Source organism: Coregonus clupeaformis, chromosome 16, assembly GCF_020615455.1.
Source record: "Coregonus clupeaformis isolate EN_2021a chromosome 16, ASM2061545v1, whole genome shotgun sequence".
Classification (NCBI taxonomy): domain Eukaryota; kingdom Metazoa; phylum Chordata; class Actinopteri; order Salmoniformes; family Salmonidae; genus Coregonus; species Coregonus clupeaformis.
Window position 1 is genome coordinate 26,778,252 of NC_059207.1, and position 144,179 is coordinate 26,922,430.

Consider the following 144,179-nt stretch of genomic DNA (forward strand, 5'->3'; position numbering starts at 1 on the left):
ACTGCTGTGTTATGGAATAAACCAGTTATTCTGTGATTTACCCTCCTGCGCCTGACTACTTCTAAATCACGCATCACACTCTCTCTCTCTCTCTCGCCCTCCCTCCCTCTCTGTCTTCCCATCCCATCTTTATTTTTGTGTGCTTTGTTACCATATAATGTTATTTGGTGCTGGATGTTTGTCGACTGCTGTCAGAGGCTTTTGCTGTTGAATTAGATTAGGTCAAGTTCTTCTGAGCATGGCTGTGTAAGCCTTTTTCCTCCTTCAAAAAAGCATTGAAGAACAAATACAGTTATCCATGTATAGAGCGAGAGATTGCAAAATAACAAAACTTGCATAATAATGTGCATCTGCCTGTGTGTGTGTGTGTGTGTGTGTGTGTGTGTGTATGTGCATGCGTGTCTGTGCATGCTTGTCTGTGTCAGTCTGTTTGTGTGTGTGTATGTGTATGACTCATGCTTGCCTGCAACCACTTAAATATCCATTGGTTCCTAATAAAACTTGTTTCCGAGTCCACACACATGCTGTAAATGTAAAGTAAATATCTCATTATCTCTGCTTTGTTTACATAAGACCACATTGCCACTTTGGAGCCAAAATTGAAGAAGATTTTCCAGGTTTACCAAGCCTACTGTTCTCAGGGACTGCTGAGGGGGAATGAGCAGGTCCCTCTTGTCAGGGAGTGTGTGATGGCTGAGGGCTATTCTAGTGAATGGAACGGCTCCCTCCTGCGCCATAGTGTTCTAATGACACAACAAGTGCTCTGAAGGGGGATTAGAGATACTTACAGTACATGTGCACTCAATAGACCTCCACTTTGCACTTTCTCCCCCTCCATCGTTATCTGCCTGTATGTATAGCAGGTGAAGAGATAGGGGGAGGAGGGAAGCTTACAGGCCCCACGCTGATCAGACAGATTGCAGAGTGACAGGTCTGTGTAGTTTGAGACCATTGAAAAGACGACAACATGAAATCAACATAGTCCTATGCATTTCTCTGTGGACAATGTCTTTTGGCAGTTTGTTTTCTTTCTTCAAATCAAATCAAATCAAATTGTATTTGTCACATTCACGTGTTTAGCAGATGTTATAGTGGGTGTAGCGAAATGCTTGTGCTTCTAGCTCTGACAGTGCAGTAATATCTAATAAGTAATATCTAACAATTTCACAACCTATACCCAATACACACAAAACTAGTAAGGAATGGGATTTAAGAAAATATACATATATGGACAAGCAATGACAGAGCGGCATGGACTAAGATACAGTATAATATTATAGAATAGAATGCAGTATATACATATGAGATGAGTAGTGCAAGATATGTAAACATTATTAAAGTGACTAGTGTTCCATTTCTTAAAGTGGCCAGTGATTTCAATAGGCAGCAGCAGCCTCTAATGTGCTAGTGATGGCTGTTTAACAGTCTGATGGCCTTGAGATAGAAGCTGTTTTTCAGTCTCTCGGTCCCAGCTTTGAGTCACCTGTACTGACCTCGCCTTCTGGATGATAGCAGGGTGAACAGGCAGTGGCTCGGGTGGTTGATGTCCTTGATGATCTTTTTGGCCTTCCTGTGACATCGGGTGCTGTATGTGTCTTGGAGGGCGGGTAGTTTTCCCCGGTAATGCGTTCGGCAGACCGCACCACCCTATAGAGAGCCCTGCGGTTGTGGGCGGTGCAGTTGCCGTACCACGCGGTGATACAGCCCGACAGGATGCTCTCAACTGTGCATCTGTAAAAGTTTGTGAGGGTTTTAGGTGCTAAGCCGAATTTCTTCAGCCTCCTGAGGTTAAAGAGGCTCTGTTGCGCCTTCTTCACCACACTGTCTGTCGGTGATGTGTACGCCAAGGAACTTGAAGTTTTCCACCTTCTCCACTGCGGTCCCGTCGAAGTGGATAGGGGGGTGCACCCTCTGTTGTTTCCTGAAGTCCATGATCATCTCCTTTGTTTTGTTGATGTTGAGTGAGAGGTTATTTTCCTGGCACCACACTCCCAGAGCCCTCACCTCATCCCTGTAGGCGGTCTCGTCATTGTTCGTAATCAAGCCTACTACTGTTGTGTCGTTCTGCAAACTTGATGATTGAGTTGGAGACGTGCTTGGCCATGCAGTCATGGGTGAACAGGGAGTACAGGAGGGGGCTGAGCACGCACCCTTGTGGGGCCCCAGTGTTGAGGATCAGCGAAGTGGAGATGTTGTTTCCTACCTTCACCACCTGGGGGCAGCCCGTCAGGAAGTCCAGGACCCAGTTTCACAGGGCGAGGTTCAGACCCAGGGCCTCGAGCTTAATGATGAGCTTGGAGGGTACTATGGTGTTGAATGCTGAGCTATAGTCAATGAACAGCATTCTTACATAGGTATTCCTCTTGTCCAGATGGGATAGGGCAGTGTGCAGTGTGATGGCGATTGCATCGTCTGTGGATCTATTGGGGCGGTATGCAAATTGAAGTGGGTCTAGGGTGACAGGTAAGGTAGAGGTGATATGATCCTTGACTAGTCTCTCAAAGCACTTCATGATGACAGGGCGATAGTCATTTAGTTCAGTTACCTTTGCTTTCTTGGGTACAGGAACAATGGTGGCCATCTTGAAACATGTGGGAACAGCAGACTGGGAAAGGGAGAGATTGAATATGTCCATAAACACACCAGCCAGCTGGTCTGCGCATACTCTGAGGACGCGGCTAGGGATGCCGTCTGGGCCGGCAGCCTTGCGGGGGTTAACATGCTTAAATGTCTTAATCACGTCGGCCATGGAGAAGGAGAGGCCACAGTCCTTGGTGTGGGCCTCGTCAGTGGCACTGTGTTATCCTCAAAGCGGGCGAAGAAGGTGTTTAGCTTGTCTGGAAGCGAGACATCGGTGTCGACGACGTGGCTGGTTTTCCTTTTGTAGTCCGTGATTGTCTGTAGACCCTGCCACATAAGTCTCGTGTCTGAGCCGTTGAATTGCGACTCCACTTTGTCTCTATACTGATGTTTTGCCAGTTTAATTGCCTTGCGGAGTGAGTAGCTACAATGTTTTGTATTCTGCCATATTCCCAGTCACCTTGCCATGGTTGAATGCGGTGGTTCGCGCTTTCAGATTTGCGCAAATGCTGCCATCTATCCACGGTTTCTGGTTAGGGTAGGTTTTAATAGTCACAGTGGGTACAACATCACCTATACACTTCCTGATAAACTCAGTCACCGTTTCAGTGTATTTGTCTAAATTATTTTCGGAAGCTACCCGGAACATATCCCAGTCCGCGTGATCAAAACAATCATGAAGCGTGGATTCCGATTGGTCAGACAAGCGTTGTATAGTCCTTAGCATGGGTACCTCCTGTTTGAGTTTCTGCCTATAGGAAGGGAGAAGCAAAATGGAGTCGTGGTCAGATTTGCCGAAAGGAGGGCAGGGGAGGGCCTTATAACCATCCCGGAAGGTCGAATAGCAATGGTCGAGGATTTTGGCAGCGCGTGTACAACAGTCGATATGTTGATAGAACTTCAGCAGCCTAGTCCTCAAATTTGCTTTGTTAAAATCCCTGGCTACAATAAATGCAGCCTCAGGATATGTGGTTTCCAGTTTGCATAAGGTCCAGTGAAGTTATTTGAGGGCCGTCGTGGTATCGGCTTGAGGGGGGATATACACGGCCGTGACTATAACTGAAGAAAATTCTCTTGGGAGATAATACGGTCGGCTTGTGAGATATTCTAGGTCGGGTGAACAGAAGGACTTGAGTTCCTGTATGTTACTACAATTACACCATGAGTCGTTAATCATGAAACACACACCTCCGCCCTTCTGCTTCCCAGAGAGATATTTATTCCTGTCTGCGCGATGAACTGAGAACCCATCTGGCTGGACCGATTTCGACAGAATATCCCAAGAGAGCCATGTTTCCGTGAAACAGAGTATGTTACAGGCCTTGATGTCTCTCTGGAAAGAAACCCTTGCCCGTAGTTCGTCGACCTTGTTAACCAAAGACTGAACATTAGCAGGTAGTATACTTGGAAGCGGTGGGTGGTGTGCGCGCCTCCTAAGTCGAACCAGCAGGCCGCTCCGAGTGCCTCTACTCCACCAGCGATGTTTTGGGTCAGCCGCTGGAATCAGTTCAGTTGCCCTGGGGAGAGCAAACAAAGGATCTGCTTCGGGAAAGTCGTATTCCTGGTCGTAATGCTGGTGAGTTACCGCCACTCTGATATCCAATAGTTTTTCCCGGCTGTATGTAATGATGCAAAACTTTCTGAGCTAATTATGTAAAAAATAATACATAAAAAAACAAAATACTGCAAAATTTCCTAAGAGCTAGTCTTACTGTGTTGTCGTTGAACTCACATGAGTTGTATCCAAGAAGACCCAACTTACTTTTTAATCAGGCAGAACACGGCAGAGTTTTGATTTTCAGCGAGGTGAGAGGGAGGGAATGTGGTGAGAGAAGCAGAGGAGGGAAGGAGAGAAAGACGAGTGGTCTGCACCGACCAGTGCTGATAAGAGAGAGACCTCCCACTGCAGGTGCCAGATTGGCAGGATATCCCCTGCAGACAGGAGACCCTCCTGCCACAGTTACCATTGTTGTGACTGATGCATGGATCTATGGAAAGATCTCACTAGCATACTCCTCGTGTCCTCTCTCCTCCCTCCTCGTCTCCTTCTCAAAACCCATTGTAGGAGAAGGTCAAAGGGGAGGGACCTCTGGCTTTCTCATCTAATGGGTTTTGAGAAAGAGATGAGGAGAGAGAACACGATGAGTATCCAATTGAGATCTTCCCTATGTTGTCCTGACACATTTAGTCACACGGTTATAGACTGACAGTTATAGTCAGTTATTTACTTTTAGGATAGAACAACTGTCTGATTATGGAATAAATCAGGACAATTTCGTTTGACAGAAACCTGTATTGCAGTATTGCAATATATAGAAAACAGTATTGCTATATTGCAATATATAGAAACCAGTATTGCAGTATATAGAAGCCAGTATTGCAGTATTGCAGTATATAGAAACCAGTATTGCAGTATATAGAAACCAGTATTGCTAGTAGATGGCAATTCAACTGTTTTGTGTCTTTCTGTGAATTCCTTGACTGGCATCATCCAGAGTAGGTTCAGGAGGAAGTGATGCCCGTTTCTTTTGTATCTTGAAGCTATTTCATTTCACACAGTAACAATGAAGACGGGACACAGAGGTGGTCAATAACAACAACCTTATATGCGTATCACATAGAAGTGCAGGGAAAGGACAGGCCCCATTCAGGCCCCATTCAGCCTGTGCCAAACTATAAGCTATACAACAACACCCCAAAACAATAGTAAACAGACCAAATAAAAAACATTTATTTAAAACGCAGGAACAGAACGAGAGAGAGAGGGTTCTCTGGCTGTTGCATCTTCTACCATCGGGGAAGGAACAGGGAGGTAGAGATTGCGACATGTTTTAATCTCAGCAAACAAAAGTGTTGTTTCGTCTCTTTTGTCGCCTCGGAGCGCCCCAAGGGGGAAGAGGTGTCGCCTTTTTGCGTGGCTATTGTCCCGCGGACGGCAGAATGGCCTGCTGGGTAACCTGAGCTGGGAGGTAATGGGTGAGCTGGAGCATCAGATGTAGGATAATAAGAGACATGGACACCTCTCCAGGTCTGGTCCTATCCCAGCACACTCCCACTTCCCTCCCCTTCTCCTCTTCATCATCCTCACCATCTTCATCTCCTTCCTCCCCAAGTGTTTATCAATCCAACGCTTAAATGTATTCTTCTGATGAATAAAAAAACATTCACAATGGGACCAGACTATCTTTAGATTTCCCTGTATGAACTACGAAAGGTGTTACGACATCCACGTCAATGGCGATCCATGTCCTTTATATTAAAAGGAGTTACTCTGCTTTGGATTGCGTTGTCGATTCATGTTTTTATTATTTATGCAACAGGCTGGGGTAAGGTTATGTCATGGAGGTGCAGCTATGATGGCGGGGGACTATTTAATAACTCTTAGCAGGAGATGGTGATGACTTGAGAAAGTCAATGAGGTGGAGATCATGTGACTCTGGGTGATCCAGTGTGTGTGTGCATGTGCGTGTGTGTGCGCACATGCGTGCGTGTGTGTGCGTGTGTGTGTGTGTGTGTGCAGGCTCAGGGTGACCTGGAGGCCAAGATGCCCTTCTCTCTTTGAAACAGCAGCAAAATAGAATACAGTATGTGTTGTATTATTATTAGTTTTACAGATCCACTCACTCAGAATAGGTCTATCTATCTGATATACACATACACATTGTCTGTAGAATGTAGAGAGAAGCGTTATTTTTTTATTTTACTTTTACATGTATTAGATGCAGCATCAGCGGGTTGGGAGATGGAAAGCTCAGGAGAAAGGGTGCAGCAGCCGAATCCAGAGCCACTACAGTACTATTAAATCACACCAGTCTCCTCTGGGTTGACTTGCCCTGACTGAGTATGCTACAGATTCTACATTGACAGATTCAAACACCCAGAGGCAGTGACTTATTTGCATGTTTAACCTAACTAGCAGTCCTATTGGTTAATTGACAGATCATGTGACTTTAAATCAGTGTATTTAAACCCCCCTGTTTTTGTCTTCCAGGTGTCTGCACACAGGAAGTGAATGCAGTATGGAGGAACCGAGGTTGTGGTTGGGTTCCCCTGCTCAGATGTTGCGTGCATCAACCAATAGTTGCTTGCCACATCATCGACTGTTCTGTCAGGCACCAGATTGCTATAACATAAGATGTGGTTTACCTGATACATAAAATACCTATCCAGGCGTTGTAAGATCTGACATGCGTCAGCAACACCTGAGCTGAGGAATGCACCCTTTGTCTCAGAATGTAGTGCAGGGTTTCCAAAACTTGGTCCTCAGGACCCTAAGGGGTGCACGTTTTGGTTTTTGCCCTAGCACTACACAGCTGATTCAAATAATCAACTAATCATCAAGTTTTTATAATTTGAATCAGCTGTGTAGTGTTTGGGCATAAAAAGCGGGGGGAAACGCTTCTAAGTGGATAAGGTGATATGCCTCCGCCTGTAATATTTGATTTAAAATGGCGAGGTCAAGTAGGGCCCTGGTGAGGACGTTGTGTTGGAGGCTGAACAGTCTCCTTCCTATACCTCTGCTGTTCCTATGGGGGGCACTCTGCAGGAGTGTCTGCCCTATGACGGGGTGTGTGAAGTTTTCATCCCGACATTTGTACCCCCGCATCAAAAGGTTAGTGGACAGTGTTTAGGGCCTGGGCAAGGTGTTCATCAGATTCAGAAAACTTTAATGTCCTCAGAGAGGCAATTTATTTTGCAGCAGTCATAAAACATATCACATATATAAAATAAATAGCAAAGGATATTTACAAGCAAATAAGCAGTGTAAGTGCAGTTTCATAGTGCAAGTGCTAATTGCAATTAGTCCAACATTTTGTTAAGTTGCAGAATTGCATTCGGAATAAAAGACTTGGCCCTATTATTATTAGTTTTTTGAATTTTCTTTTTTTTACCTTAGGTAGTCTGTACCTGTGGCCAGAGGGAAGGAGCTGGAATTCGGGGTGGAGTGGAAGGGAAGAGTCAGCCGCTATTTTATTCACCTTCTGGAGGGCTCTGCCCAGGTAGAGGGATGACAGTTCTTGCTGTTGCTGCCCCATGTTTTTCCCACAAGTCCTGACTATCTTGCCCAACCTATTTTCTGTAGGTCAAGCAGTAGGACAGAATGCTCTCAATGAATGATTTTATAAAAGAGAACCATGATGGTTAGATCAACATTAAAAAAGTGCAGTTTTCGTAGGAAATACATTCTCTGTCGGCCTTTCTTAAAAATAGCGTCAGTACACTGATCCCAGGACAGCTTGTTGTCAATGACTAGCCCAAGGTATTTGTCATCCTCCACTATTTCAATGGGCTCACCTTTCATCAGTGATGGTGTGTGCATGGTAGTGTTCCTTCCAAAGTCAATCACCATGTCCTTTGTTTTTTATGTGTTTAATTTTAGATGGGATGACTCACACCAGATCATAAAATCATTCAGAGCCGGTCCGTGCTCCGTCTCGTCCCCTTCGAGAAGACTGACCAAAGCAGTGTCGTCAGCATATTTGATCAGGTGGCGCCCTGGGAACCGGCTCCAGCAACTGTCTGTATACAGTATGTATAGTACTGGTGAAAGAACACTGCCCTGTGGGGTTCCAACTGAAGTAGTGCGCACCTCAGAGAATGTATTGCCAACTAGTACCTACTGAGACCTATCAGTTAGGAAGTTGGTGATCCATATGATAAGCATAGCATCAAGTCCGAAGTCTCCTCTGTCTGTCCGTGAGGACCAACGGATTGATTGTGTTAAATGCCTAGGAGAAATCTGCGAACATGATACGCACATGGGTTTTACTGCCCTCCAAATGCATGTACACCAGATGTAAGAGTGAGAGGATGTTATCATCTGTTCCTCTCTCCGACCAGTATGCAAATTGAGGGGGGTCAAGAAGGCGTTTGGTGGTGTTGATTATGTATGCCTTGATGATCTTTTCAAGTGAGAGGAAAGAGCGACAGGTCTGTAGTCATTTGATGCAGATGGATGAGAGGTTTTTGGGACAGGTACAACAATTTATTTTTTTCCATAGAGATGGAAACGTCTCTCTCCACTATTGCGGGCTGACTCCCGCCAATTCGTGCACACTATTTGTTTCACTGTGTCAATTGTTTGTCAATGCCCTGTGAAATATATATATTCATCAGTGAAGTTACTGTTAACATATTCACCCATTAATTTAGAATGTTTGGTTACGGAGATTAAATATAATATACATTCATACCATTCTCATTTTCCAAGTGTACATGTTGTTTGAAGAGCACACAAACTGCGCAACACTTGTGATAAATAACTTTTGGTTTATTTCATTGCGTTTACCTGTCAATTTCTTTGTTTGGAGAGCATGTGTTCCGTTTCTCCATGTTGAATGTTGTGTGAACACGCACCCTTTAGTGTGCATAGATATACCTGGCCTGTGCGCCAAGAATAGGTGGCCAAATGTATTTAAGTGCCCATTTAGGGATGTTCTAGTTAGTTCACTTTTGGGTAACTCAAGGGGGAGGCTGTATCTGAGCCTGCTAGACCCCCCCTGTGCTAAACTTCTTGGCTTTTGTTGACCCGCAGCAGAGGGAAGTGTACTCGTGCACATGCGCAAATACTCTGTGTGAGTGCAGCATCTTGCATGGCGCTGATCTGCAATATCTTCAGTTCATCCTGCTGCTCGTGACAACATCATATCGCGGATTTTCAGTTTAATCTTCAGTTGCACGAATTGGAATTTGCCCATTTGTTTCAATGAGGAACCACCCATTTTCATAAAGAATCTGTACTCCCTGCCAACATAATCAGTGTCAGTTTGGCACCGATGTGGATGTGATGAGGAGTCAGGCGCAGGACACAGAGGTTTAGTCCAACAAACTTTACTATAGTAAAGTGAACAATAATCAATACACGACCTCGAAAATACAGAGGCGAGAACAGTACGCAACATGCGTAAAACAAAACATGTAGAGCGCAAAACACGCAGCTCAAACGACACGCGGACAACAACACACAATATAACTAACACAAAACAGGGAACTTATAGGACACGTAATTAGGACACAAACAGACACAGGTGTACCAGACAGACCAAAGCAATCAACACACGAAACATACAACGGTGGCAGCTAGTATTCCGGGGACGGCGAACGCCGAAGCCTGCCCGAACCAGGAGGAGGAGCAGCCTCGGCCGAAACCGTGACAGTACCCCCCCCCGGTCTCGGGGACGGCCAGGAGGACACGGACCCGGGCGCGTGGGATGCCCACGGTGGAACTCTGTCAGGAGGGATGGGTCGAGGATGTCCCTCCTAGGCACCCAGCACCGTTCCTCCGGACCGTACCCCTCCCACTCCACGAGATACTGGAGACCACTCCTCCGGCGCCTCGAGTCCAATATAGTCCGGACCCTGTACGCCGGTGCCCCCTCGATGTCCAAAGGGGGTGGAGGGGTCTCTCCTATCTCCTCCTCTTGGAGTGGACCAGCTACCACCGGCCTGAGAAGAGACACATGGAACGAGGGGTTAATATTTTTGTACTCAATAGGCAGTTGTAATCTGTAACACACCTCGTTCAATCTTCTCAGGACTTTGAAGGGCCCCACAAACCGCCGACCCAGCTTCCGGCAGGGCAGGCGGAGGGGCAGGTTTCGAGTCGAGAGCCAGACTCGATCTCCCGGTGCGTACACCGGGCCCTCACTGCGGTGGCGATCGGCGCTCGCCTTGTGTTGACGGATGGCACGCTGCAGATGGACATGGGCAGCGTCCCACGTCTCCTCCGAGCGCCGAATCCACTCGTCCACCGCAGGGGCCTCGGTCTGGCTCTCGTGCCACGGTGCCAGGACCGGCTGATACCCTAAAATACACTGGAAAGGTGTTAATCCGGTGGAGGAGTGGCGGAGAGAGTTCTGGGCCATCTCTGCCCAGGGGATATACCTCGACCACTCCTCCGGCCGGTCCCGGCAATAGGACCTCAAAAACCTACCCACATCCTGGTTCACACGTTCAACCTGCCCATTGCTCTCTGGGTGGTACCCCGAGGTAAGGCTAACCGAGACCCCCAGGCGTTCCATGAAAGCCCCCCAGACTCTGGAGGTGAACTGGGGACCTCGGTCGGACACAATATCCTCGGGGACCCCATAGTGCCGGAACACGTGGGTAAAGAGGGCCTCGGCGGTCTGTAGGGCAGTAGGGAGACCCGGCAGTGGGAGGAGACGACAGGCCTTAGAAAACCGATCCACAACGACCAAAATGGTGGTATTACCCTGGGAAGGGGGTAGATCGGTCACAAAATCCACCGAGAGGTGGGACCATGGTCGTTGTGGAACGGGCAGAGGATGTAACTTACCCCTGGGCAAATGTCTAGGTGCCTTACACTGGGCACACACCGAGCAGGAGGAGACATAAACCCTCACATCCCTGGCTAACGTTGGCCACCAGTATTTTACGCTAAGGCAGTGCACCGTCCGACCAATACCAGGATGTCCAGAGGAGGGTGATGTATGAGCCCAAGAAATAAGCCGATCACGAACCTCGAGCGGAACGTACGTCCGCCCCACAGGACACTCGGGGGAGTAGGGTCGGCACGCAGCGCCCGCTCGATTTCGTTACGACCTCCCATACTACCGGAGCCACCAGACAAGACTCCGGCAGTATGGAAGTAGGCTCAATGGACCTCTCCTCTGTGTCATACTGCCGGGACAGGGCGTCTGCCTTACCGTTCTGGGACCCAGGGATGTATGTGATCTTAAAAACAAACCGGGTCAGGAACATGTTCCACCTAGCCTGACGAGGGTTCAATCTCCTAGCTGCCCGGATGTACTCCAGGTTACGGTGATCAGTCAGAATGAGGAAAGGGTGTTGAGCCCCCTCAAGCCAATGCCTCCACACCTTTAGGGCCTGGACTACAGCTAACAGCTCCCTGTCCCCAACGTCATAATTGCGCTCCGCCGAGCTGAGCTTCTTAGAGTAGAACGCACAGGGGCGGAGCTTAGGTGGCGTGCCGGACCGTTGTGACAGGACTGCCCCAATACCGGTCTCGGACGCGTCCACCTCTACTTGGAAAGGCAAAGAGGGATCCGGATGCGCCAGCACCGGGGCCGAGACGAACAGGTTCTTCAGCTTGACAAATGCCCTGTCCGCCTCAGCTGACCACCGCAAGCGCACCGGACCCCCCTTTAGCAGGGACGTAATGGGAGCTGCAACCTGTCCAAAGCCCTGGATAAACCTCCGGTAGTAATTAGCAAAACCCAAGAACCGCTGCACCTCTTTTACGGTGGTTGGAGTTTGCCAATTACGCACAGCCGCTACCCGATCTACCTCTATCTCCACGCCAGACGCGGACAACCGATAACCCAAAAAGGAGACGGACTCCTGGAAGAACAGGCATTTCTCTGCCTTGACATACAAGTCATGCTCCAACAGTCGTCTCAATACTCGGCGCACCTGGGCTACATGCTCGGCTCGTGTAGAAGAATACACTAGAATGTCGTCAATGTACACCACTACACCCTGCCCATGCATGTCCCAGAAAATCTCGTCAACAAAGGATTGGAAGACTGAAGGAGCATTCATTAAACCGTATGGCATGACGAGATACTCGTAATGACCCGAGGTGGTGCTAAATGCTGTTTTCCATTCATCCCCCTCCCTAATGCGCACCAAATTGTACGCGCTCCTGAGATCCAACTTTGTGAAGAACCCGCGCTCGCGTAATGACTCCGTCATCGTCGCAATCAGTGGAAGTGGGTAACTGTATTTTACTGTGATCTGATTGAGACTACGGTAATCAATACACGGGCGCAATCCCCCGTCCTTCTTCTTCACAAAGAAGAAACTCGAGGAGACCGGAGAAGTAGAGGACCGTATGTATCCCTGTGCCAAGGACTCGGCTATGTAAGTCTCCATAGCCGCAGTTTCCTCTTGAGACAGGGGATACACATGACTCCTGGGAAGAGCTGCTCCGGTCTGGAGATTTATCGCACAGTCCCCCTGTCTATGAGGAGGTAGCCGTGCTGCCCTCGATTTGCTAAACGCTAGTGCTAAATCCTCATACTCGGGGGGAATGCGCAGTGCGGGCACTTGGTTCGGACTCTCTACCGAGGTCGCCCCTATGGAAACACCTAGACATCTCCCTACACACTGGGCAGACCACTCCATAAGAGCCCTCTGTTGCCACGCTATGGTAGGATCATGGGTGCTTAACCAGGGAAGCCCCAACACCACTGGGTACGCAGGAGAGTCAATCAGATAGAACTGAATGATCTCCTCATGACCCCCCTGCGTCGTCATCGTCAGCGGTGCTGTGACATCCCTGATCAGACCCGACCCCAACGGCCGGCTGTCTAATGCGTGGACAGGGAATGGAACTTCTACCGGCCGAAGGGGAATTCCTAACCTAGCACAAAATGCCCGATCAATAAAGTTCCCAGCTGCGCCTGAATCTACTAGCGCCTTATGCTGGGAATGAGGTGCCACCTGTGGAAAACGCACAGGAATACTCATGTGACCAACAGAGAGCTCTGGGTAAGTGGGGCGCCTACTCACATGAAATGACTCCCCAGTGCGTGACCTGTTGTCCCCTCTCTCAGAAGACCCTCCCCAGCACCTGGCCGCGGTGTGTCCTCCACGGCCACCGTTGGTGCAGGGGGTGGCCCCCCTCGGGTTCTCCCTCCTCCTCTCTCTAGCGCCAGCACCCCCGAGCTCCATAGGAATTGGCTCGGAGGTGCTGGAGGATGGAATGGACGACCCCCACTCGGGACGTCCCGCGGGTGGCCAGCAGGGTGTCAAGCCGGATGGAGATGTCCACCAGCTGGTCGAAGCATAGGTTGGTGTCCCTGCAGGCCAGCTCACGACGAACGTCCTCTCGCAGGCTACACCGGTACTGGTCGATGAGGGCCCTCTCATTCCATCCTGCATCCGCAGCTAACGTCCGGAACTCCAGTGCGAACTCCTGTGCGCTCCTCTTCTCCTGTCGGAGGTAGAACAGACGCTCCCCCGCCGCCATCCCTTCAGGTGGGTGATCGAAGACTGCCCGGAAGCGGCGGGAGAACTCAGCGTAGGTGATGGTAGCTGCGTCTATTCTCCTCCATTCGGCGTTGGCCCACTCCAACGCCTTTCCGGATAGACAGGAGATGAGGGCGGAGACGCTCTCGTATCCCGAGGGCGCTGGGTGTATAGTAGCCAGGTATAGTTCTACCTGCAGGAGGAACCCCTGACACCCGGCTGCAGAACCGTCATATGCCCTCGGGAGCGAGAGCCGAATACCACTGGGTTCCGGCGCTGAGAGAGGAGGACTGACCGGTGGTGATGGGATGGTGTATGAGGACGTGGGCACCTCTCCATTAGCCAACCGGTGCAGAGTGTTGGACACCTCGCCCAGAACGGCCTCCAGTTGCCGGATCATGGAGTCCTGCTGACTGAGCCGTTCTTCTAGCGACCAGGTTGTCGTCGCTGATCCTGCTGACTCCATAGATGGTGTGTTGTTCTGTCAGTTTGGCACCGATGTGGATGTGATGAGGAGTCAGGCGCAGGACACAGAGGTTTAGTCCAACAAACTTTACTATAGTAAAGTGAACAATAATCAATACACGACCTCGAAAATACAGAGGCGAGAACAGTACGCAACATGCGTAAAACAAAACATGTAGAGCGCAAAACACGCAGCTCAAACGACACGCGGACAACAACACACAATATAACTAACACAAAACAGGAAACTTATAGGACACGTAATTAGGACACAAACAGACACAGGTGTACCAGACAGACCAAAGCAATCAACACACGAAACATACAACGGTGGCAGCTAGTATTCCGGGGACGGCGAACGCCGAAGCCTGCCCGAACCAGGAGGAGGAGCAGCCTCGGCCGAAACCGTGACAATCAGTCAGCTATTTTTAGAGGTGTACTCTAATCTGCATGAATATACAGTATGTCTAGAATCTGTTTATAAGTGCCTGGATTTTTTCAACTTTGGAGAATCTCTCAAGATGGGTAAAAGTCATGTACAACAATCATTTATATAAAAAAATATAAAATGGTTACTTCTGAGAACTTTGAATTGTCAAGAGGCATAAAACAAGGTTGCCCTCTGTCACCATACCTGCAGTATTTATTATGGCCATTGAATTGTTAGCTTTAAAAATCAGATCTAATGATAACATTATTAAGGGGATAAAAATGAAGGAATTAGAGTACCAATGTATGCCGACGATTCACGTTTTCTCTTGACTCCTTAATCTTCAATATTGAAGGGCCTAATTGAGGACTTTGATAATTTCTCCTGTTTCTCTGGACTAAAACCCAACTATGATAAGTGTACTACATTTACATTTTAGTCATTTAGCAGACGCTCTTATCCAGAGCGACTTACAGTTAGTGAGTGCATACATTATTTTTTAATTTTTCATACTGGCCCCCCGTGGGAAACGAACCCACAACCCTGGCGTTGCAAACGCCATGCTCTACCAACTGAGCTACATCCCTGCCGGCCATTCCCTCCCCTACCCTAGACGACGCTGGGCCAATTGTGCGCCGCCCCATGGGTCTCCCGGTCGCGGCCGGCTACGACAGAGCCTGGATTCGAACCAGGATCTCTAGTGGCACAGCTAGCACTTCGATGCAGTGCCTTAGACCACTGCGCCACTCGGGAGGCCTATACTATATTACGGATGACTTTCAATTGCTATGTGGTCTCTCGATTTAAATGGGTGGATGGTGAAGCTGATGTGCTTGGTGTACATATCCCGGAAAAGTTGAGCGATTTTGCGACTATTAACTTCTATCTAAAATGTAGCAAAATATATAGTGTCATGACTTGCCCTCATGGGCTGAGGATCAAAGATGCCAGCTAGGCAAAGGTTTGAACACCCACTTTCCTGGGGGCCAGTTTTATGACTGGTCGTAAATTCCTTGCAGAAACGTTATTTTCCGTGCCATGCAATATTGGGAGAGGGAATTTCCCTGTGAGACAAAGGAAGTCTTCCTGCCAAGACTCCAACATCCAAAAGTGGATAATGAAACAATATTCCTACTTAAAAGAATGTGGGAAATGGTTGGTGAGGACTTAAAGGACAATCTTGTCAAATTTGTTACTATGTTGTGATGTCATTAAAGATGGTGGAACAACATAACTGTATCTCTGGGGGTGTACACTTCCCAGTTATGAGGGTTGCATCTAATTGTTGTATAAAACAAATGATTAAGTATAATAATACTTTTGTGAAGATAACAATGTGATTTTAGCATTCTAGATGAGATTACTCAGTCAGTGGCCACGCCCAGATGAGCACAAACATGATGGAACGCCCCTTTTACCCCGAATACATAAAAAGCCTTGTGATGAAATTCACCTCAGACCAGGAAGCCCCACGGCTTAAAATGGTTGAAACTCTACAGACCAGCAGACGTGAAGCGTGAGCTAAACATTACAAAATGGTTTAAAACTACAACTCCATTACCAAAGGAAGACCAAGCATACTATGGTATTAGCCAGATGTTGCAAATGGTTGAATTTCTACAAGACCCTGAAGCTACACGTTACAAAATGGTAAGACCAGAAAACGTGAGATGTTAGTCCACACGTTTAAAATGGAGGAACTCTGAAACTCTCAACCTCTACACGTGGTGAAGACGAAGACCATGCACTAGACATTATCATCTCAGTCTGCAGCTGGCATGTTTAGTCGTCTAGAGAACTGTCACTAAAGACACGAGTTGGGAAAGACAATCCCTCTCAGACAACTGCTGCTACATCTGAAGTATCCATTCTAACCACCACTACGACCAGAAACTCTACCAAGGACATTGGGATCTCTGGTGGGCAAACCAGAGTCCTACAACATCAACTCAACTATCGAGGACAGCTACACGTAAATACATGTTGCATTTCTAATCCGAATGAGCGTTTAGTGGAGTTTTAAGCATTTGTATTTCCGTGAGCGTAGTTTCCAAAGTAACCACGATAGTTTGAATCTCTTTCTCTCCCTTCCACTCTGACCCTCCTCTACCCAAGCATTCATGCTATTATTAGTCCAGTCCACTAGGGACCTGTCTTCATTGTTTTACGTTAGTAATCAATAACCTGTGTTTGTGTGTGTGTTTGTATTGTAAATAAGTAATTAAGCCAATTTGTGTATTGCTGATTCATCAATAAGGTTAGGGTTCTTGCAGGTTCAAGGATTATGCGACGGTCAGAATGAGACTGATAAGAGGTAATTATTTGATAAGTGACTGTTATATATATATATATATATAAATATTTATGAAGGACATTGTAAACAAGAACGGTAAAATTATGTCACAACTAACAACAGTGTATGGAGGTGTATGCGCAATACAAAATGATAACCAACTCATCATGGCTCTGCTACAAAATTGGAAGAGACAATTACTTAAAAAATTTATGAAAGAATTTGTCTGTCCCCCATAAAAAAAATATAAATGGCTTAAAATAATTAGTATAAATTGAGAAATGTTTCAGTTTCACTTCAAGCCAAAACATTTCACTGCAATACCGTATACATTTCAAATCAGTTGGGAACAGGTTTTAGATGTCCCAATACCTTGGCTTCGGGTCTATGAACTGATATATAAAACAATTGACACAACAATCCGTTCATTTCAATTTAAGCTATAATATAAAATAATTACTACAAAAATAATGCTCAATATACAGTGCATTCGGAAAGTATTCAGACCCCTTCCCTTTTTCCACATTTTGTTACGTTACAGCCTTATTCTAAAATGGATTTAATTAACATTTTCCTCATCAATCTACACAGTGAAAACAGATTGCTAATTTGTTAATTTATTAAGAATAAAAAACTGAAATACCTTATTTACATAAGTATTCAGACCCTTTGCTATGAGACTCGAAATTGAGCTCTGGTGCATCCTGTTTCCATTGATCATCCTTGAAATGTTTCTACAACTTGATTGGAGTCCACCTGTGGTAAATTAAATTGATTGGACATGATTTGGAAAGGCACACACCTGTCTATATAAGGTCCCACAGTTGACAGTGCATGTCAGAGCAAAACCCAAGCCATGAGGTAGAAGGAATTGTCCGTAGAGCTCCGAGACAGAATTGTGTTGAGGCACAGATCTGGGGAAGGGTACCAACAAATTTCTGCAGCATTGAAGGTCCCCAAAATCATAGTGGCCTCCATCATTCTTAAATGGAAGAAGTTTGGAACCACCAAGACTCTTCCTAGAGCTGGCCGCCTGCCCAAACTGAGCAATCGGGTGAGACCAAGAACCTGATGGTCACTCTGACAGAGCTCCAGAGTTTGTCTGTGGAGATGGGAGAACCTTCCAGAAGGACAACCATCTCTGCAGCACTCCACCAATCAGGCCTTTATGGTAGAGTGGCCAGACGGAAGCCACTCCTCAGTAAAAGGCACATGACAGCCCGCTTGGAGTTAGCCAAAAGGCACCTAAAGGACTCTCAGACCATGAGAAACAAGATTCTCGGGTCTGATGAAACCAAGATTGAACTCTTAGGCCTGAATGCCAAGCATCACATCTGGAGGAAACCTGGCACCATCCCTACGGTGAAGCATGGTGGTGGCAGCATCATACTGTGGGGATGTTTTTCAACGGCAGGGAGACTAGTCAGGATTGAGGCAAAGCTGAACGGAGCAAAGTACAGTGAGATCCTTGATGAAAACCTGCTCCATTTGCAAACAAATTCAAAAAACATGTTTTTGCTTTGTCATTATGGGGTATTGTGTGTAGACTCAATTTTAGAATAAGGCTTTAACGTAACAACATTTGGAAAAACTCAAGGGGTCTGAATACTTTCCGAATGCACTGTAGTCTACCTATTTCATTATCAAAATAACTCGGTCACTTGTGTCATGGCTTAATCGACTCCATGTAAACCAAATCTATTAATAACCTATGAAAGAATATGCCGCTTGAGTGTTGTAAAAATCATTACTGATCAATGATCACTTGTAATGATCATTTATCTCAGCAGGGTTGTTGTGAGAAGCTCTGTCGCTCTGAGTAACAAGACTGCATCAGAGATAAAGTGAAATAACTTTCACTGGCAGTTACAATCAAAGAGGATATGACTGAGATTGCAGAGGCAGTCAGGCCGATGATGGCTCGCCAAATGCAACATTCCACAGGTGTGGATGGTCAGTCCTTGCATCCATTGCGCTGTCTATGAATTGGAAAGTGGATACATTTCTCCACCCCCTCAGCTGTTTACCAAAAAGTGGTGGGGTAACCGCTTTGTTGTTGTTTGAATCCCAGATTGACCCTTTAATGGACAGATATATTTTCTGAAAACACCTCATTGGACAGAATAAGGGGCACACAGTCCCACGCCCAGAAGCAGAAGCTCAATTAACATTTTATAATCACTACATCCTCACTTTTGTAACTGCAGTTGTGCAGTCATTTTGTTGTTCAACTGCAGTTCAACTGTAGTTATTTTGCAGTTACAGTGCAGTACATACTGCAATTACTGCGTCCAAATTAACACCGTTTATTTTAGTAAAAGTAGGTATCCAGGTAACGAGGATTGCCTGTGTCAATGTTTTTTTAAGAGTTACCTACATATTTGTTTGTTTTGATCAATCTCCTTACGTTAGTGAGAGGAAACCATTTTTCACTGCTCTTTGCGGACACTGCTTTGCCTCATTGAAAACACCTCACATTCCTGCACATGATGAATGACTGTCCATCCACACCTGTAGCAGGCAATCAGCAGACACTGTCCACTGATCTGCTCGAGCCTACCTGGCCAAGAGGGTTATGTCATCTCAGGTCTATGGTGTACATAAAACCAAATGCCTAGTTATCTTTGCTGTCTATGGTGATGTGTTTGGTAATGGGAGCCAGTTCGTATAGTGATGTACTACTGTATAAAGAAGCTGGTCTGTAGGGAAACGTCCAATAAAGAGGGGCCTATAGAGTCCTTTCTGATGGGTGGAGATGTGACAAGCTGCCAGCTCATGTGGTGTTTGTGGTTGAGTCACTTCACAGTGGGTCGCGGGCCCCTCTCGCCCCCATCCCTGGCCTCAACCCCATTCTCTCACAACCTCGTTTGAGCCATTAGGGCCATAGCAGAAGACGCCCCATGTTTCAACCCCCCCCCATCCCTTCATTCCTCTGCCCTCTACTACAACTCCATCCCATCACCCCCTCTGTGTCTCATAGACAACCTGTCATGACACGTTGGCTGAGGGTTAACTGCACTGCGTCACAGTGTTTAGGGTGTGTTATGAAAAGCCCTCTCTAACGATGCCATGATTACATGTCTGTCCATCAGCCAGTGCTGTAGCAAATCCACAACTCTGAGAAGACAAGGGGCCAGGGATTTGAAGGGGTTAACTGCCTTTGTAATAGTGATTGAACTGAAGTGATTCATCAGGATACTCTGTCTCACATTGATAAAGCTCAAGGGAGTCGAATGAATATGTATCTTTGTCATGTATCTTTTGTTGTATCTGTATCATTTTCAATTCTTCCCAGATAATGTAATATTTGATTGTGTTAAGCCATGCCCTTTTCACTGGCAAGGAAACCATTTTTGGGGGGCTGGTATGGGTCTTCTGTCTGGATTTTCTGCCAGGTTACCTATTGTACAGAGGCAGACGAGTGTTGGGTTTTCCCTAATCTGGTAAATAACACCTGTAGGAAATACAAGGATTACAACTGACTTGAAACAGACAAATTAGGCAATGTAATACTCAACAGTGCTGTACTGCAGGAAAGCTGAACACTGCATGTGTAGTGATATCATCGCTCAATGTTATGTTAGAATTTAAATGGGTCTATTGATTACATGGTCATTCATGTAGTCATTCTTCCAAACACCTTTGTTTTGATTCTCCGACAGAGAGCCAAACATGATCAATGTGTGTTGAAAATGCCTATACCACATGTGATTTCTGAGAAATACCAATGCTGTAGCTAGAATGTGATGGGTGTGTTGCATGGAGGAAGGGGAAGGGTATAGGAGAGAAACTGAGTCTCTTTTTCTCTCACACACACACACACACACACACACACACACACACACACACACACACACACACACACACACACACACACACACACACACACACACACACACACACACACACACACACACAGAGCTATGGTTATCAGGAGGACCCTGATGTAATGAGATCTTGATCCAGAGTAATATAGGGTGTGGATATATGAGAGGCGTGTGTGAGGGATTCATAATTGTGTCCCAAGATTTGGCATGGTGGAATGTCCCCAACAATGGCTAGACTAAATCTTCTTCAGTCCGCTGGATATAATGGGTATGATATATTAACTTTATGCTTCTATCTCTTTCAAATGTACAGGTGTTTACTATTATTCTTTTTTAGACTGATGCCAAAGTGACGGTATTAAAAATGGGTAAGTTCAGGTAGAGGATTATTACAGGATATGACATTACTGCAGTAACATGCATGGCACATAGACATTTGGATAACAGCTTTATTTTGTGACAATCTCTCAGCACGTGTCAGAGACAGGGGTGTGCTTTGCAACAGGTGCTTTACATTAGCATGGACTTGGTCACAGTGACCCCGCTGATCATGACAATTCATAACATGGCTGCTCTGGTTCTATCTCCCCATGGCTGTCCCTATCTGAAACTGTCTAGGCCCTGTGTCACTATGTCACCTCCGTGAACTGTCATCCCTGTGACTATCTGTTATATTGTCATTCAGTCATCACAATGAGTGATACGGTAAACAAAAGACAGATGGTATTCAATCGGTGTGAGACATTGGTTGAATATTTCAGTCATTTTGCCAGTAGACGCCTCTTGCCGGTGTCACGGTTTCGGCCGAGGCTGCCTCTCTCCCTTGTTCGGGCAGGCTTCGGCGTTCGTCGTCTCCGGAATTCTAGCTGCCACCGTTCTATGTTCTGTGTTTCCTGTTTGATTAGTTTTGTCTGTTAGCCACACCTGTTTTGTGTTAGGTCTCATTATGCACCCTATTTAGTTCCCTGTTTGTGTGTATAGTGTTGTGTGTAATTGTCGCTTGTCAGATGGTTGCGTAGCTGTGTTATTTTTCCAGTACGCCAGTATTAGTAGTGTCCTCCTCTGTTTTAGGAGAGTTTTGCGCACTGTGTTTTCGTGCGATCGTGTGTTGACGCCTGTGCGCGTCTGTTTGGCCTCCTGCCGCTTGTGGATTATTTTGCATAGTAAAGTCTTGTTGGACTGTACCTCTGCTTCTGCGCCTGATTCCCCACCACACCATCACTACAGCGTTGACAGAATTACACACCTCTAACATGGAATCAGCGGGAGCCGAAGCAGCGCCGACGAGACTGGAGGTCCAGGTTCGGGAGCAACAGGAACAGATCCTCCAGATGGGAACCGCCCTGCAGGAGGTAATCACCACGCTCCGAGGCTGGGGCGCACCTCCAACACCTTCCTCACCGCCAGCCCAGCCAGCACCATCGGCCAGCCTGCCCATTCCAGCGCCAGAACACCGAGGGATCCGACTCGCTCTCCCGAGGGCCTACGACGGAACCGCGGCTGGGTGTCAGGGATTCCTCCTCCAGGTGGAGTTGTACCTGGCCACCGTACACCCGGCACCCTCGGGGCATGAGAGCGTGTCTGCCCTGATATCCTGCCTGTCCGGGAAGGCGTTGGAATGGGCCAACGCGGAGTGGAGGAAGATCGACGCCGCGAGTATCACCTACGACGAGTTCTCCCGCCGCTTTAGGGCGGTGTTCGACCATCCCCCGGAGGGGAAAGCGGCGGGGGAGCGTCTGGTCTTCCTCCGGCAGGGGAGGAGGAGTGCTCAGGAATTCGCGCTTGAATTCCGTACTCTAGCGGCTGATGCAGGGTGGAATGAGCGGGCCCTCGTAGATATATATCGATGTAGCCTAAGAGAGGACGTCCGTAGGGAGCTGGCCTGTAGGGACACCAGTCTCTCTTTCGACCAGCTGGTCGACATGTCTATCAGGTTAGATAACCTATTGGCCTCCCGCGGACGTCCTGAGGGGGGTCCGTCCATTTCACCCTCCAGCGCATCCGAGCCGTGTCCTATGGAGCTCGGGGGCGCTGGCGCTAGAGGTAGGAGGAGTCGGCAGGTGAGGGGTCCATCCACTGCACCAACTGTGGTCGGGGGAGGACACACCGCGGCTAGGTGCTGGGGATGGCCTCCTCGGGAGATGACGACAGGTCCCGCACTGGGGATTCCCTCCAGGTGAGTAGGCGCCCCATTCACCCAGAGCTCACTGTTGCCCATTTTTGTATGCCTGTGCGTTTTCCGCAGGTGGCACCTCATTCCCAGTATAAGGCGCTGGTAGATTCAGGCGCGGCTGGGAATTTTATTGATAAGAAGTTTTGTTTAGAGTTAGGGTTTCCCCTTCTCCCTGTTGATGTTCCTTTTCCCGTTCACGCCCTAGATAGTCGTCCGTTGGGTACGGGCTTAATCAGGGAGGTCACGGCGCCACTTAGGATGTGTGCGCAGGGGAGTCATCAGGAGATAATTCAACTGTTTCTGATTGATTCTCCTGCGTATCCGGTGGTGCTGGGCATGCCCTGGTTAAGTACCCATAACCCCGTTATTTCGTGGCAGGAGAGGGCTCTGATGGAGTGGTCTGCTCAGTGTGTGGGTAGATGTTTGGGCGTTTCCATAGGGGCTACCTCGGTGGAGAGTCCAAACCAGGTGCCCGCATTGCACATTCCACCTGAGTATGGGGATTTGGCTATTGCGTTTAGTAAGGCGAGGGCGACGCGGTTGCCACCCCATAGGCAGGGGGATTGTGCGATAGACCTTCAGGCAGGGAGCTGCGCTCCCACGGAGTCATGTGTATCCTCTGTCTCAGGAGGAGAAGAAAGCTATGGAGGTTTACATAGACGAATCACTGAGACAAGGATACATACGGCCGTCCACTTCCCCGCGTCCTCGAGTTTCTTTTTCGTGAAGAAGAAGGATGGTGGTTTGCGTCCGTGCATCGATTACCGTGGTCTCAATCAGATTACGGTGAAGTATAGTTATCCACTCCCGCTGATTGCGACCATGACTGAGTCGTTGCATGGGGCGCGTTTCTTCACGAAATTAGATCTCAGGAGCGCGTACAACTTGGTGCGCATCAGGAAGGATGATGAATGGAAAACAGCCTTTAGTACCACCTCGGGCCATTACGAGTATCTAGTCATGCCATACGGGTTGATGAATGCTCCGTCAGTTTTCCAATCATTCGTGGATGAGATCTTCAGGGACATGCAGGGACAGGGAGTCGTGGTGTACATAGATGACATTCTCGTGTACTCACCTACCCGTGTCGAGCATGTGGCCCTGGTGCGCAGGGTGTTGCGGAGGCTGGTGGAGCACGACCTGTATGTGAAGGCAGAGAAGTGTCTGTTTTTCCAGGAGTCGATTTCCTTTTTGGGGTATCAGTTGTCTGCGTCAGGGGTGAAGATGGAGGTAGACCGAGTGTCAGCCGTGCGTAATTGGCAAACACCAACCACTGTGAAAGAGGTGCAGCAGTTTTTGGGGTTTGCGAATTACTACCGGAGGTTTATCCGGGGTTTTGGGCAAGTGGCAGCTCCCATCACGTCTCTCTTAAAGGGGGGCCCGGTGCGTCTGCAGTGGTCAGTCGAGGCGGACAGGGCGTTTGAGAAGCTGAAGGACCTGTTCACCTCGGCTCCGGTGCTGGCGCATCCGGATCCCTCTTTACCATTTCAGGTAGAGGTGGACGCGTCTGAGGCCGGTATTGGCGCCGTGCTTTCACAACGGTCAGGCGCGCCACCTAAACTCCGCCCCTGTGCCTTCTATTCCAGCGGAGCGAAATTATGACGTAGGGGACAGGGAGCTGTTAGCTGTGGTACAGGCCCTTAAGGTGTGGAGGCACTGGCTTGAGGGGGCTCAACACCCTTTCCTCATTTTGACGGACCACCGTAACCTGGAGTACATCCGGGCAGCGAGGAGGCTGAACCCTCGACAGGCTAGATGGAGTATGTTTTTGACCCGTTTCTCTTTTAAGATCACCTACATCCCTGGGTCACAAAACGGTAAGGCAGATGCGCTGTCTCGGCGGTATGACGGGGAGGAGAGGTCCGTGGAGCCCACTCCCATACTGCCGGAGTCGTGTCTAGTGGCACCGGTGGTGTGGGAGCTCGATTCTGAGCTCGAGCGGGCATTACGCACCGACCCTAGTCCACCACAATGCCCGGAGGGTCGGAAGTATGTTCCGCTCGAGTGTCGGGATCGATTGATCTATTGGGCTCACACGTCACCCTCCTCTGGACATCCGGGTATCGGCCGGACAGTGCACTGTCTTAGTGCCAAATATTGGTGGCCCACGTTGGCCAGGGATGTGAGGGTTTATGTTTCCTCCTGCTCGGTGTGCGCCCAGTGTAAGGCGCCTAGACATCTGCCTAGGGGGTAAGTTACTGCCCCTGCCCGTTCCACAACGACCATGGTCCCACCTCTCGGTGGATTTTATAACTGACCTTCCCCTCTCTCAAGGGAATACTACACTCCTGGTCGTTGTGGACCGGTTCTCTAAGGCCTGTCGTTTGCTCCCCATGCCGGGTCTTCCTACTGCCCTACAGACCGCCGAAGCACTATTCACTCATGTGTTCCGGCACTACGGGGTGCCCGAGGACATTGTGGCTGACCCGGGGTCCCCAATTCACCTCCAGAGTCTGGAGAGCTTTTATGGAGCGGTTGGGGGTCTCGGTGAGCCTCACCTCGGGTTACCACCCGGAGAGTAATGGGCAGGTGGAACGCGTAAACCAGGATGTGGGCAGGTTTCTCAGAACATACTGCCGGGACCGGCCGGAGGAGTGGGCGAGATATGTGCCCTGGGCCGAGATGGCACAGAACTCTCTCCGCCACTCCTCCACCCAACTAACCCCTTTTCAGTGTGTTTTAGGGTACCAGCCGGTTCTGGCACCATGGCATGAGAGCCAGATCGAGGCCCCCGCTGTGGATGAGTGGGTGCGGCGCTCGGAGGAGACGTGGAACGCTGCACACGTCCATCTGCAGCGTGCCATACGTCGACAGAAGACGAGCGCCGACCTACACCGCAGTGAGGGGCCTGTGTACGCACCTGGAGATCGAGTCTGGCTCTCTACCAGAAACCTGCCCCTACGCCTGCCCTGTCGGAAACTGGGTCGGCGGTTTGTAGGGCCATTTAAAGTCCTGAGAAGGTTGAACGAGGTATGTTATAGATTACAGTTACCAGTGGAGTATAAGTGTATTAACCCCTCGTTCCATGTGTCCCTTCTCAGGCCGGTGGTAGGGCCCACTCCAAGAACATGAGATCTTGGAGACCCCTCCGCCCCCGTTGGACATCGAGGGGGCACCGGCGTACACCGTGAGATCCATCTTGGATTCTAGACGTCGGAGGGGGGGTCTTCAGTATCTAGTGGAGTGGGAGGGGTACGGTCCGGAGGAGCGGTGCTGGGTGCCGAGGAGAGACATTTTGGACCCGTCGCTCCTGACGGAATTCCATCGGGGGTATCCGACGCGCCCTGCGCCGCGGCCTCCGGGTCGTCCCCAAGGCCGGAGTCGGCGCGCGTCTGGAGCCGCGCGTCAAGGGGGGGGGTACTGTCACGGTTTCGGCCGAGGCTGCCTCTCTCCCTTGTTCGGGCAGGCTTCGGCGTTCGTCGTCTCCGAATTCTAGCTGCCACCGTTCTATGTTCTGTGTTTCCTGTTTGATTAGTTTTGTCTGTTAGCCACACCTGTTTTGTGTTAGGTCTCATTATGCACCCTATTTAGTTCCCTGTTTGTGTGTATAGTGTTGTGTGTAATTGTCGCTTGTCAGATGGTTGCGTAGCTGTGTTATTTTTCCAGTACGCCAGTATTAGTAGTGTCCTCCTCTGTTTTAGGAGAGTTTTGCGCACTGTGTTTTCGTGCGATCGTGTGTTGACGCCTGTGCGCGTCTGTTTGGCCTCCTGCCGCTTGTGGATTATTTTGCATAGTAAAGTCTTGTTGGACTGTACCTCTGCTTCTGCGCCTGATTCCCCACCACACCATCACTACAGCGTTGACAGCCGGTCGAATTAACCGCACCACAATCTAAGTTGCTTCAACTGCTGTGTTTCAAGATGAGGTGTGTGTGTTATTCTTAAGAACTTTACACATTATTTAACAACTCAAACAAGTAATATCAGCAGGTAGTTAAACAACCAACATCTATGTAACATTACATATAATTCATTTTTCCCCCAGAATTCATAAAAACATTTCCTGAAAATGTCCAATTGTTATTTTTGTTGTTTTTTGTTGCCAATCCTGGATAACTAACCACCATACAAAATGTATGGCTACAGTACGGTTCTCGATAACACCTTTTTTGGATAGTCCATCTGTAGATGCTTTACAGACTATCAGTAACATTTCAACTACTACTAACCCTAACCCTAGCTGTAACCCTAACCTTAACTGTTATCATATCCCTAAACTTAGACCTTACCCTAACCTTAACCCTTATTCTAAACCTAAACCTAACCGTAACCATAGCAAGCAGTTACTTATCAACAGATAGTTTGTTGATAGTAATCCGAACTATCCAAATAAAGTCTGACCTGGTTCTCTAATTGCGCTAACAACTAACCTAGGCTAGCAGGTTCAAGCTAGCTACCTCTAATCAAAATCGTACGCTAGCTAGCAAATGTTGTACTTCACTGCTCACTAGCCTCTTCTGAGTATCTTACAGTGTTGATAATTGGTAGTAGGGATTTATTCGTAATCGTCGCCACAAAACTAGTACAATGCCAAACTGATATGACATAGAACTTTCATCGCTGGCTAATCCCTGGCTAAGTATAACTGCTGGCTTAAATTTTACTGCTGGCTTGGCAAATGTGAAAATGGCTCAGATGGAACTGTATGTCCTCCAACAACCCCTTAACATCTTTCCTCTTTATTGTCCTCCCTATCCCTTATGCTACTGATCCAATCCCCATAATCAATATAACTACTCATCAGTGTCCTGGAAAAATCGTGTATAAAAAAAAATAAGTTCACTTTTCAGGAATCTAAAACAACGTTGTTGTTGCCATATATTAATGGAAATTCAAAAGGCTTTTTGAATTACTTATATTAGTCCTAGTTTCATTACACTTTCACAGAACATGGAAGGGATTGTTCTGTGAAACTTTCAATTTATGTTTAAAAAAGTGAGATACAGGGTTTTTCTAGGACGCCGACGTACGGCAGAATTCGCTTCACCCTCATGCAACACACTCCTTCCTCCTCCTCAAGCTCAGTGATCACCATCCCTAGTCCTGGACACCTATAGGGTGTGGAGATTTTTGTTCCAACCCTACACTCACACACCTTGTTCAACGACTCAACTGATCATTGACCCCTTGAGTAGCTTGACGTGTTAGTAAGGTCAAGAACAAAAAGCTGATCACTTGGGCTGTTCCCTGAGGGCCCCTGTGTCTGTGGCTTTCCAGATGTGGAGGGCTGTCCCGGCCGAGAGGACCAGGAAAAGGAGGAAGGCGGTGGGGAAGCCCACCCAGTCCACCAGGCCCCCCGCCAGGGCACTGAACATCAGCTTCCCCAGCACCTCCAGAGTGGACAGGAAACTGTAGTGGGTGGCCTGTAGGGAGAAGAGGAGAGGGTTAGGTAAAGGTGAGCTCAGAGATAAAAAAATAAAATAAACAACAGGACATGAGAGAGAGAATGTAGAGAGCGAGGCCACACCACACCAACACAGATTACCTAACATCCCAGACTCCACCTCTCATGCCCATAGCAACACAACAAGGCAACATAGCCAACGCATCTCCGTAGGTCTCCACCCTCCACTGACACCTAAATGTTCACACGATGGCAACCCTATTCCATACACTCAGGTGTATACACCACCAGACATAAAGACTTCAAGTGTGTTAAACCACTGAACACCTCTACAAATGAAACCATGTAAACTGCTAACCGCTTAACTGAACAGATTTATTTCAGCACAAACCACTAAGACATCCGCTGTGGCATGCATAGTTATCAGTACAGCTCTGGCTATGCCTAAATCCACATGATCAAAGTGAGATGGATCTTAATCAGTAAGGGGAGGGATGGGCAGAAGTAGGTTGCCGGGGGAAAACATCATTGAATGATTATGGTGAGCAGATGACTTCGATTATTAGAACTTTGGGCGGTGAAAAGGCGACAAGGCCTTTGTTCGTTGTACCTTTTACGCCGTGTAACATAGCTCCCGTGTGGCTAAGAGTAACTTAGCCAGTTACCTAACTCAGACAAATGTCACCGGCCATAAAATGAGCAAGCTGTAAAGGAGACATTACCCAGGCATCTTTGCTGGGTCTCAGTATTGAGTACAGTGCTGGGTTGAGCCAGATTCACACAGTCGGAGTGCCTGTAGACCCGAGTTAAGTGAAGTGCTTTTATTCGGGCTAACTTGCTTAAGAGATTCCGTTTCTCTCTCCTGGGCCATCGACAAGCACTCACTCACGGTATCAGCTTTCCGTCACTTGATATGACCTTAAAAGGGTAGCTATATGTGTCACTGTCATGAGAACATTTCAAATTAACCCCAGAGGTTATTAGCTTTGTTTCATTAGGTTTTTCTTCCTTAATTGCCCAGATACAGCTTTGTATCCTCCTTAGTGTAGTTTTCCTAGTCAACGACTCCTAGGTAGAACTGCGGCAACTCGTCACCTTCAAAATTGATTGAGTGACATTTGAGAGGCTGCGAACAGAACACCTCCAGGCGGCGATGCCCCAGTTTAAAAGGGCCAAAAGAAGTTATGTCAAAAAAGAGGGGGAGAGAGCGAGAGGGAAATATAGATATGTAAAAGGAGACAGAGAGAGAAAGGGAGAGAGCTAGGAGAAGAAAAGGGGCTCGTCAGTCCCAGCTGACCGGTGGGTGTTGTTGCTGTGAGGAGGGCTACCTGTCCTGCCTGTTGACATCATAGGATATAATCTAACTCCATTCCAGAGGCCGCTGGGTTTCCAGAGAATCTCGTCTTCTTAGATAAAAATCCTCTCCTCCAAGTGGAGGTAAAAAGCTGAGTGCCTCACTCCGTAAATGTGTGCATATCCTCAAAGAGTGGGCCACAGGCAAAAGTGTAAACAATTTAGCAAATGCATGACATTTGCACATGCAAATAGCACTTGATTTCTATGACACATTTCAAGGAATTACTTTATCTTTTAAAACGTGATTTGAAGTTGAACATAATTTGTTTGGAAATTGTCAGATGACGACAAAAATTGAGTTCTAGATTCTTTGTTTTTTTGGTAAAGATAATGTACTGATGATGTTAGACATTTGTACTTATCTCAGTCATATTCACCAAAATCAAGGGATATATGTGATTATTTAAAATTATTCATGTGTTTCTCACATGAAGGACCTGACTTGGCCATGGGAAATTATATTCTAGGTTGACAGGTGTGTAGAGGTTGACTCTTACCTGTACACTCTCCTCCGCTCTCTGTGTGCAGTGCATCATGGTCGTGAAGGTGAGCGTGGTGATGAGGCCGCCCAGGAAGTGCTGAATGCTCAAACTCAACACGGCCATACCTGAGGGGCAAACACAATAACAGCCATGACACTGTCTCAAACTCAACCCAATGTTGCCAGACATTATGGGTGCTTATATTTGTCCTGTTTCACACGTGTGAATTGGACATGTGTTTTTTACATATCCCACCCTCCCTGAGACAGTTCGAGAGAGGGGTCAAGGCCAGTGTCTGCCATTACCAACAGCGACCCTGGAACAATTAGAGGTTAAGTGCGTTGCTCAAGGGCACATCGACAGATCTTTCACCTTATCGGCTCGGGTATTCGAACTAGTGAACTTTCGGTTACTGGCCCAATGCTCTAACCGCTAGGCTACCTGCTGTGTTCTGTCCTAAAGTGGTGTTATCTAAATCTGCCTCTTTCGTTTCACTCAGAGTTCCTACTGGATGGATGGTGTGAGAAGGAGAGCTCAGTGGCGCAGCGTATATCAGTGGAGCCTGATCTGTCGCTGAACCGAGACAACAAAGGTGGAAGTAAGGGGGTGCTGTCTCCTCGCGTTCCCCCAAACAAGTTGTTCCCTCTCAGGAGACAGCAGAACACAGGCGACACAGAGCGTCTCTCAGCTCCCACTGACACTGAATTATTCACCGGAGGTGTCGAGTTTTGCAGAATAAGACTTCTCCATTTCACAGGATTCAGAGAGCGAGACACTAACTCAGCTTATCAGAGTGAGAAAAGGGGGCACTCATGTAATATTGAGAATTTTACAGCAACATTTTTTTGGATCTTTGACATCATTGTTCCTGCTCTAAGAGGGGGGCTCCACTTCCAGCGGTTTCCAGAGTGAACAGCTCAACAAAGGTTCAAACAGGTCACTGAAAGAGCTTCTATTCTGCTTTCAGATTTCCTTCACTTTAGTCATGAGATTAAAATGGGATGTTTGTGAGATGCTCAAAGCGCTGTAAACTGACCTCTTCACGCACCTCTTCTTCCACCACATACAGTGCCTTCAGAAAGTATTCACACCCCTTGACTTTTTCCACATTTTAATTGATTTAAATTTAGATGTTGTGTCACTGGCTTACACACAATACCCAATAATGTCATAGTGGAATTATGTTTTTAGAAATGTTAACAAATTAATTAAAAATTAAAAGCTGAAATGTCTTGAGTCAATACGTTTTCAACCCCTTTGTTATGGCAAGCCTAAATAAGTTCAGGAGTAAAAATGTGCTCAACAAGTCACATAATAAGTTGCATGGACTCCCTCTGTATGCAATAATAGTGCTTAACATGATTTTTTAATGGCTACCTCATCTCTGTACCCCACACATACAATTATCTGTAAGGTCCCTCAGTTGAGCAGTGAATTTCAAACACAGATTCAACATCAAAGACTAGGGAGGTTTTCCAATGCCTCACAAAGAAGGGCACCTATTGGTAGAAAAAAAGCCGACATTGGATATCGCTTTGAGCATGGTGAAGTTATTCATTACACTTTGGATGGTGTATCAATACACCCAGTCACTACAAAGATACAGGCGTCCTTCTTAACTCAGTTGCTGGAGAGGAAGGAAACTGCTCAGGGATTTCACCATGGAGGCCAATGGTGACTTTAAAACAGTTACAGAGTTTAATGGCTGTGATAGGAGAAAACTGAGGATGGATCAACAACATTGTAGTTACTCCACAATACTAACCTAAATGACAGAAGGAATAAAAATATTTCAAAACATGTATCCTGTTTGCAATAAGACACTAAAGTAAAACTGCAAAGAAAATTGGCAAAGTAATTAACTTTAAGTCCTGAATACAAAGTGATATGTTTGGGGCATATCCAACAACACATCACTGAGTACCACTCTTCATATTTTCAAGCATGGTGGTGGCTGCATCATGTTATGGGTATGCTTGTCATCGGCCTGGACTATAGTTTTTTTTAGGATACAACAGCCTAGAGGAAAATGTGGTTCAGTCTGCTTTCCAACAGACACTGGGAGACAAATTCACCTTTCAGCAGGACAATAGCCTAAAACACAAGGCCAAACATACACTGGAGTTGCTTACCAAGATGACATTGAATGTTGCTGAGTGGCCTAGTTAAAGGTTTGACTTAAATCGGCTTAAACATCTATGGCAAGACTTGAAAATGGCTGTCTAGAAATGATCAACAACCAACTTGACACAGCTTGAAGAATTTTAAAAAGAATAATGTGCAAATATTGTACAATCCAAGTGTACAAAGCTTTTAGAGACTTACCCAGAAAGACTCACTGCTGTAATCACTGCCAAAGGTGATTCAAACATGTATTGACTCATGGGTGTGAATACTTATGTAAATAAGATATTTCTGTATTTCATTTTCAATAAATGTGCAAAGATTTATAAAAACATGTTTTTGCTTTGTCATTATGGGGTATTGTGTGTAGATGGGTGAGAAAAAATAATACTGAATCCATTTTGAATTCAGGCTGTAACACAACTAAATGTGAAATAAGTCAAGGGGTATGAATACTTTCTGAAAGCACTGTATGTGTGTTGTATGTATAGGCCTTATGTACCAGGTCTCTATTGAAAAATAGATTCCTATCTCAACGAGACTAACCTGGTTAAATAAATAAAGAAGGCCTAAATGTGGATGGTTACACATGACAACATGTTTTATGTATAGGCCTAAATGTGGATGGTTATACATGACAACATGTTTTATGTATAGGCCTAAATGTGGATGGTTATACATGACAACATGTTTTATGTATAGGCCTAAATGTGGATGGTTACACATGACAACATGTTTTATGTATAGGCCTAAATGTGGATGGTTACACATGACAACATGTTTTATGTATAGGCCTAAATGTGGATGGTTACACATGACAACATGTTTCCACATTATGTTACGTTTCCCCCATCAATCTACACACAATACCCCATAATGACAAAGCAAAAACAGGTTTTTTTTAAAGAATTTTGCTAATTTGAAATAACACATTTACATAAGTATTCAGACCCTTTACTCAGTACTTTGTTGAACCACCTTTGGCAGCGATTACAGCATAGAGTCTTCTTGGGTATGACGCTACAAGCTTGGCACACCTGTATTTGGGAAGGTTCTCCCATCTCTGCAGAGGAGCTCTAGAGCTCTGTCAGAGTGACCATCGGGTTCTTGGTCACCTCCCTGACCAAGGCCGTTCTCCACCGATTGCTCAGTTTGGCTGGGCGGCTAGCTCTAGGATGAGTCTTGGTGGTTCCAAACTTCTTCCATTTAAGAATGATGGAGGCCACTGTGTTCTTTTGGACCTTCAATGCAGCAGACATTTGTTGGTACCATTCCCCAGATCTGTGCCTCGACACAATCCTGTCTCGGAGCTCTACAGACAATTCCTTCGACCTCATGGCTTGGTTTTTGCTCTGACATGCACTGTCAGCTGTGGGACCTTATATAGACAGGTGTGTGACTTTCCAAATCATGTCCAATCAATTGAATTTACCACAGGTGTACTCCATTCAAGTTGTAGAAACATCTCAAGGATGATCAATGGGAACAGGATGCACCTGAGCTCAATTTCGAGTCTCATAGCAAAGGGTCAGAATACTTATGTAAATAAGGTATTTCAGTTTTTAATTTGTTAGAAATTCACTTTGTCATTATGGGGTATTGTGTGTAGATTGCTGAGGAAAATATTTTATTTAATCAATTTTAGAATAAGGCTGTAACGTAACAAAATGTGGAAAAAGTCAAGGGGTCTTAATACTTTCCGAAGGCACTGCATAGGCCTAAATGTGGATGGGTTCACATGACAAAATGTTTTATGTATAAGCCTAAATGTGAATGGGTTACACATGACACAACAACGTGTTATTTGTTTTGCCATGGGGTCAGGGGGTTAGAGTACGGTGGGTTAGAGTGTGGCCGTTGTAGATGCATGCGATGGGTATCCGGTAAAGTCCATCATGTGTTGCTTTCATGTACCAAAGCGGATGGATCTGCGAGCCCAGTGGGTTTGTTCATTATAGTCATGGTTACCTGTGTGAGTCAGTGAGGTCACATGGAGGTGCCTGCCTTCATTCATCAGAGTCACACTGTCACCTGCCACCTGCTCCCACTTTGTGCAAGGTGAAATAAAGAAAGAAATTGAGCTACGGATGGACAAACAGATGTGGCTTGTGGGGGACTAGAGACGCATACAGGTCTAGATCAGTGGAAAAGGACAGGCTGGTTAGAGTAAATGATGTATGTCCATTGTTAGAGTGTGTGTGAACTGATGATATTGACCACGTTTACAGTGAGGGAAAAAAGTATTTGATCCCCTGCTGATGTTGTACGTTTGGCCACTGACAAAGAAATTATCAGTCTATAATTTTAATGGTAGGTTTATTTGAACAGTGAGAGACAGAATAACAACAAAAAAATCCAGGAAAACGCATGTCAAAAATGTTATAAATTGTTTGCATTTTAATGAGGGAAATAAGTATTTGACCCCCTCTCAATCAGAAAGATTTCTGGCTCCCAGGTGTCTTTTATACAGGTAACGAGCTGAGATTAGGTGCTCCTAATCTCAGCTTGTTACCTGTATAAAAGACACCTGTCCACAGAAGCAATCAATCAATCATTACATTTACATTTACGTCATTTAGCAGACGCTCTTATCCAGAGCGACTTACAAATAGGTGCATTCACCTTATAGCCAGTGGGATAACCACTTTACAATGTTTATTTATTTATTAATTTTTTTTTTTTTTGGGGGGGGGGGTGGGTTGGGGTAGAAAGATTACTTTATCCTATCCCAGGTATTCCTTAAAGAGGTGGGGTTTCAAATGTCTCCGGAAGGTGGTGAGTGACTCCGCTGTCCTGGCGTCGTGAGGGAGCTTGTTCCACCATTGGGGTGCCAGAGCAGCGAACAGTTTTGACTGGGCTGAGCGGGAACTATGCTTCCGCAGAGGTAGGGGAGCCAGCAGGCCAGAGGTGGATGAACGCAATGCCCTCGTTTGGGTGTAGGGACTGATCAGAGCCTGAAGGTACGGAGGTGCCGTTCCCCTCACAGCTCCGTAGGCAAGCACCATGGTCTTGTAGCAGATGCGAGCTTCAACTGGAAGCCAGTGGAGTGTGCGGAGGAGCGGGGTGACGTGAGAGAACTTGGGAAGGTTGAACACCAGACGGGCTGCGGCATTCTGGATGAGTTGTAGGGGTTTAATGGCACAGGCAGGGAGCCCAGCCAACAGCGAGTTGCAGTAATCCAGACGGGGAGATGACAAGTGCCTGGATTAGGACCTGTGCCGCTTCCTGTGTAAGGCAGGGTCGTACTCTCCGAATGTTGTAGAGCATGAACCTACAGGATCGGGTCACCGCCTTGATGTTAGCGGAGAACGACAGGGTGTTGTCCAGGGTCACGCCAAGGCTCTTCGCACTCTGGGAGGAGGACACAACGGAGTTGTCAACCGTGATGGCGAGATCATGGAACAGGCAGTCCTTCCCCGGGAGGAAGAGCAGCTCCGTCTTGCCAAGGTTCAGCTTGAGGTTCAGATTCCAAACTCTCCACCATGGCCAAGACCAAAGAGCTCTCCAAGGATGTCAGGGACAAGATTGTAGACCTACACAAGGCTGGAATGGGCTACAAGACCATCGCCAAGCAGCTTGGTGAGAAGGTGACAACAGTTGCTGCGATTATACGCAAATGGAAGAAACACAAAGGAACAGTCAATCTCCCTCGACCTGGGGCTCCATGCAAAATCTCACCTCGTGGAGCTGCAATGATCATGAGAACGGTGAGGAATCAGCCCAGAACTACACGGGAGGATCTTGTCAATGATCTCAAGGCAGCTGGGACCATAGTCACCAAGAAAACAATTGGTAACACACTATGCCGTGAAGGACTGAAATCCTGCAGCGCCCGCAAGGTCCCCCTGCTCAAGAAAGCACATATACAGGGCCGTCTGAAGTTTGCCAATGAACATCTGAATGATTCAGAGGAGAACTGGGTGAAAGTGTTGTGGTCAGATGAGACCAAAATCGAGTGCTTTGGCATCAACTCAACTCGCCGTGTTTGGAGGAATGCTGCATATGACCCCAAAAACACCATCCCCACCGTCAAAAATGGAGGTGGAAACATTAGGCTTTGGGGGTGTTTTTCTGCTAAGGGGACAGGACAACTTCACCGCATCAAAGGGACGATGGACAGGGCCATGTACCGTCAAATCTTGGGTGAGAACCTCCTTCCCTCAGCCAGGGCATTGAAAATGGGTCGTGGATGGGTATTCCAGCATGACAATGACCCAAAACACACGGTCAAGGCAACAAAGGAGTGGCTCAAGAAGAAGCACATTAAGGTCCTGGAGTGGCCTAGCCAGTCTCCAGACCTTTTAATCCCATAGAAAATCTGTGGAGGGAGCTGAAGGTTCGAGTTGCTAAACGTCAGTCTCGAAACCTTAATGACTTGGAGAAGATCTGCAAAGAGGAGTGGAACAAAATCCCTCCTGAGCTGTGTGCAAACCTGGTGGCCAACTACAAAAACGTCTGACCTCTGTGATTGCCAACAAGGTTTTTGCCACCAAGTACTAAGTCATGTTTTGCAGAGGGGTCAAATACTTATTTCCCTCATTAAAATGCAAATCAATTTATAACATTTTTGACATGCGTTTTTCTGGATTTTTGTTTTGTTATTCTGTCTCTCACTGTTCAAATAAACCTACCATTAAAATTATAGACTGATCATGTCTTTGTCAGTGGGCAAACGTACAAAATCAGCAGGGGATCAAATACTTTTTTCCCTCACTGTACCTGCACACCAATATCCCGTTATTACTACTCAAGTGTTCTATTTTTGAGTTGATGCATATAAACATCATATCCCGTTTACAATAACCTGAAAAAGCTTGTATCTCGGTTATAAGAAACCCAGATAAGATGCCTGGGATATGCTGATCTAAGATGGGATACTGTGGCATGTAAACATCTTATCCCGTTTACTGTTGTTTTTCACGGTCTGCGTAGGCAGGCTCAGTTGCACATATCATGGGTGTTGTGCAGTCTATGGTGTTGTGTGATGATATTTTCATCTGATTATCAAACAAATCACTTAAAAAAGTAGGCTACCTGCACAGTTCGATCCACCATAATAATTTCATAATAATTTTGCCTACTATAATTAATTTACTATAATTTAAGATTCTGCTTATAATTTCCGACATTTGGTAGGTCATTTGTTTGTTAACTGTAGTTTGATAGACTACATAAGCTTCTCTTCTGTCATAACTTGTTGCCCCAGAAGACTAAATAAAGTAATGCTCACCAGAATAATGTCTTACATCAATAGAATGAATGCATTAATCTAGTTAACCCCAGAAAAGTTGTCTGTTTCGTTTAGGAACCGGGAAGAAAACGCAATAACTCCAAAACAGTGGAAAGATTGGTCCTGTGCAAAATGTCAAAATGCCATCAGTTTGACTGGTTTTAAGGAAAGGAAAAGCTGAGAAAACGACGAAACAAGTTTCTGATAAGACTTCAGTTCGTCTTGGCTGCATATTTTATGTGGTTGAAATACTGTCTGCTTGCATAACAGTGTCAAAGATAACACATTATACGCGCATTCACATTTTCTCAAGTGATGCTGAAATAAATAAATCAAATTTCTCCACTCCTGTTCCAGAGACAAAATTAACATTTGTTGTATAATTTCACTGCAAGAAATGCATAAGTCAGAGTGCGGTCTGGTCTTCTCTCACCTTTCATGAGTGGCGAAGGTTCCAGCACAGTCAGGAGGGAGCTCTGGAACACCATACTGACAGTCCGCATCACAAACACCCGCCTCATCAGAGAGCCAATACTGTGGAGACACACAAGACAGACAACCAATCAAATGCCATTTGACACACACAGGCGAAGAATAGTGTGTAGTATGTGTATGCTAACAAAAACAAACACCATATTTCCCTCTACAGTAGCAAACACACCCACACTCCAGGGTTTCTGTTAGGAAAATGTGGCACCGGACATTTGACTGGCAGCATTTTAATTTACCGGACATTTGAGAAATGTACCGGACCCATACGCCATTGGTTGCGTAACCTGATCAGGGCGTCCACCCACGGTGCTCAGAATGACAGAAATCACATTTAGATTATAGTAATTCATCTTAACAAATCATGAACCTCGAGGATGAAACGGTGTGGGTCCTTCTTACCAAATTCCGATGTGCATTTAAAGATGTTAGAATAACTGCCACATGTACTTTTCCTCAGCCAACAAGACAAGTAATGAACAGCCAAACCACTAGCCTATGTCAATCTACTATCCCCAATTTGTTTGTTGTTTTGGCACTGTACTTCAGCACTTTGAATTTGAAATGATATAATGAGTGAAATGATATAATGACTATGAAGTTAAAGTGCAGACAGCTTTAATTTGAGTGTATTTTCATCCATATCGGGTGAACTGTTTAGAAATGAATGGTAAATAATGTAATAATTGCGTGCTAGGAATATGGGACTACTTTAATACACATAAGTGAATTTGTCCCAATACTTTTTTGTCCCTTAAAATGGGGGGACCATGTACAAAAAGTGCTGTAATTTCTAAACGGTTCACCCGATATGGATGAAAATACCATGAAATTAAAGCTGACAGTCTGCACTTTAACCTCATTCATTGTACTATTTCAAATCCAAAGTGCTCGATTACAGAGCCAATAATTTCTTTTTTTGCCACTGTCCCGATACTTTTGCAGCTCACTGTAAATAATTGCCTCCACATTTGGTCTCATTTTGGCTAGGGTACTTTAAGGCAAGGTAAACATGCCTCATAATATGTAGTAAAATGTTCAGATTTCAAACTATTTAGTATATGTTTTCCAAATGCATACTGCCTCCAGCTCATTGCAAAGTGGTGTGTGATGCGCTGAAGCCTACCTACCATTATATGCACTTAAATGGCGAATGGGAAGTGCGCTTCAAATACCAGTTGAGAAATAAAAATAGTAGCTATTTTTTATCGTGCTCAAAACTGTTTTTAACATGCGATTTCATTTAGAATTGTTGCACAATGATTGGGCTTATAAAAGCAAGGTTCACTCCAGCAGCCCCAGGAGCTGTAGCAGCAACTCTCGTGCTGTCAAAGATTTTCAGCTTAAACTAGGCTCTGTACCTGTATGCTGTGCGCGTGTGATAAATAAGAGTCATAACGACTAACGAAAATACACACGTGCCAATTTAATTCCACTAAATTATGCAAATGAACCCATAGACCGATAAGCATGACCGGTCAAATGTACTTACATCGACTGGTATTTTCATAAATTAAAAGGCTAAAAGGCATTATTTTGCAATGGGATTTTTTTCTTCTCCCAGACAGTTGGCCGGTACAAATTAGATTTATCAGCATAAAAACATATATATTGGCCATAAGCCGGCTATTACCGGGTAACGGAAACCCTGACACACACACACACACACACACCCCTACACACCCATGCACACGCGACGTGTCCCCAGACACTAATCCTTGTTAGTCAGAGAGCCGGTAGGCATGGCTCATGGGGTAATCAATAACTTAAGGAGCTCCCCAGTGTGGTAAATTAATGACCATCAGTCGTCTCACCCCCTTAAAGCATTGTGTTGTGTGTGTGTATGTGTGCCTCCCAGGGATTACCACTGTGCCAATCAGTCCCCAAAGGATCCTGTCAATGAGACAAACCAGACGCGTGCCACTGTCTGATATCTGAAATCTATACCATCTGACATGGACATTACCACATGGACATTACCACAGCTTAGTTTGATTTAACTCTGACATGAGCAATATACCAACTATACTCAAATCTGATACCAAATAGTATCTGTCTCGTTTCTGTCCATTCTGTCAGTCTGTACGTCTACAGGATCTATAACACCTCTCTAATTTCTCCTTCTTTACCCTTTCCACCTGAAAACCAATTTGCTATCATTCATATGCTAAAGACATTCTTTCTCTCATTCTTTATTCACTCCCTTCACAATGACACTCTTTCAAATCTGTCTCTCTGGGGAGTTGCCGTAGTGATGGGGTGAGAGGAGAACCTGCCTCGCTACTGACACTTCACACGGACCAGGCTCCGATACCATATAGGCTCTTGGGTTGCCGATGGCGATCTGTGTGAGGGGGTCAGTCTCTGGCCACTCAGGCGTTTCTGATGGGGCCCGGGATAAACGTCCAAATTAGATTTGAGAGCATTGAGACGGCCTGGTGGATGGACTTTGTTTAGTGTGTGTGCTTGCGTGCATGCGTGTTGGGAAGTGGGGGAGAGTGGCGGGAGGTCATTCTGTGGGAATCTGGACTGGGTGTACAGTGTCAGGTAAACGCACCTCTGTGTGTGAAAATGTGACAAGGTAGAACGAAAGAGTAGAAGTACCGCAAAAATATGACAGCGCTTTTGTGATAGAGATTCCAAACAAAAGGTTTGCCTTTGGAGGCTTACATTGTATTTGGTTGTATTAGTTTATGGGTAGTGTGACAAACACCTGGGAGCATCAGAGACCATATGGAGATGTAATTCAAACAGGACAGACCACAGTCTTCTGCAGACGTTTTATACAAAGACAAGATACTGGTATTCTCTTCATATAGGGCCTATTTCAGCTCGATGCTAATGGTAGCCAATCTAGCTTTGTGAGTGCTAGTGATGGATAAGGTGATGTAAACTACATGACTAAAAGTATGTGGACACCTGCTCGTCGAACATCTCATTTCAAAATCATGGGCATTAATATGGAATTGGTCCCCCTTTGCTGCTATAACAGCCTCCACTCTTTCTGGGAAGGCTTTCCACTAGATGTTGGAACATTGCTGCGGGGACTTGCTTCCATTCAGCCACAAGATAATTAGTGAGGTCGGGCACTGATGTTGGGCAATTAGGCCTGGCTCGCAGTCTGCATTCTAATTCATCCCAAAGGTGTTCGATGGGGTTGAGGTCAGGGCTCTGTGCAGGCCAGTCAAGTTCTTCCACACAAATCTCGACAAACCATTTCTGTATCGACCTCGCTTTGTGCATGGGGGCATTGTGATGCTGAAACAGGAAAGGGCCTTCCCCAAACTGTTGTCACAAAGTTGGAAGCACAGAATCGTCTAGAATGTCATTGTATGCTGTAGCATTAAGATTTCCCTTCACTGGAACTAAGGGGCCTAGCACGAACCATGAAAAACTGCCCCAGACCATTATTCCTCCTCCACCAAACTTTACAGTTGGCATTATGCATTGGGGGCAGGTAGCGTTCTCCTGGCATCCGCCAAACCCAGATTCGTCCGTCGGACTGCCAGATGGTGAAGCATGATTCATCACTCCAGAGAACGCTTTTCCACTGCCCCAGAGTCCAATGGCGGCAAGCTTTACACCACTCCAGCCAATGCTTGGCATTGCGCATGGTGATCTTAGGCTTGTGTGTGGCTGATCGGCCATGGAAACCCATTTCCTGAAGCTCCCGACGAACAGTTATTGTGCTGACGTTGCTTCCAGAGTCAGTTTGGACCTCGGTAGTGAGTGTTGCAACCGAGGACAGATGATTTTTACGCGCTACAACACTCAGCGGTCCCATTCTATGAGCTTGTGTGGCCTACCACTTCGCGGCTGAGCCGTTGTTGCTCCTAGACGTTTCCACTTCACAATAACAGCTTTTACAGTTGACCGGGGCAGCTCAAGCAGGGCAGAAATTTGATGAACTGACTTGTTGGAAAGGTGGCATCTTATGACGGTGCCACATTGAAAGTCACTGAGCTCTTCAGTAAGGCCATTCTACTGCCAATGTTTTGTCTATGGAGATTGCAAGACTGTGTGCTCAATTTTATACACCTGTCAGCAACGGGTGTGGCTGAAATAGACAAATCCACTAATTTGAAGGGGTGTCCACATACGTTTGTATATGTAGTGTACAGTGGGGAAAAAAAGTATTTAGTCAGCCACCAATTGTGCAAGTTCTCCCACTTAAAAAGATGAGAGAGGCCTGTAATTTTCATCATAGGTACACGTCAACTATGACAGACAAAATGATGGATTTATTTGCAAATTATGGTGGAAAATAAGTATTTGGTCACCTACAAACAAGCAAGATTTCTGGCTCTCACAGACCTGTAACTTCTTCTTTAAGAGGCTCCTCTGTCCTCCACTCGTTACCTGTATTAATGGCACCTGTTTGAACTTGTTATCAGTATAAAAGACACCTGTCCACAACCTCAAACAGTCACACTCCAAACTCCACTATGGCCAAGACCAAAGAGCTGTCAAAGGACACCAGAAACAAAATTGTAGACCTGCACCAGGCTGGGAAGACTGAATCTGCAATAGGTAAGCAGCTTGGTTTGAAGAAATCAACTGTGGGAGCAATTATTAGGAAATGGAAGACATACAAGACCACTGATAATCTCCCTCGATCTGGGGCTCCACGCAAGATCTCAAAGAGGTCAAAATGATCACAAGAACGGTGAGCAAAAATCCCAGAACCACACGGGGGGACCTAGTGAATGACCTGCTGAGAGCTGGGACCAAAGTAACAAAGCCTACCATCAGTAACACACTACGCCGCCAGGGACTAAAATCCTGCAGTGCCAGACGTGTCCCCCTGCTTAAGCCAGTACATGTCCAGGCCCGTCTGAAGTTTGCTAGAGTGCATTTGGATGATCCAGAAGAGGATTGGGAGAATGTCATATGGTCAGATGAAACCAAAATATAACTTTTTGGTAAAAACTCAACTCGTCGTGTTTGGAGGACAAAGAATGCTGAGTTGCATCCAAAGAACACCATACCTACTGTGAAGCATGGGGGTGGAAACATCATGCTTTGGGGCTGTTTTTCTGCAAAGGGACCAGGACGACTGATCCGTGTAAAGGAAAGAATGAATGGGGCCATGTATTGTGAGATTTTGAGTGAAAACCTCCTTCCATCAGCAAGGGCATTGAAGATGAAACGTGGCTGGGTCTTTCAGCATGACAATGATCCCAAACACACCGCCCGGGCAACGAAGGAGTGGCTTCGTAAGAAGCATTTCAAGGTCCTGGAGTGGCCTAGCCAGTCTCCAGATCTCAACCCCATAGAAAATCTTTGGAGGGAGTTGAAAGTCCGTGTTGCCCAGCGACAGCCCCCAAAACATCACTGCTCTAGAGGAGATCTGCATGGAGGAATGGGCCAAAATACCAGCAACAGTGTGTGAAAACCTTGTGAAGACTTACAGAAAACGTTTGACCTGTGTCATTGCCAACAAAGGGTATATAACAAAGTATTGAGAAACTTTTGTTATTGACCAAATACTTATTTTCCACCATAATTTGCAAATAAATTCATTAAAAATCCTACAATGTGATTTTCTGGATTTTTTTTCCTCATTTTGTCTGTCATAGTTGACGTGTATCTATGATGAAAATTACAGGCCTCTCTCATCTTTTTAAGTGGGAGAACTTGCACAATTGGTGGCTGACTAAATACTTTTTTTCCTCACTGTATGTTTCATGCTAACGCCATGTGTGGGAAAATACATACGCATTGTTGTTATTTATAGATTGCATTACATCACACCTATTGTCTTATGCAATGGAGGTTGAGTTAGGGTAGTGTATGTGTTGTAATGGCAGTTGGTGAAAATGTTAACTAGCAATTGAAAGGAGAACTTTAATCTCTAGAGCTGAGGCTGCCCTGCTTTTTTGTGCAGGTGCTGCCTTTCAAAGCGTATGTTCTACTACGGCTTGCTAGGAACTTCAGATGATTGGTAGAAAATAAGATGATGCCAAGGAGAGTCTATAAGAATTTACACTAGGAGTGACATTTTCTATGACCAAATGGCCCTGCTGCAGATTATAATGACTTTTAGGCTAAAGTCTGTGCTCTGTGATCTCTCTCAAAAATAAGATAGTTTCAGTTCACTTCAGGTTAGGTCAATAGAAACGGTTGATTATTGGTGGATGCTTTGAATTATCAGCTGTAGAAGACAGAAGACCTAGTGTTGCTGTTGAGGTCTGTCTCCTTGCCTCACTGGAGGCTTCAAAGCATCTCCCCCTGCTGCTTTCCTACCACACACAGAGGGCTATAGACACACACACCCCAGTGTGGGGAGTGGAGGAGATGGGGTGATGTGATATCTGTGCAACAGAAAGGGACGCTAAAATGGGCACTATAGACTAAAAAACTAAAAACAAATAAACAGATGGTGAGTATTACAAATGAGTTACAAAACAAGTCATGGAAGCATGCGAGTTAGGTAAATGACTAAAATGTAAATGTAAAACTGAAATCAGAGTGTTGCCTATGGACGCTACCTGAACTGGGAGAGCAGGAATAAAGTGTTGCCTCTGAACGCTACCAGGAGAGTGTTGCCTCTGAACGCTACCAGGAGAGTGTTGCTTCTAAATGCTACCAGGAGAGTGTTGCCACTGTACGCTACCAGGAGAGTGTTGCCTCTGAACGCTACCAGGAGAGTGTTGCCTCTGAACGCTACCAGGAGAGTGTTGCTTCTAAATGCTACCAGGAGAGTGTTGCCACTGTACGCTACCAGGAGAGTGTTGCCTCTGAACGCTACCAGGAGAGTGTTGCCTCTGAACGCTATCAGGAGTGTTGCTTCTAAATGCTACCAGGAGAGTGTTGCCACTGAACGCTACCAGGAGAGTGTTGCCTCTGAACGCTACCAGGAGAGTGTTGCCTCTGAACGCTACCAGGAGAGTGTTGCTTCTAAATGCTACCAGGAGAGTGTTGCCACTGTACGCTACCAGGAGAGTGTTGCCTCTGAACGCTACCAGGAGAGTGTTGCCTCTGAACGCTACCAGGAGAGTGTTGCCTCTGAATGCTACCAGGAGAGTGTTGCATCTGAACGCTACCAGGAGAGTGTTGCTTCTGAATGCTACCAGGAGAGTGTTGCCTCTGAACGCTATCAGGAGTGTTGCTTCTGAACGCTACCAGGAGAGTGTTGCCTTTGAACGCTACCAGGAGAGTGTTGCCTCTGAATGCTACCAGGAGAGTGTTGCATCTGAACGCTACCAGGAGAGTGTTGCTTCTGAATGCTACCAGGAGAGTGTTGCCTCTGAACGCTACCAGGAGAGTGTTGCTTCTTAACGCTATCAGGAGTGTTGCTTCTGAACGCTACCAGGAGAGTGTTGCCTTTGAACGCTACCAGGAGAGTGCTGCTTCTGAATGCTACCTGAACTGGGAGAGCAGCACGCCACCAAGGGAGGAGCCACAGATGGAGAAGCCCATGGCGATCACTCCGTTCCAGAACCCCAGCTCCCGCGCTGTCATGTGATGGTCCAACAGGAAGAGAGGGAACATGGTCACCGCACCCTGCTCGCCTGTGGACAGAGAGAGAGAGAGGACAAACCAGTTGGAGTTCAGGTTAGACAAGAGAGAAGGTTAGATGCGCAACACAAACGACAACTCTGTGACAGTGCACAAAGCAGTTACCTGCTTAATAGACTGGACAATGATATAGTGGTGCTGATGTCTTTTCTAAATCTAACAACACAACACACAATATTCCTAGATAGTGGCTATAATAGATGTCAAACAAAAAAAGAATATCCTCATATCCGTCATTTTTCAAAACGGCCTAATGCAAAACTTCCTCAGATAACGCAAGCCTCAGTCACAGAGCTTTTGGTTGAAATAAAAGTTTGTCAGTCAGACAATAGTCTCTCTGTCGCTGTGTGGCGTCGAAGGCGGGATAATGTTCTGCCGAACGACGGTGTAAAATATTCAGCGCTGCCGCCATTATTAATGGAGAGTGACTTCACAAAGACAGGGAGACGGAGCGTTGAGTGACAGCTCAGAGACTGCTGTCAAAGAGACGACACACACACACACACACACACACACACACACACACACTTGGCCAGAAGAAAAACAAAAATAGAGAGAGAATATTTCACATGAAACGGAGAAGGAAATCAAAAAGAGTTCTCAGAGAAGATGCTGAAAACCTCCTGGCGCACGGGAACACTACGACAACGTACACGTAAACGTTCTGACAACGCCAAGCTAAATGTATGGCAGGAGAATGACAGGGATAAACAGGTTGCTATGATGACATATTCATCACATTCAGCATCTATATTCTATATTCCAAGGCAGCCCTAACATCAACAGCTATCAGCTACTCTGCTACTCACTATTCCCCGCCATCACCAGTTGAAACCTGGGGAACCTTTTATCATCCAACAGTGTAGGTAGTTTGAGCATTTGTCATTACGGCAAGACATTACTTAAATGGGCAATCTGCGATTGCTACATCAATTTTTTGACTTTTAAATGATCGATATACACCCGTTGATTCTTGAAGAATATATACTGAGTGTACAAAACATTAGGAACACCTTCCTAATATTGAGTTGCACCCCATTTTGCCTTCAGAACAGCCTCAATTCGTCAGGGCATGGACTCTACAAGCTGTCGAAAGCGCTTCACAGGGATGCTGGCCCATGTTGACTACAATGCTTCCCACAATTGTGTCAAGTTGGCTGGATGTCCTTTGGGTGGTGGACCATTCTTGATACACACGGGAGCGTGAAAAACCCAGCAGTGTTGCAGTTCTTGACACACTCAAACCAGTGTGCCTGGCACCTACTACCATACCCCGTTCAAATGCACTTAAATCTCTTGTTTTGCCCATTCACCCTCTGTATTGCATATACACAATCCATGTCTCAATTGTCTCAAGGCTTTAAAATCCTTCTTTAACCTGTCTCCTCCCCTTTCATCTACACTGATTGAAGTGGATTTAAGTGACATCAATAAGGGATCATACATTTCACCTGGATTCACCTGGTCAGTCTGTCATGGAAAGAGCTACCTTGTGTTGCTAATGTTTTGTACTCTCAGTGTAATTCATAAATGCCTCATGAGCTTAGTTCAATTGTTTTACTCCATCAAAACCCCAAATATAAACTTGTTTTATTCCTTTGTTTGTAAACAGTGTAGGCCTTATTGTAAACAAACACTGCATCAAAATAGCCTCAAAATATGATATTAACTATAATTTTGATGTCATTCATTTTTTTTTTCTTCATTTTAGTCATATAGCAGACGCTCTTATCCAGAGTGACTTACAGTTAGTGCATTCATCTTAAAATAGCTAGGTGGGACAACCACATATCACAGGCATAGTCAGTACATAAAGTAGCTATCAGCAAAGTCAGAGTTAGTAAGAGGGGGAAAAGTTAAATGCGAGTGTTAGTTCAGAAAATGCAGATGTTTTCGGAAGATGGGCAGGGACTCTGCTGTCCTAGCTTTAGAGGGAAGCTGGTTCCACCATTGGGGTGCCAGGACAGAGAAGAGCTTGGACTGGGCTGAGCGGGAGCTGCCCTCCCGTAGGGGTGGGAGGGCCAAGAGACCAGAGGTGGCAGAACGGAGTGCTCGGGTTGGGGTGTAGTGTTTGAGGATAGCCTGAAGGTAGGGAGGGGCAGTTGGTCACTCATGGATTGTCATCCATAGCTCTGTTTTTGAATTTGAGAGTGGTTACATTCCTCCAACCCCATCCCTCAGCTATTTACCAAAACACTGGATAGGGTGACCGCTTTGTTGTTGTTTGAACAACAGATTGTCCTTTTAAAGCCTTTATAATGTCTAATAAACCGCAGGCTACTGTCGCACATGGAAACCATGTGTTTTATGTATTTGATACCAATCCACTCATTCTGCTCCAGCCATTACCACGAGCCCTGTCCTGCCCAATTAAGGTGCCACCAACCTCCTATGCTTGATTCTTTACCAGTGGTTCTATGTCTCTACAGCATTCAGTGCTCCCACTGCTTCAAACTCATTAATTCTTTAAAAGGGGAGTGCAGACAAACACAACAAGGCTGATTATTAATTTCTATAAATATTCTCAAAGCAACAATTGTCCATTTCAGTGGGGATTTCATTAGGCATCCACAAAGAAGAAACTAGTAGAGAGGGGGGTATGGGAGAAAGATATAGAGACAGAGAGAAAGACAGAGAGAAAGGGGTAAGGGAGAAACATGAACAGACAGAGATAGAGGGGTAAGGGAGAAACATGAACAGACAGAGATAGAGGGGTAAGGGAGAAACATGAACAGACAGAGATAGAGGGGTAAGGGAGAGAGACAGTGAGAATGATTTATGGAGAGAGACAGAGACAGGGTTTGAGAAAGAAAAGGGACAAATACATAGGAAGAGGGATGTGGAAAGAGAGGGAAAATGTAGAAGAGTGAGAGGGTGAGGAATTTGGTGCAGGGGGTGTGGGGGGGGAGAGGAGGGCTGACAGGTTGCTGATGGGAAACGAGAAGTGTTTGTGTACACGTGAGAAAGAAAGACAGAAAGAAAGAGTGAGTGAGAGAGGGAAGAGGAGGAGGGATCAGCATGAGAGGGTAGGTGGGGTGAAGGGTAAATTAGGACACAGAATGGTCGGGTCACAGAGTGGTCACATGAAGCTCAGACACTACAGGCCAGGATCAGAGGGGATCACAAGGACACTTAGGAGAAAACAAGACACAACACACCCTGGGGACACGACAAAGAGAGATGTCTAGTAAATCAGTAAGCTACAGGTCTACATACACCTTCCATAGAAAGTAGAGACCCCACACACTCACATGACCAGCCCTATTGACACACTCACACATTAATAGCAATCCCTACAGGTGTGCACTTTGCAGGGTGTCACAGAGTTTGTTGAACCCCTAAGGAACTAGGCTGAAGCACGGGAAAAAACACTATCTTGCTATTGGCAAAGGGTAAAGCAAGGCAACTTGAACCCCACCCACCCTACCCAGATGGGTCACTTTGATAAAATGCTTTTATGTTACCAACTACGTTTTACTCCCATTACCACATTAACTATAACTGTCCTCTCTAACCTGTCTACATAAATCTGTAGAAATCTGCTGCACTACAGAGCTCCATAGCACCAGGAGACCCACACCACCCCATCAATCAGGGATCCTGTTGGGCTGGGGGCGATATGGCCAAAATAACATATCACAACATTTTTCTCTTTTTTTTAATGGTTTGGCAGTATTTGACGGTATTATATATTTCTGAATACTACAAGTTCTAAATATGTTTTATGAGTAATGCATAACTCTAGGATGGCAACATATTCATTCTAATTGGTTTAATGGGCTTTCTCCTTTCTGATTGTTTTGTCCAAGTTTGGTTGAGTATAAAACAGACTTTTCATTTATTTAGCACTGTATCAACATATCGTTATAGACGGTATTATAAAAAATCCATATCGGTATACCTTCAAATATGACATATCACCCAGCCTTAACTTCATGTCACCAGTGATTTATATCTATGCACCATCCCAATACTGTCCTCTCTCTTTAGGCCTCTTTGCCTTTATCCATCGCTGTCTCTGTCTCGCTCTGGGCACCATGTGGTGGTTCTTCATTAATTCATCCCCCCTTCAGCCTCCCTGCCGTCCTCCTTTTTCCCTCTGGAAAATTAACCCACATCCCCCCACACCGCTCTCTCCCTCCACTTCCCAAGCCCCCCCCTCTCTCACCCATGCTCGCCATCATCTCTCCCGTGTCTCACTGTCTATCCTCCCAGTACGGCTGTGCATGGTGGGGGGGGGGGGGGGAGACCAGTTTCCCACAGCAGGAAAATAATCCTGCAACAACAGGACATTTGAATTATTGTGTGGATTATAATTAATGAACATTTTTGTAGGGGTTGATACATTTTTCATTAGGGAAAATCAAGTCTGACATTTAATGTGGAAATTACCAACTTTAGAAGCCTTTTGAAACCTTGAATACAATACAAGTTTGGAAATTATCTGCAACAACAGGGTGATCAAATTAAGATCCTACATCTGTAGATGTTGGTCCTAAATGAACCACTGACCAATACAGTCAGTTTTTCTCTGTTTGACTAGTGGTTAAGGTTATTATTGTAGGGTAGGTTAATTTGATCCTAGATCAGTGGGTACTAAACCCAATAAGAGCAATCCTATCACTTTCCCATCTACCAATACCAGCCTATCCCCCCATCAGTGTTCCCTGGACTACAATACACAGGTTCATTCTCCTTCTATCCCTTTTGCCCCCGTCTCTCTCTCTGGGATTCTGCCCAGACAGCAAGTCCCATGGCCGTGACATCAGATGCCACAGGGGTCATCCAAACGGCTCCCTCTCATTGGTTGTGCAGTTCTACACAGAGCAAACTCACTGTGTTCATTAAGAGTGTGTGGGAGAGAGGGGTCTGAGATGAGAGGAGTGTGTTTGTGTGTTGGGGGGTTAAGGCAGACCTTTCACTCCAAAATCTCACACACAAACACACACCCTTGCACATACATAATACAGTCTCATATTCACACGGATTGTTGAGTTTCACCCGACAGTTGCACACAAACACAAACAGTCTGACCTTTTTATTCTGAATTAAAGAGCGGACAACTAAGCTGGTTATTGTAAATGCTGATTATATTAGATATGATTATTATGTTAATATTGATAACATCATGAGGATGAGGATGTTAAAGATAATGGCGATGATGACAATGAATTCTATGGAGATGGTGACAGTGATGATGATGATGCTGGTGAACCCCTCAAACGGATTGGGGGGGGCAGCCAGTCTTACTGTCCTGTCTAGTGTCTGCCTGGGATCATCCAATTACTGTGCCACCCCTAACACACTCTCTCTCAAACACATACAGGAAAAACAATGGCACACACATTCACAAACAAGCACATGTATGCAAATGTATATAGAACATGTTTTCCCACCACCCAAACAAACACACACACCAGTCTGATGCTGCGTCTTCCATTTCAGTTTCCATGAAAAAAACACCACAGACACAAAGACACTAATCCTTACATAATCCCCTTCTGCAGCCAAACACCAAACTCTGTCCATATCAACTCTCGCTCGCTCACACACACACACACACACACACACACACACACACACACACACACACACACACACACACACACACACACACACACACACACTCACACACACACACACGCTGCTTAACACCAAACTGTGTTTATCATAAAACCTTTTCTCTAACATCTCACTAGACCTAATATGTACCTGTTGCTTTGTACATAAATGCTATTCACAGAGTTCAAAATGTCATATTTTCCAACAACGGAACTTTAAGTAGGCTAGGTTCTTGACTCACTACCAAGTCCCTGATAATAACCCACTCATTCCATAAAAACAGACTAGATGATCATTCGAGATCAGGGTCAACACTAGTTACCACAGCCACAAAGTCATAAACCCCGCCTATTTCTACAATTTATCTTCTTAAAATGTGATTTTAAACCTAGTCCTAACTTTAACCACACTGCTAACCTTATGCCTAACCTTAAATTAAGTTCATACATTTTTACGATATAGCCCATTTTTTACTTTGTAGCTCTGGTAAGAACAGTGGTAAGAAATAAGACCACAGCTGAATGGAGAAAAGACGATTCTGTCTTGCTTACTTCATTTTTACATTTTAGTCATTTAGCAGACGGTATAATTCAGAGCGACTTACAGGAGCAATTAGGGTTAAGTACCTTGCACAAGGGAACAGACAGATTTTTTTTTCACCTAGTCAGCTCAGGGACTCAAACCAGCAACCTTTCGGTTACTGGCCCAACGCTCTTAACCACTCGGCTACCTGCCACCCACTTCAGAAATGAGGCTACAGGTCATCAGGCTTGTATTCAATAGGCACCAAATGGATGAAAACTGACTGAAACAGGGCGGGACTATGAGGACTTGTCCAATAAGAAACGCTTGTTTTCGTTTTCTGTTGCAAAATGTTTTGCTACGTTGTGCATTAATGAGTATAACCCAAGGAGGTTTTCTCATAGGAGTCAAACAGACACTACCACATTGATGAGCTTTGCCTGTATTGAAAACTCTTCTGTCACTTAAACTCGATGATCCAAACCCCACTTACATAGAGAATGAGTAGAGAACTCGTTAAAGGCCATTTTAATGAAAAACTATGTGTTCAAATGCTGGGAATGTACTGACGCAACACAGGACAACTTCGGACAGTCTATACGGTAAAGATTTTCAAAGTGGAGATAGTCTTATGAAGTGGTGGAGGGGTTTTCTACATAGATATAATATATCAATATGGATGTATCTCTGTGCTTTCCAACACAGGCACAGCACATTGATGGAGTAGTCACCTAGACCTGTAGGACTACTATTAGAAGAAAACATGTTTTGTCTAAGTAATTTATGTACTAGTAGGTTTCTTATGTAGTAGCCTTGTAGTGGATCAGGTTTAGTGTACAGTAGGTGAGAGTGGAGGTTAGTGTTAGGACTTTTAGCTACTTCTCCAGTTGGTACAGTAGGTGAGTGTGCATGGTTGTCAGACTGACTAGCAAACTTACCCAGTTTGTATGTGAGAACGTAGATCATGGTCCAGGGCGTCCCAGGTACTGACAGCAGCTTCCGCCACACCCTCCAAGGATGCAAAGCGTCCGACTGGACCCCCTTCCTCCCCTCTGCCTGGCCCCTCAACAGCTCATTGTCCAGCACGGGGGCCCCCCACACAAACAGTGCCACCCCGAAGTACACAAAGGCCAACAGCATGAACATAGGGCCCCACCCTGCCACGTCAATCACAGCAAGGAGCCCGCCCCCGGCGAACACCGAGCCGGCCTTGTAGCCCACTACCTGAGCCATGTTGCCCAGGCCCAGCTCACTGCGGCCCTTCAGCAGGCCCACGGCGGCCCCGTCCACTGTGATGTCCTGAACCGACGCCAGGGCGTTCATGGCCAGCAGAGTCCCCGCCACACCCCAGAAGTGGGCCTCTGGGGCCAGAGCGGCACTGGAGAGACAGGTAAGCGCCAGGCCAGAGACCGTGGCCACCAGCCAGCGCCGCTTGGTGCCCACACGGTCCACCAGGGGTGCCCAGAGAACCTTGAGCACCCAGGGAAAGTAGAGGATTTTGGTCAAGCCGATGTGGGTGAGGGAGTGGCCCGCCCCACGGAGGTAGACTGGGAGCAACAAGGACTGCAACCCATAGGGGATTCCCTGCACAAAGTACAGGAGGCCCAGGAAAACCAGCTTGTCATTCATGATTCAATAGGAGACTGACAATTCGTCAGGTCATGACGATGGTCCGCCAGGAGCTGATCAAATGGGTCGATCAGCCTAGGAGAGATGGGGAAGAGAGAGAGGGGATCATTTCACTGACGGAAAACATGAGCAAATTAGTGCCGGAGTCTGGTCTCGTGTTAGTCCTGCAGAGTCCAGACCACACATGCAAGCTGGTGACGGGGTTCCAAATTCCACCGTGGTCCCTCTGTATCTGTCACCTTGTCTACCTTCCGACTGCCACTGTACATAAAACAATAAATATTAAAACATACAGTACCAGTCAAAAGTTTGGACACACCTACTCATTCAAGGGTTTTTCTTTATTTTTACTATTTTCTACATTGTAGAATAATAGTGAAGACATCAAAACTACGAAATAACACATATGGAATCATGTAGTAACCAAACAAGTGTTAAACAAATCAAAATATATTTTATATTTGAGATTCTTCAAAGTAGCCACCCTTTGCCTTGATGACAGCTTTGCACACTCTTGGCATTATCTCAACCAGCTTCATGAGGTAGTTGTCACGCCCTGGCTCTGGGGACTCTGAAATGTTGAGCCAGGGTGTGGATTTTCTATGTTTAGTTTCTCGGGGTAGCTTCTATGTTGTGTTTTCTATGTTTTGGGTTTTGTTCTAGATCATATAGATCTATGTTGGTCAGGGTGGTTCCCAATCAGAGGCAGCTGTTGCTCGTTGTCTCTGATTGGGAGCCATACTTAGGTAGGCTGTTTTCAGCTATTCTTTGTGGGATCTTGTTCTGATTTGGTTTGTGTTATACCGTAGACGTCACGTTATCGTTTTGATCGTGTGATCATTCTAAATAAATATTATGTTCACCTTCAACGCTGCGCCTTGGTCCGCTTCATCAGGTGTCAACGATCGTGACAGAAGATCCCACCTTGACTGGATCAAGCAGCGTGACGAGGAGAGAGGATGGACGTGGGAGGAGATGAGTGCGAGTCTGGCAAGAGGGATGGAGGCCTTGGCCACGGGTAGGAGTGAAGCCCATAAATTTTTTAGGGGGGGGCTAACGCCGTGGACGACGGGGCAGCAGGAGGACGCCAGGTTACGGGAGTCACTGGTCACCAGGGGGAAGGAGGTTGTAGAGGCACGGCGAGAGGTACTGGCGTGTGTTGCCAGTACGGTCCGGCCTGTTCCTGCCACTCGCACCAAGTCAGTGGTGCGTTTCGACAGCCCGGCTCGGCCCGCTCCTGCTCCCCACACCAAGCCAGTGGTGTGCGTCGTCAGTCCGGCACGGCCCGTGCCTGTTCCCCGCACCAAGTCAGGGGTGCGCTTCGACAGCCCGGCTCGGTCCGCTCCTGCTCCCCACACCAAGCCAGTGGTGTGCGTCGTGAGTCCGGCACGGCCCGTGCCTGTTCCCCGCACCAAGTCAGGGGTGCGCTCGACAGCCCGGCTCGGCCCGCCTCCTGCTCCCCACACCAAGCCAGTGGTGTGCGTCGTCAGTCCGGCACGGCCCGTGCCTGTTCCCCGCACCAAGTCAGGGGTGCGCCCGACAGCCCGGCTCGGCCCGCTGCTGCTCCCCACACCAAGCCAGTGGTGTGCGTCGTCAGTCCGGCACGGCCCGTGCCTGTTCCACCGGTGGCTGGTCCGGCACCGGTCAGATGCTTCACGTCGGAGCTAGAGCAATCCGGCTCCACCAGTGGTCAGTCCAGCTCCGGCCAGCAGGGCCAGACCGGACCAGGGATACTGTGGGGGGTTAGAGAGGGAGTGGGGATCATGCCCAGAGCCGGATCCGCCGCCAAGGCGGAGTGCCCACCCGGTCCCTCCCCTGTGGTGTTCTGTTGGCGCGGTCGGAGTCCGCGCCTTTGGGGGTACTGTCACGCCCTGGCTCTGGGGACTCTGGAAATGTTGAGCCAGGGTGTGGATTTTCTATGTTTAGTTTCTCGGGGTAGCTTCTATGTTGTGTTTTCTATGTTTTGGGTTTTGTTCTAGATCATATAGATCTATGTTGGTCAGGTGGTTCCCAATCAGAGGCAGCTGTTGCTCGTTGTCTCTGATTGGGAGCCATACTTAGGTAGGCTGTTTTCAGCTATTCTTTGTGGGATCTTGTTCTGATTTGGTTTGTGTTATACCGTAGACGTCACGTTATCGTTTTGATCGTGTGATCATTCTAAATAAATATTATGTTCACCTTCAACGCTGCGCCTTGGTCCGCTTCATCAGGTGTCAACGATCGTGACAGTAGTCAACTGGAATGCATTTCAATGAACAGGTGTGCCTTGTTAAAAGTTAATTTGTGGAATTTCTTTCCTTATTAATGCGTTTGAGCCAATCAGTTGTGTTGTGAATAGGTAGGGGTAGTATACAGAAGATAGCCCTATTTGGTAAAAGACCAAGTCCATATTATGGCAAGAACAGCTCAAATAAGCAAAGAGAAACGACAGTTCATCATTACTTTAAGACATGCAGGTCAGTCAATACGGAACATTTCAAGAACGTTTAAAGTTTCTTCAAGTGCAGTCGCAAAAACAATCAAGCGCTATAATGAAACTGGCTCTCATGAGGACCGCCACTGGAAAGGAAGACCCAGAGTTACCTCTGCTGCAAAGGATAAGTTCATTGGAGTTAACGGCACCTCAGATTGCAGCCCAAATAAATGCTTCACAGAGTTCAAGTAACAGCTACATCTCAACATCAACTGTTCAGAGGAGACTGTGAATCAGGCCTTCATGGTCGAATTGCTGCAAAGAAACCACTACTAAAGGACACTAATAAGAAGAAGAGACTTGCTTGGGCCAAGAAACACGAGCAATGGACATTAGACCGGTGGAAATCTGTCCTTTGGTCTGATGAGTCCAAATTTGAGATTTTTGGTTACAACCGCCGTGTCTTTGTGAGACGCAGAGTAGGTGAACGGATGATCTCTGCATGTGTAGTTCCCACGGTGAAGCATGGAGGAAGAGGTGTTATGGTGCTTTGCTGGTGACACTGTCAGTGATTTATTCAGAATTCAAGGCACACTTAACCAGCATGGCTACCACAGCATTCTGCAGCGATACGCCATCCCATCTGGTTTGCGCTTAGTGGGACTATCATTTGTTTTTCAACAGGACAATGACCCAACACACCTCCAGGCTGTGTAAGGGCTATTTGACCAAGAAGGAGAGTGATGGAGTGCTGCATCAGATGACCTGGCCTCCACAATCACCCAACCTCAACCCAATTGAGATGGTTTGGGATGAGTTGGACCGCAGAGTGAAGGAAAAGCAGCCAACAAGTGCTCAGTCCTTCAAGACTGTTGGAAAAGCATTCCAGGTGAAGCTGGTTGAGAGAATGACAAGAGTGTGCAAAGCTGTCATCAAGGCAAAGGGTGGCTACTTTGAAGAATCTCAAATATAAAATATATTTTGATTTGTTTCAAAGAAAAATGGTTACTACATGATTCCATATGTGTTATTTTATAGTTTTGATTTCTTCACTATTATTCTACAATGTAGAAAATAGTAAAAAATAAAGAATGAGTAGGTGTGTCCAAACTTTTGACTGGTACTGTACATAAATATTAAATAATGAGCAAATGGAATAGTCCTCAAGATAAATAGTTTGGGGTTTTAGTATATGTATTAAATGAAGGACACTCAGTGGTAGAAGCACATTATACACTGAACAAAAATATAAATGCAACATGTAAAGTGTTGGTCCCATGTTCCATGAGCTGAAATAAAAGGCCACTCTAAAATGTGCAGTTTTGTCACACAACACAATGCCACAGATGTCTCAAGTTTTGAGGGAATGTGCAATTGGCATGCTGATTGCAGGAATGTCCACCAGAGCTGTTGCCAGAGAATTTAATGTTCATTTCTCTACCATAAGCCGCCTCCAACGTCGTTTTAAAGAATTTGGTAGTACATCCAACCGGCCTCACAACCGCAGACCACGTGTAACCACACCTGCCCAGGAGCTCCACATCTGGCTTCTTCCCTTGCGGGATCGTCTGAGACCAGCCACCCGGACAGCTGATGAAACTGAGGAGTATTTATGTCTGTAATAAAGCCCTTTTGTGGGGAAAAACTCATTCTGATTGGCTGGGCCTGGCTCCCCAGTGGGCAGGCCTAGCTCCCAGGCCCACCCATGGCTGCACCCCTGCCCAGTCATGTAAAATCCATAGATTAGGGCCTAATGAATTTATTTCAATTGACTTATTTCCTTATATGAACTGTAACTCAGTAAAATCGTTCAAATTGTTGCATGTTGCGTTTATATTTTTGTTCAGTATAGATTCTTGCATACTGATGCATCAGACAGCTGTCATGCTTTATTCACAAGCAAGAATGTTCATTTTCCTTTTAATTAAATGTATAACATATGTGATAGTGTAGATATCATTTTACGCCCCAAACTTGACCTTTAGATAGTAGCAGGCTAAACTGATAATACTGTATCGGTAACTTGGCTAGTTATAGCACTAGCAAAAAACAATAAACATGCATGGTCAAATAGCTAGTACTCAAGCTAACGCTGTCATACTACCAATTCAGAACAAGTATCAGCGCGTGCCAATAGCTAGCAAATTCGGTGGTGAATTTGTATAAATATTATATCATAAAACATTAATCTGAGTGCAATCAGTTTTGATAGTTGTGTTGTTTGCTAGCTATCTACATACTGGAAAGGGAAAACCTGTTATCGGCGCTTCGTCAGCAACACTAAAATTGTACTTCCGGGTCACGGAATATCGGAACTTTTCACAATAAAAGTCCCCCAAGTAATAGTAGAAACGTGTCAATAAACTGTAGTTATTCATGATATATGAAAAAATACTTGTCTAAACATTAACAATGATTCATATTTGTTCATATTTAAGTGACATTTGCATTAAATGTGGGGTTTAAAACATGTTCCAAGGTCAAATGAATGCCACAGTAAAAGTATTGTAGGGAATACTCAGTAAAGTCTGTAGAATATATATATGGTGTTATGTCATGGTGGACTGAGATCTATATGCCCAGCAACACTTTTTACACCACCCACTCCATTGGTCTCAATACACTATAGGTCAATAAATTACATATTTTCTTAAATAGAGAAAATTATTCTAGGTGTCGAAGTAAAATGTATGTATGCCGATGTATGTGCTGTGCCTTATCCCTGATTCTCTGCTGGTGCACCTATATTTAGTGTGGTCTCAATTAAAATGATCCATAGCCTATAATTAAGCAATAAGGCCCGAGGGGGTGTGGTATATGGCCAATATACCACGGCTAAGGGCTGTTCTTAGGCACAACGTAACATGGAGTGCCTGGATACAGCTCTTAGCCGTGGTATATTGACAATATACTACAAACCAAGAGGTGCCTTATTGCTATTATAATCTGGTTACAAACGTAATTAGAGCTGTAAAAATAAATATTTTGTCATACCCATGGTATACGGTATGACACACCACAGCTTTCAGACAATCAGCATTCAGGGCTCGAACAACCCCGTTTTGAATGGGCTACAGGCCTAGGCTATACGAAGAGCATGCTCAGACAAGCACAGGGCAAAGTTTTCTATATATTTTTAATTACTTCATTGCTGAGTTTTTGTGCTGCTGGGATGGTGTAAATAAAACTAGGTTACAATGCATTACACACTGCAATGGATATCCCAATCATGAGCCCTGGCCTGCCCTGCTCTTGCTGATGCAAACCTTTTTGTGCTGGCTAACTAATGGCTGTGCTGTGTACAGTCACACTTCAGGAGGTGAGTCAAAGGCTTTTTTTGAAAATCATTTTTGATTTGTCCAGAAAATGCAATTTATCTGTGGAGGGACTGATAAAGGGTGGACTGATAGTGACGCTGTTGTCTGTGGTGATAGAGTTAACTGTGGAGTTGACCGTACTTATAAATGCATAGAGCAGAGTAATTTCACACAACATATTATGAACTAAAATAATGCTGTTGAACCATCAAATCTGAAACATAAATTGTATGGGGGTGGCAGGGATGTTGGGGAAGATCCGAAAGTTAAGAATCACATAATTTTTTTTTGGGAAAATACATTTTTGGATTACCATGCTATTTCAATGGTAATACATTCATTTTTTATTATTTTTTATTTTTTATTTTTTTGGGGGGGGGGATGGATCAGCTTAATATTGCAGATAGATTGTATCTTCTATCAATGTAATTGTCTGCATCACTTCCAATCCCCCATGTTTATTTTTTTTATTTTTTTATATATATACTCCCCTTTATTACTTTTCAACCCCACCATCCTTTCCATACTTGGAGTAAATTAGTGAACAACAATGCCCAGGCCTCTACTTCCGGTCTATACTTACTATCTACACCTTATGGACAGAGTTAATTTTACAATAATTCTATTATATATATATATATATATATATATATTTTTTTTTTTATTGCTCCTGAACTTCTTCTACTCTCAACCTCTCCGATCATTTTCATGATGTCCATCCGGTTTGCTTCTATATGCCATATCTTTCTAACTGTGCTCTTTCACAAAAGCTCCCAACATACAACCTATATACTTATTATGGACACAGTATGCTTACATTATTAGCTATCTTTGTTATTATTTGTTGTTATTTGTTATTAGTCCCATCCTTCAACTCTATTCAATACCTCCCATCTATCTCTTAACACCATCCATATAGGATTTCTATTTGCCATATATATTTCAACCGTACTGTGATGTTTTACAAAAGTTCTGAACCTTTCTATTCTCATTGCTTCTACAGATTGTGAATTAAAAATAAACATTTTTGCTAAAAGTATTATTATATTATTGATTCATTGACTATGACTTTTCAGATCACCCAGTAATGCTATCTGCAAGGTTAGTTCCAGGTAAATATTGCAATCCTTTAGCCATTCCTGGACCTGTGTCCAAAAACAAGCTACAAATGGACAGAACCAAAACAAATGATCTAATGATTCTGTCTCTTCACAGCAAAATCTGCAGAGCTGGGAAGATTGTATCCCCCATATAAATAACATTATATTGGTAGCAAGAATTTTATATAATAATTTAAATTGAAAGATTCAAATTTTTGAATCCGGTGTCGTTTTGTGTGTCAGTTCATAAACACTATGCCATGGGATCGGTACGTCAAAGATCTCTTCCCAACTATTTTGCAATCTATATGGGACGGCTGTCAATCCTTTGGTCCTTAAGTGAAACTGATATACTTTTTTATTTATCACAGTTTTCCTTAACCAATTATGTTCTTTAATGCAAGGCCGACAGACAAGTTCCTTACTTTCTCCCCCTTCCACTTTCCTCTTCCACTTTTGCGGTAAGGCTGCAATTATTTGGTTGTAATTTTGGGTAGAGCAGACATTTCCATATGTTTTTGTCAGCTGCATGTGCGACATAACTCCACCAGTCCTACCGATGATATCATTTACGAAGATTATACCTTTTTTAAACATTCTGTCAAAAAAGAAAGGTTTTTTGTCAATTAGTATATTTGAATTTAACCACAATATTTGTTGCATTATTTGTTCTGTCGTTTCTGGAGGATTAAATTGAAATTGCAACCAACTTTCTATGGCTTGTTTTAGAAATAGTGACATTTGGGAGATTATTTCCTTTTCAAATAACTGAAAGTGAGAGGTTGTAATCTGAATAAAGGGAAAAAGGCCTTTCTTGAACATTGGGTGAGACAATCTTACTAATTTGCTTGAGAACCAGTTCGGATTTAAGTATAACTTTTGTATGACTGAAGCTTTTAGTGATAGGTCTAATGCTTTAATATTTAATAATTTCTGTCCTCCGAATTCATATTCATTATATAAATATGCTCTTTTAATTTTGTCTGGCTTGCCGTTCCAAATAAAATTGAATATTTTTTTCTCATATAAATTTAAAAAACTGTTCGCTAGGCGTAGGCAAGACCATAAGCAAATAGGTAAACTGGGATAATACTAAAGAGTTAATCAGGGTGATTTTTCCACAAATTGACAGGTATTTTCCTTTCCATGGTAGTAAGATCTTATCTATTTTTGCTAACTTTCTATTAAAATGTATTGAAGTGAGATCATTTATTTCCTTTGGGATATGTATTCCGAGTATATCCACATCACCATCAGACCATTTTATTGGTAAACTACATGGTAATGTAAAAATTGTATTTTTTAGTGATCCAATACGTAATATAGTACATTTGTCAAAATTTGGTTGTAATCCAGAGAGGTTAGAAAATGTATCTAGATCCTCTATGAGGCTGTGGAGGGATTATAGTTGTGGATTTAAAAGAAAACATGAATCATCAGCGTACAATGACACCTTTGTTTTTAAGCCCTGTATTTCTAATCCTCTGATATTATTATTGGATCTGATTTTAATAGCTAACATCTCGATGGCCACAATAAATAGATATGCCGAAAGTGGACAACCTTGTTTCACTCCTCTGGACAGTTTAAAACTTTCTGAGAAATAGCCATTATTTACTATTTTACACCTAGGGTTACTATACATGATTTTGACCCATTTTATAAGAGATTCTCCAAAATTGAAATGCTCCAGGCATTTATATATAAACCCCAGTCGAACTTTATCAAATGCCTTTTCGAAGTCTGCTATGAATAGCAGGCCTGGTTTCCCATATTTTCCATAGTGTTCTATTGTTTCCAATACTTGCCTTATATTATCTCCAATGTATCTTCCATGTAAAAAACCTGTCTGATTAGAATGAATAATATCCGACAATACCTTTTTAATTCTATGCGCTATACATTTTGCTAGGATTTTTGCATCACAACACTGAAGTGTAAGGGGCCTCCAATTTTGTAAATGGATTGGATCTTTATATTTTCCACTTGTATCCTGTTTCAGTAATAATGAGATCAGACCTTCTTCTTGAGTGTCAGATAATCTACCATTTACATAGGAGTGGTTAAAACATGCTAATAACGGTCCTCTTAGTATATCAAAAAGGTTTGGTATACCTCGACTGGTATGCCATCCAACCCTGGAGTTTTCCCAGACTTAAAGTCTTTAATTGCATCCAGAAGTTCCTCCTCTGTAATTTCACCTTCACATGAGTCTTTCTGTGTGGCTGTTAATTTGACATTATCAATAGAAAAAAAATCTCTACAATTAGCTTCAGTTAGAGGAGATGGAGGCGACTGAAAAGAAAACATATGCTTAAAGTACTTTGTTTCTTCCTTCAAAATATCATTTGGTGAATTATGGGTGACTCCGTCAATTGTAACCAGTTTCATTTAGTTCTTTTTGGTAGCATTCCTATGTTGAAGATTAAAAAAGAATTTTGTGCATTTTTCCCCATATTCCATCCAGTTTACTTTATTTTTATAATATATTACACTTGATCTTTCTTGAATAAGTTTCTCCATTTCTTTTTGTTTTTCCTCTAATTTATTCTGAGCCTCTATGTTACAGTTTTTATTGCCATCTATCTGTTCTGTTAGACTTTCTATTTCCTTTCTTAGTATAAACTATTTTGACCTAAATTGCTTTTGTTTTCGAGATGAGTACTGAATTGCATGGCCTCTAAAGGCATATTTAAAGGTGTCCCATACAATAAGGGGATTCGCTGTACCTATGTTATGTTGGAAAAAGTCAGTTATAAATTCCTTTGTACTAATTATAAATAAATTATCATCCAATAGGCTTTGATTAAATTTCCAATATCCTCGCCCACGTGGAAATTCAGTAAGAGTAATGTATATGCCTATTATATGATGGTCCGACCGCATTCGGTCCCCTATCAACACTTTTTTTACTTTTGGTGCCAACGAGAATGAGATAAGAAAGAAGTCAAGACGACTAGCTTGATTCAGTCTCCGCCATGTATATCTCACTAGATCAGTATATTTAAGCCTCCATATATCTACTAGTTCTAATGTATCCATGACATTCACAATTTCCTTAAGAGCATGTGGGTGATTGTTTGTGGTGTGATTTCCTTTACAGTCCATTGAGCTATTTAAAACAGTATTACAATCCCCCACCATAATAATATAATAATATATTCAGTTTTGCAACATAATCAAAAATTAGATTTCACATTTTGGGAGTAAGTTGCCAAAACTTTGCAATGGCCAATTGGAAAACCCATTGTCACTAAACATAGTTTCAAAAATCTTAGGAATATGTGGGACAAGAATAGAGAGAACATTTATACATTATATTACTTGTGACAACAAGGTGAAATCAAACTAAATGGTACAAACAGAAAATGTAAATGAGGCTCAGGTACAAAACCTATTGCCTGTGGAGAGTTTAAATTAAGGAATGTCAACTGCTCAGAGAAGACCCTCATACTGCCAAAATAATATGTAAATATACACACTTTTGAGGATAAAGATCCTGCTTCTGATCTTCATCCTGATGTAGGCAAGTGTTGACATGATGGTGTCAGTGGTGCAGCCCAATCAAATCTCAGACACCCAAGATATTGGGAATGAATACTACCACTTAGAGACAGAAAGTTGTGGTAGAGGTTTATCAGATGAGGATATTGTAAGCTCTATGACAACTGAATCAGATGAGCAGCATGTAACTGGAGTGGTTGATGTCAAAATAAGAGAGGATATGCTGAAGTGTGTTTTGTCAGATGAGGCACAATTTTGAGGGTTCATTCTTACCATTTCAAATAATAGTGTTTACGTCGACTAATGATGAATGCCTTTTAAAAAACAGTAGCAGTTGTGGTGTTTATGTGTGCTTGTTCTCTAAAGCAGTCTTATGAGAGGGCAATGTGAATACACTTTTTCACAATGGCATGCAATACTATGTTTTACATGAGTTATCGGAAAGGAAACTACCGTCCCCCCCCTACTCACAACGCAGGCAATACGCTTGACCTCATCTTTACTAGATGCTGTTTACTAATCTCACTGCAACTCCCCTCCAAGTCTCCGACAACTACTTTGTATCCTTTTCTCTCTCGCTCTCCTCCAACACTACTCACTCTGCCCCTACTCAGATGGTAATGTGCCGTCGCAACCTTCACTCTCTCTCTCCCGCTACTCTCTCCTCTTCCATCCTATCATCCTCTGCTAAATCCTTCTCCCTCAGATCTCCTGATTCTGCCTCCTCAACCCTCCTCTCCTCCCTTTCTGCATCTTTTGACTCTCTATGTCCCCTATCCTCCCAGCCGGCTCGGTCCTCCCCTCCTGCTCCGTGGCTTGACGACTCATTACAAGCTCACAGAACAGGGCTCAGGGCAGCCGAGCGGAAATGGAGGAAAACTAGACTCCCTGCGGACCTGTCATCTTTTCACTCCCTCCTCTCTACATTTTCTTCCTCTGTTTCTGCTGCTAAAGCCACTTTCTACTACTCTAAATTTCAAGCCTCTACCTCTAACCCTAGGAAGCTCTTTGTCAGCTTCGCCTTCCTGCTGAATCCCCCTCCATCCTTCCTCTCTGTGGATGACTTCGTCAACCATTTTGAAAATAAGTTTGACGACATCCGATCCTCATTTATTAAGTCAAATGACACCGCTGGTCCTGCTCCCACTGCCCTACCCTATGCTTTGACTTCTTTCTCCCCTCTCTCTCCAGATGAAATCTTGCAACTTGTGACGGCCGGCCGCCCAACAACCTGCCCGCTTGACCCTATCCCCTCCTCTCTTCTCCAGACCATTTACGGAGACCTTCTCCCTTACCTCACCTCGCTCATCAACTCATCCTTGACCGCTGGCTATGTCCCTTCCATCTTCAAGAGAGCGAGAGTTGCACCCCTCCTCAAAAAACCTACACTCGATCCCTCCGATGTCAACAACTACAGACCAGTATCCCTTCTTTCTTTTCTCTCCAAAACTCTTGAGCGTGCCGTCTCTAGCCAACTCTCCTGCTATCTCTCTCAGAATGTCCTTTTTGATCCAAACCAGTCAGGTTTCAAGACTGGTCATTCAACTGAGACTGCTCTTCTCTGTGTCACGGAGGCTCTCCACACTGCTAAAGCTAACTCTCTCTCCTCGGCTCTTATCCTTCTAGACCTATCTGCTGCCTTTGATACTGTGAACCATCAGATCCTCCTCTCCACCCTCTCCGAGTTGGGCATCTCCGGCGCTGCTCACTCTTGGATTGCGTCCTACCTGACAGGTCGCTCCTACCAGGTGGCGTGGCGAGAATCTGTCTCCGCACCACGTGCTCTCACCACTGCTGTCCCCCAGGGCTCAGTTCTAGGCCCTCTCCTATTCTCTCTATACACCAAGTCACTTGGCTCTGTCATATCCTCACATGGTCTCTCCTATCATTACTACGAAGACGACACACAATTAATTTTCTCCTTTCCCCCTTCTGATAACCAGGTGGCGAATCGCATCTCTGCATGTCTGGCAGACATATCAGTGTGGATGTCGGATCACCACCTCAAGCTGAACCTCGGCAAGACGGAGCTGCTCTTCCTCCCGGAGAAGGACTGCCCGTTCCATGATCTTGCCATCACGGTTGACAACTCTGTTGTGTCCTCCTCCCAGAGTGATAAAAACCTTGGTGTGACCCTGGACAACACCCTGTCGTTCTCCTCTAACATCAAAGCGGTGACCCGATCCTGCAGGTTCATGCTCTACAACATTCGCAGAGTACGACCCTACCTTACACAGAAAGCGGCACAGGTCCTAATCCAGGCACTTGTCATCTCCCGTCTGGATTACTGCAACTCGCTGTTGGCTGTGCTTCCTGCCTGTGCCATTAAACCACTACAACTTATCCAGAACGCTGCAGCCCGTCTGGTGTTCAACCTTCCCAAGTTCTCTCATGTCACCCCACTCCTCCGCACACTCCACTGGCTTCCAGTTGAATCTCGCATCTACTACAAAACCATGGTGCTTGCCTACGGAGCTGTGAGGGGAATGGCACCTCCTTACCTTCAGGCTCTGATCAGACCCTACACCCAAACGAGGGCACTACGTTCATCCACCTCTGGCCTGTTAGCCCCCCTACCTCTATGGAAGCACAGTTCCCGCTCAGCCCAGTCAAAGCTATTCGCTGCTCTGGCACCCCAATGGTGGAACAAGCTCCCCCACGGCGCCAGGACAGCGGAGTCACTGACCACCTTCCGGAGACACTTGAAACCCCACCTCTTTAAGGAATACCTGGGATAGGATAAAGTAATCCTTCTACCCCCCCTCCCCCACCCCCCCATTAAAAAATAAATAAATAAATATTGGGTGGTTGTCCCACTGGCTATCCTAAGTTCAATGCACCAATTTGTAAGTCGCTCTGGATAAGAGCGTCTGCTAAATGACTTAAATGTAAAATGTAAATGTACTTAGTTGAAAGAAGTTATGGTTTTAAGCTTGAATGATACAGCAGACGGATGAAATGAAGCTATATGCTTAACAATGATATTATATGTCAATATAAATGTGTTATTTATTTCATTTAGTGGTGGGCACCCTTATCGACAATTTGATATGATATCGATACCGTTTGATATTGATATGAACAAGGCATATTGTGATATTGGTTTATTCTTCCTGTTAACCTACACTATTCTGTAAAAAAGCATACATGACTGTTCCTGCATGCACAAAGTCCTCTGACAGACCTAACAGGCTGCATAGCATACTTTAAAAAACGAACACTAAAACAAAACAGGCTGCTTATAATAAAGAATTGCCTACTGATGGGCCATCAATTGTGGATGGGCTTCTCATTCAATTAAAACTGGTTAGGTAGGTTTATACCACCAGAACACATCTGGCCCAATGGGCAATCCGCTGTCAGTTATCTAGACTTCATAGAAAAGTGAATATTCACACATTTGCGATGTATTTTCTACAAACCGATATAACATCAATATCAAATCGAAAAATGCAACTGATATCGATATACATTGAGTATACCAAACATTAGGAACACCTTTTGCCCTCAGAACAGCCTCAATTTGTTGGGGCATGGACTCTACAAGGTGTCGAATGCTTTCCACAGGGATGCTGGCCAATGTTAACTCCAATGCTTCCCACAGTTGTGTCAAGTTGGCTGGATGTCCTTTGGGTGGTGGACCATTCTTGATACACACGGGGAAACTGTTGAGCATGAAAAGCCCAGCAGCGTTGCCGTTCTTGACACAAACCGGTGTGCCTGGCACCTACTACCATACCCCGTTCAAAGACCCTTACATATTTTTCTTGCCCATTCACCGTCTGAATGGCACACATACACAATCCATGTCACAATTGTCTCAAGGCTTACAAATCCTTCTTTAACCTGTCACCTCCTCTTTATCTACACTGATTTAAGTGGATTTAACAAGTGAAATCAATAAGGGATCATAGCTTTCACCTGGTCAGTCCATGTCATGGAAGGAGCAGGTGTTCTTAATGTTTTGTATACTCAGTGTAGATTTTCCATATCGGTGCCCATCACTAATTCAATGGATTTATTCGATGAGGGATTGCAATGAATGAATGTATCATAAAGGGTGTTAGACCATACGTTTTATGCCGAAACATTTTATGAAATGGAGGACTGAAGTGAATGAAAGTATAATAGAGTTTGTTTGTTTTTTAACTGACACATTTTAAATAGATCTCAGACCCTACTAAATGCTCCCCACCCCACTTTTACATCGGAACAAATATTTGTTTTTCCTGTACAGTGCTATATTTGTACCGTATAGTGTCCAGTCACCCCATTTTAAGTGGTTTGACAGTAATAGGCCAGCAACACTCAGTATTATTCAGAGCTGGTTGTGTAGGGGGACCCCATGTTGTACAATGAGCTGTTGAGGGGCCAGGCAGAGGGGAGGAAGGGGGTCTGGTCGGACGCTGTGCATCCTTGGAGGGTGTGGCGGAAGCTGCTGTCAGTACCTGGGACGCCCTGGACCACGATCTACATTTTACATTACATTTTAGTCATTTAGCAGACGCTCTTATCCAGAGCGACTTACAGGAGCAATTAGGGTTAAGTGCCTTGCTCAAGGGCACATCGACAGATTTTTCACCTAGTCGGCTCGGGGATTAGAACCAGCGACCTTTCGGTTACTGGCACTACGCTCTTAACCACTAAGCTACCTGCCGCCCTACGTTCTCACATACAAACTGGGTAAGTCTGCTAGTCAGTCTGACAACCATGCACACTCACCTACTGTACCAACTGGAGAAGTAGCTAAAAGTCCTAACACTAACCTCCACTCTCACCTACTGTACACTAAACCTGATCCACTACAAGGCTACTACATAAGAAACCTACTAGTACATAAATTACTTAGACAAAACATGTTTTCTTCTAATAATAGTCCTACAGGTCTAGGTGACTACTCCATCAATGTGCTGTGCCTGTGTTGGAAAGCACAGAGATACATCCATATTGATATATTATATCTATGTTGAAAACCCCTCCATCACTTCATAATTGATCTCCAAGTTGAACAGCTTTACCATATAGACTGGCATCAGTACTTTCCCAGCATTTGAACACATCGTTTTTCATTAAAATGGCCTTTAACGAGTTCTCTACTCATTCTCTATGTAAGTGGGGTTTGGATCATCGAGTTTTAGTGACAGGTAGTGTCTGTTTGACTCTTATGAGAAAACATGACAAAACCTCTTTGGGTTATATTCATTAGTGCACAATGTAGCAACGGAAAACGAAAACAAGCATTTATTTATTGGACAAGCTCTTATAGTCCCTCCCTGTTTCAGTCTTTCTTCCGTTTGGTAATAATGAAAACAACCCTGATGCCGCCATTCTAAACATCTCTTTCTCAGGGTCATGTTCACTAGGGCATGCAACAGAACACATTTTAAAACGGTTTGCTATGGTGAACAAAATTAAGCGTTTCATATTGGTTCAATCCAAGTAATACCCTCGCTGTTTCAGTCATTTTTCTTCCGTTTGGTGCCTAAATGAACAGAACTCAAATGACTTGTAGCCTCATTTGTGAGGTAAGCAAGACTGTCTTCTTTTCTCCATTCAGCTGTGGTCTCATTTCTTACCAGTAGATGTCAATGTTGCCCTATCTAAGAGGGCCCTGAGCTAGGTTTCCCACTAGTTACCACAGCCACAGTAGAAAATGGGCTATATCATAAACATGTATGAAAACATACATTTGCTTTTTGGTGTTAATTTACGGTTAGGGTTAGGCATAAGGTTAGCAGTGTGGTAAAGGTTAGTGTTAAAATCACATTTTAAGAAGAGAAATTGTAAAAATAAGTGGGGTTTATGGCATTGTGGCTGTGGTAGTGACGACCCTGATCTAGACTGATCAACTAATTTGTTGATGAATAAAGGGAATGAGTGGGTTATTACCAGGGACTATTACCTAGCCTACTTAAAGTCCCGTTATTGGAAAATATGAAATGTTGAGCTGTGTGAATAGCATTTATGTACAAAGAAACAGGTACATAGTTTTATATTTCCAAGAAAAAAAGATTTATGATGAACACAGTTTGGTGTTAAGCAGTGTGTGTGTGTGTGTGTGTGTGTGTGTGTGTGTGTGTGTGTGTGTGTGTGTGTGTGTGTGTGTGTGTGTGTGTGTGTGTGTGTGTGTGTGTGTGTGTGTGTGTGTGTGTGTGTGTGTGTGTGTGTGAGCGAGCGAGAGTTGATATGGACAGAGTTTGGTGTTTGGCTGCAGAAGGGGATTATGTAAGGATTAGTGTCTTTGTGTCTGTGGTGTTTTTTTCATGGAAACTGAAATGGAAGACGCAGCATCAGACTGGTGTGTGTGTTTGTTTGGGTGGTGGGAAAACATGTTCTATATATATTTGCATATGTGCTTCTTTTTCTGATTGTTTTATACTCAACCAAACTTGGACAAAACTGTCTCGCTCTGGGCACCATGTGGTGGTTCTTCATTAATTCATCCCCCCTTCAGCCTCCCTGCCGTCCTCCTTTTTCCCTCTGGAAAATTAACCCACATCCCACCCCCCCCCCCCACCATGCACAGCCGTACTGGGAGGATAGACTGTGAGACACGGGAGAGATGATGGCGAGCATGGGTGAGAGAGGGGGGGGCTTGGGAAGTGGAGGGAGAGAGCGGTGTGGGGGGATGTGGGTTAATTTTCCAGAGGGAAAAAGGAGGACGGCAGGGAGGCTGAAGGGGGGATGAATTAATGAAGAACCACCACATGGTGCCCAGAGCGAGACAGAGACAGCGATGGATAAAGGCAAAGAGGCCTAAAGAGAGAGGACAGTATTGGTGTAACAGTGTTGCTTCCATCCCTCTCCTCGCCCCTACCTGGGCTCGAACCAGGGACCCTCTGCACACATCGACAACAGTCACCCTCGAAGCACCGTTACCCATCGCTCCACAAAAGCTGCGGCCCTTGCAGAGCAAGGAAAACAACTACTACAAGGTCTCAGAGCGAGTGACGTCACCGATTGAAACGCTACTAGTGCGCACCGCTAACTAGCTAGCCATTTCACACCGGTTACATTGGGATGGTATAATATTACTTTTTCAATACTGAAAGCAAACCAACCAGTGACCCTGTTTGGTTGTCCATAACACTGCTCCCCTGGATTGCATAGTCAGTGTTTGTTTGCTCTGTCAACTGCATAGATATAAATCATTGGTCAATACACTGGTGACATTAAGTTAGGGCTGGGTGATATATAATATTTGAAGGTATACCGATATGGATTTTTTATAATACCGTCTATAACGATATGTTGATACAGTGCTAAATAAATGAAAAGTCAGTTTTGTCCAAGTTTGGTTGAGTATAAAACAATCAGAAAGGAGAAAGCCCATTAAACCAATTAGAATGTATCTGTTGCCATCCTAGAGTTATGCATTACTCATAAAACAAATTTAGAACTTGTATTATTCAGAAACATATAATACCAACAAATACTGCCATACAGTCGAAACATTTGAAAAATGTTGTGATATGTTGATATCTAGGTTAATATATTGCTATGTTTTCATTTATAAAGCCCTTTTACAAAAGATCCCACTGTACCTAACATCATTTCTAACCTTTAGACATACGAGTTACCACACCCAGTCTCAGGGATGGCTAACTCTGGAAATTCCTTTGGTCTCTCTACTGAGTTAGGTAAATCAGCTTTTAGTTGTTATCTTGCACCTTATTTGTGGAACAATCTTCAAAATGTTCTTATTTGATGTTCTGGTGCCTCTAGGGCAATTCAGAAGGCTGATTGAGGACCTTAATGATGAATGTATTTTTTTTTTTATGACCGTGTTTTTCTTTCTTTCTGCTTGCATTTTGTATTTATATTGATGTGTGTATTTTCTGTAATTTATGTAATTCAGGGCTCATCTGTAAAAGAGACCTTGGTCTCAGTATGACTCCCTGATAAAATAAAGGTTAAATAAATAAATAACATTATTTTGGCCATATCGTCCAGCCCAACAGGATCCCTGATTGATGGGGTGTTGTGGGTCTCCTGGTGCTATGGAGCTCTGTAGTGCAGCAGATTTCTACAGATTTATGTAGACAGGTTAGAGAGGACAGTTATAGTTCATGTGGTAATGGGAGTAAAACGTAGTTGGTAACATAAAAGCATTTTATCAAAGTGACCCATCTGAGTAGGGTGGGTGGGGTTCAAGTTGCCTTGCTTTACCCTTTGCCAATAGCAAGATAGTGTTTTTTCCCGTGCTTCAGCCTAGTTCCTTAGGGGTTCAACAAACTCTGTGACACCCTGCAAAGTGCACACCTGTAGGGATTGCTATTAATGTGTGAGTGTGTCAATAGGGCTGGTCATGTGAGTGTGTGGGGTCTCTACTTTCTATGGAAGGTGTACGTAGACCTGTAGCTTACTGATTTACTAGACATCTCTCTTTGTCGTGTCCCCAGGGTGTGTTGTGTCTTGTTTTCTCCTAAGTGTCCTTGTGATCCCCTCTGATCCTGGCCTGTAGTGTCTGAGCTTCATGTGACCACTCTGTGACCCGACCATTCTGTGTCCTAATTCACCCTTCACCCCACCTACCCTCTCATGCTGATCCCTCCTCCTCTTCCCTCTCTCACTCACTCTTTCTTTCTGTCTTTCTTTCTCACTTGTACACAAACACTTCTCGTTTCCCATCAGCAACCTGTCAGCCCTCCTCTCCCCCCCCACACCCCCTGCACCAAATTCCTCACCCTCTCACTCTTCTACATTTTCCCTCTCTTTCCACATCCCTCTTCCTATGTATTTGTCCCTTTTCTTTCTCAAACCCTGTCTCGGTCTCTCTCCATAAATCATTCTCACTGTCTCTCTCCCTTACCCCTCTATCTCTGTCTGTTCATGATTCTCCCTTACCCCTCTATCTCTGTCTGTTCATGTTTCTCCCTTACCCCTCTATCTCTGTCTGTTCATGTTTCTCCCTTACCCCTCTATCTCTGTCTGTTCATGTTTCTCCCTTACCCCTCTATCTCTGTCTGTTCATGTTTCTCCCTTACCCCTCTATCTCTGTCTGTTCATGTTTCTCCCTTACCCCTCTATCTCTGTCTGTTCATGTTTCTCCCTTACACCTCTCTGTCTTTCTCTCTTATCTATTATTTTTGTCTCTCCCTCTAGCTACCTTAGGTCCGCATGCTTTCCATCTGAAAAAGTTTTTAACAGTTTGTGCATATATTATGATTACATTTTGTGACATTTTTGTTCGTTTTTGGTCTTTGGCAAGGTTTTTTTCGGCTGTTTGTGCAGAAGCTGAAGTCGGTAGCTGAAGTCGGTAGCCGAAGTCTAGGCCACTTCGTTGGTGATTGGTCAACAGTAGGGATTAATCATTTTCATGCACATTTTTTCACTTGAGAAACACTGCACCAAACATCTTATTTAGATGTAAAATTGCGCGACTAAGATCTCCTCTGCAAAAACTTCAGAATTAATGACAGATTTCTTGAGTTATCTTAGATTAATTGGGACTATCTTGAGGCTACGGCATCTCAAGATGAACAAACAGTACTATTGCCGCTTTTTTCAAATTTTTCAAGTGAAGGTCTTTTAAGGGAGTACACTCGTTCGGTTCGCCTAGTCGAGTTCGGCTAGTCGTCAGCCGAACCGAAGCATGCTGATGCCTTTATTACCCATCTCTCCATCTCTCTATCTTTCTCCCTTACCCCTCTCTCTATCTTTCTCCCTCTCTCTGTCTCTGTCATTCTCTCTCTCTCTCTCTCTCTCTCTCTCTCTCTCTCTCTCTCTCTCTCTCTCTCTCTCTCTCTCTCTCTCTCTCTCTCTCTCTCTCTCTCTCTCTCTCTCTCTCTCTCTCTCTCTCTCTCTCTCTCTCTCTCTCTCTCTGTCTTTCTCTCTGTCTCTATATCTTTCTCCCATACCCCCCTCTCTACTAGTATCTTCTTTGTGGATGCCTAATGAAATCCCCACTGAAATGGACAATTGTTGCTTTGAGAATATTTATAGAAATGAATAATCAGCCTTGTTGTATTTGTCTGCACTCCCCTTTTAAAGAATTAATTAGTTTGAATCAGTGGGAGCACTGAATGCTCTAGAGACACAGAACCATTGGTAAAGAATCAAGACATGGGTGTAGGAAATATGATGAACTGCAACAGTAGCCTGCAGTTTATTAGACGTTATAAAGGCTTATAGTGCTTATAACATGTTATAACACATTATACCTGCAGGCTTTAAAAGGTCAATCTGTTGTTCAAACAACAACAAAGCGGTCACCCTATCCAGTGTTTTGGTAAATAGCTGAGGAATGGGGGTTGGAGGAATGTAACCACTCTCAAATTCATAGACAGCTCTATGGATGCAAGGACTGACCGTCCATGAGATCAAAATGTATGGTTATTACCATATTTTGAGGCTATACAGTGTTTATTTACAATAAGGCCTACACTGTTTACAAACAAAGGAGTCAAACAAGCGTATATTTTGGGTTTTGATGCGGTATGACAATTTAAACTGGTGATGGTGGGGAATAGTGAGTAGCAGAGTAGCTGATAGCTGTTGATGTTAGCGCTGCCTTGGAATATAGAATATAGATGCTGAATATGATGAATATGACATCATAGCAACCTGTTTATCCCTGTCATTCTCCTGTCACACATTTAGTTTGGCTGTCACATAGCGTTGTCAGAACGTTTACGTGTACGTTGTCGTAGCGTTCCCGTGCGCCAGGAGGTTTTCAACGTCTTTTCTGATAATTATTTTTGATTTCCTTCTCCGTTTCATGTGAAAGATTCTCTCTCTCTTTTTCTCTCTCTCTCTTTTTATCTCTCCCTCTATTTTTGTTTTTCTTCTGGCCAAGTGTGTGTGTGTGTGTGTGTGTCGTCTCTTTGACAGCAGTCTCTGAGCTAGAGGTATTCACAGATATACCCTAACCCGATTACCCGAGATCTGGGGGTCGGATCACGCTCGGTGTCCACGGACCTCGGATCTGTCTGAAAATATGGGAATATATCGACCAAATCCTAAATGATATTTGAAGAATAAAATATCCTGATGAAAATCATTATCCTGATGAAAATAATCACATTTGCTACGCATGGCAGTTGGTTCAGTCAAAAACATTAATCTCTCCTCCACCTGTCTGCCTCTCTCTCTCTGTCTGGCTTGAGCTGTCCCTATAGTGAACTTGCAACATTGTTTCAACTGGGCCCTCATTGTTTCCCCCACCAATGAGCTCAGAACAGACACAGCTGTATTTGAGCAAGAGAGAAGTGTTCAGGTAGCCTATTTTATGACGTTTCCACTGGAGATATGGGATCAGCAACAGTGCTTGACTTGGACTGAAATAGGTGCCGGCACTCATTTTGGGTGGCGGTACTGTTTATATTTAGGTGCAGAAGCTCCACAATAGTTTTGAGCTAATATTCTATAAGAGGAACAAGATTTTAGGTGCCGGTACTCAGCTCCAGTGAGCTCCTGCCCAAGTCAAGCACTGTTCAGCAATATGTTACTATTTCACATCGAGGCGCGGTGCTTAGCCTACTTATTTTTCAAATACAGTAAGTAACTATTGTCGTGTAATCAGACTTGTCTATACATGAGTAAAATAACTTCTAACAGTGTAAAAAAAAAATACTCCTGTGTGGCTCAGTTGGTAGAGCATGGCGCTGGCAACGCGAGGGTTGTGGATTTGATTCACACAGGGGACCAGTACAGACAAAAAGTATGAAAAATGTATGCACTCACTACTGGAAGTCTGCTAAATTACTAAAATAAATAAAAAATGTATCTTTATGAAGGCAAATGTATTGCTAGCTTGACGTTGCTTAACATGAGAGAGCGAGAGATGCTTTCCTCATGAACCCCTAAATTCCCACAGGCCCTCATTAGCATTTGGCCAATCAGGATGCTATATCCAAATAAAACCACATCTCCCCTTTTCAGAGAACAAAGGGTAGACTGCCTTTGTCTCAATAGACCTCAAGGGATTATTCTGCCATTATGTCGGTAGGTCTGTTCCTGACTAGTTCTTCTGGGAACATTTCAACATAGTCATGAACTTAAAATATTTCCTGTAAACTTTAAACCAAAATGCATCTCTCATTTATTTTAACACAAATCTACCTCACATGTAAGCTAGAACTGTAACAACTTGACAACTGTTGTTTTCTCTTTTTTTATAGAGCTCAGTCTTTTGTTGTTGTTTGCTTTGACTTATAAGTCCAGTCTTTGAGGTTTAACAATTGCTCGCCAAGACCTTGTTCTGGGTGTAGCAGGTACATCCGTGAAGACCTTGGGTGTTGGTGGTTCTGGCGATGCGGTGAAGACACTTGAATCTTCTCATGCGTAACACTGTTGTTCTCATCCATAGGGATGAGGTGATGTTTGTTCCTGCAGACAGTCCCGTGGGGAACTTCCAGCATTTAGGATCGTGGTGCTGCATGTTGCCTCAGCACTGTTCCTGTGACTTTTGAGTCAGTCACCAGGTTGGAGTTTGCTGAGGTTGCTGACTCTGTGACGCTTGTTGAAGCATTGCTGATCCGCACTCCTTCTCTCCTTTTCCTTTGAGCTGATCACTGCTGTGTTTGGGAGTGATGGGTCTAGCAGCAATGGGAGTTTTGGCACTGTGGTACGAAGCTGTCGTCCCATCAGCAGTTGTGCCAGGCTGAAGCCATTCTGAAGTGGAGTTGACCGATAGGCCATCAAAGCAAGGTAAGGGTTGGCTGCTTTCTTGAGGAGGTTATTCACCATCTGAGTGGTGCGTCCCGCCTCTCCGTTGCTTTGCGGGAACTTTGGACTGCTAGTGACATGGAAAAATCCATACTCTGCAGCGAAGTCGGAAAGGAGTCTTCCGGAGAACTGAGGCCCGTTGTCCGTAACCAGGACCTCAGGTACCCCAATGAGAGCAAAGATAGGCTTCAGATGGACTACGACGTCCGCAGACTTTGTTAGTGACAAGTTTGCGATTTCCACATGCCTTGAGAAATAGTCCACTACTAGCAGATAGGTGGTGCTTTTCAGAGTGAACAAGTCCGCTCCCAGTCTTTGCCAGGGTCTCTCTGGAAGTTGTGATGGTATGAGTGGTTCTGTGTGGTTTGTGAGCGCTTTGATGCATGTCCTCCAGTTAAGTTAATTCAGTTGCTGGCAGAGGCCAGGCCACAACACAGCTTGTTGTGCATGTTCTCTGCACTTTACCACACATTGATTACCCTCGTGCAGCTTGGTGAGGACATCATTTTGTAAGGCTGATGGAATAACAAGTCTTGTTCCTTTCAACAGGAGACCATTGTGCACTGTGAGAAAAGCATGTTCTGCCCTGTACAGTTTCAGTGGTCCTTCACATCCGCTGAACTCAGGTCATCCTTCTTGACACATTGTCATGACTTTTGAGCACACACTGTCAGCTTTGAGTGGTTCTCTCAGATTGTCCATGTAGGAAACACTCACTGGAAGCTGTTCCATGATGGCGTCCACATAGATATTTGTGCTCTCCATGAGCTCCTTTTCTGCAGCAGTAGCTTTGGCTTTGACTGGCACATATGACAGCACATCTGCAGTCCACAGACTCTTTCCAGGGACATGAGCAATAGTGTAGGAGTATCTCATAAGTCTCATCCTGAAGCGCTGGATTCGTGGGGGAAGGATGTCCAAGTGTTGGTTCTTCAGAAGGCTCAGGAGAGGTTTGTGATCTGTTTCCAACTGAAATTGTTGAGCAATGAGAATGTCTCTGAATCATTCACGTGCCCATGTCAGCCCCAGAGCTTATTTTTCCACTTGAGCGTATCTTGGCTCGGTCGGTGTGAGAGACTGGGAAGCGTAGGCGACAGGTCTCCATTCCTCACTCCACTTCTGCAGCAGCACTCCTCCTAGTCCGTACGAAGACGCATCAGCTGACACCTTGAGCTCTTTGTTTGGGTCGTACAGATCTAACACGGGTGTGGATGTCAGCTCCTCCTTCCGCTCTTTGAAGGCTCTGACTTGGTCGGCCCCCCAGTACCAGTGGTTTTTCTTTGAGAGTAGGTCTCTGAGAGGTTTGTCCTTTTCAGCTAACTGGGGAATGAACTTTCCCAGCTGGTTCACCATTCCTAGGAAACTCTGCAGCTCGCTGATGTTGGATGGCTCCGCCATCTCCTTGACAACCTCTGTTTTTGTCGGGTCGGGCTGTACTCACTTCCTGCTTTGACAGGTCACATTTGTCTATGTTCGGAGTTAATCCGGCTTTTTCCATCTTCTGCAATGCGGCATGAAGTCTTGCATCATGCTCCTCCTGTGTTTGGCCCCAGACTAACACATCATCCATGTGACAGACTACACCTTCCAGGCCTTCAGTGACCCCTGTCACCATTCTGTTCTGGAAGTGTTCATGCGCTGAAGCGATGCCGAAAGGCAGTCAGTTGAAGTAGTAACGTCCGAAAGGTATGATGAAGGTTGTTAGCTTAACTGACTTCTCAGCTAGTGGGATCTGCCAGAAGCCCACATCCGCGTCGAGCTTGCTGAAGATTTTCACCCCGGCTAGTGAGCCAAGGGTCTGTTCGACAGTGGAGAGTATGTATTTTTCTCTACACACCGACTCGTTGAGACTGGTGAAATCGACACATGCCCGCACGTCCCCGTAATTCTTTGGAACAACCACCATGCCGGCGCACCAGTCCATTAGCTCCTCCACTCTGGTGACAACCTTGACAACCTTGAACCCTTGCATGCGCTCTAGCTCTTTCTTGACTTTTGAATCTGCTGTGGAGTGTGGAGTGAGTAGGGCTCTGTGCCGGGTTTCAGCTTGATGGTATATGGTTGTTGTACTGTGCCAAGACCACTGCACAGCTTTGGATAGCTTTCTTTCAGTGTTTGTAAATCGAGTCGAGCAACTAGCTCAAGCTTTGTGAAAGCTGGTCTGCCTAGTAAAGCTGTGTGTAGATCTCTGATGACGTACACGTCCTCGGGTGTCTCCTTTTCTCCCTTTCGTAGAACCACACTTGCGACGCCAATCACGTCCAGCGGCGCTCTTCCTGGTCCTAGCAGAGGTTTTGTTGATTTTTGCAGAGCTGGCTTGCTGGTTCTTGCAAAAATGTGATTGAACACATTGTCTGGGATAACATTCACATCGGCACCAGTGTCTATTTTGAATTTCACATTACTGTCCATCACTTGAATATCAATCATCCATGGGTCACCTCCTGCTGTTATTGTTCCTAGGAAAATGCTATCATCCTCTTCTTGAACCTCGTTTACGGCTCTTAATGACATACACACACGTTGGTAATGTCCCTTTTTCCCACAGGAGTGACACACTACTTCATTAGCTGCACACTGTGCTCTTGGATGTGCAGAGCTTTTGCCACAGTTGACACTTTCACAACTTTTTGTCATTAGCTTTAGCATTTCCATGGCTAGCTTTCTCATGCTGGAATTTCTGTTTCCACTGATACAGCCTTCCTTTCTGCATAACTCTATCCACTGAGCATGCCTTTTTTGTTGTCACTGTGTCACCTTGCAGGCATCTTTGCTGCTTTTTCACTTCTTCTGTTTGCCACACCATCTCAATGGCTCTCTCTAGCATGAGATCTTTATCTAACTGCATCCATTCTGACAGACGCATGTCTGCTAACCCAACGACTAGCCTGTCTATAATTAGCTCATCATGCAAAAGTCCATAGTGGCAATGCCCTGCTAGGGCATATAAGGCTGTGACAAAATAATCCACTCTTTTCATTTTCCCCGTCTCCACATGTTAAAGCGGGCTCTCTCATAGATTTACATTTACATTTACATCATTTAGCAGACGCTTTTATCCAGAGCGACTTACAAATTGGTGCATTCAACTTATGAATATTTTATTTATTTATTTTTATGGGGGGGATAGAAGGATTACTTTATACTATTCCAGGTATTCCTTAAAGAGGTAGGTTTTCAAGTGTCTCCGGAAGGTGGTCAGTGACTCCGCTGTCCTGGCGTCGTGGGGAAGCTTGTTCCACCATTGGGGTGCCAGAGCAGCGAATAGCTTTGACTGGGCTGAGCGGGAACTGTGCTTCCGTAGAGGTAGGGGAGCTAGCAGGCCAGAGGTGGATGAACGTAGTGGCCTCGTTTGGGTGTAGGGTCTGATCAGAGCCTGAAGGTAAGGAGGTGCCGTTCCCCTCACAGCTCTGTAGGCAAGCACCATGGTCTTGTAGTAGATGCGAGCCTCAACTGGAAGCCAGTGGAGTGTGCGGAGGAGCGGGGTGACATGAGAGAACTTGGGAAGGTCGAACACCAGACGGGCTGCAGCGTTCTGGATAGGTTGTAGGGGTTTAATGGATAGATCACGTTCTTTGATTCTCCCTCATCCCAGACATATTTTAGGACCTATCTGGTCCATCTCGGATCCGAAACGGATCGGGTATTGACTTTCCTGTTGGTGTCGGATGGGAATTTCACGGATCCAATTTGATTTGGATCTCAATTTCAGGATCCGAGAAGACCTCTACTCTGAGCTGTCACTCAACGCTCTGTCTCCCTGTCTTTGTGAAGTCACTGTCACTCTCCATTAATAATGGCGGCAGCGCTGAATATTTTACACCGTCGTTCGGCAGAACATTATCCCGCCTTCGACGCCACACAGCGACAGAGAGACTATTGTCTGACTGACAAACTTTTATTTCAACCGAAAGCTCTATGATTGAGGCTTACGTTATCTGAGGACGTTTAGCATTTTGCCGTCTAAACGACTAAAACTACAGATGAACTGATTTGTGTGTGTGTGTGTGTGTGTGTGTACTGGATGTATGGTGGTGTTTGCTACTGTAGAAGGAAACTGTGATAAACCGTTGTGGATGTGGTGGAGGAGTCAAGCGCAGGAAGCAGAGGTTTAGTCCAACAAGACTTTTAATAGTCTCAAATGCAATGGTATAAACCCCGACCTCGATAACACGAAGAGGCGAGGGAAAATTACGCACACGCGTAAAACACTAAACATAGAAAAATGATACGGAAAACAAACACGTTTCATATACAAAATAGGCAACGGAAAATAACAACACACAATTACCATAGAGCAAAACAAGGAACTTATAAGACACGTAATCAACACTCAAACAGACACAGGTGTGACAGACAGACAAAAGCAATCAAACACAGAAACATAGAGCGGTGGCAGCTAATATTCCGGGGACGGCGAACGCCGAAGCCTGCCCGAACCAGGAGGAGGAGCAGCCTCGGCTGAAACCGTGACAGTACCCCCCCCCCCTGGAGCCGCGCGCCGACCCCGGCCTCGGGGACGGCCAGGAGGACGCGGACCCGGGCGCGTGGGATGCCCATGGTGAAACTCAGTCAGGAGGGATGGATCGAGTATGTCCCCCCTGGGCACCCAGCACCGTTCCTCCGGACCGTACCCCTCCCACTCCACGAGATACTGGAGACCACTCCTCCGGCGCCTCGAGTCCAGGATGGTCCGGACCCTGTACGCCGGGACCCCCTCGATGTCCAAAGGGGGCGGAGGGGTCTCTCCTATCTCATCTTCTTGGAGTGGGCCAGCTACCACCGGCCTGAGAAGAGACACATGGAACGAGGGGTTAATATTTTTATACTCAATTGGCAGTTGTAACCTGTAACACACCTCGTTCAATCTTCTCAGGACTTTGAAGGGCCCCACAAACCGCCGACCCAGCTTCCGGCAGGGCAGGCGGAGGGGCAGGTTTCGAGTCGAGAGCCAGACTCGATCTCCCGGTGCGTACACCGGTCCCTCACTGCGGTGGCGATCGGCGCTCGCCTTTTGTTGACGGATGGCACGCTGCAGATGGACATGGGCAGCGTCCCATGTCTCCTCCGAGCGCCGAATCCACTCGTCCACCGCAGGGGCCTCGATCTGGCTCTCGTGCCATGGTGCCAGGACCGGCTGATAACCTAAAACACACTGGAAAGGTGTTAAGTTGGTGGAGGAGTGTCGGAGAGAGTTCTGGGCCATCTCTGCCCAGGGGATGAACCTCGACCACTCCTCCGGCCGGTCCCGGCAATAGGACCTCAAAAACCTACCCACATCCTGGTTGACACGTTCCACCTGCCCATTGCTCTCTGGGTGGTACCCCGAGGTAAGGCTTACCGAGACCCCCAACCGTTCCATGAACGCTCCCCAAACTCTGGAAGTGAACTGGGGACCTCGGTCAGACACAATATCCTCGGGGACCCCATAGTGCCGGAAAACATGGGTGAATAGGGCCTCAGCGGTTTGTAGGGCAGTAGGGAGACCCGGCATGGGAAGGAGACGACAGGCCTTAGAAAACCGATCCACAACGACCAAAATGGTGGTATTCCCCTGGGAGGGGGGAAGGTCTGTTACGAAATCCACCGATAGGTGGGACCATGGTCGTTGTGGAACGGGCAGGGGATGTAGCTTACCCCTTGGCAAATGTCTAGGCGCCTTACACTGGGCACATACCGAGCAGGAGGAGACATAAACCCTCACATCCCTGGCTAACGTTGGCCACCAGTATTTCATGCTAAAACAGTGCAATGTCCGGCCAATACCTGGATGTCCAGAGGAGGGTGATGTATGAGCCCAATAAATAAGTCGATCCCGAATCTCGAGCGGAACGTACGTCCGCCCCACAGGACACTCGGGGGGAGTAGGGTCGGTACGCAGTGCCCGCTCGATTTCTGAATCGACCTCCCACACCACCGGAGCCACCAAACAGGACTCCGGCAGTATGGAAGTAGGCTCGTTGGACCTCTCCTCTGTGTCATACCGCCGGGACAGGGCGTCTGCCTTACCATTCTGGGACCCAGGGATGTATGTGATCTTAAAAACGAACCGGGTTAGGAACATGTTCCACCTAGCCTGACGAGGGTTCAATCTCCTAGCTGCCCGGATGTACTCCAGGTTACGGTGATCCGTCAGAATGAGGAAAGGGTGTTGAGCCCCCTCAAGCCAATGCCTCCACACCTTTAGGGCCTGGACTACGGCTAACAGCTCCCTGTCCCCGACATCATAGTTACTCTCCGCCGAGCTGAGCTTCTTGGAGTAGAACGCACAGGGGCGGAGTTTAGGTGGCGTGCCGGACCGTTGTGATAGAACTGCCCCAATACCAGTCTCGGACGCGTCTACCTCAACCTGGAATGGTAAAGAGGGATCCGGATGCGCCAGCACAGGAGCCGAGGTGAACAGGTTCTTAAGTTTGACAAATGCCCTGTCCGCCTCAGCCGACCACTGCAAGCGAACCGGACCCCCCCTTTAGCAGGGACGTAATGGGAGCTGCAACCTGTCCAAAACCCCGAATAAACCTCCGGTAGTAATTAGCAAAACCCAAGAACTGCTGCACCTCTTTTACAGTGGTTGGAGTTTGCCAATTACGCACGGCCGATACCCGGTCTACCTCTATCTCCACACCAGACGCGGACAACCGATAACCCAAAAAGGAGACGGACTCCTGGAAAAACAGGCATTTCTCTGCCTTGACATACAAGTCATGCTCCAACAGTCGTCTCAACACTCGGCGTACCTGGGCTACATGCTCGGCTCGAGTAGCAGAGTACACTAGGATGTCGTCAATGTAAACTACTACTCCCTGCCCATGCATGTCCCGGAAAATCTCGTCAACAAAGGATTGGAAGACTGAAGGAGCATCATTAAACCGTATGGCATGACGAGATACTCGTAATGACCCGAGGTGGTGCTAAATGCTGTCTTCCATTCATCCCCCTCCCTAATGCGTACCAGATTGTACGCGCTCCTGAGATCCAACTTTGTGAAGAACCGCGCTCCGCGTAATGACTCCGTCATCGTCGCAATCAGTGGAAGTGGGTAGCTGTATTTAACTGTGATCTGATTGAGACTACGATAATCAATACACGGGCGCAATCCCCCCGTCCTTCTTCTTCACAAAGAAGAAACTCGAGGAGACTGGGGAAGTAGAGAACCGTATGTATCCCTGTGCCAAGGACTCGGCTATGTATGTCTCCCATAGCCGCAGTTTCCTCTTGAGACAGGGGATACACATGACTCCGGGGAAAAGCCGCTCCGGTCTGGAGATTTATCGCACAGTCCCCCTGTCTATGAGGAGGTAGCCGTGCTGCCCTCGATTTGCTAAACACGAGTGCTAAATCCTCATACTCGGGGGGAATGCGCAGTGCGGGCACTTGGTTCGGACTCTCTACCGAGGTCGCCCCTATGGAAACACCTAGACATCTCCCTACACACTGGGCAGACCACTCCATAAGAGCCCTCTGTTGCCACGCTATGGTAGGATCATGGGTGCTTAACCAGGGAAGACCCAACACCACTGGGTACGCAGGAGAGTCAATCAGATAGAACTGAATGATTTCCTCATGACCCCCTGCGTCGTCATAGTCAGTGGCGCTGTGACCTCCCTGATAAGGCCCGACCCCAACGGCCGGCTGTCTAATGCGTGGACAGGAAATGGATTGTCTACCGGCCGAAGGGGAATCCTTAACCTACTACAAAATGCCCGATCAATAAAGTTCCCAGCTGCGCCTGAATCTACTAGCGCCTTATGCTGGGAATGAGGTGCCACCTGTGGAAACCTCACAGGAATACTCATGTGACCAACAGAGAGCTCTGGGTGAGTGGGGCGCCTACTCACCTGAAATGACTCCCCCAGTGCGTGGCCTGCTGTCACCTCCCCCAGGGGACCCTCCCCAGCACCTGGCCGCAGTGTGTCCTCCACGACCGCAGGTGGTGCAGGGGATGGCCCCCTCGGGTTCCCTCTCCTCCTCTCTCTAGCGCCAGCACCCCCAGCTCCATGGGAATCGGCTCGGGGGTGCTGGAGGGTGGACTGGACGACCCCCACTCGGGACGTCCGCGGGTAGCCAGCAGGGTATCCAGACGGATGGAAATGTCCACCAACTGGTCAAACGACAGGTTGGTGTCCCTGCAGGCCAGCTCCCTATGAACGTCCTCTCGTAGACTACATCGGTACTGGTCGATGAGGGCCCTCTCATTCCACCCCGCATCCGCCGCTAGTGTCCGGAACTCCAGTGCGAAATCCTGTGCGCTCCTCTTCCCCTGTCGGAGGTGGAATAGACGCTCTCCCGCCGCTTTCCCCTCAGGGGGATGATCGAAGACAGCCCTGAAGCGGCGGGAGAGCTCCGCGTAGGTGATGGTAGCGGCGTCTATTCCCCTCCATTCGGCGTTGGCCCATTCCAACGCCTTGCCGGAGAGACAGGAGATGAGGGCGGAGACGCTCTCGTATCCCGAGGGCGCCGGGTGTATAGTGGCAAGGTACAGTTCTACCTGCAGGAGGAATCCCTGACACCCGGCTGCAGAACCGTCATATGCCCTCGGGAGTGAGAGCCGAATGCCACTGGGTTCCGGTACTGAGAGAGGAGGACTGGCCGTTGGTGAGGTGATGTTGTAAGGGTCCTTGGCCACCTCAGAGTTCACCAATCGGCGCAGGGCGTTGGACACCTCGTCCATGGCGGTCCCGAGTCGCTGGATCATGGCGTCCTGGAAATCGATCCGGTCCAGCAGGGATTCGGGTGCCGCCGCTGATCCTGCTGACTCCATGATGGTGTGTTGTTCTGTGATAAACCGTTGTGGATGTGGTGGAGGAGTCAAGCGCAGGAAGCAGAGGTTTAGTCCAACAAGACTTTTAATAGTCTCAAATGCAATGGTATAAACCCCGACCTCGATAACACGAAGAGGCGAGGGAAAATTACGCACACGCGTAAAACACTAAACATAGAAAAATGATACGGAAAACAAACACGTATCATATACAAAATAGGCAACGGAAAATAACAACACACAATTACCATAGAGCAAAACAAGGAACTTATAAGACACGTAATCAACACTCAAACAGACACAGGTGTGACAGACAGACAAAAGCAATCAAACACAGAAACATAGAGCGGTGGCAGCTAATATTCCGGGGACGGCGAACGCCGAAGCCTGCCCGAACCAGGAGGAGGAGCAGCCTCGGCCGAAACCGTGACAGAAACATGGTGTTTGTTTTTGTTAGCATACACATACTACATACTATTCTTTGCCTGTGTGTGTGTCAAATGACTGGTTGTCCGTCTTGTGTGTCTCCACAGTATTGGCTCTCTGATGAGGCGGGTGTTTGTGATGCGGACTGTCAGTATGGTGTTCCAGAGCTCCCTCCTGACTGTGCTGGAACCTTCCCCACTCATGAAAAGTGAGAGAAGACCAGACCGTACTCTGACCACAACTTGACTAGGTAGCATTGTCATCAGTTCACACACACTCTTACCATGGACATACATCATTGACTCTAACCAGCATGTCCTTTTCCACTGATCTGGACCTGTATGCGTCTCTAGTCCCCCACAAGCCACATCTGTTTGTCCATCCGTAGCTCAATATCTTTCTTTCTTTCACCTTGCACAAAGTGGGAACAGGTGGCAGGTGACTGTGTGACTCTGATGAATGAAGGCAGGCACCTCCATGTGACCTCACTGACTCACACAGGTAACCATGACTATTATGAACAAACCCACTGGGCTCGCAGATCCATCCGCTTTGGTACATGAAAGCAACACATGATGGACTTTACCGGATACCCATCGCATGCATCTACAACGGCCACACTCTAACCCACCGTACTCTAACCCCCTGACTCCATGACAAAACAAATAACATCCACATTTAGGCCTATACATAAAACATTTTGTCATGTGTAACCATCCACATTTAGGCCTTCTTTATTTATTTAACCAGGTTAGTCTCGTTGAGATAGGAATCAATTTTTCAAGAGAGACCTGGTACATAAGGCCTATACATACAACACACACATTGGTGGTGGAAGAGGTGAGTTTAGAGCGCTTTGAGCATCTGGAAAGGCGCTAAATAAATGCAATAAAATTATTTATTATTTTATGACACACACAATCCATTCGGTGTGCTGCATTAGCCCATAAGCCATGCATGCACCGCAGCCAAGCAGACGTGGATTGAAATACTTACTATTGTCGGAAAAAATAAGGATGGGAAGTGCTGACTATTAAACTAGTAGATCTACAAATCTCAGATCCTCCCCACCTCTCTCTCTTCTCTCTCTCACAAACATCCCATTTTAATCTCATGACTAAAGTGAAGGAAAGCTGGAAGCAGAACAGAAGCTCTCTCAGTGACCTGTTTGAACCTTTGTTGAGCTGTTCACTCTGGAAACCTCTGGAAGTGGAGGCCCCCCTCTTAGAGCAGGAACAATGATGTCAAAGATCCAAAAATGTGATCAAAAATGTTTTGCTGTAAAATTCTCAATATTACATGAGTGCCCCCTTTTCTCACTCTGATAAGCTGAGTTAGTGTCTCGCTCTCTGAATCCTGTGAAATGGAGAAGTCTTATTCTGCAAAACTCGACATCTCCGGTGAATAATTCAGCATTAGTGGGAGCTGAGAGATGCTCTGTGTCGCCTGTGTTCTGCTGTCTTCTCCTGAGAGGGAACAACTTGTTTGGGGGAACGCGAGGAGACAGCGCCCCCCTCACTTCCACCTTTGTTGTCTCGGTTCAGCGACAGATCAGGCTCCACTGATATACGCTGCGCCACTGAGCTCTCCTTCTCACACCATCCATCCAGTAGGAACACTGAGTGAAAAGAAAGAGATATATAGCACCACTTTAGGACAGGACGTGACATAATGTCTCACAACATTGGGCTATTGTGTTGAGACAGCATCAAGGCTCTTTCTCAGCCATAGCCTTATTGAGTTTGAGCATTCAGCACTTCCTGGGCAGCCTCATTACCACACTCACAACTATGATGCACTGTACACAGAGTCACCCTCTACATTTATGTCATTACGGTTAAGTGCCTTGCTCAAGGGCACATCAACAGACTTTTCACCTAGTTGACTCAGGGATTCGAACCACAGACCTTTCAGTTACTGGCCCAATGCTCTTAACCACTAAGCTACATGCCGCCCTCTATACACCTGCCAACCTAGAACATCATTTCCCATGGCCAAGTCAGGTCCTTCCTCTGAGAAACACGCGTTAAAGACACACATCTGCATTTTTTCCAGTAATTTTTTATAATCACGTATGTGACCCACGGCCTCGATTCGGTGTTATGTAGCAACATTTCAAATTGTGATTTAAGTAGAGACTCAGAGCTACAAATGGTATATCATACAGTGCAGTTGAGGAATAGTGGGAAAGTAATTCTGCTTTGAAAGTTGATAAACTTGTCACCCAACATTTGAGAAAATGACCCATGAATGTTTTGGTACACCTACAGGAGAGCTCTTCTTTGTCTACACCTATTCAGCATCATTCACACCCTCTTAAGCCTCACCCATCTCTTTAAGGATTCACATGTGAGGCCATGTGCTAAATAGAGTGAGTAAGGTAATCACCCCAAGACACACCTGGCTAACTTGATGGGTCATGTAATCATTATCTTGTGAAGTGGAGTATTTTGTTTAGACATGTAGCTAGCTATCTAGCTAGCTAAACAATGAACCATAATCCCAACCAATAGCTACAGTACAAATGGATTGTCATAGCTAGCCACTATGCATTATGCTGGTGTATGAATCTGCAAGTAGCTAAAGCTAAGCAACTAGGTTCAATGTTAGCTAGCTAGCTCACATTTGGCTATAACTAGCAATGCAAATGGCTTTCTGACAAAATTAGAAATGTCTGAAAATGTAGCTAGACCTTTACCCGTATACATGCATGAATGCTTCCGTTTGGTTTGTAGCTAGCTACAAATTGTTTGGCCCATTGCTGTGTCAAGTCACTCCGGTTCACACTGGCCGTGTGCATAAAGTAGTCCATCACATAAATTATGGGCAGCAATGTTGTTGAGAGCATTAGCAACACTTTTGCAGATCTCCATGGCTAACGTTATGTTTTTCAAAAATGCAGCGATAGCGAGGATTATCTACACATACTGAGCAGCTCATGTTATAGACAGAAGCGCGCTACATGGCAGACACAGGAGGCTGCTAAGGGAAGAATGGCGCATAATAATGGCCGGAACAGAGCAAATGGAATGGCATCAAACACCTGGAAACCATGTGTTTGATGTATTTGATACCATTCCACTGATTCCCCTCCAGTCATTAACACAAGCCCGTTCTCCCCAATTAAGGAGCCACCAACCTCCTGTGATGGCAGACCAATCTGAACTAATCTCTCGGCAAGTCCAGCCCAGCCATTATCTCAGCCAATCATGGCTAGTGGGAAGGTTCCTGTCTTGTAAACAAATATACGGAGTGGGGCTCTCAGCCTTTTACCTCCACTTGGAGGAGAGGCTTCTACCTAAGAAGACAAGATTCTCTAAAACCCAGCAGCCTCTGGGGTGGTCTTTTATGTAAGCGAACAAAACAGAAACTCCATATCCTGCGATGTCAACAGGCAGGACAGGTAGCCCTCCTCACAGCAACAACACCCACCGGTCAGCTGGGACTGACGAGCCCCTTTTCTTCATATCTCTCTCTCTCTCTCCATCTCTCTCCTTCTCCTTTTCCATCTCTATCTTTCCCTCTCTCCCCCTCTTCTTTGACATAACTTATTTTGTCCTGTTTAAACTGGGGCATCGCCGCCTGGAGGTGTTCTGTTCGCAGCCTCTCAAATGTCACTCAATCAATTCTGAAGGTAACGAGCTGCCACTGTTCTACCAAGGAGTCATTGACTAGGAAAACTACACTAAGGAGGATACAAAGCTGTATCTGGGCAATTAAGGAAGAAAAACCTAATGAAACAAAGCTAATAACCTCTGGGGTTAATTTGAAATGTTCTCATGACAGTGACATATATAGCTGCTGTAGTGTCGGTTATTCATAGTTGTTACCGTCAATCAAGGAGTCTGCTTAGGCTGCATCGTGTTCAAAGGCCTTTATTAAAACCACGAGGTTACAGCATAAGTTTACAGACCCGCGGAGATCCGGAGAAGCAGTCCCAAATAAATCTCAATGCTATCTGCCCCTCCGTCGTTGTTCCCCCCTTATATATAACCTCCCAAGATGTGGGTGGCTCCCTCTTCTGGCCAATCACCAGTCTCCCCTGGGGCGTCACCCTCCAAACGCCACATTTGAACTAAGATCATAAAACAACATTCTTTGTTCCAAAACAGTCATAATGTTAATACACCACATTTCCCCCCTTCGAGACGAACTAAACGTCGCGAAAACAAACAGAATAGGATTATGACTAGTAACAATTTATCTTATTGAGTATCTTTAACATTAAACCAAAAACATTCTTCTCTAGAGTGTAAATACCTTTCTATGAAATAACTGTTTATGAAGTGTGAATACATTATTATGAAATATGAACAAATCTTTATGGAGTGTAAGAGCGAAAAACTGTCCGGCAGCCATCTTTTCAGATATCCATCCATCAATCAAGACAGTAAAATTCTCTCACGGTCCCTCTGCCCCAGGCAACCACCTTCGGTACTCCAGATAAACTCATAAACCATGTAAATGCATTTGAAACTATGATGCAATTCAATACATATGTAAGCCCCTGCAAACAAAATCCTATCCAAAAACATTCACTTGTAAGGCTGGTCAACCCATTGGACCTTACAGTGAACCTCTCCCTGCCTAAACTCCTGTCCCTAAACACCACCGAAATAAACAAAAACATCTAAGATCCTCACATGTATTCAACAACATCAAACATCATTCTACAAAAATTAATACCTGAGAATATGACACAATTATGTATTACACATGTCTATATTTCATTGCAAACACTGGAATGTAGTCCACTACACTTCATCTCCCCGTAGTCTCGACTTCCAATGGATTTGTTGATGGAATCGGCCACACCCTCCTTGTTTCATCTCCTCCAGTCATATTGTCCCTTCATATTGTCCCTCTTTTGAGTATTTCAATCTCCACATGTTCCCCCAAATGCTTCTGGAAGAAAAGAAAAAACCCAACAGTATCTTTTGCAAAACAACATTTTCAAATTAAACATCAATATCCACTAAGAATATAAAAATGATATATAAATGATATCAACTAAGAATATAAAATGATATATGAATCACATTAATCTCCTCCCCCCTTTGATTCATAAAATCATACTAAGAATCACACTAATATTGAAAAAAATGAAAAATGATCAAATAATCAAAAAGGATATTTATCCATCAGTAGTCCATCTAGACCCCCTCGTCCATCTTCGTCCAGATCAGGAACAATCAACAACGGCATCTGAGTGTTGTCTCCAGGCATCACAACACCAACCCATCTTAATATCATAGCTTTTGCAAAGGTCAGTAACAAAGTACAAAAGCAAAACATGACACACAACGCTATCAGAGCTGCGACTAAAATCTGAACCATCACTGCTCCTATTGGGCCTAACTGATCTTGCAACCAAGACTTCGCTGACCATCCAGCTTTCTCAGATCTCCCAAATGCATCCCTTATATTCTTCAAGGCATCTATAACACTCGTGATATTATCGGAACTATCTGGGATCAAAGTATAACAATCATCCCCGTCAGATTCATAGCCAAACATAATCCACCTTGTTTTGCCAAAATATAATCAAGAGCCATGTCATGTTTCAACAGCGTCAGTCTGTGACTTCTTTGAGTATTTGACAGAAGGTGAAACCCTCTTATTGTTTCATTCGCAAACCCCTGCAACGTATATGTAATATTATCAATATGATCTGCTAAAAATGTTACACCATACCATGGAAAAAGACCAAGTCCCCACTTCTCTCCCAGACTTATTCTCCAATGGTAGGCTTCAATATTATTAAATTTAGCCATGTCTCTTTTAACCCTATTTTCAACAGTAGTTTCAGATTGATCTGTGTTCGGTGCTACTCCTCTTCTAATTGTAAAAACCTCATATGGCAGCTTCAACGTTGACATGTAACAACATCCTTTCCATCCATAGGGTAAAAATATATATGCTTTATCACCACACACCCACCAAATATCTCTAAAATTCCCAATAGTTACATTGACAGGGAAAAAGTGATCTCTCACCATCAAAGTCCTGCCCTTCTTACTACCTGGTACATAAAAAGTTACATTATATTGGTCCACTCTAACCTTTTGTCCGTGTTTATCCAAAGTCATCATATAATCATCACAATCTGATATTCCCATGAACATACCATTTACCTCATCTGTATTATTAGAACAAAAACAACTTTTAGCCCTCACTGCTCTCACCTCAAATGCTTCAGGGATCGCTGTTACCTGACTGTCTTTACCATCCAACATATTCACATAAGGAAATTCATTTAACCAAGAACACTTATACCTAGGCTTAAACAAATGTTGTGACAACGACATTTCTTTATCTGTCAATGCTCGTTGATGATACAACAGCCATCTCATCGCATAGGCCTGACACCCACCCGACAACGGTTGAGCGACCGTCTGTAAAATTGAACCCGACGTCTCTGGTGCTGGAATTCTCAACAGACATGGACCCTCAAGATTCCTCACTGATCTTACAGCATGAGTTAACTGCTGAAACCAAAGATTTCTCCCTGCCCATTGATCTTTAATTTTCAAAACAGCCGAATCAAATCCATATGCTTTCCATTTAGCGTCTCTTTTCCCTACCGAGCGGTATTGATCAGATGTATCTTCTGATGTTAGGTTGAACCCAAAGAACTCATCCTGTACTTCCATTATATTATCATGTACTATTTCAGATGAACCTATATTGTTCTCTATGACTATTTGCTGAGTCATTTCTGTTACATCGTTTACTTTTAGAAAAGTTGTTGTCGGTGTCGGTATCATACCTCCTACATTTGTTATTGCCGTCGTACCATTAAATCCTTCCAAAGTTACCATTAAAGTAGTTGATTTAGTTGCTGGCACTATTGATTCCCTTGTAATCGAATGCGATATATTTATGTCTTTAATAACTATCAATGTTGAAAGAGTTAAATTGTTTCCCACTGTTGTTATAACAGACTGACGTGTTGGTGTTATTGTTGTTACTACATTCCTAGTTTTCGTAACGTTTTGGTCTGACTTTTCTCCTAACTGGTCTAGGCCTACTTTGTCTAACTGAATCACTAGCTTCTCCTGTAACAGAGTTGCCCTTGGTGGTCTCTGCTGCTTCACATCCCACTGAAATATTCCCTGTTGCTTCTGGGACGTATTGGAAATCAATTTCCCCAAATCCCCTTTCCTTTCCATCCCCTGCATAGTCATCTCTGGCATCATCAGAAGTGTCACCATTATCAACGTTAACCCCAACATTGACAATCTCTCCCTCTTCCTGTTCTCCCCTATCTCCATCCTCTCTCTCTACGCGTGGCACCTCTTCTGTAGGCGCTTTAACACAATGTGACAAATTATACCACGTAGGAGACCCCTTAACCTGGACAGCTGTTCCAGTACTACGAACCACTTCAAATGGTCCTTCACAACGTTCGTTATACCACTTCCTTCTGAATACCTTTACGAATACTTTGTCTCCCGGTTGTACTGTATTCCTCTTATCCTCCTCAGGCGCCTTCTGCACCTCTTCTTGTCTTTGCCTGTCAGAAACATATGTGGACAACTTTTTATGAAAATTGGCCATATATGTAACGTACGCTCTCATTTCATCTTCCAACAGGGCCAAGCTTGGACCCTTTCCGCTTGTTCGCAAACAAGGCGTTGGCATCCTTCTTCCTGTTACCAACTCATGGGGTGTCATACGTAGATCACGTAACTCACTTGAGCGACACACCATTAGTGCTAAAGGAAGCGCCGCTATCTAGTTTAGACCTGTATGTTGACAAATCTTCACAATGCGATTTTTCAAGACACCGTTCATTCTTTCACACATCCCTTGACTTTGTGGGTGATAAACAGCTCCAAGACGTTGCTTAATTCCCAATTTTTGCAACATCAATTTAACTGATTTATCCACAAATTCCCTTCCATTGTCTGAGGATATTTGATCGGGTAATCCCCACCTGCTTATGACTTCTTTACACAAGAACTTGGCAACCGACTGAGCATCCTTACGCTTGGTTGGACAAGCTTCCGTCCATCATGAAAATCTATCTACAACCACCAACATGTATCTTTTCCCATCAACTGGTTGTATCATATCAACAAAGTCAATGACCAACTCACGCATAGGACCCCTTGGTGTAGGAATGTAACCTGGATGAACAGGTATCCCTCTTCGAACATTATTTTTAAGACAGATAGTGCACCTTCCTATCAAATAATCAATTTGTTCAAACAAATATGGAGCCCAAAAACCATATTCCTTTGTGATCTTTCTGTTAACCTCCCCCCTCGCAACATGAGCTAACCCATGTGCTTCTTGAATCATCAGACCTAAGAGGTCTAGAGGCGCTACTATCAACCCCTCATGGTTTCTCCACAGACCAGTAGCATCTTTGACCGCTCCTCGGTCTAGCCATAGTTGTTTGTCGATCATAGAAGCGGCTTCTTGCATCAAAATTACATCTCGAAGCGTAATTTTGTCTTCCAAGTCCACTACATGAGTGACCAGCAAAACTTTTCCCAATTTATCCGCTCCTGCGACGGCTTTTGCAGCTTCATCAGCAGCTTTGTTCCCTTGTGTCACTCTTGACCTATCTGTCTTGTGAGCTGCACACTTAGCTATCGCTATCTCTGTAGGCTTCATCATAGCATGCAACAGTTTCATTATTTGTGCATGATGTTGTATCGGAGAACCATCCGTTTTCTTAAACCCTCGACCTTTCCATACCGCCCCAAACAAATGACATACACTATGTGCATATGCTGAATCAGTGTATATGGTTACTCGCTTTCCTTCTGCTAACAAACATGCTTCTGTTAGCCCCACAAGTTCAGCAAGTTGTGCAGATGCAGGCTGTGGTATTACTTCAGCCTTTTCCACAACAAATCCCGTCCCTCTGCCTCTAACCACTGCATACCCAGCACATAATTTATCTCCCACCCGATAGCAAGACCCATCAGTCCAATACTCCAGGTCTGCCTCACGTAATGGAAAGGCTTGTAAATCTGATCGAAGCCTCGAATATCTCTCTGCTTCTTGGACACAATCATGTGGCTCACCATCCTCTGAAGTTGGTAAACTCTCGGCTGGATTTACTGTATCACACCTCACTAGGGTGACATCTTCCTGCTCTAAGAGCCTATGATAGTCTCTGAGCCTAGGCATAGTCAATGTATATTTCCCATAGTTCAGAAGATTTCTGAGACTATGATGGGTAAGAATTGTCACTGGGTAACCCATCGTGACCGATGATGCTTTGTCATACATTGAATATACCCCCACCATTGCTCTGTAGCACAGTGGTAACCCTAGTTCTACCTCTGAATAAGCAGTAGAGTAGTAGGAAATAGGCTGAGGATTCGTCCCCGTGCCTGTCGGTTGACAAAGAACCGCACACGCATATCTACCTCCAGTAGAAGTAGACACATATAGCAAAAAGTTCTTCGAGTAATCTGGTAGTGCAAGTGCAGGTGCCTCCTGCAACCTCTGTTTGATCGTTTCAAATGCCACATGGCCTTCCTGTGTCCAGGAAAGATTGCTATGGAGTTGACCACTCTCAGTACCCCTAACCATAGCCCTCAACGGTGCCATCAAACTAGTATAATCCTCTACCCAAGCTGAGGAATAACCAGCAATACCCAGAAATGTCATCATTTCTCTGACTGTTCTAGGTTTTGGAGCCTTACGAACAGTTTCCACCTGCTTGTCCGAAATGTTTCTGTGGCCATGAGTTATGTTTTGACCTAAATATACAACTTTCTCCTGACAATATTGCAGCTTTTTCTGTGACACCTTGTGCCCCTTTTCTGCCAATACCTGTAGTAATTTAATTGAGTCCCTATGACATGTTTCCTTATTTTGTGAGCAAACCATTATATCATCCACGTACTGAATGACAGTGCTCTGTAATATCTGATCTATCCCTACCAAATCTTCCTTCAGTACTTTATTGAAGATATGCGGCGAATGCCGGTACCCCTGTGGCATTCTATTGTACTCATAGAACTGTCCCTTATAGGTGAACCCAAATAAATCCTGACTCTCTACACTAAGTGGAACACTGAAAAATGCTCCACATAAGTCTAGTACTGTAAAATGTGTCGCATCCGGAGGAACTTGAGCTAACAAGGTATGAGGGTCTGGCACTTCTGCTGGAAAGTCAATCACTACCTCATTTACTGCTCTCAAATCATGAGCTACACGATAACTTCCATCTGTTTTTTTTACAGGCCACAAAGGCGTGTTACTCCGAGGGTTTTTTGTTGTCCTTAAAACCCCTGCTGTCGAAAGTCCTTCAATTTGTGGTTCAATCCCTTTGATTGCTTCCTCTTTCAATGGATACTGATTTTTCCATGGAGGTCTGGCTCCTGGTCGAAGTTCAACCTTCACAGGTTGGGCTGATTTCACAAGTCCAATATCAGTACTATGTTGAGACCACAACCCTTCTGGAACTTGTTGCAACATCTCCTCTTTCATAGGGTCTGAATCAATTTTCATATTGCAAATAGATTCATGTGTCATTCCTACAGCCTGTGGCTCTCCTTGTCCTTGAGCCGAAATCATTATTTTAAGAAATTGTTGATCTTCACTTCTCCAGATCGCCAAATTCTCTTTCATTGGTCTGAAACAAAGTTTCTCTGCTTCTGTCATAATTTCTCCTATTTGCTTTTGCTCATAGCCTTCCGAAACCAACAAGGTAACATGTGGCACACTCTTCTCAATATCAAATTCTCTATTCAGATAATCGTCTGTGTTTATCTTCATAGCTGCTCCTTGTGGTCCTAAAATAATGCAACTTGAGCTAAGTTGAACATTCTTCGGTTGATGACTCAACCATTCCTCTGAGTGTGGTTTAGCAGCATTCTTGAAATATTTGAGCGTACAATGACATGGATATTCCGGAAGCTTCGCATCCGGCATATTTGCAACAATAAATCTTTCCCATATCTTAGCCTGCTTCATAAAATCTTCACTGAGATTTCCAATCCAGAATACTGAAGACGAATCCATCTCCGTCATCATCGACAATTGGTAAACCTTTTCCTTTGGCATTTCTATCAGACAGCCGTCTGGTGTACATCTTATTGTACAGTTCAACTTACACAATGCATCTCTTCCCAATAATGCAACAGGTGTATGTTCTGATACCAGTATGGGTATTGTAATTTTCTGATCTTTATAGCATAGCTCAATTGGTTCCGTAAGAGGAATCAGCTGTTTCACTCCCTCAAATCCGATTGTCCTAACGAGTTGATTGGACATAGGGAGATGTGTAGCATCTTCAGGTCGAACACAGGTGAACGCAGCTCCGCTATCCGCCATCACTTCCAATGGTCGGTTGTTTATTTTCACCTCAATTGTTGGATCTTTTTCCGGTCCTGACGCTACCAGCTGACACCCCCCTTTCGGATCATCTAGGCACCTCTAGAATCCTTGCTCCGGACCCCTGTAGGGGTTTACCGGTCCTCCAGATGATCTTGACTGGCCCCTGTATCCTCCTCTAAAATTCCCTCTGTCTCCTCCTGACCAATTGCACCCACGGGCAAAGTGACCAACCTGTCCACAAGTAAAACATGCTTCTGAACGTTGCTGGAAGGATGACTTAACTCTATGTTTTTCTCCGAAGCCTTCTCGTCCTCTTCCTCTCCAACTCTGTGTCTGTCCAGAAATTGGCTGTGGATATGAATCAACTGGTCCCGCCATGGGTGACTGGTACAATTGCGGTTGGAACTGTTCTGGTTGAAACTGTGGCAGTGATTGTTGGTTTGGTGCACACTGACTCTGCATAACCAAAGCTTGTTTCTTATCCTTTTTATTCTCCCCCAGTTGTATTTGATTGAGTTTTCTGAGAGTTTCTTCGTCCTGCTCTTTCTGGTTAAGTTCCTTTTTCCTGTACAGCTCCACTTGATGAGCTATGTGATCTGTATAGACACCTTTTGTCATGCTTCCAAGTCCAACCACTTCTGCCAGTTTGCTTCTTACTGGTGCGGGCAGTCCCATTTGCAGTTTAGCTCTCAAAATTGACTGCTCAATTTGACTCACATCTGGATCATTTCCAGTAATATTTCTCCACACTTGATGAACTCTTGACACATAGGCTCTCGGATTTTCTTGTTGTCCTAGTGGGTCAATCAGAATATTATCAGGATGCACATTTGTTGGAAATGTATCTTTCAATGCTCTCCACAAACGATTCCTACTTGCAGCCAACAATTCAGGATCGTTCACTGCAGTCCCTACATATCTAATGAGTCCAGCTCTCTGAAAGACTTCTTCCATATCTGGAATCCCAATGAGATTAGCCAACAGTCTCTTGACGTCTCCTATGGCGGACTGTGTTCCCACCGTAATTTCTTCCAATTTCGAAATCCAAGGATAGGCCCCATTCTGAAGAATAGGCAACTTCTCAAGTATATTTGACATATCGGTATTTTGCAACGGCTTATATTCAAAGTTTTGACCTCGAATGATAACTGGTACCATTTTGCTCGTGGTATCTTTCCTTGACCTTAAGGCATATTTTGTCTCACCTTTTTTGGATTCTCTTTTCAGCTGTTTCTCCTTCTGTATGGTTAGCGTCTGGAGTTCTTCCTCTAACTCTCTTACCTCTCCTGCAGTCCTTGCACTCTCCAGTTCTGACAAGCATCGGTCTATATCTCCTTCTATTTCTTCTGTGCCAGTCTTTGCAGGATAAACTCCTTTCGAATACACAGCACCTTCAGTCTCCTCTTTATCGCTGTCTTCATCTTTGCTTTCCTCAGCACTCGAATATATTGTATCCTTCTTCTTCGAACCTTCCTCAGCACTGTAATATCTTGTATCCTTCTTCTTCAAACCTTCCTTAGCACTGTAATATCTTGTATCCTTCTTCTTCAAACCTTCCTTACCCCTTCTCTCCATTCTGGCCAACCTCCGTTTGATGACAGGATCATATCCACCCATGATCCCCTCTAAATCACTCTGATCATCATCGTCCTCATCCAGTTCCATCCTACTTAACCTCATACCACCCTTAGTTTTCAGACTTCTCGTTTTCTTTTTACCTTTGGAGCTTGGATGCATTTTTATGGTCGTTTCTGCTTGTCCTCTCTCTATTATTTGTTCATCTTCATCTCTGATGTAATAATCACCCTGCTGGAGGATCACTGGAAGCTGAGGATAAGCATCCCTAAGCTCGACTTCCTTCTCATAAGGTGGGGGTCTTTTCGCCGAATCCGTATGTGAGAAAGGTATACCGACCTCTACCCTTAGTTTCTCTGTCGACGTCTCTTCCTTTAGCCTTTTCTCCATACCTTTGCTTCCCTTGTCGTTGGTATCTTTCATCAGTTTTTGTCCTTCATCTTCAAACAATTTAAGAACACCCAGCTCCCTTTGTCTCTTCTCTTTACGTCGTTCCTTTTGTTTTCCCTTCTTCTGATCTGCCTTGTAAATTGACAGAAGCACTTTCATGATGTTGATGACGTCAGGGTTCAGAGTCCCTTCCACTGGCCATGGTTGTTCAATGTCAGGCCAACATTTGTTCCATTTGCCGGATAATCTCGCAATACCCTTAACTAAAGGATTACTATGTTCCACTATATTAACCGGTGTAATAACTTTCATAGCCTTGCTATCCTTTCTCCCCATTGTAACTACTCTTTTATATCCCTTTATTGTGAACTATTTTATTTTAGCCTATATAGCCTATGGCTTCCCCCCCCTTTAATTATTAATATAACCTAAACAACCCGAGAGAAAACAGAAAAAAAAATTAATTTTAATTTTTTTTTTTTTTACAAATAATATGAATATTAAAAATTTAGTCAAAAAAATTAAATCAAAATTTTTTCTAAAATAAAAATAAAAACCCCCCAAAAAAATCAATTAAAAATATTTTTTATTCAAAAATTATTTTTAATTTAAAAAAATAAAAATACCAATCAAAAATATTAATTAAAAAATCAATTAAAATTTTAATTAAAAACTATGAAGAATTATGAATAATTAACACCAATCTTTTATTTCTACACCTATTTTACCAATTTATCAATTAGTGGCCCACTTACCTTAACCCCTCCGGAAAGTGAATACCAGTAGTCAACTTCACAGCAATCAAAACAACAAGGACTTCCAATCTACAACACTACCACACCAATAAATTCCATTGTTTAATATGCACCCAAGTATTTTAATATCACAGAATAATGTCAGTACCTGCTTTCCAACCGAACCCCCAATCAAGCCCAGTAATGCACAGAGACCCCAAACTGCAAATTTTATTCAACTGATCAGTCCGTTGCCAAGCGTCTAAGAGAGTGTCATTGCATCCAACATCCTATGGGAAGATTTGTAGACAAAAAAGTACTAGCCTGATTTTGAATGATCCTCTGCCTGCGTCACACCTTGTCACGTCACGTCACGCACACGTTAGCCCCCCTCTCTCTCCTTTGCTCCGTTCTATAGGCTCATATGACAAGGAAAGAAAACAGTACAGACAAGCATTTAAAGTTTATACACTTAACCAAGTTATCCACATTCAATATTCCCCCACTCACATTTGCTACAAGACTGAACCCAGGACTAAATAGATCGCTCAAAACATTTTTATTTTATTTTAATCCGTCATTTAATTCAATTAATTATACTCCGTCACCATATATTTAATCTATAAATTTACTACATCTCACCAAATAGTTTCACGTTCGAATAACAGTTACTTTAACGATTCAGAAGATTCGTGTTACTTCCCCTTACCTGTGACTATTTTGCCTTGCAGGGTAACGCCAAATGGGACCTATGACCTTAACCCACCATTTTGTTTTGTAGGCTTAGCACAACCGCATATCGTAGTTTTAGCCCCGTAAAATCAAGCGCATGCGCACATCCCCTTAACCCCATGCTTACCACACAATAGAACGCCCGCGTTCTACCTCAGTTTCTCTATTTTACACTTATAGCCAGACAATAACACATAACAGAACTCACATTTGCGTAGAACTTGCAGTTCCACCCACATACAAACAAACAAGTTTAAGAGGCTTGAATCCATCGCAGTGGACCTCTAAGGTTAAGATTATCATGTAGCACGCAACACAATTAGCATTTAGCAATTAGCATTTAGCATTAGCTTTAGGTACACTGTGACACAACACACATTTAGCATTTAGCATTAGCCTTTAGGTACACTGTGACACAAAACACATTTAGCATTTAGCATTAGCCTTTAGCTAACTGCGGCCTACAACATGTAACAAAACCCGCATTGCGTCTTTAATTGATTACTGTTTCGTTTGTCCTAAATTTATTCTGCCGTGAGTATGGCTATTTCTATGAGCGATCCCCCCCAATGCAAATATCCCGTCGGACAGAAGCTGAGCAAGCCATCCCCAAGAAAATGTCCCACCAACCCCAGTCCCAGACTGACCTGAAAATTCCTAATGCATTTCCAGGATTTTGTGGCCCACCCTTCGGTCGCCCCGTTCGTCACGAGGGCTTATCTAAACCTGCAATGCTCTAAAATTATATACGTATTTCCCTTACTTCATTCTGCCAATATCTGCCATTAATATCTGCCTTTAATTGCTGTACAATTTTAGAATAATTATTATCAGACTCCTAATCGACAGCAACACCCTACATCAACAACGACCCAAGTACTTTTAACTGTACACCGTCAAAGCCCTCTCATGAATCAGCGGGATAACCAATGCCCAAATTCTTTGTGAGTAATCTCACCTTTAAAGCCGGCTTGGGCAGTAGTCAACTCGCGAATCCAGGAAAGGGACCAAGAACGATGAAATCAGAATCTCAGCGGAGCCTCCATTTGTAGTGTCGGTTATTCGTAGTTGTTACCGTCAATCAAGGAGTCTGCTTAGGCTGCATCGTGTTCAAAGGCCTTTATTAAAACCACGAGGTTACAGCATAAGTTTACAGACCCGCGGAGATCCGGAGAAGCAGTCCCAAATAAATCTCAATGCTATCTGCCCCTCCGTCGTTGTTCCCCCCTTATATATAACCTCCCAAGATGTGGGTGGCTCCCTCTTCTGGCCAATCACCAGTCTCCCCTGGGGCGTCACCCTCCAAACGCCACATTTGAACTAAGATCATAAAACAACATTCTTTGTTCCAAAACAGTCATAATGTTAATACACCACACTGCCTTTTTAAGGTCATATCAAGTGACAGAAAGCTGATACCGTGAGTCCTTGTCGATGGCCCAGGAGAGAGAAACTGAATCCTTTAAACAAGTTAGCCCAAATAAAAGGACTTGACTTAACTCGGATCTACAGGCGCACCGACTGAACCTACAGTATATTCATTTTAAGGACACAGTATATTTTACATTAGTTATCTTGTTGTTTTTAATCCCACCCGTTAGCTCCACTCAACCCCTCCCATCTATCTCTTAACACAATGCCTGCTCCAGGTGTGGATTGACAGTCATTCATCATGCGCAGTGGTGTAAAGTATTTAAGTAAAAATATTTTTAAGTCGTTTTTTGGGGAATCTGTGCTTTCACCAGACGCTCTTATAGAGAGCGACATACAGTGGTGAGTGTATACATTTTTGTATTTGTTTGTACTGGTCCCCCATGGGAATCGAACCCACAACCCTGGCATTGCAAGTGCCATGCTCTACCAACTTTGCCACTTGGGACCCTGTTTACTTCACTACATTCCTAAAGAAAATAATGTACTTTTTATTCCATACATTTTCCCTGAAACCCAAAAGTACTTGTTACATTTTGAATGGTTAGCAGCACAGGAAAATGGTCCAATTCACACACTTATCAAGAAAACATTCCTGGTCATCTCTACTGCCTCTGATTTGGCGGACTCACTAAGCACAAATGCTTCGTTTGTAAATGATGTCTAAATAAAAAAAAAAAAAAGAAAATGGTGCCGTCTGGTTTGCTTAATATAAGGATTTGAAATAATTCATACTTTTACTTTTACTTTTGATACTTAAGTATATTTTAGCAATTACATTTACTTTTGATACTTATGTATATTTAAAACCAAATACTTTTAGACTTTTACTTAAGTAGTATTTTACTAGGTGGCTTTCACTTTTACTTGAGTCATTTTCTATTAAGGTATCTTTACTTTTACTCAAGTATGACAATTGCTTACTTTTTCCATCACTGATCTTGCGCAAGAATGTGAGGTGTTTTCAATTATGGAAAGCAGTGTCCGCAAAGAGCAGTGAAAAGGGGAGGTTTCCTCTCACTAACGTATAGAGATTTATCAAAACAAACAAATATGTAGGTAACTCTAGAAAAAACATTGAGTCAGACCCACCCACTTCCTAACACCCTACCCATAGTGACTCATTCTGCTTTATTATTGTGTTGTGTAATAATGATGGGACTTTTAAAATGGGTGGGACTGTCTGTCTCCTTTGTACAATGTGTGTCACTGTTTTAATATGTGAGGAGACGGTAAGAAAAGTGGTGATGAGTACCTACTGTAATTTAGGTTTAATGATACACAACTCTGTGCATGTGCAGTGTGTGTGAGCCCAGCTAGCACATTTGGTTCCTCGGAAGTTGTGGGAACGTACGTTTTTGGTTTCCCATTGGTTCTGGGAACAAAGCCATACGTTTCCTGACTGGTAAATCAGTTGCAGGGATGTTCTGAGAATGGTTTTTTAAACGTTATGAGAGTGGAAGTGAAAATTTGGCCTGTTCTGGGAACTTACATTTTTAGGTTGCAGGGAGGTTCTGGGAACGTTTTGAACTGTTTTGAACTCCAAGCACAGATGGGACACATGTAAATTAATTTGCTTAAGCATTAATAATGCAAATGCATTTCTTTTTTATTTTGGCACAGCTTCACTGACATTTGAAACTACGTTATTTTGTTCTCAATCAATGGAAAAAAAAAATTTGTCAAGTTTCTTAAATGTGCTGAGAAAGTTGCTTGGCTTTGAAACAATCCAGCACCATTCCCAGAAAGTTGTGGGAAAGTTGTATGCTAAATAACCATAATAGGACAACCACGGTCTCACCAAGCTCTAAGAACCATACGGTTCTCAGAACATTATGTGCTAGCTGGGAGGTGTCTGGCATAGTGGTAGACCTGTAGGTGCAGGTAGCGCCATGCTTCAGTCTGTTCTCTTCCATTTGGGGCATAATGAACATGGGCCTGCTCTTTGTGTTTGTGTCATCCGATCCTGGGCTCTTTTGTCTCAGCTTTATGACTGATGTGACCCTTTTGTCCTTGTTGACCCTTCGCCCCTCTCACTTATCTCTCTCTCTCAGGGATTGGGCACAGATGAGGATACTCTGGTTGAGATTCTGGCCTCCAGGACCAATAAAGAGATCAAAGAGATAAAGAAAGCCTATAAGGAAGGTGTGTAATATGTAAATATGTATATGTAGATGTCCTGTACGTGATGTGATAGTTACAACAATCCAATAATCATGGCTTTTTTCATGCTAGAATACAAAAACGAGCTGGAGAATGACATCAAGTCTGAGACAGGTGGAGACTTCAGCAATGCTCTGCTCTCGCTCTGCAAGGTATGTGTGTGTATGTGTTTATTTATAGTTTGTTTAACCTCGGATGAATAGTTTGGCACAATTAACCTCACTGCCCCCTCTCTGTCCCTCATATACTGTAGGCTACTAGGAATGAGGACACCATAGTGAACCAGGAACTTGCTGACAGTGATGCCAAGGTATGGAGGAGAGCAAGAGTGTTTGTCAGAATTTTTTAAGAAATGAACGTAGGGCACTGGCACCCAGAGTCAATGTGTAATGCAATCCCTGTGTGTGTGATGCCTGTGCCTACTCTATCGGTCCATAGGCCCTGTATGAGGCTGGAGAGAAGAAGAAGGGAACAGACTGCTCTGTCTTCATAGACATTCTGACCACCAGAAGTGCTCCTCAGCTCCGCCAAGGTGAATATGTGATGGCACAGCTCTATGTGAGCTTAAGTCTAATTTTATAAAAGTACAGACTCAGAGCTTCTGGTATATCATACACTGTAGTTTGAGGAAACATGGTAAGTTATGCTGCTTTGAAAGTTGTTAAACTTGTGAAACCACTTAGGGGACAATTGGGAGAAATGTCCTTGTTAGAGTGCTCCTCTTAGTTCATGCCCATTCAGCATCGTTCACACTCTCTTAAGCTTTAGCCGCACCTATTTATGAATTCACATGTAAACGCATGTAAGTCAGCATGGCATTGTCCTCCAGAAACTAGTGTCACTACTTAAACTTTCTCCCACTGAACTTTGTTGATAAATAGCACCTGCGAAATTCACGGCAGCAATGTTGTTGAGAGTTGCCAGGACCAAGTTTGGGAAACCCTGCTGTAGAGCAATAGGATAAAGTGGCTTGCGTTCTGCTCGCCCCAAAAGTTACGCTTCCAGTGTAGCAGGTTAAAAAAACTACTGCTTTTGCGATGCCCCAGTGTAGCTATGTTAAGCTACTGGAATTCTGTTTTCAGTTTAAAAAAAATCTGGGACAACCACAGAGCCGACTCAGTCACTGGATTCATAAACAAATGCATAGATGATGTGATACCGATGGTGTCTTTCAAAACTTACCCGAATCAAAAACCGTGGATTGATGGCAGCCTTGTCGGGAAACTGAAGGAGAGAGATGCTCCTTATAAATACGGCAAGAGACCTGGGACAATTGTATGGTTAAACCGAACAAATACAACATACGCAGATCGGTCAAGATGGCCAGACACAAGTATAGGGACAAAGTGGAGGAGCAATTCAGCGGGTCGCACACAAGGTTTATGTTGCAGGGGCTTCTAACGATCACGGATTACAAAAAGAAAGCCAGTCACGTCGCGGACACAAACGCTGCACTACCGGACAAACATATTTTTCTCCTGCTTCGAACATAATGACTCTGAGCTGCTGAGGAGAGCCCCTGAGGACAACGAGGACTTCACGGAGGACTTATGTAAGTCATTCAAGCGTGTTAACCCTTGCAAGGCTGCCGGCCCGGACAGTATCCCTAGCCACGCCCTCAAATCATGTACAGACCAGCTAGCTGTTGTGTTTTCTGACATTTTGAATCTCTCCCTAGCTCAGGCTGTTATCGCCACCTGCTTCAAGATGTCCACTATCATCCCAGTGCCCAAGAAAGGGAAAGTAACTGAACTGAATGGCTACTGACCCATAGCACTCATTTCCGTCATCATGAAGTGCAAAGACCCCATCACCTCCTCCCTCTCCGACACACTCAACCCTCTCCAATTCGCCTACCACCCTGACAGTTCCACGGACGATGCCATCACCATTGCACTGCACACTGCCCTCACCCACATGGACAAAAGGAATGCATAGGTGAGGCTACTGTTCATCGACTACAGCAAAGCCTTCAATACCATAGTGCCCTCATCACAAATTTCACTACCTTGGGACTGAACTCCCTATGCAACTGGGTCCTGGACTTCCTGACTGGCCGCCCCCAGATGGTGAAGGTAGGCAACATTACCTCCACCACACTGATCCGCAACACGAGGGGCCCCACAAGGGGGCACCATTGGGTGTTCATTGCCGGCCCTCCAGGACACCTACAACGCCAGGTGTTGCAGAAAGGCCAATAAGATCATCAAGGACCTCAGCCACCTGAGCCACAGCCTGTTCTCCCCGCTTCCATTACTCAGATGCGGGCAGTATATGGAGTATTATGGCAAAAACTGTCAGACTGGCCAATAGCTTCTACCCCCAGACCATCAGGCTGGGCAGCTACCTGCTCCCCCTGTCCCCCTCCTGCCCTCCTTGCTGCTCCTCCTGTGCATATTCTATCCCCCCAACAAACTTTTACGTACGCTCAAGAATTTCACTGTACACTACGATTACATCTGTGACCCTGTGCATGTGACTAATAAACTAATCTAATCTATTCATCTAAAATAATCTTTAGGGGTGTCAATAATTTTGACCCCTACCTTTTTGAGAAAAAAAAGTATTAGCTACTTGTTAAACAAAATCTATTTATCTGAGCAATAGGACAAATATAAGTGCCCACCAAATTATTATTATTATTTAATTACACACACATCTTTTCTCACCACCTGTTAATTACGTTGTAGCCCAATCAATAGGGTGCTTTGTTTTTGTCATCAGTTAGACACTGATGAATGCTACTAGAATCTAGATGTCCGTGGGGTTTTCCCTTTTTCATACACTGAATGTGCAACCACACATGATTTGATACTGTGTGAGCATTTCAAGTACATCTCTCTCTCTCTCTCTCTCTCTCTCTCTCTCTCTCTCTCTCTCTCTCTCTCTCTCTCTCTCTCTCTCCCCCTCTCTCTCTCTCTCTCTCTCTCTCTCTCTCTCATCTTGTGAGAAGTACTCCAAGTACAGTAAGGTGGATGTCACAAAGGCTATTGACCTGGAACTGAAGGGAGACATTGAGAACAGTATGAAAAATGTATGCACTCACTAACTGTAAATCACTCTGGATTAGAGCGTCTGCTAAATGACTAAAATGTAAAATGTAAATGTAACTGTCTGACTGCCGTAGGTGAGAGAGCACAGCCAGGGTCAAGCCTAGTAATGTTCCAATGTCTTCAAATAATCACCCTCAATCCATGTCTTCTGCTGTATCACACCCTTCACTGGGCATCAGTCCTGTAACATTACACTATGGCCTCAATTTTCCTCATGCAGAAAAAGCACACGCTGTGAGCTAATTAATGTTGGTCTCTCGAGACTAAAATTATCATAACTTTTTTAATAGATGGGATGGCACATTATCCAAGGCACATTCGCTTTAATACAACTCCTGCAATGCACTGGTCATCTCATGACCATTCCGATATTCTTGCAACAGCTTTGGAGAATGCTGCTTCTTGTCTATGCTGCTCTATGATGTCATCTGACTGATCTCTTTCAGTGAGTGTGCTGGAAGCAAGCCTGCTTTCTTTGCTGAGAGACTCAACTTGGCCATGAAGGTGTGTTTACAGTTAAACATAGTTACAGTACATTTTATGTTCCAGATAAGAGGTTGCCCTGGGTCGTGTTCATTAGGGTATGCAACAGAAAATGTTTTAAAACATTAAAAAACGAAAATGAGTGTTTCTTATCGGACAAATCCAGGTACAGTGTACCTGTTTGTCTATTTTCTACCTAATGAATACGACCCTGTTTTAAGATTTGACAATCTACAGAAGAACACAGACACTGGTTATGTACAAGACCGCACAAACAGATCTGGGTTCAAGCTAAGGAGCTTGCACTATCTGGTTATAAATCTTCAGTTTGTTTGCCTGTGCCATACCCCAGGGTAAAGGAACCTGGGTCAAGATTTTGACCCGGGTCATGGTGAGCCGGTCTGAAGTGGACATGGTCCGGATCAAACAGGAGTATAAGAAGACGTTTGGGAAAACCCTCTACCAGGAAATTCTGGTGAGCAAACATCTCCACTGCCAAAGTGGCAATAAAAGATAAGGAACCGTTTTCCCCGACCTAGATTAAGCATAGTACTAGACTAAAAAGCTTTTTCAACAGATCCTCCATTGAGAATGAGTTTAAATCCAGGACTAGGCTTATTCGGGGTCCAAGGTTTTAAAGACATGCATCACATTGATTGAAGTATTCCGATTTCTGGGTCTAATCCGAGATAGGATAGAAGACTGACCATGTATGAAATGGGGAAATATGGCATCTGAAAATAATTGTCTGAATAAAATGTTATATTATGGTGTCTAAACATGATTTATATTTTGTATGAAAAATGTATGCATTCACTAACTGTAAGTCGCTCCGGATAATAGGGTCTGCTAAATGACTAAAATGTCAAATGTAGAGTAACTCTTGTCTCTTACCCCCAAAGGATGACACCAACGGAGACTATGAGAAGATCCTACTGGCCCTGTGTGGAATTGACAGCTAACTTTCTCTCCTATCTCTCCTAGCGAGAATGGCATTAGTGCCAATTTAGAATACTGTACATGATTAAACATTCCCCTCCAATGCCTCAATGTGCACTTCCCAAATGCAAAATATAATGGTTAATGACAGATATCTGAAAAGGCAGTCCTGATGTATTTTCGCTACATGCTAACAGCAATAAGCACAGTTAGCATGTTAAGCAGCAATGCATAATTTACCCTAGCTTCAGCAGACTTGGTGATCCATTCCATAGTGCAATATATCGCACACTTAACCATTTGTGTGCCACGAATGTACAGTGGCATTGTTCCTTGGTTGGATAACTGGTCCTTTGTGAAAATAAAGCTTTTTATGTGGATCCAAATTGTCTGCTGAATTTGACTGTGTATATATTTTTCATTCTATGAAACATTGTATGTTTATTATAAGCATCTTTTTTTGCAATGCAGCCTATAGCCTATCTATGAAAAGTTATAATTTGATAATAACCCACCGAGAATGAACCACCTCAGACCATGATTTAAAAACACAGACCGACATGGTGTGTAATAGAAATTAAGATTCATCCATCTCTAGAATTTAGATGGACTTATTTGTATTAGGCCTACAGTAGCAAGACGTAATTTGGAAGGATGGTCATGTGAGACTACAGTTATATGTAAGGCCATTCTTGAAGAAGACAGAGAAGAGTAGAATACACGTTTTGAACAAACAACTGACTTAATCTTATTGACATAAGCCTAATTAAAATTCCAAGAACCATCTCAGAGGCAAAAGTTACGAAAATATGTGTTTGTTCGGACCTGGGTGGTCAAATCAATAACACATTGTTAACCATGTAAGTAAAGAAACGACATTCAACTTATGAATTTCAACACAGTAGGCCTACATTCTCACGGTCACGGAGGAACACAGTGTCATGAACCACAGATATTGTAGGCTACTAATAACAGTTTTGATTAGGCCTAAACAGAGAAAGATGTTTGTTTGAGTCTTGATTAAATGGAGAAAGATGCTTGCTGGTCTTTGTTTAAATTTTTTCAACTAGGTGTGCCGAGAGGTGGTTCTTCGCATATTCTGAGCATAGAAATCATATCAAATTGCTAGAGGGGCTTAGACATAAACCCCTTAAAGTTCTAAAATTTGATGATAATGGCAGCCATTGTGGTAAAGGAGAAATCCAAACCAGGAATGAAGGACAATAGAGTCATAATTTATGGTCCGCGCTATCTGGGAACCTTGGGACATCCCTACCCATTGAAGTTGAAATTTAAAATGGTTAAGGTAAGGGTTAAGATTAGGGTTAGGGTTACTTGTGGGTTCTGGTTAGGGTAGGGGTTAAGGTTAGGGTTTAGGGTAGGGACGTCCCAAGTATTCCGTATAACACTGATCCATAATTTATGGTTGACGCAGCTTGTTGTCCATTCAGGTCGTCACAAGTTACCACAGCCACAAAGTCATCAAACCAGCCTATTTCTACAATTTATCTTCTTAAAATGTGATTTTAAACCTAGTCCTAACCTTAACCACACTGCTAACCTTAAGCCTAATCTTAAATTAAGACAAAAAAGCAAAAACTAAAAAATCTCATACATTTTTTCAATATAGCCAATTTAGACTTTATTGGTTTGCTGTCTAGTGGAAACCACATTTTTTTCAGCCTTTCACGGGTCGCAGACATTTCAGGAAATACGTCATTTGACCCTGAAGATGACGTTGTTGGATGGCTCGTGGCGAAGATGGATGGATGATGAGGAGGAGACCTGGCTGACGACTGTGGCACGTCTTGGGAGCATGGAGAGGCCAGCGATAGCTAGACTAGTAAATTGGGCTAAGGAACAGAAGGTGGGTATTGGAGAAAGGCTCTGCAAGCAGAACAGCAGATGAAGACGCCGCATGAGGGTGGTGAACGGCTAGACGTGGTTATCGACAGTGAGGAAGAAGAAGAGCCGAGTGCAGTGTGAAGATGTGTGTTGAGGAAGAATAGCGCCAAGTACAAAACATATTCTGCTGTCCCTGATGTCTCAGAAATTGAACCTGACGAGAGTAAGGACGAATTACCTGTGGTGGCATGTGTGGTGAAGACCTCTGAGTCCGAGCCTCGCCCCGATGGTCATGCAAAGGATGATTCGGGCCCAGTGGGAGTTACATTGTTGGAGAAAGTGGATCCCTGCCTTTTTGTTGATCAATAAAGTGAATTCGGAAAGTACTCAGACCCCTTGACTTTTTCAAAATGTTGTTATGTTACAGCCTTATTCTAAAACAGATTAAATTGTTTTTTCCCCTAAGCAATCTACAAACAATACCCCATAATGACAAAGCAAAAACAGGTTTGCAAATGTTTTTTAAAAAAACTGAAAAACTGAAATACCTTATTTACATAAGTATTCAGACCCTTTGCTATGAGACTCAAAATTGAGCTCAGGTGCATCCTGTTTCCATTGATAATTTTGATGTTTCTACAACTCGATTGGAGTCCACCTGTGGTAAATTCAATTGATTAGACATGATTTGGAAAGGCACACACCTGTTTATATAAGGTCCCACAGTTGACAGTGCATGTCAGAGCAAAAACCAAGACATGAGGCCGAAGGAATTGTCTGTAGAGCTCCGAGACAGGATTGTGTCGAGGCACCGATCTGGGGAAGGGTACCAAATCATTTCTGCAGCATTGATGGTCCCCAAGAACACAGTGCCCTCCATCATTCTTAAATGGAAGAAGTTTGGAACCACTAAGTCTCTTCCTAGAGCTGGCCGCCTGGCCAAACTGAGCAATCGGGGGAGAAGGTCCTTGGTCAGGGAGGTGACCAAAAACCCAATGGTCAGGGAGATGACCAAGAACCCAATGGTCACTCTGACAGAGCTCCAGAGTTCATCTGTGGAGAAGGGAGAACCTTCCAGAAGAACAACCATCTCTGCAGCACTCCACCAATCAGGCCTTCATGGTAGAGTGGCCAGACGGAAGCCACTCCTCAGTAAAAGGCACATGACAGCCCATTTTGAGTTTTCCAAAAGGCACCTTAAAGGACTCTCAGATCATAAGAAACAAGATTCTATGGTCTGATGAAACCAAGATTTAACTATTTGGCCTGAATGCCAAGCGTCACGTCTGGAGGAAACCTGGCACCATTCCTACGGTGAAGCATGGTGGTGGCAGCATCATGCTGTGGGGATGTTTTTCAGCAGCAGGGACTGGGAGACTAGTCAGGATTGAGGGAAAGATGAACAGAGCAAAGTACAGAGAGATCCTTGATGAAAACATGCTCCAGAGCACTGAAGACCTCAGACTGGGGTGAAGGTTCACCTTCCAACAGGATAACGACCCTAAGCACACAGCCAAGACAACACAGGAGTGTCTTCGGGACAAGTCTCTGAATGTCCTTGAGTGGCCCAGCCAGAGCCCAGACTTGAACCCGATCTCTGGAGAGACCTGAAAATAGCTGTGCAGCGACTCTCCACATCCAACCTGACAGACTTTGAGAGGATCTGCAGAGAAGAATGGGAGAAACTCCCCAAATATAGGTGTGCCAAGCTTGTAGCGTTATACCCAATAAGACTCGAGGCTGTAATCACTGCCAAAGGTGCTTCAACAAAGTACTGAGTAAAGGGTCTGAATACTTATGTAAATGTGATATTTCAGGTTTTTATGGGGTATTGTGTGTAGATTGATCAGGGTAAAAAACAATGTAATACATTTTAGAATAAGGCTGTAACGTAACAAAATATGGAAAAAGTAAAGGGGTCTGAATACTTTCTGAATGTATTGGCTTTACCTGATAAAGTAATGTTAGGATATGTCAGTTATCCAGTGAGCGCTTTTGTGCCAAACCCACTAAGGTGTTTCACATGTTATTCTTATGGTCATGTTGCAGCAGTGTGTAGGAGGGAGATTCCAAGATGTGAGAAGTGTACAGGTGGGCATTGGACAAAGGAATGTGTAGTATCGGCGGGAAAGATTGTGTGTGTCAATTGTGGGGGTGCCCATATTGCTGGGGATCAGAAGTGCCCGGTGCGAGAGAGACAGGTTGAGGTTGCCAGGGTCAGAGTAGAACAGAAGATGTTGTATGTTAAGGCAGTGAAGAGAGTAGAGGATGATAGGTCAAGGGTGAGTAAAAGGCCTAGGCCAATACAGAGTGATACATTTGTGCTTCAGTAAGGTTGGCTTCTTAGCATTCATTGCCAAAGTTATCAACTGTACCGCAGAAATGGAACGTAAATCACAGATATTATATGTTGTGGTGGCAGATGCAGAGAAGTACTTGGGTGTACAAGGTTTTACTGCAGAAGAGTTTCAAGGTGTGTTGAACGAAAGAGTCCCGTCCTCCCAGGCCGTCAGCCTGGTGTAGGGTTAGTTGGTGGTATGTAATAGTGGTATATAGGTGTAGGGTTAGCTGGTGGTATGTAATAGTGGTATATAGGTGTAGGGTTAGCTGGTGGTATGTAATAGTTGTATATAGGTGTAGGGTTAGTTGGTAGTATGTAATAGTGGTATATAGGTGTAGGGTTAGTTGGTGGTATGTAATAGTGGTACATAGGTGTAGGGTTAGATGGTGGTATGTAATAGTGGTATATAGGTGTAGGGTTAGTTGGTGGTATGTAATAGTGGTATATAGGTGTAGGGTTAGTTGGTGGTATGTAATAGTGGTATATAGGTGTAGGGTTAGTTGGTGGTATGTAATAGTAGTAATATAGGTGTAGGGCTTAGCTGGTGGTATGTAATAGTGGTATATAGGTGTATGGGTTAGTTGGTGGTATGTAATAGTGGTATATAGGTGTAGGGTTAGTTGGTGGTATGTAATAGTGGTATATAGGTGTAGGGTTAGCTGGGACCATGTATGTAATAGTGGTATATAGGTATAGGGTTAGCTGGTGGTATGTAATATTGGTATATAGGTGTAGGGTTAGCTGGTGGTATGTAATAGAGGTATATAGGTGTAGGGTTAGCTGGTGATATGTAATAGTGGTATATAGGTGTAGGGTTAGCTGGTGGTATGTAATAGTGGTATATAGGTGTAGGGTTAGCTGGTGGTATGTAATAGTGGTATATAGGTGTAGGGTTAGCTGGTGGTATGTAATAGGGTATATAGGTGTAGGGTTAGTTGGTGGTATGTAATAGTGGTATATAGGTGTAGGGTTAGTTGGTGGTATGTAATAGTGGTATATAGGTGTAGGGTTAGCTGGTGGTATGTAATAGTGGTATATAGGTGTAGGGTTAGTTGGTGGTATGTAATAGTGGTATATAGGTGGAGGGTTAGTTGGTGGTATGTAATAGTGGTATATAGGTGTAGGGTTAGTTGGTGGTATGTAATAGTGGTATATAGGTGTAGGGTTAGTTGGTGGTATGTAATAGTGGTATATAGGTGTAGGGTTAGTTGGTGGTATGTAATAGTGGTATATAGGTGTAGGGTTAGTTGGTGGTATGTAATAGTGGTATATAGGTGTAGGGGTTAGTTGGTGGTATGTAATAGTGGTATATAGGTGTAGGGTTAGTTGGTGGTATGTAATAGTGGTATATAGGTGTAGGGTTAGTTGGTGGTATGTAACAGTGGTATATAGGTGTAGGGTTAGCTGGTGGTATGTAATAGTGGTATATAGGTGTAGGGTTAGTTGGTGGTATGTAACAGTGGTATATAGGTGTAGGGTTAGTTGGTGGTATGTAATAGTGGTATATAGGTGTAGGGTTAGCTGGTGGTATGTAATAGTGGTATATAGGTGTAGGGTTAGTTGGTGGTATGTAATAGTGGTATATAGGTGTAGGGTTAGCTGGTGGTATGTAATAGTGGTATATAGGTGTAGGGTTAGTTGGTGGTATGTAATAGTGGTATATAGGTGTAGGGTTAGTTGGTGGTATGTAATAGTGGTATATAGGTGTAGGGTTAGCTGGTGGTATGTAATAGTGGTATATAGGTGTAGGGTTAGTTGGTGGTATGTAATAGTGGTATATAGGTGTAGGGTTAGTTGGTGGTATGTAATAGTGGTATATAGGTGTAGGGTTAGTTGGTGGTATGTAATAGTGGTATATAGGTGTAGGGGTTAGTTGGTGGTATGTAATAGTGGTATATAGGTGTAGGGTTAGCTGGTGGTATGTAATAGTGGTATATAGGTGTAGGGTTAGTTGGTGGTATGTAATAGTGGTATATAGGTGTAGGGTTAGTTGGTGGTATGTAATAGTGGTATATAGGTGTAGGGTTAGCTGGTGGTATGTAATAGTGGTATATAGGTGTAGGGTTAGTTGGTGGTATGTAATAGAGGTATATAGGTGTAGGGTTAGTTGGTTGTATGTAATAGTGGTATATAGGTGGAGGGTTAGTTGGTGGTATGTAAAAGTGGTATATAGGTGTAGGGTTAGCTGGTGATATGTAATAGTGGTATATAGGTGTAGGGTTAGCTGGTGGTATGTAATAGTGGTATATAGGTGCAGGGTTAGTTGGTGGTATGTAATAGTGGTATATAGGTGTAGGGTTAGCTGGTGGTATGTAATAGTGGTATATAGGTGTAGGGTTAGTTGTTGGTATGTAATAGTGGTATATAGGTGTAAGGTTAGTTGGTGGTATGTAATAGTGGTATATAGGTGTAGGGTTAGCTGGTGGTATGTAATAGTGGTATATAGCTGCAGGGTTAGTTGGTGGTATGTAATAGTGGTATATAGGTGTAGGGTTAGCTGGTGGTATGTAATAGTTGTATATAGGTGTAGGGTTAGTTGGTGGTATGTAATAGTGGTATATAGGTGTAGGGTTAGTTGGTGGTATGTAATAGTGGTATATAGGTGTAGGGTTAGTTGGTGGTATGTAATAGTGGTATATAGGTGTAGGGTTAGCTGGTGGTATGTAATAGTGGTATATAGGTGTAGGGTTAGTTGGTAGTATGTAATAGTGGTATATAGGTGTAGGGTTAGTTGGTGGTATGTAATAGTGGTATATAGGTGTAGGGTTAGTTGGTGGTATGTAATAGTGGTATATAGGTGTAGGGTTAGTTGGTGGTATGTAATAGTGGTATATAGATGGAGGGTTAATTGATGGTATGTAATAGTGGTATATAGGTGTAAGGTTAGTTGGTGGTATGTAATAGTGGTATATAGGTGTAGGGTTAGTTGGTGGTATGTAATAGTGGTATATAGGTGTAGGGTTAGCTGGTGGTATGTAATAGTGGTATATAGGTGTAGGGTTAGTTGGTGGTATGTAATAGTGGTATATAGGTGTAGGGTTAGTTGGTGGTATGTAATAGTGGTATATAGGTGTAGGGTTAGTTGGTGGTATGTAATAGTGGTATATAGGTGTAGGGTTAGTTGGTGGTATGTAACAGTGGTATATAGGTGTAGGGTTAGTTGGTGGTATGTAATAGTGGTATATAGGTGTAGGGTTAGTTGGTGGTATGTAATAGTGGTATATAGGTGTAGGGTTAGTTGGTGGTATGTAATAGTGGTATATAGGTGTAGGGTTAGCTGGTGGTATGTAATAGTGGTATATAGGTGTAGGGTTAGTTGGTGGTATGTAATAGTGGTATATAGGTGTAGGGTTAGTTGGTGGTATGTAATAGTGGTATATAGGTGTAGGGTTAGCTGGTGGTATGTAATAGTGGTATATAGGTGTAGGGTTAGTTGGTGGTATGTAATAGTGGTATATAGGTGTAGGGTTAGTTGGTGGTATGTAATAGTGGTATATAGGTGTAGGGTTAGCTGGTGGTATGTAATAGTGGTATATAGGTGTAGGGTTAGTTGGTGGTATGTAATAGTGGTATATAGGTGTAGGGTTAGCTGGTGGTATGTAATAGTGGTATATAGGTGTAGGGTTAGTTGGTGGTATGTAATAGTGGTATATAGGTGTAGGGTTAGCTGGTGGTATGTAATAGTGGTATATAGGTGTAGGGTTAGTTGGTGGTATGTAATAGTGGTATATAGGTGTAGGGTTAGCTGGTGGTATGTAATAGTGGTATATAGGTGTAGGGTTAGTTGGTGGTATGTAATAGTGGTATATAGGTGTAGGGTTAGTTGGTGGTATGTAATAGTGGTATATAGGTGTAGGGTTAGCTGGTGGTATGTAATAGTGGTATATAGGTGTAGGGTTAGTTGGTGGTATGTAATAGTGGTATATAGGTGTAGGGTTAGCTGGTGGTATGTAATAGTGGTATATAGGTGTAGGGTTAGTTGGTGGTATGTAATAGTGGTATATAGGTGTAGGGTTAGCTGGTGGTATGTAATAGTGGTATATAGGTGTAGGGTTAGTTGGTGGTATGTAATAGTGGTATATAGGTGTAGGGTTAGTTGGTGGTATGTAATAGTGGTATATAGGTGTAGGGTTAGTTGGTGGTATGTAATAGTGGTATATAGGTGTAGGGTTAGCTGGTGGTATGTAATAGTGGTATATAGGTGTAGGGTTAGTTGGTGGTATGTAATAGTGGTATATAGGTGTAGGGTTAGTTGGTGGTATGTAATAGTGGTATATAGGTGTAGGGTTAGTTGGTGGTATGTAATAGTGGTATATAGGTGTAGGGTTAGCTGGTGGTATGTAATAGTGGTATATAGGTGTAGGGTTAGTTGGTGGTATGTAATAGTGGTATATAGGTGTAGGGTTAGCTGGTGGTATGTAATAGTGGTATATAGGTGTAGGGTTAGTTGGTGGTATGTAACAGTGGTATATAGGTGTAGGGTTAGTTGGTGGTATGTAATAGTGGTATATAGGTGTAGGGTTAGCTGGTGGTATGTAATAGTGGTATATAGGTGTAGGGTTAGTTGGTGGTATGTAATAGTGGTATATAGGTGTAGGGTTAGTTGGTGGTATGTAATAGTGGTATATAGGTGTAGGGTTAGTTGGTGGTATGTAATAGTGGTATATAGGTGTAGGGTTAGCTGGTGGTATGTAATAGTGGTATATAGGTGTAGGGTTAGTTGGTGGTATGTAATAGTGGTATATAGGTGTAGGGTTAGCTGGTGGTATGTAATAGTGGTATATAGGTGTAGGGTTAGTTGGTGGTATGTAATAGTGGTATATAGGTGTAGGGTTAGCTGGTGGTATGTAATAGTGGTATATAGGTGTAGGGTTAGTTGGTGGTATGTAATAGTGGTATATAGGTGTAGGGTTAGCTGGTGGTATGTAATAGTGGTATATAGGTGTAGGGTTAGTTGGTGGTATGTAATAGTGGTATATAGGTGTAGGGTTAGCTGGTGGTATGTAATAGTGGTATATAGGTGTAGGGTTAGCTGGTGGTATGTAATAGTGGTATATAGGTGTAGGGTTAGCTGGTGGTATGTAATAGTGGTATATAGGTGTAGGGTTAGTTGGTGGTATGTAATAGTGGTATATAGGTGTAGGGTTAGCTGGTGGTATGTAATAGTGGTATATAGGTGTAGGGTTAGCTGGTGGTATGTAATAGTGGTATATAGGTGTAGGGTTAGTTGGTGGTATGTAATAGTGGTATATAGGTGTAGGGTTAGCTGGTGGTATGTAATAGTGGTATATAGGTGTAGGGTTAGTTGGTGGTATGTAATAGTGGTATATAGGTGTAGGGTTAGTTGGTGGTATGTAATAGTGGTATATAGGTGTAGGGTTAGCTGGTGGTATGTAATAGTGGTATATAGGTGTAGGGTTAGCTGGTGGTATGTAATAGTGGTATATAGGTGTAGGGTTAGTTGGTGGTATGTAATAGTGGTATATAGGTGTAGGGTTAGCTGGTGGTATGTAATAGTGGTATATAGGTGTAGGGTTAGTTGGTGGTATGTAATAGTGGTATATAGGTGTAGGGTTAGCTGGTGGTATGTAATAGTGGTATATAGGTGTAGGGTTAGCTGGTGGTATGTAATAGAGGTATATAGGTGTAGGGTTAGTTGGTTGTATGTAATAGTGGTATATAGGTGGAGGGTTAGTTGGTGGTATGTAATAGTGGTATATAGGTGTAGGGTTAGCTGGTGATATGTAATAGTGGTATATAGGTGTAGGGTTAGCTGGTGGTATGTAATAGTGGTATATAGGTGCAGGGTTAGTTGGTGGTATGTAATAGTGGTATATAGGTGTAGGGTTAGCTGGTGGTATGTAATAGTGGTATATAGGTGTAGGGTTAGTTGTTGGTATGTAATAGTGGTATATAGGTGTAAGGTTAGATGATGATATGTAATAGTGGTATATAGGTGTAGGGTTAGCTGGTGGTATGTAATAGTGGTATATAGCTGCAGGGTTAGTTGGTGGTATGTAATAGTGGTATATAGGTGTAGGGTTAGCTGGTGGTATGTAATAGTTGTATATAGGTGTAGGGTTAGTTGGTAGTATGTAATAGTGGTATATAGGTGTAGGGTTAGTTGGTGGTATGTAATAGTGGTATATAGGTGTAGGGTTAGTTGGTGGTATGTAATAGTGGTACATAGGTGTAGGGTTAGCTGGTGGTATGTAATAGTGGTACATAGGTGTAGGGTTAGTTGGTGGTATGTAATAGTGGTACATAGGTGTAGGGTTAGCTGGTGGTATGTAATAGTGGTATATAGGTGTAGGGTTAGTTGGTGGTATGTAATAGTGGTATATAGGTGTAGGGTTAGTTGGTGGTATGTAATAGTGGTATATAGGTGTAGGGTTAGTTGGTGGTATGTAATAGTGGTATATAGGTGTAGGGTTAGCTGGTGGTATGTAATAGTGGTATATAGGTGTAGGGTTAGTTGGTGGTATGTAATAGTGGTATATAGGTGTGGGGTTAGTTGGTGGTATGTAATAGTGGTATATAGGTGTAGGGTTAGCTGGTGGTATGTAATAGTGGCATATAGGTGTAGGGTTAATTGGTGGTATGTAATAGTAGTATATAGGTGTAGGGTTAGCTGGTGGTATGTAATAGTGGTATATAGGTGTAGGGTTAGCTGGTGGTATGTAATAGTTGTATATAGGTGTAGGGTTAGTTGGTGGTATGTAATAGTGGTATATAGGTGTAGGGTTAGTTGGTGGTATGTAATAGTGGTATATAGGTGTAGGGTTAGCTGGTGGTATGTAATAGTGGTATATAGGTGTAGGGTTAGCTGGTGGTATGTAATAGTGGTATATAGGTGTAGGGTTAGTTGGTGGTATGTAATAGTGGTATATAGGTGTAGGGTTAGTTGGTGGTATGTAATAGTGGTATATAGGTGTAGGGTTAGCTGGTGGTATGTAATAGTGGTATATAGGTGTAGGGTTAGCTGGTGGTATGTAATAGTGGTATATAGGTGCAGGGTTAGTTGGTGGTATGTAATAGTAGTATATAGGTGTAGGGTTAGCTGGTGGTATGTAATAGTGGTATATAGAGTGTAGGGTTAGTTGGTGGTATGTAATAGTGGTATATAGGTGTAGGGTTAGTTGGTGGTATTGTAATAGTGGTATATAGGTGTAGGGTTAGCTGGTGGTATGTAACAGTGGTATATAGGTGTAGGGTTAGCTGGTGGTATGTAATAGTGGTATATAGGTGTAGGTTAGTTGGTGGTATGTAATAGTGGTATATAGGTGTAGGGTTAGTTGGTGGTATGTAATAGTGGTATATAGGTGTAGGGTTAGCTGGTGGTATGTAATAGTGGTATACAGGTGTAGGGTTAGTTGGTGGTATGTAATAGTGGTATATAGGTGTAAGGGTTAGCTGGTGGTATGTAATAGTGGTATATAGGTGTAGGGTTAGTTGGTGGTATGTAATAGTGGTATATAGGTGTAAGGTTAGTTGGTGGTATGTAATAGTGGTATATAGGTGTAGGGTTAGCTGGTGGTATGTAATAGTGGTATATAGGTGTAGGGTTAGTTGGTGGTATGTAATAGTGGTATATAGGTGCAAGGGTTAGCTGGTGGTATGTAATAGTGGTATATAGGTGTAGGGTTAGTTGGTGGTATGTAATAGTGGTATATAGGTGTAGGGTTAGCTGGTGGTATGTAATAGTGGTATATAGGTGTAGGGTTAGCTGGTGGTATGTAATAGTGGTATATAGGTGTAGGGTTAGTTGGTGGTATGTAATAGTGGTCTATAGGTGTAAGGTTAGCTGGTGATATGTAATAGTGGTATATAGGTGTAGGGTTAGTTGGTGGTATGTAATAGTGGTATATAGGTGTAGGGTTAGTTGGTGGTATGTAGCAGTGGTATATAGGTGTAGTGTTAGTTGGTGGTATGTAATAGTGGTATACAGGTGCAGGGTTAGTTGGTGGTATGTAATAGTGGTATATAGGTGTAGGGTTAGCTGATGGTATGTAGTAGTTGTATATAGGTGTAGGGTTAGTTGGTGGTATGTAATAGTGGTATATAGGTGTAGGGTTAGCTGATGGTATGTAGTAGTTGTATATAGGTGTAGGGTTAGTTGGTGGTATGTAATAGTGGTATATAGGTGTAGGGTTAGTTGGTGGTATGTAATAGTGGTATATAGGTGTAAGGTGAGCTGGTGGTATGTAATAGTGGTATATAGGTGTAGGGTTAGTTGGTGGTATGTAATAGTGGTATATAGGTGTAGGGTTAGTTGGTGGTATGTAATAGTGGTATATAGGTGTAGGGTTAGCTGGTGGTATGTAATAGTGGTATATAGGTGTAGGGTTAGTTGGTGGTATGTAATAGTGGTATATAGGTGTAGGGTTAGCTGGTGGTATGTAATAGTGGTATATAGGTGTAGGGTTAGCTGGTGGTATGTAATAGTGGTATATAGGGTGTAGGGTTAGTTGGTGGTATGTAATAGTGGTATATAGGTGTAGGGGTTAGCTGGTGGTATGTAATAGTGGTATATAGGTGTAGGGTTAGTTGGTGGTATGTAATAGTGGTATATAGGTGTAGGGTTAGCTGGTGGTATGTAATAGTGGTATATAGGTGTAGGGTTAGCTGGTGGTATGTAATAGTGGTATATAGGTGTAGGGTTAGTTGGTGGTATGTAATAGTGGTATATAGGTGTAGGGTTAGCTGGTGGTATGTAATAGTGGTATATAGGTGTAGGGTTAGTTGGTGGTATGTAATAGAGGTATATAGGTGTAGGGTTAGTTGGTTGTATGTAATAGCGGTACATAGGTGTAGGATTAGCTGGTGGTATGTAATAGTGGTATATAGGTGTAGGGTTAGTTGGTGGTATGTAATAGTGGTATATAGGTGTAGGGTTAGTTGGTGGTATGTAATAGTGGTATATAGGTGTAGGGGTTAGCTGGTGGTATGTAATAGTGGTATATAGGTGTAGGGTTAGCTGGTGGTATGTAATAGTGGTATATAGGTGTAGGGTTAGTTGGTGGTATGTAATAGTGGTATATAGGTGTAGGGTTAGCTGGTGGTATGTAATAGTGGTATATAGGTGTAGGGTTAGCTGGTGGTATGTAATAGTGGTATATAGGTGTAGGGTTAGTTGGTGGTATGTAATAGTGGTATATAGGTGTAGGGTTAGCTGGTGGTATGTAATAGTGGTATATAGGTGTAAGGGTTAGTTGGTGGTATGTAATAGTGGTATATAGGTGTAGGGTTAGCTGGTGATATGTAATAGTGGTATATAGGTGTAGGGTTAGCTGGTGGTATGTAATAGTGTTATATAGGTGCAGGGTTAGTTGGTGGTATGTAATAGTGGTATATACGTATAAGGTTAGCTGGTGGTATGTAATAGTGGTATATAGGTGTAGGGTTAGTTGGTGGTATGTAATAGTTGTATATAGGTGTAGGGTTAGTTGGTGGTATGTAATAGTGGTATATAGGTGTAGGGTTAGTTGGTGGTATGTAACAGTGGTATATAGGTGTAGGGGTTAGCTGGTGGTATGTAATAGTGGTATATAGGTGTAGGGTTAGCTGGTGGTATGTAATAGTGGTATATAGGTGTAGGGTTAGCTGGTGGTATGTAATAGTGGTATATAGGTGTAGGGTTAGTTGGTGGTATGTAATAGTGGTATATAGGTGTAAGGTTAGCTGGTGGTATGTAATAGTGGTATATAGGTGTAGGGTTAGTTGGTGGTATGTAATAGTGGTATATAGGTGTAGGGTTAGCTGGTGGTATGTAATAGTGGTATATAGGTGTAGGGTTAGCTGGTGGTATGTAACAGTGGTATATAGGTGTAGGGTTAGTTGGTGGTATGTAATAGTGGTATATAGGTGGAGGGTTAGTTGGTGGTATGTAATAGTGGTATATAGGTGTAGGGTTAGCTGGTGGTATGTAATAGTGGTATATAGGTGTAGGGTTAGCTGGTGGTATGTAATAGTGGTATATAGGTGCAGGGTTAGCTGGTGGTATGTAATAGTGGTATATAGGTGTAGGGTTAGCTGGTGGTATGTAATAGTGGTATATAGGTGTAGGGTTAGTTGGTGGTATGTAATAGTGGTATATAGGTGTAGGGGTTAGCTGGTGGTATGTAATAGTGGTATATAGGTGTAGGGGTTAGCTGGTGGTATGTAATAGTGGTATATAGGTGTAGGGTTAGCTGGTGGTATGTAATAGTGGTATATAGGTGTAGGGTTAGCTGGTGGTATGTAATAGTGGTATATAGGTGTAGGGTTAGTTGGTGGTATGTAATAGTGGTATATAGGTGTAGGGTTAGCTGGTGGTATGTAATAGTGGTATATAGGTGTATGGTTAGCTGGTGGTATGTAATAGTGGTATATAGGTGTATGGTTAGCTGGTGGTATGTAATAGTGGTATATAGGTGTAGGGTTAGTTGGTGGTATGTAATAGTGGTATATAGGTGTAGGGTTAGTTGGTGGTATGTAATAGTGGTATATAGGTGTAGGGTTAGTTGGTGGTATGTAATAGTGGTATATAGGTGTAGGGTTAGTTGGTGGTATGTAATAGTGTTATATAGGTGTGAGGGTTAGTTGGTGGTATGTAATAGTGGTATATAGGTGTAGGGTTAGTTGGTGGTATGTAATAGTGGTATATAGGTGTAGGGTTAGCTGGTGGTATGTAATAGTGGTATATAGGTGTAGGGTTAGCTGGTGGTATGTAATAGTGGTATATAGGTGTAGGGTTAGCTGGTGGTATGTAATAGTGGTATATAGGTGTAGGGTTAGTTGGTGGTATGTAATAGTGGTATATAGGTGTAGGGTTAGCTGGTGGTATGTAATAGTGGTATATAGGTGTAAGGGTTAGCTGGTGGTATGTAATAGTGGTATATAGGTGTAGGGTTAGCTGGTGGTATGTAATAGTGGTATATAGGTGTAGGGTTAGTTGGTGGTATGTAATAGTGGTTATAGGTGTAGGGTTAGTTGGTGGTATGTAATAGTAGTATATAGGTGTAGGAGTTAGTTGTGGTATATAATAGTGGTATATAGGTGTAGGAGTTAGCTGGTGGTATGTAATAGTGGTATATGGGTGTAGGGTTAGCTGGTGGTATGTAATAGTGGTATATGGGTGCGGGGTTAGCTGGTGGTATGTAATAGTGGTATATAGGTGTAGGGTTAGCTGGTGGTATGTAATAGTAGTATATAGGTGTAGGGTTAGTTGGTGGTATGTAATAGTGGTATATAGGTGTAGAGTTAGCTGGTGGTATGTAATAGTGGTATATAGGTGTAGGGTTAGCTGGTGGTATGTAATAGTGGTATATAGGTGTAGGGTTAGTTGGTGGTATGTAATAGTGGTATATAGGTGTAGGGTTAGTTGGTGGTATGTAATAGTGGTATATAGGTGTAGGGTTAGTTGGTGGTATGTAATAGTGGTATATAGGTGTAAGGGTTAGTTGGTGGTATGTAATAGTGGTATATAGGTGTAGGGTTAGCTGGTGGTATGTAATAGTGGTATATAGGTGTAGGGTTAGTTGGTGGTATGTAATAGTGGTATATAGGTGTAGGGTTAGCTGGTGGTATGTAATAGTGGTATATAGGTGTAGGGTTAGCTGGTGGTATGTAACAGTGGTATATAGGTGTAGGGTTAGTTGGTGGTATGTAGCAGTGGTATATAGGTGTAGGGTTAGTTGGTGGTATGTAACAGTGGTATATAGGTGTAGGGTTAGTTGGTGGTATGTAATAGTGGTATATAAGTGTAGGGTTAGCTGGTGGTATGTAATAGTGGTATATAGGTGTAGGGTTAGTTGGTTGTATGTAATAGCGGTACATAGGTGTAGGGTTAGCTGGTGGTATGTAATAGTGGTATATAGGTGTATGGTTAGCTGGTGGTATGTAATAGTGGTATATAGGTGTAGGGTTAGTTGGTGGTATGTAATAGTGGTATATAGGTGTAGGGTTAGTTGGTGGTATGTAATAGTGGTATATAGGTGTAGGGTTAGCTGGTGGTATGTAATAGTGGTATATAGGTGTAAGGTTAGCTGGTGGTATGTAATAGTGGTATATAGGTGTAGGGTTAGTTGGTGGTATGTAATAGTGGTATATAGGTGCAGGGTTAGTTGGTGGTATGTAATAGTGGTATATAGGTGTAGGGTTAGCTGGTGGTATGTAATAGTGGTATATAGGTGTAGGGTTAGTTGGTGGTATGTAATAGTGGTATATAGGTGTAGGGTTAGCTGGTGGTATGTAATAGTGGTATATAGGTGTAGGGTTAGTTGGTGGTATGTAATAGTGGTATATAGGTGTAAGGGTTAGCTGGTGGTATGTAATAGTGGTATATAGGTGTAGGGGTTAGTTGGTGGTATGTAATAGTGGTATATAGGTGTAGGGTTAGCTGGTGGTATGTAATAGTGGTATATAGGTGTAAGGGTTAGTTGGTGGTATGTAATAGTGGTATATAGGTGTAGGGTTAGCTGGTGGTATGTAATAGTGGTATATAGGTGTAGGGTTAGTTGGTGGTATGTAATAGTGGTATATAGGTGTAGGTTAGCTGGTGGTATGTAATAGTGGTATATAGGTGTAGAGGTTAGTTGGTGGTATGTAATAGTGGTATATAGGTGTAGGGTTAGTTGGTGGTATGTAATAGTGGTATATAGGTGTAGGGTTAGCTGGTGGTATGTAACAGTGGTATATAGGTGTAGGGTTAGCTGGTGGTATGTAATAGTGGTATATAGGTGTAGGGTTAGCTGGTGGTATGTAATAGTGGTATATAGGTGTAGGGTTAGCTGGTGGTATGTAATAGTTGTATATAGGTGTAGGGTTAGTTGGTGGTATGTAATAGTGGTATATAGGTGCAGGGTTAGTTGGTGGTATGTAATAGTGGTATATAGGTGTAGAGTTAGTTGGTGGTATGTAATAGTGGTATATAGGTGTGGGGTTAGTTGGTGGTATGTAACAGTGGTATATAGGTGTAGGGTTAGTTGGTGGTATGTAACAGTGGTATATAGGTGTAGGGTTAGTTGGTGGTATGTAATAGTGGTATATAGGTGTAAGGGTTAGCTGGTGGTATGTAATAGTGGTATATAGGTGTAGGGTTAGCTGGTGGTATGTAATAGTGGTATATAGGTGCAAGGTTAGTTGGTGGTATGTAATAGTGGTATATAGGTGTAGGGTTAGCTGGTGGTATGTAATAGTGGTATATAGGTGTAGGGTTAGTTGGTGGTATGTAATAGTGGTATATAGGTGTAAGTTGGTGGTGTATGTAATAGTGGTATATAGGTGTAGGGTTAGCTGGTGGTATGTAATAGTAGTATATAGGTGTAGGTTAGTTGGTGGTATGTAATAGTGGTATATAGGTGTGGTTAGCTGGTGGTATGTAATAGTGTATATGGTGTAGGGTTAGTTGGTGGTATGTAATAGTGGTATATAGGTGTAAGGTTAGCTGGTGGTATGTAATAGTGGTATATAGGTGTAGAGGTTAGTTGGTGGTATGTAATAGTGGTATATAGGTGTAGGGTTAGCTGGTGGTATGTAATAGTGGTATATAGGTGTAGGGTTAGTTGGTGGTATGTAATAGTGGTATATAGGTGGAGGGTTAGCTGGTGGTATGTAATAGTGGTATATAGGTGTAAGGGTTAGTTGGTGGTATGTAATAGTGGTATATAGGTGTAGGGTTAGCTGGTGGTATGTAATAGTGGTATATAGGTGTAGGGTTAGTTGGTGGTATGTAATAGTGGTTATAGGTGTAGGGTTAGTTGGTAGTATGTAATAGTGGTATATAGGTGTAAGGGTTAGTTGGTGGTATGTAATAGTGGTATATAGATGGAGGGTTAATTGATGGTATGTAATAGTGGTATATAGGTGTAAGGTTAGTTGGCTGTATGTAATAGTGGTATATAGGTGTAGGGTTAGCTGGTGGTATGTAATAGTGGTATATAGGTGTAGGGTTAGTTGGTGGTATGTAATAGTGGTATATAGGTGTAGGGTTAGTTGGTGGTATGTAATAGTGGTATATAGGTGTAGGGTTAGTTGGTGGTATGTAATAGTGGTATATAGGTGTAGGGTTAGCTGGTGGTATGTAATAGTGGTATATAGGTGTAGGGTTAGTTGGTGGTATGTAATAGTGGTATATAGGTGTAAGGTTAGCTGGTGGTATGTAATAGTGTATATAGGTGTAAGGGTTAGTTGGTGGTATGTAATAGTGGTATATAGGTGTAGGGTTAGCTGGTGGTATGTAATAGTGGTATATAGGTGTAGGGTTAGTTGGTGGTATGTAATAGTGGTATATAGGTGTAGGGTTAGCTGGTGGTATGTAATAGTTGTATATAGGTGTAGGGTTAGTTGGTGGTATGTAATAGTGGTATATAGGTGTAGGGTTAGCTGGTGGTATGTAATAGTGGTATATAGGTGTAGGGTTAGTTGTTGGTATGTAATAGTGGTATATAGGTGTAGGGTTAGCTGGTGGTATGTAATAGTGGTATATAGGTGTAGGGTTAGTTGGTGGTATGTAATAGTGGTATATAGGTGTAAGGGTTAGCTGGTGGTATGTAATAGTGGTATATAGGTGTAGGGGTTAGTTGGTGGTATGTAATAGTGGTATATAGGTGTAGGGTTAGTTGGTGGTATGTAATAGTGGTATATAGGTGTAGAGGTTAGCTGGTGGTATGTAATAGTGGTATATAGGTGTAGGGTTAGTTGGTGGTATGTAATAGTGGTATATAGGTGTAGGGTTAGTTGGTGGTATGTAATAGTGGTATATAGGTGTAGGGTTAGTTGGTGGTATGTAATAGTGGTATATAGGTGTAGGGTTAGCTGGTGGTATGTAATAGTGGTATATAGGTGTAGGGTTAGTTGGTGGTATGTAATAGTGGTATATAGGTGTAGGGTTAGCTGGTGGTATGTAATAGTGGTATATAGGTGTAGGTTAGTTGGTGGTATGTATAGTGTATATAGGTGTAGGTTAGCTGGTGGTATGTAATAGTGGTATATAGGTGTAAGGGTTAGTTGGTGGTATGTATAGTGGTATATAGGTGTAGGGTTAGCTGGTGGTATGTAATAGTGGTATATAGGTGTAGGGTTAGTTGGTGGTATGTAATAGTGGTATATAGGTGTAGGGTTAGCTGGTAGTATGTAATAGTGGTATATAGGTGTAGGGTTAGTTGGTGGTATGTAATAGTGGTATATAGGTGTAGGGTTAGTTGGTGGTATGTAATAGTGGTATATAGGTGTAGGGTTAGTTGGTGGTATGTAATAGTGGTATATAGGTGTAGGGTTAGTTGGTGGTATGTAATAGTGGTATATAGGTGTAGGGTTAGCTGGTGGTATGTAATAGTGGTATATAGGTGTAGGGTTAGCTGGTGGTATGTAATAGTGGTATATAGGTGTAGGGTTAGTTGGTGGTATGTAATAGTGGTATATAGGTGTAGGGTTAGCTGGTGGTATGTAATAGTGGTATATAGGTGTAGGGTTAGTTGGTGGTATGTAATAGTGGTATATAGGTGTAAGGTTAGTTGGTGGTATGTAATAGTGGTATATAGGTGTAGGGTTAGCTGGTGGTATGTAATAGTGGTATATAGGTGCAGGTTAGTTGGTGGTTGTAATAGTGGTATATAGGTGTAAGGTTAGCTGGTGGTATGTAATAGTAGTATATAGGTGTAAGGTTAGTTGTTGGTATGTAATAGTAGTATATAGGTGTAGGGATTTAGCTGGTGGTATGTAATAGTAGTATATAGGTGTAGGGTTAGTTGGTGGTATGTAATAGTGGTATATAGGTGTAAGGGTTAGCTGGTGGTATGTAATAGTGGTATATAGGTGTAGGGTTAGCTGGTAGTATGTAATAGTGGTATATAGGTGTAAGGGTTAGCTGGTGGTATGTAATAGTAGTATATAGGTGTAAGGTTAGCTGGTGGTATGTAATAGTGGTATATAGGTGTAGGGTTAGCTGGTGGTATGTAATAGTAGTATATAGGTGTAAGGTTAGTTGGTGGTATGTAATAGTGGTATATAGGTGTAGGGGTTAGTTGGTGGTATGTAATAGTGGTATATAGGTGTAGGGTTAGTTGGTGGTATGTAATAGTGGTATATAGGTGTAGGGTTAGTTGGTGGTATGTAATAGTGGTATATAGGTGTAGGGTTAGCTGGTGGTATGTAATAGTGGTATATAGGTGTAGGGTTAGTTGGTGGTATGTAATAGTGGTATATAGGTGTAGGGTTAGTTGGTGGTATGTAATAGAGGTATATAGGAGTAGGGTTAGTTGGTTGTGTGTAATAGTTGTATATAGGTGTAGGGTTAGTTGGTGGTATGTAATAGTGGTATATAGGTGTAGGGTTAGTTGGTGGTATGTAATAGTGGTATATAGGTGTAGGGTTAGTTGGTGGTATGTAATAGTGGTATATAGGTGTAGGGTTAGTTGGTGGTATGTAATAGTGGTATATAGGTGTAGGAGTTAGCTGGTGGTATGTAATAGTAGTATATAGGTGTAAGGGTTAGCTGGTGGTATGTAATAGTGGTATATAGGTGTAAGGGTTAGTTGGTGGTATGTAATAGTGGTATATAGTGTAAGGGTTAGCTGGTGGTATGTAATAGTGGTATAGGTGTAGAGTTAGCTGGTGGTATGTAATAGTGGTATATAGATGGAGGGTTAATTGATGGTATGTAATAGTGGTATATAGGTGTAAGGTTAGTTGGTGGTATGTAATAGTGGTATATAGGTGTAAGGTTAGTTGGTGGTATGTAATAGTGGTATATAGGTGTAGGGTTAGCTGGTGGTATGTAATAGTGGTATATAGGTGTAGGGTTAGCTGGTGGTATGTAATAGTGGTATATAGGTGTAGGGTTAGCTGGTGGTATGTAATAGTTGTATATAGGTGTAGGGTTAGTTGGTGGTATGTAATAGTGGTATATAGGTGTAGGGTTAGTTGGTGGTATGTAATAGTGGTATATAGGTGTAGGGTTAGTTGGTGGTATGTAATAGTGGTATATAGGTGTAGGGTTAGTTGGTGGTATGTAACAGTAGTATATAGGTGTAGGGTTAGTTGGTGGTATGTAATAGTGGTATATAGGTGTAGGGGTTAGTTGGTGGTATGTAATAGTGGTATATAGGTGTAGGGTTAGTTGGTGGTATGTAATAGTGGTATATAGGTGTAGGGTTAGTTGGTGGTATGTAATAGTGGTATATAGGTGTAGGGTTAGTTGGTGGTATGTAATAGTGGTATATAGGTGTAAGGGTTAGTTGGTGGTATGTAATAGTGGTATATAGGTGTAAGGGTTAGCTGGTGGTATGTAATAGTAGTATATAGGTGTAGGGTTAGTTGGTGGTATGTAATAGTGGTATATAGGTGTAGGGTTAGTTGGTGGTATGTAATAGTGGTATATAGGTGTAGGTTAGCTGGTGGTATGTAATAGTGGTATATAGGTGTAAAGGTTAGCTGGTGGTATGTAATAGTGGTATATAGGTGTAGGGTTAGCTGGTGGTATGTAATAGTGGTATATAGGTGTAGGGTTAGTTGGTGGTATGTAATAGTGGTATATAGGTGTAGGGTTAGCTGGTGGTATGTAATAGTGGTATATAGGTGTAAGGGTTAGCTGGTGATATGTAATAGTGGTATATAGGTGTAGGGGTAGCTGGTGGTATGTAATATTGGTATATAGGTGCAGGGTTAGTTGGTGGTATGTAATAGTGGTATATAGGTGTAGGGTTAGTTGGTGGTATGTAATAGTGGTATATAGGTGTAGGGTTAGTTGGTGGTATGTAATAGTGGTATACAGGTGTGGGGTTAGTTGGTGGTATGTAACAGTGGTATATAGGTGTAGGGTTAGTTGGTGGTATGTAACAGTGGTATATAGGTGTAGGGGTTAGCTGGTGGTATGTAATAGTGGTATATAGGTGTAGGGTTAGTTGGTGGTATGTAATAGTGGTATATAGGTGTAGGGTTAGCTGGTGGTATGTAATAGTGGTATATAGGTGTAGGGTTAGTTGGTGGTATGTAATAGTGGTATATAGGTGTAGGGTTAGTTGGTGGTATGTAATAGTGGTATATAGGTGTAGGGTTAGTTGGTGGTATGTAATAGTGGTATATAGGTGTAGGGTTAGTTGGTGGTATGTAATAGTGGTATATAGGTGTAAGGGTTAGCTGGTGGTATGTAATAGTGGTATATAGGTGTAGGGTTAGTTGGTAGTATGTAATAGTGGTATATAGGTGTAGGGTTAGTTGGTGGTATGTAATAGTGGTATATAGGTGTAGGGTTAGCTGGTGGTATGTAATAGTGGTATATAGGTGTAAGGGTTAGCTGGTGGTATGTAATAGTGGTATATAGGTGTAGGGTTAGTTGGTGGTATGTAATAGTGGTATATAGGTGTAGGGTTAGTTGGTGGTATGTAATAGTGGTATATAGGTGTAAGGTTAGTTGGTGGTATGTAATAGTGGTATATAGGTGTAGGGTTAGTTGGTGGTATGTAATAGTGGTATATAGGTGTAGGGTTAGCTGGTGGTATGTAATAGTGGTATATAGGTGTAGGAGTTAGTTGGTAGTATGTAATAGTGGTATATAGGTGTAGGGTTAGCTGGTGGTATGTAATAGTGGTATATAGGTGTAGGGTTAGTTGGTGGTATGTAATAGTGGTATATAGGTGTAGGGTTAGCTGGTGGTATGTAATAGTGTTATATAGGTGTAGGGTTAGTTGGTGGTATGTAATAGTGGTATATAGGTGTAAGGTTAGCTGGTGGTATGTAATAGTGGTATATAGGTGTAGGGTTAGTTGGTGGTATGTAATAGTGGTATATAGGTGTAGGGTTAGCTGGTGGTATGTAATAGTGGTATATAGGTGTAAGGTTAGTTGGTGGTATGTAATAGTAGTATATAGGTGTAGGGAGTTAGCTGGTGGTATGTAATAGTGGTATATAGGTGTAAGGGTTAGTTGGTGGTATGTAATAGTGGTATATAGGTGTAGGGTTAGTTGGTGGTATGTAATAGTAGTATATAGGTGTAGGGTTAGTTGGTGGTATGTAATAGTGGTATATAGGTGTAGGGTTAGTTGGTGGTATGTAATAGTGGTATATAGGTGTAAGGGTTAGTTGGTGGTATGTAATAGTGGTATATAGGTGTAGGGTTAGTTGGTGGTATGTAATAGTAGTATATAGGTGTAGGGTTAGTTGGTGGTATGTAATAGTGGTATATAGGTGTAAGGGTTAGTTGGTGGTATCGTAATAGTGGTATATAGGTGTAGGGTTAGCTGGTGGTATGTAATAGTGGTATATAGGTGTAGGGTTAGTTGGTGGTATGTAATAGTGGTATATAGGTGTAGGGTTAGTTGGTGGTATGTAATAGTGGTATATAGTGTAGGAGTTAGTTGGTGGTATGTAATAGTGGTATATAGGTGTAGGGTTAGCTGGTGGTATGTAATAGTGGTATATAGGTGTAGGGTTAGTTGGTGGTATGTAATAGTGGTATATAGGTGTAGGGTTAGCTGGTGGTATGTAATAGTGGTATATAGGTGTAGGGTTAGCTGGTGGTATGTAATAGTTGTATATAGGTGTAGGGTTAGCTGATGGTATGTAATAGTTGTGTTATAGGTGTAGGGTTAGTTGGTTGTATGTAATAGTGGTATATAGGTGTAGGATTAGCTGGTGGTATGTAATAGTTGTATATAGGTGTAGGGTTAGTTGGTGGTATGTAATAGAGGTATATAGGTGTAGGGTTAGTTGGTTGTATGTAATAGTGGTATATAGGTGTAGGGTTAGTTGGTGGTATGTAATAGTGGTATATAGGTGTAGGGTTAGTTGGTGGTATGTAATAGTGGTATATAGGTGTAAGGGTTAGCTGGTGGTATGTAATAGTGGTATATAGGTGTAGGGTTAGTTAGTGGTATGTAATAGTGGTATATAGGTGTAAGGGTTAGCTGGTGGTATGTAATAGTGGTATATAGGTGTAGGGGTTAGTTGGTGGTATGTAATAGTGGTATATAGGTGTAGGGTTAGCTGGTGGTATGTAATAGTGGTATATAGGTGTAGGGGTTGGTTGGTAGTATGTAATAGTAGTATATAGGTGTAGGGTTAGCTGGTGGTATGTAATAGTGGTATATAGGTGTAGGGTTAGTTGGTGGTATGTAATAGTGGTATATAGGTGTAGGGTTAGCTGGTGGTATGTAATAGTGGTATATAGGTGTAGGGTTAGTTGGTGGTATGTAATAGTGGTATATAGGTGTAGGTTAGTTGGTGGTATGTAATAGTGGTATATAGGTGTAGGGTTAGTTGGTGGTATGTAATAGTATATAGGTGTAGGTTAGCTGGTATGTAATAGTGGTATAGTGTAGGGTTAGTGGTGGTATGTAATAGTGGTATATAGGTGTAGGGTTAGCTGGTGGTATGTAATAGTGGTATATAGGTGTAGGAGTTAGCTGGTAGTATGTAATAGTGGTATATAGGTGTAGGGTTAGTTGGTGGTATGTAATAGTGGTATATAGGTGTAGGGGTTAGCTGGTGGTATGTAATAGTGGTATATAGGTGTAGGGTTAGTTGGTGGTATGTAATAGTGGTATATAGGTGTAGGGTTAGTTGGTGGTATGTAATAGTGGTATATAGGTGTAGGGTTAGTTGGTGGTATGTAATAGTGGTATATAGGTGTAGGGTTAGCTGGTGGTATGTAATAGTGGTATATAAGTGTAGGGTTAGTTGGTGGTATGTAATAGTGGTATATAGGTGTAGGGTTAGTTGGTGGTATGTAATAGTGGTATATAGGTGTAGGGTTAGCTGGTGGTATGTAATAGTGGTATATAGGTGTAGGGTTAGCTGGTGGTATGTAATAGTGGTATATAGGTGTAGGGTTAGTTGGTGGTATGTAATAGTGGTATATAGGTGTAGGGTTAGCTGGTGGTATGTAATAGTGGTATATAGGTGTATGGTTAGCTGGTGGTATGTAATATTGGTATATAGGTGTAGGGTTAGCTGGTGGTATGTAATAGTGGTATATAGGTGTATGGTTAGCTGGATGTATGTAATAGTGGTATATATGTGTAGAAGTAGTTGGTGGTATGTAATAGTGGTATGTAGGTGTAGGGTTAGCTGGTGGTATTTTATAGTGGCATATAGGTGTAGGGTTAGTTGGTGGTATGTAATAGTGGTATATAGGTGTAGGGTTAGTTGGTGGTTTATAATAGTGGTATATAGGTGTAGGGTTAGTTGGTGGTATGTAATTGTGGTATATAGGTGTAGGGTTAGTTGTTGGTATGTAATAGTGGTATATAGGTGTAGGGTTAGCTGGTGGTATGTAATAGTTGTATATAGGTGTAGGGTTAGATGGTGGTATGTATTAGTGGTATATAGGTGTAGGGTTAGTTGGTGGTTTGTAATAGTGGTATATAGGTGTAGGGTTAGTTGGTGGTATGTAATAGTGGTATATAGGTGTAGGGTTAGTTGGTGGTATGTAACAGTGGTATATAGGTGTAGGGTTAGTTGGTGGTATGTAACAGTGGTATATAGGTGTAGGGTTAGTTGGTGGTATGTAGCAGTGGTATATAGGTGTAGTGTTAGTTGGTGGTATGTAATAGTGGTATATAGGTGTAGGGTTAGTTGGTGGTATGTAGCAGTGGTATATAGGTGTAGGGTTAGTTGGTGGTATGTAATAGTGGTATATAGGTGTAGGGTTAGTTGGTGGTATGTAATAGTGGTATATAGGTGTAGGGTTAGCTGGTGGTATGTAATAGTGGTATATAGGTGTAGGGTTAGTTGGTGGTATGTAATAGTGGTATATAGGTGTAGGGTTAGCTGGTGGTATGTAATAGTGGTATATAGGTGTATGGTTAGCTGGTGGTATGTAATAGTGGTATATAGGTGTAGGGTTAGCTGGTGGTATGTAATAGTGGTATATAGGTGTAGGGTTAGTTGGTGGTATGTAATAGTGGTATATAGGTGTAGGGTTAGTTGGTGGTATGTAATAGTGGTATATAGGTGTAGGGTTAGTTGGTGGTATGTAATAGTGGTATATAGGTGTAGGGTTAGCTGGTGGTATGTAATAGTGGTATATAGGTGTAGGGTTAGTTGGTGGTATGTAATAGTGGTATATAGGTGTAGGGTTAGCTGGTGGTATGTAATAGTGGTATATAGGTGTGGGTTAGCTGGTGGTATGTAATAGTAGTATATAGGTGCAGGGTTAGTTGGTGGTATGTAATAGTGGTATATAGGTGTAGGGTTAGCTGGTGGTATGTAATAGTTGTATATAGGTGTAGGGTTAGTTGGTAGTATGTAATAGTGATATATAGGTGTAGGGTTAGCTGGTAGTATGTAATAGTGGTATATAGGTGTAGGGTTAGTTGGTGGTATGTAATAGTGGTATATAGGTGTAAGGGTTAGCTGGTGGTATGTAATAGTGGTATATAGGTGTAGGGTTAGTTGGTGGTATGTAATAGTGGTATATAGGTGTAGGGTTAGTTGGTGGTATGTAATAGTGGTATATAGGTGTAGGGTTAGTTGGTGGTATGTAATAGTGGTATATAGGTGTAGGGTTAGCTGGTGATATGTAATAGTGGTATATAGGTGTAGGGTTAGCTGGTGGTATGTAATAGTGGTATATAGGTGCAGGGTTAGTTGGTGGTATGTAATAGTGGTATATAGGTGTAGGGTTAGCTGGTGGTATGTAATAGTGGTATATAGGTGTAGGGTTAGTTGGTGGTATGTAATAGTGGTATATAGGTGTAGGGTTAGTTGGTGGTATGTAATAGTGGTATATAGGTGTAGGGTTAGTTGGTGGTATGTAATAGTGGTATATAGGTGTAGGGTTAGTTGGTGGTATGTAATAGTGGTATATAGGTGTAGGGTTAGTTGGTGGTATGTAATAGTGGTATATAGGTGTAGGGTTAGTTGGTGGTATGTAATAGTGGTATATAGGTGTAGGGTTAGTTGGTGGTATGTAATAGTGGTATATAGGTGTAGGGTTAGCTGGTGGTATGTAATAGTTGTATATAGGTGTAGGGTTAGTTGGTAGTATGTAATAGTGGTATATAGGTGTAGGGTTAGCTGGTGGTATGTAATAGTGGTATATAGGTGTAGGCGTTAGCTGGTAGTATGTAATAGTGGTATATAGGTGTAGGGTTAGTTGGTGGTATGTAATAGTGGTATATAGGTGTAGGGTTAGCTGGTGGTATGTAATAGTGGTATATAGGTGCAGGGTTAGTTGGTGGTATGTAATAGTGGTATATAGGTGTAGGGTTAGCTGGTGGTATGTAATAGTGGTATATAGGTGTAGGGTTAGCTGGTGGTATGTAATAGTGGTATATAGGTGTAGGGTTAGCTGGTGGTATGTAATAGTGGTATATAGGTGTAGGGTTAGTTGGTGGTATGTAATAGTGGTATATAGGTGTAGGGTTAGCTGGTGGTATGTAATAGTGGTATATAGGTGTAGGGTTAGCTGGTGGTATGTAATAGTGGTATATAGGTGTAGGGTTAGTTGGTGGTATGTAATAGTGGTATATAGGTGTAGGGTTAGTTGGTGGTATGTAATAGTGGTATATAGGTGTAGGGTTAGTTGGTGGTATGTAATAGTGGTATATAGGTGTAGGGTTAGTTGGTGGTATGTAATAGTGGTATATAGGTGTAGGGTTAGCTGGTGGTATGTAATAGTGGTATATAGGTGTAGGGTTAGCTGGTGGTATGTAATAGTGGTATATAGGTGTAGGGTTAGTTGGTGGTATGTAATAGTGGTATATAGGTGTAGGGTTAGCTGGTGGTATGTAATAGTGGTATATAGGTGTAGGGTTAGTTGGTGGTATGTAATAGTGGTATATAGGTGTAGGGTTAGCTGGTGGTATGTAATAGTGGTATATAGGTGTAGGGTTAGTTGGTGGTATGTAATAGTGGTATATAGGTGTAGGGTTAGCTGGTGGTATGTAATAGTGGTATATAGGTGTAGGGTTAGTTGGTGGTATGTAATAGTGGTATATAGGTGTAGGGTTAGTTGGTGGTATGTAATAGTGGTATATAGGTGTAGGGTTAGTTGGTGGTATGTAACAGTGGTATATAGGTGTAGGGTTAGTTGGTGGTATGTAATAGTGGTATATAGGTGTAGGGTTAGTTGGTGGTATGTAATAGTGGTATATAGGTGCAGGGTTAGCTGGTGGTATGTAGTAGTGGTATATAGGTGTAGGGTTAGCTGGTGGTATGTAATAGTAGTATATAGGTGCAGGGTTAGCTGGTGGTATGTAATAGTAGTATATAGGTGTAGGGTTAGCTGGTGGTATGTAATAGTGGTATATAGGTGTAGGGTTAGCTGGTGGTATGTAATAGTGGTATATAGGTGTAGGGTTAGCTGGTGGTATGTAATAGTGGTATATAGGTGTAGGGTTAGTTGGTGGTATGTAATAGTGGTATATAGGTGTAGGGTTAGCTGGTGGTATGTAATAGTGGTATATAGGTGTAGGGTTAGTTGGTGGTATGTAATAGTGGTATATAGGTGTAGGGTTAGCTGGTGGTATGTAATAGTGGTATATAGGTGTAGGGTTAGTTGGTGGTATGTAATAGTGGTATATAGGTGTAAAGATTAGTTGGTGGTATGTAATAGTGGTATATAGGTGTAGGGTTAGTTGGTGGTATGTAATAGTGGTATATAGGTGTAGGGTTAGCTGGTGGTATGTAATAGTGGTATATAGGTGCAGGGTTAGTTGGTGGTATGTAATAGTGGTATATAGGTGTAGGGTTAGTTGGTGGTATGTAATAGTGGTATATAGGTGTAGGGTTAGCTGGTGGTATGTAATAGTGGTATATAGGTGCAGGGTTAGTTGGTGGTATGTAATAGTGGTATATAGGTGTAAGGGTTAGTTGGTGGTATGTAATAGTGGTATATAGGTGTAGGGTTAGTTGGTGGTATGTAATAGTGGTATATAGGTGTAGGGTTAGCTGGTGGTATGTAATAGTGGTATATAGGTGTAGGGTTAGCTGGTGGTATGTAATAGTGGTATATAGGTGTAGGTTAGCTGGTGGTATGTAATAGTGGTATATAGGTGTAGGGTTAGTTGGTGGTATGTAATAGTGGTATATAGGTGTAGGGTTAGTTGGTGGTATGTAATAGTGGTATATAGGTGTAGGGTTAGTTGGTGGTATGTAATAGTGGTATATAGGTGTAGGGTTAGCTGGTGGTATGTAATAGTGGTATATAGGTGTAGGGTTAGCTGGTGGTATGTAATAGTGGTATATAGGTGTAGGGGTTAGTTGGTGGTATGTAATAGTGGTATATAGGTGTAGGGTTAGCTGGTGGTATGTAATAGTGGTATATAGGTGTAGGGTTAGTTGGTGGTATGTAATAGTGGTATATAGGTGTAGGGGTTAGTTGGTGGTATGTAATAGTGGTATATAGGTGTAGGGTTAGTTGGTGGTATGTAATAGTGGTATATAGGTGTAGGGTTAGCTGGTGGTATGTAATAGTGGTATATAGGTGTAGGGTTAGTTGGTGGTATGTAATAGTAGTATATAGGTGTAGGGTTAGCTGGTGGTATGTAATAGTGGTATATAGAGTGTAGGGTTAGCTGGTGGTATGTAATAGTGGTATATAGGTGTAGGGTTAGCTGGTGGTATGTAATAGTGGTATATAGGTGTAGGGTTAGCTGGTGGTATGTAATAGTAGTATATAGGTGCAGGGGTTAGCTGGTGGTATGTAATAGTGGTATATAGGTGTAGGGTTAGTTGGTGGTATGTAAAAGTGGTATATAGGTGTAGGGTTAGTTGGTGGTATGTAATAGTGGTATATAGGTGTAGGGTTAGCTGGTGGTATGTAATAGTGGTATATAGGTGTAGGGTTAGTTGGTGGTATGTAATAGTGGTATATAGGTGTAGGGTTAGCTGGTGGTATGTAATAGTGGTATATAGGTGTAGGGTTAGTTGGTGGTATGTAATAGTGGTATATAGGTGTAGGGTTAGCTGGTGGTATGTAATAGTGGTATATAGGTGTAGGGTTAGCTGGTGGTATGTAATAGTGGTATATAGGTGTAGGGTTAGTTGGTGGTACGTAATAGTGGTATATAGGTGTAGGGTTAGCTGGTGGTATGTAATAGTGGTATATAGGTGTAGGGTTAGCTGGTGGTATGTAATAGTGGTATATAGGTGTAGGGTTAGCTGGTGGTATGTAATAGTGGTATATAGGTGTAGGGTTAGCTGGTGGTATGTAATAGTGGTATATAGGTGTAGGGTTAGTTGGTGGTATGTAATAGTGGTATATAGGTGTAGGGGTTAGCTGGTGGTATGTAATAGTGGTATATAGGTGTAGGGTTAGCTGGTGGTATGTAATAGTGGTATATAGGTGTAGGGTTAGCTGGTGGTATGTAATAGTGGTATATAGGTGTAGGGTTAGCTGGTGGTATGTAATAGTGGTATATAGGTGTAAGGGTTAGTTGGTGGTATGTAATAGTGGTATATAGGTGTAGGGTTAGTTGGTGGTATGTAATAGTGGTATATAGGTGTAGGGTTAGTTGGTTGTATGTAATAGTGGTATATAGGTGTAGGGTTAGTTGGTGGTATGTAATAGTGGTATATAGATGGAGGGTTAATTGATGGTATGTAATAGTGGTATATATGTGTAGTGTTAGCTTGTGGTATGTAATAGTGGTATATAGGTGTAGGGTTAGTTGGTGGTATGTAATAGAGGTATATAGGTGTAGGGTTAGCTGGTGGTATGTAATAGTGGTATATAGGTGTAGGGTTAGCTGGTGGTATGTAATAGTGGTATATAGGTGTAGGGTTAGCTGGTGGTATGTAATAGTGGTATATAGGTGTGGGGTTAGCTGGTGGTATGTAATAGTGGTATATAGGTGTAGGGTTAGTTGGTGGTATGTAATAGTGGTATATAGGTGTAGGGTTGCTGGTGGTATGTAATAGTGGTATATAGGTGTAGGGTTAGTTGGTGGTATGTAATAGTGGTATATAGGTGTAGGGTTAGCTGGTGGTATGTAATAGTGGTATATAGGTGTAGGGTTAGTTGGTGGTATGTAATAGTGGTATATAGGTGTAGGGTTAGCTGGTGGTATGTAATAGTGGTATATAGGTGTAGGGTTAGTTGGTGGTATGTAATAGTGGTATATAGGTGTAAGGGTTAGCTGGTGGTATGTAATAGTGGTATATAGGTGTAGGGTTAGTTGGTGGTATGTAATGTGGTATATAGGTGGAGGGGTTAGTTGGTGGTATGTAACAGTGGTATATAGTGTAAGGGTTAGTTGGTGGTATGTAATAGTGGTATATAGGTGTAGGGTTAGCTGGTGGTATGTAATAGTGGTATATAGGTGCAGGGTTAGTTGGTGGTATGTAATAGTGGTATATAGGTGTAGGGTTAGCTGGTGGTATGTAATAGTTGTATATAGGTGTAGGGTTAGCTGGTGGTATGTAATAGTGGTATATAGGTGCAGGGTTAGTTGGTGGTATGTAATAGTGGTATATAGGTGTGGGTTAGCTGGTGGTATGTAATAGTGGTATATAGGTGTAGGGTTAGTTGGTGGTATGTAATAGTGGTATATAGGTGTAGGGTTAGCTGGTGGTATGTAATAGTGGTATATAGGTGTAGGGTTAGCTGGTGGTATGTAATAGTGGTATATAGGTGTAGGGGTTAGTTGGTGGTATGTAATAGTGGTATATAGGTGTAGGGTTAGTTGGTAGTATGTAATAGTGGTATATAGGTGTAGGGTTAGCTGGTGGTATGTAATAGTGGTATATAGGTGTAGGGTTAGTTGGTGGTATGTAATAGTGGTATATAGGTGTAAGGGTTAGCTGATGGTATGTAATAGTGGTATATAGGTGTAGGGTTGAGTTGGTGGTATGTAATAGTGGTATATAGGTGTAGGGGTTAGCTGGTGGTATGTAATAGTAGTATATAGGTGTAGGGTTAGTTGGTGGTATGTAATAGTGGTATATAGGTGTAGGGTTAGTTGGTGGTATGTAATAGTGGTATATAGGTGTAAGGGTTAGTTGGTGGTATGTAATAGTGGTATATAGGTGTAGGGTTAGTTGGTGGTATGTAATAGTGGTATATAGGTGTAAGGGTTAGCTGGTGGTATGTAATAGTGGTATATAGGTATGGGTTAGTTGGTGGTATGTAATAGTGGTATATAGGTGTAGGGTTAGTTGTGGTATGTAATAGTAGTATATAGGTGTAGGGTTAGTTGGTGGTATGTAATAGTGGTATATAGGTGTAGGGTTAGTTGGTGGTATGTAATAGTGGTATATAGGTGTAGGGTTAGTTGGTGGTATGTAATAGTGGTATATAGGTGTAGGGTTAGCTGGTGGTATGTAATAGTGGTATATAGGTGGAGGGTTAGTTGGTGGTATGTAATAGTGGTATATAGGTGTAGGGTTAGTTGGTGGTATGTAATAGTGGTATATAGGTGTAGGGTTAGTTGGTGGTATGTAATAGTGGTATATAGGTGTAGGGTTAGTTGGTGGTATGTAATAGTGGTATATAGGTGGAGGGTTAGTTGGTGGTATGTAATAGTGGTATATAGGTGTAGGGTTAGCTGGTGGTATGTAATAGTGGTATATAGGTGTAGGGTTAGCTGGTGGTATGTAATAGTGGTATATAGGTGCAGGGTTAGTTGGTGGTATGTAATAGTGGTATATAGGTGTAGGGTTAGCTGGTGGTATGTAATAGTGGTATATAGGTGTAGGGTTAGTTGTTGGTATGTAATAGTGGTATATAGGTGTAGGGGTTAGCTGGTGGTATGTAATAGTGGTATATAGGTGTAGGTTAGCTGGTGGTATGTAATAGTGGTATATAGGTGTAGGGTTAGCTGGTGGTATGTAATAGTGGTATATAGGTGTAGGGTTAGTTGGTGGTATGTAATAGTGGTATATAGGTGTAGGGTTAGTTGGTGGTATGTAATAGTGGTATATAGGTGTAGGGTTAGTTGGTGGTATGTAATAGTGGTATATAGGTGTAGGGTTAGTTGGTGGTATGTAATAGTGGTATATAGGTGTAGGGTTAGCTGGTGGTATGTAATAGTGGTATATAGGTGTAGGGTTAGTTGGTGGTATGTAATAGTGGTATATAGGTGTAGGGTTAGTTGGTGGTTGTAATAGTGGTATATAGGTGTAGGGTTAGCTGGTGGTATGTAATAGTGGTATATAGGTGTAGGGTTAGCTGGTGGTATGTAATAGTGGTATATAGGTGCAGGGTTAGTTGGTGGTATGTAATAGTGGTATATAGGTGTAGGGTTAGCTGGTGGTATGTAATAGTGGTATATAGGTGTAGGGTTAGTTGGTGGTATGTAATAGTGGTATATAGGTGTAGGGTTAGCTGGTGGTATGTAATAGTGGTATATAGGTGTAGGGTTAGTTGGTGGTATGTAATAGTGGTACATAGGTGTAGGGTTAGCTGGTGGTATGTAATAGTGGTATATAGGTGTAGGGTTAGTTGGTGGTATGTAATAGTGGTATATAGATGGAGGGTTAATTGATGGTATGTAATAGTGGTATATAGTGTAAGGTTAGTTGGTGGTATGTAATAGTGGTATATAGATGTAGGGTTAGCTGGTGGTATGTAATAGTGGTATATAGGTGTAGGGTTAGTTGGTGGTATGTAATAGTGGTATATAGGTGTAGGGTTAGCTGGTGGTATGTAATAGTGGTATATAGGTGTAGGGTTCGTTGGTGGTATGTAATAGTGTTATATAGGTGTAGGGTTAGTTGGTGGTATGTAATAGTGGTATATAGGTGTAGGGTTAGTTGGTGGTATGTAATAGTGGTATATAGGTGTAGGGTTAGCTGGTGGTATGTAATAGTGGTATATAGGTGTAGGGTTAGCTGGTGGTATGTAATAGTGGTATATAGGTGTAGGGTTAGTTGGTGGTATGTAATAGAGGTATATAGGTGTAGGGTTAGTTGGTTGTATGTAATAGTGGTATATAGGTGAAGGGTTAGTTGGTGGTATGTAATAGTGGTATATATGTGTAGGGTTAGCTGGTGATATGTAATAGTGGTATATAGGTGTAGGGTTAGCTGATGGTATGTAATATTCGTATATAGGTGCAGGGTTAGTTGGTGGTATGTAAAAGTGGTATATAGGTGTAGGGTTAGCTGGTGGTATGTAATAGTGGTATATAGGTGTAGGGTTAGTTGTTGGTATGTAATAGTGGTATATAGGTGTAGGGTTAGCTGGTGGTATGTAATAGTGGTATATAGGTGCAGGGTTAGTTGGTGGTATGTAATAGTGGTATATAGGTGTAGGGTTAGCTGGTGGTATGTAATAGTGGTATATAGGTGTAGGGTTAGTTGGTGGTATGTAATAGTGGTAAATAGATGGAGGGTTAATTGATGGTATGTAATAGTGGTATATAGGTGTAAGGTTAGTTGGTGGTATGTAATAGTGGTATATAGATGTAGGGTTAGCTGGTGGTATGTAATAGTGGTATATAGGTGTAGGGTTAGTTGTGGTATGTTATAGAGGTATATAGGTGTAGGGTTAGTTGTGGTATGTAATAGGGTATATAGGTGTAGTGTTAGCTGGTGGTATGTAATAGTGGTATATAGGTGTAGGGTTAGCTGGTGGTATGTAATAGTGGTATATAGGTGTAGGGTTAGTTGGTGGTATGTAATAGTGGTATATAGGTGTAGGGTTAGTTGGTTGTATGTAATAGCGGTACATAGGTGTAGGGTTAGCTGGTGGTATGTAATAGTGGTATATAGGTGTATGGTTAGCTGGTGGTATGTAATAGTGGTATATAGGTGTATGGTTAGCTGGTGGTATGTAATAGTGGTATATAGGTGTAGGGTTAGTTGGTGGTATGTAATAGTGGTATATAGGTGTAGGGTTAGTTGGTGGTATGTAATAGTGGTATATAGGTGTAGGGTTAGCTGGTGGTATGTAATAGTGGTATATAGGTGTAGGGTTAGCTGATGGTATGTAATATTCGTATATAGGTGCAGGGTTAGTTGGTGGTATGTAAAAGTGGTATATAGGTGTAGGGTTAGCTGGTGGTATGTAATTGTGGTATATAGGTGTAGGGTTAGTTGTTGGTATGTAATAGTGGTATATAGGTGTAGGGTTAGCTGGTGGTATGTAATAGTGGTATATAGGTGCAGGGTTAGTTGGTGGTATGTAATAGTGGTATATAGGTGTAGGGTTAGCTGGTGGTATGTAATAGTGGTATATAGGTGTAGGGTTAGTTGGTGGTATGTAATAGTGGTAAATAGATGGAGGGTTAATTCATGGTATGTAATAGTGGTATATAGGTGTAAGGTTAGTTGGTGGTATGTAATAGTGGTATATAGATGTAGGGTTAGCTGGTGGTATGTAATAGTGGTATATAGGTGTAGGGTTAGTTGTGGTATGTAATAGAGGTATATAGGTGTAGGGTTAGTTGTGGTATGTAATAGAGGTATATAGGTGTAGTGTTAGCTGGTGGTATATAATAGTTGTATATAGGTGTAGGGTTCGTTGGTGGTATGTAATAGTGTTATATAGGTGTAGGGTTAGTTGGTGGTATGTAATAGTGGTATATAGGTGTAGGGTTAGTTGGTTGTATGTAATAGCGGTACATAGGTGTAGGGTTAGCTGGTGGTATGTAATAGTGGTATATAGGTGTAGGGTTAGCTGGTGGTATGTAATAGTGGTATATAGGTGTAGGGTTAGTTGTGGTATGTTATAGAGGTATATAGGTGTAGGGTTAGCTGGTGGTATGTAATAGTTGTATATAGGTGTAGGGTTAGTTGGTGGTATGTAATAGTGTTATATAGGTGTAGGGTTAGTTGGTGGTATGTAATAGTGGTATATAGGTGTAGGGTTAGTTGGTTGTATGTAATAGTGGTATATAGGTGTAGGGTTAGCTGGTGGTATGTAATAGTGGTATATAGGTGTAGGGTTAGTTGGTGGTATGTAATAGTGGTATATAGGTGTAGGGTTAGCTGATGATATGTAATAGTGGTATATAGGTGTAGGGTTAGTTGGTGGTATGTAATAGTGGTATATAGGTGTAGGGTTAGCTGGTGGTATGTAATGGTTGTATATATGTGTAGGGTTAGTTGGTGGTATGTAATAGTGGTATATAGGTGTAGGGTTAGCTGGTGGTAT

The 144,179-nt window shown here is 43.6% G+C and overlaps 2 protein-coding genes across 2 annotated transcripts; one reads left to right on the forward strand and one right to left on the reverse strand.

Annotated features, from left to right (window-relative positions):
• Positions 1-27,062: 27,062 nt before the first annotated feature.
• Positions 27,063-57,684, reverse strand: LOC121584561 (major facilitator superfamily domain-containing protein 3). Its single transcript, XM_041900509.2, has 6 exons — positions 57,633-57,684; positions 52,289-53,054; positions 45,112-45,259; positions 37,690-37,790; positions 29,918-30,027; positions 27,063-28,083 (listed from the first exon to the last, which is right to left on the reverse strand). The coding sequence occupies exons 2-6, from the start codon at positions 52,977-52,979 to the stop codon at positions 27,892-27,894; spliced, it is 1,242 nt and encodes a 413-aa protein (XP_041756443.1). The 5' UTR covers positions 52,980-53,054; positions 57,633-57,684; the 3' UTR covers positions 27,063-27,891.
• Positions 57,685-102,537: 44,853 nt separating this feature from the next.
• Positions 102,538-108,356, forward strand: LOC121584305 (annexin A1-like). Its single transcript, XM_041900125.2, has 9 exons — positions 102,538-102,570; positions 103,393-103,483; positions 103,574-103,653; positions 103,755-103,811; positions 103,940-104,059; positions 106,455-106,524; positions 106,985-107,058; positions 107,390-107,512; positions 107,940-108,356. Exons 1-9 carry the CDS (start codon positions 102,538-102,540, stop codon positions 107,997-107,999), a joined length of 708 nt encoding a protein of 235 aa, XP_041756059.1. The 3' UTR covers positions 108,000-108,356.
• The last annotated feature ends 35,823 nt before the right edge of the window (positions 108,357-144,179 follow it).

Bases quoted from the DNA above. Each gene is read 5' to 3' on its own strand.
- LOC121584305 (XM_041900125.2), top strand. From the start codon at position 102,538: ATGTGTGTCACTGTTTTAATATGTGAGGAGACG. The intron at 102,571-103,392 runs GTAAGAAAAGTG...TCTCTCTCTCAG, and splicing joins TTTTAATATGTGAGGAGACG to GGATTGGGCACAGATGAGGA. The intron at 107,513-107,939 runs GTGAGCAAACAT...TTACCCCCAAAG, and splicing joins CCCTCTACCAGGAAATTCTG to GATGACACCAACGGAGACTA.
- LOC121584561 (XM_041900509.2), bottom strand. From the start codon at position 52,979: ATGAATGACAAGCTGGTTTTCCTGGGCCTCCTGTACTTTGTGCAGGGA. The intron at 30,028-37,689 runs GTGAGAGAAGAC...TTTGCCCCTCAG, and splicing joins ACCTTCGCCACTCATGAAAG to GTATGGCCGTGTTGAGTTTG. The intron at 28,084-29,917 runs GTAAGAGTCAAC...TTCTCCCTACAG, and splicing joins GAGCGGAGGAGAGTGTACAG to GCCACCCACTACAGTTTCCT.